At 44.9% G+C, this 144,179-nt stretch overlaps 1 protein-coding gene across 1 annotated transcript; it reads left to right on the plus strand.

The window, feature by feature from the left end:
* The first annotated feature begins 14,989 nt into the window (after window positions 1-14,989).
* LOC118839330 (MORN repeat-containing protein 1-like) lies at window positions 14,990-98,955 on the plus strand. Its single transcript, XM_036746791.1, has 4 exons — window positions 14,990-15,107; window positions 17,509-17,570; window positions 84,216-84,295; window positions 98,629-98,955. The coding sequence occupies exons 1-4, from the start codon at window positions 15,081-15,083 to the stop codon at window positions 98,751-98,753; spliced, it is 294 nt and encodes a 97-aa protein (XP_036602686.1). The 5' UTR covers window positions 14,990-15,080; the 3' UTR covers window positions 98,754-98,955.
* The last annotated feature ends 45,224 nt before the right edge of the window (window positions 98,956-144,179 follow it).

Here is a 144,179-nt window from a genome sequence, read left to right on the forward strand (position 1 = left end):
TATTTACTGACACATTTCATTTTTCCTCATATCCTAATAAATACCCCCCCCACAGATATTTCCCACCAAAAATATATTAAGCAGCATCTAAGAGGATCATTGCAATTGATTGCACATGTATCATGTCTATCTTATACGTAAACATTACTTTCAAATTTTTTTCTTACTTTTATTTCACTTTGATTTCATCCGTCTCTTCCCCTTTTAGTGAGCCACCCTTTGTAACCAAAAAATAAAATTAAAAATGAAAGATAAGGAGGAGAAAGCAGTTAAGGAAAACTAACCAACAAATCTACTGATTCTGACAGAATATGTAATGTTCTACACCCATAGTCTCCCACCTCTCCAACAAAGAAAAAGAGGTGCATTTTCTCATCTCGTCTTTAAGGTTGGTCATGACCCCTTTTTCTGGGGAAGAAAAGCCACTTCCTGTTCTAAATGCTCACAAATCATTACTTTAACAATACATCCCAAGTTTTTCTATGAATCAAAATCAAACTCACTGGTCTAGAGTTTAAAGATTCTTCCCTCAACCCCCACCCCCTTTTTTCAAATGGGGACATTTACTGATCTGTAGCTGTCTGACACTTCTCTCAAGCTCCAGTTTTTCAAAGATCTTTGCCAGCATCTCAGCGATGCTATCCACAGATGCTTTCAGTATCTGCATGTAGGTCATCCAGGACCGGTGAATTGAAGTCGTCCAGGGCAGTGAGGGGCTTTCTCCTCATTTATATTACATAAGACGTTTTGCCATTTTGTTTTAGCCTGCTCAGTCCAAAGATTATTTTCCTGGGCAGAGAAAACAGATTTGACCTAACATTTGATAACTCTGTTTTCTCTCTGTTACCTATTATCATGGTCTTGTTCTGAGTGACCTGGATGGAGATACAGAGAGCTGCTTATCCAATTTGTCAATGAGAAAAGCTGGAAAGGATAGTTCACATATAGTCAGGAATCAGAAAGAACTTTCCTGGGTGGAGCAATGACCAAATGTAATAAACGTAGGGGCAGCTGGGTGGCACAGCGGATAAAGCGCTAAGCTTGGAGTGAGGAAGACTTGAGTTCAAATCCAGCCCCAGATGCTTAGTAGCTGTGGGACCCTGGACAGCTCACTTCAGCCTGTTCGCCTCAGTTTTTCAGGAAGACCTGAATTCATATCCAGCCTCAGACACTTAGTACCTGTGTGACCCTGGACAGCTCACTTTAGCCTGTTTGCCTCAGTTTCCTCATCTGTAAAATGAGCTAGAGAAGGAAATGGAAAAGCACTCCTGTATCTCTGTCAAGAAAACCCCAAATGGGGTCACGAAGAGTTGGACATGACTAAAACATGACTGAATAACCAAACATTCTCTCTGCACTCCCCACGCATTCTCACCTTCCCCCCAGATCCTTTCTGTGGTCACATCTCGGGGATTTTGCCTTCGTTAACATGCGTAGTACACACAACCTTCTTCTCTCCTCTGATGCTGCCACCCCTGGGGGCAGGCCCTCATCACTTCCCTCCTGAACTATTGCACTCAGCTCCTGTTTGGTCTCTGCCTCCCTGACTCTCTCCTCACTCCTGTCCACCCTCCACTTGGCCATCAAATGGAACTTTCTGACTCGCAGCTCTGACCATACTCAGAACCTGTCTCCCACTCAGTGGCTCCTTCTGGCCTCCAAATAGAAAATCCTCTTTTTGGCATTTAAGGCCCTTAATGACTCGGCCCCTTCCTACCTTTCCAGTCTTCTTTCACCTTAGTCATCACCCCTAAACACACACACACACACACACACACACACACACACACACACACACACACGCGTGCGCACAGATATATTCTTCAATCCAGTGACATTGGCCTCTGCTGTCCCTTGAATAAGACCTTTTATCTCCAGGCTCCAAGCATTTTTCCCTGGCTATGCCCCATGCCTAGAACATTCTTTCTCCTCCTCTCTGCCTCTTGGCTTCCCTGGATTCCTTCAAATTCCAGCTAAAATCCCTCTTTCTACAGGAAGTCTTTTCCAATCTCTTAATGCCAGTGCCTTCCTTTCAGATTATCTCCAATTGATCCTGTCTCTGTTTTGTTTGTACAGAGTTTAAATGTTGTCTTCCTCATTAGATTGCTAACTCCTTGGGAGATAGGACCCTCTTTGGCCTTTCTTTGTGCCCCTAGTGCTTAACACAGTGTTTGGCACATAGTAGGCACTTAATATATGCTTGTTGACTTGACTAACAAGATGAAATTTAGTAGATATAAAATGCACTTGGGGTAAAAAAAAGCCAACTACACAAGTACAAGATGGGGGAAACATGGGTCATAAGCAGTTCATGTGAAAGATGTGGGGGCCAAAGGGACTCTAGGCTCAGTATGACAGCAAGAGTTAAAATGAAGGCAATCTCAGTTACCACAAAGAAGGTCATAGCTTCCAGGAATGAGGAGATCATAGTCGCACACCCCACTGGTCAGACCACACAGAGAGGATGGGCTCAGCTATTAGCACTACGTAGGAGCAGTCATAGTGACAAACCAGAAAGTGACCAGAGAAGGGTAGTCAGGATGGCCAGGATGACCACACCAGACGAGGGCTGGGGGATGGAACCAGGTTTAAGTTGCCTAGAGGTAAGAAGCCTAAGTAAGTCTGGACGTGATAACTGGCTTCACATATTGGAAGGACCCACATGGGAAAGGAATGAAATTCACATTACTTGGCCCTAGAGGGAAGAGCAGTTAACAAGGAGAGGAAATCAAAGAGAAGAGGGTTTAGGTTCAGTATGAAGGACAAACTTCAAAATGATTAGAATTCTATAAAACAAAATTGGACTTCTTCAGGAGATAATGAAATTCTCTCTCACAAAGTCTTCAAGCTAGGGATTCTCTCTCTCTCTCTCTCTCTCTCTCTCTCTCTCTCTCTCTCTCTCTCTCTCTCTCTCTCTCTCTCTCTCTCTCCTCTGTCCTATCTGTCTCTCCCTGTCCTATTTGTCTGTCTGTCTATCTGTCTCTCTCCTTCCTTCCCTCCCTCCCTCCCTCTTGCCCTCATTCCCTCCCCACTTCTGTCTCAGAAACTTCATCAATTCCCATGGGTTTAATTATCATCTCTCTGCAAATGACTTCCAGATATATCCAGTCCCAATCTTATATATGTGTATGGGTGTGTATGTGTGTGTATATACATGTATACATACATACTATATTATATATAGACATGTATGTGAGAATTGGAGCTGGACATATCTGGAAGCTATTATATACATAACTATATATTATATATAGTATGTGTGTATACACATATATGCATACACACACAGATGCATATATACATCCAGCCTCAATCTCTCCCCTGAGCTTCAGTCTTATATCTCCAATGGCCTGCTTGACATTTCAGACAAGATATCCCATCAGCATCTCAAAATCTTTGTGTCCCAAACTGAACTGAATTTTCCCCCAAGCCCTCTTCTTTGCCAGACTTCCCTCTCTCTGTCCAAGACACCACCATCCTTCCAATCTCCCAGGTTCATAACGCCGGTGTCACCATCTAGTCTTCTCTGTCCCTTACTCTACGTATCTAATCCATTGTTAAACCTTGCCGTTTCTACACCACATCTTTCCCATCTGCCTGCTCCTGCCCACTTGCACAGTGACCACCTTGGTTCAGACCCTCCTCACCTCTCGCCCTGATTACTGCCTGCACACTCTGTGTGGTCTGACCTTGTCACTCCCCTACTCAGTTCATTCCAGGAGATCCTCTAGAGTCAAATAGAAACTCCTCACCTTAGATTGCTGTTTCAACAATCTGGCCAGCAGCTGCTGTGGGGGGTATAAAACCAACAACAACCAGCTCACAGAATGCTGCAAGCCCGGCTTCTTTTGATCTGCTTTACTAAGGAAAGTAACGTTAAGAGGTTAACAATCTCAATTTAATCCAGCACACAAATATCATTCACTTAGTTCAGGGGAAAAAGCCAGCACCCTGAACTTCTGAGCAAATACAAATTACAAACATCAACAGACCAAATACAATTCATAGTTACCAAGAAAACCATCAACATCTGAGTTCCTCCTTCTGTTGCCCAGAGTCCTGTGCCTCCAGGAGTGAGAGCTTTAAGCAAATAGACCTGTTCTCCCTTTTTATACAGTTCCAGATGTCATCAAACATCATCTGAATGACCAGAACTTAGGCTCCTATGATTGGCGCTGGTGTTAGCACCTCCCTTCATTGGCCCCACCTAGAGCCCCACCTTAGTTACCAATTCACACCCACATAGGCTTGGCACCTAATAGATAGGGGTTTGGACCTGGGGCTTAGCACCTAGTAAGACTCAATCAAAGACACTGAATTAATCAAAGGAAACTAAGGCCAAACTCTTCAAAGATCGCCAATACAATTGCAAAGCTCTTCACAGACACTGGCCCCAATCTATTTTTTCAGACTTGTGGGGCATTTCTGTTTTCCAGTCAAATAGGTGTCATCTCTGTTCTTCACACACGTCACTTCATCTCCCCTCTCTGCCTTCTCCCAGGCCTAGAATGGAGACTCTCTTGACCTCTCTTCCTTTAAAACATATTAAAGACCATTGAACCTTTTCATGACCCCCCAATGGCTTGTGCCTTGTCTACGTTGTATTTACTTGTATTTGTGTTTACTTTGTATTTAACTATTCATATTTACTTGTATTTATCTACTTTATATTTATGCTGAATTTATGCTTCCCTAATTAGCATGTCAATTTAAATGCAAATAAGTTTTTTTCATTCTTGTATTTGTGTCTCCAGTGCCTAGAATGTGTTGTTGTTCAGTAGTTTCAGTTGTGTCTGACTCTCCATGACTCCATTTGGGGTTTTCTTGGCAAAAATACTGGAGTGGTTTGCCATTTCCTTCTTCACCTCATGTTACAGATGAGGAAACTGAGGCAAACAGGGTGAAGTGACTTGTTCAGGATCGCACAGCTAGTAAGTGTCTGAGAACATAATAGGCGCTTTAATTTTTATTGCTCAATTAGGTAGAAGTGCAAAGGAAATTAGATTAGATGTCTTTTGAGGTCCCTTCTAACTCTAAGATTCATGGCTCTGTGACCAAATTAGAGAGGCAGTAAGTGGAGATCTAGCCTCAAAGCTAGAAAAACTTGAGTTCATGTCCAGATGCTGACACCTACTGGCTACTTGATCCTGGGCAAGTGGCTTAACCTCACAGTGTGTAATTAGTGCCACTTAATGTATGTTACCAAAAAATATATATATATATATATATCTACCCCCTCCCCCCACATCAAAAATAAAAGCCAGCTAGATGGTGCAGTGGATAGAGTGCTGGGCCTGGAATCAGGAAGACCTGAGTCCAAATCCAACCTCAGACACTTATTTGCTGTGTGACCATGGGCAAGCCACTTCACCCTGTTTGCCTCAGTTTCCTCATCTATAAAATGGGCTGGAGAAAGAAATGGCAAACCACTCCAGTATCTCTCCCAAGAAGACCCCAAATGGGATCATGAAGAGTTGGACATGACTGAAGCAACTGAATAACAGCAACAAATACCTATTCCCTTCTCCTTCCTTTCCCTTAAAAAAAAGTGTCCAGTGCAGTGTCCAAGACAACTCTCTAGAACTAGAAGTCACAGAGTAGATACTGAGCTGCATTGGTAGAGGGATCTTCCTCACCTAGAGTTCCCTGTTGGTGGAGGGAGTACTTGAGGTAGACCTTAAGTAAGATATGGACAGACAGGGAGGAAAAGAAAGGGCAATCCAGCTTGGAGAAGAGCACAAGCCAAGGCCTGGAGGTGAGAATGAGCATGGTGTGTACAGATGATGGAGACACGATCAACCTACTGTTTATGTATATCCCTTTTAGGTGTTGTACTAACTAGACCATTCTCAAAATTAGCAAATAGCATCCTCCCATATAGGGATGTAAACAGTTTGCCCTTGTTGAAAAACAAGGGTTTTTTTGTTGTTTTTGTATGTTTTCCCTGTTTATTCCTCTCTTGAGTCTTGTATTTGAAGATCACATTTTCCATTGAGCTCTGGCCTTTTCAGATGAAGGTCTGGAAGGTCTGGAATTCCCTTATTTCATTGAATGTCCATCTCCTTGCCTGAAAGATTGTGCTCAATTTTGCTGGATAGTTGATCCTTGGTTGTATGTAGTCCAAGATCCTTTGCCTTTCAGAATATCATATTCCAATCCCTCCAGTCTTTTAATGTAGAAGCTGCAAGGTCCTGTATGATCCTGACTGTTGTTCCACAGTATTTGAATTGTTTCTTTCTGGATGCTTGCAATATTTTCTCCTTGACATCATAATTCTTGAATTTGGCTACAGTATTCCTTGGAGTTTTCAATTTGGGAGCTCTTTCAGGGGGTGATTGGTGGATTCTTTTGATGACTATTTTACCCTCTGGTTCTAAGACTTCAGGACAGTTTTACCTGTTGATTTCTTGGAAGATACTGTCCAGGTTATTTGTTTCATCATGACTTTCTGGAAGACCAATAATTCTTAGATTATCTCTCCTGTATTATTTTCCAGGTCAATTGTTTTTCCAGTGAGATAGTTTACATTTTCTTCTATTTTTTCATTCTTTAGATTTTGTTTAACTGATTCTTGATGCCTCATAGAGTCATTGGCTTCTACTTGCCCAATTCTAATTTTTAATGAATTATTTTCTTCAGGTAGCTTCTGCATCTCTCTTTCCATTTGGCCAATTTTACTTTTCAAGGATTCATTTTCACCTGTTAGATTCTGTAATTTTTCTTTTATCTCTCTAATTTAGCTTTTAAAGTCCTCTTTGAGCTCTTCCAAGAATGTTTTTTGGGCTTAAGACCAGATAGTATTCCCTTTTGAGGTTTCAGATGTAGGTATAATGTCAGTGTTGTCCTCTTCTGAATTCGTATATTGATCCTCTCTGTCCCCATAATATGATTCAATGGTCTTTTTTTACTTTTCTAGCTTGGTGGTTGCTTTTTTCCTGGCTTTTGAAGTGGATCTCTGCTTCTGGGGTCCAGGGGGCTCTGTCTAAAGCTTCTTGTGTTGGGAGCTAGTGGCCTGGTTACTAGCTTTGTGTTCTGTGGCCTCTGGTTTTGTCAGCTAGAAGGTATATACTGCTGCAGCTCACCTGGTGCTGAGCTGGAACTGGCTGGTGTGTGCCAAGGATCAAGACCAGTGAAGTCTTTTCAAGTTTCCCTGGGGTCACAGCATGAGGTGCAGGGGAGGGGTGGTCTGGTTACTAGAAGTCTCCTCTTCCCCTAGGGCTGCACTATATAGCATGGGTGGTCTCAGCCATGGGTCTGTGCTGGTCTGCCAATTCCCCTGGCTGTGCAAAGGCATGCCTGGGGTCCTGGTGATGGCGCTTGCTGGCTCCACCCCCCTGGGGCTCAGGAACTCCCACTCATCTGCTAAGGTGGAGCTTGCTGGGATGCTTCCCTTCCTTCACTGGTCTCCTTCTGTCACCACAAGAGGGGGTCTCCTTAGCTTTCTGAGCTAAAAGACTACTGAACCACCACTTCTGGCTCTTCTATTCCAGGGTTCCTCCTAGGGCAGTATTCTCTGGGTTATTCATGGGAGGGATGAGAGCTCTTAGAGTTTACTCAGTCATCATGGCTCTTGGAAGCTAAAGAAGATGAGTTTCAAGCCTTCAGACTGTGGGCGGATAGCTCCAAGGGCAGCTGCTGTTGCTGCCATAAGCTTTGCACTTCTGTCTCACTTAGCCCTGACAGACTCCCGTCCCGTGCCGAGAGACCTGGGGATCGCCATCGCAGTCAGCGGACTGGGCCTGCTCCTGTTTTGGTAGGATGCTCCAGTAGGGTAGGGGGTGGTTTCATGTGCCCAGCACTCTCCCGGCCAGCTGCAATAAATCCTTCTCTTTCTGGACCCTCCTGGGTTGGAAATCTGCCACACTCTGTCTCCCAGTGGATTCTACCTCTCTCAAATCTGTTCAGATTCACTTCTCAAGAGGTATCTGAAAGAATTTGTGAGAGAGCTCAGGCATGTCCCTGCTTTTTCATGTTTTTTGTTTCTCAAACCCCTTTCAACAATACCACCACTACCACTAACAATGACCAAGTGCTGTGTCTCCCAAAGGTAACTGAATAGACGACTCATAATATTCTTTTAAATTTTTTTAATTAAGTGCTTAAAATAACCATAGGTAAAATAAAAGTATAAAAAATAAAAATTTAAAGCTCCAAAATAAAATTTATAATAAAATTTAATAAGTATAAAATTTTAATCTATCTATGGTAATGAAAACTCTGAATATGAAATTATAAAACTCTAATTATAAAATAATTACAAATATTATATATGGGACATTTTCTAAGAATTAAAAGTAATCCAACATTACCTCTTAAGCTTGCAATTATCTGCAAGAGTTCACATTAAATTTCTTTATTTTACAAATTTTGTTTATTATAAGTAACATCTTAATGAAATCAGTTACAACTTGGAAGATGTTTAACATAATATAATTACATGTAAATTTAATTTTACTGTTGGACTTTCTTATTTGAACAAAGGTTTACAATATTTGGCTCAGCACCAGAGAAACACAGTCCTAAATCTGGTACTGCATTTAGTTTATTTCTGTATTTTGATTTAAAACAAGAATAAAGTGAAAGTGCTTGCTCCTACAAATATGTGTTGGAAAATTATAGAATTTTATAAGCTCACTGAGAGATGGAATTTTTTTTAATTTTCAGCTATGATGAAAATAAACATCTAGTAACAACATAAAATATTTGCTTTCCTACTGAATGACTGACCAGTGTTGCCAATCAGTTCATTTAAAAATCGTCTAGGTAGGAGAATAGTAACATAAGTAGAGGATAAATTTAAACTGGAAAATAGCCTCAATACTGCAGTGAAAGGTAACATAAGGTTTGTTTCTATAGAACATTTGTGATGGTCCACGATGGTTTCAAGATCATGATTTTCAAATGGAAACATTCATAACATTTTGATCACATGATTGCATAGCTAATGAGGTATCCCGGAACAAGGGAGATACTCTGGTGCAGTGCACAGAATGTAAATGAGGGTATGTGCATGTTTGACTGTCTATTGGGAATCAGTTTGTGCTTGAATGTTGAACCCTTGGGGTGGTTTGGAAACAGTTTGATGACAGGTTGAGAGAATATAAGAACATATTCTGCTTAGAAGCAGTCAGAGTTTGAGGTAATTGCTGTATGAACAGTTAAATCATTGTGCCCATGATCATGATGGTTTTAAATTGCTAAAGATAAAAACCTATAATGCTTTAAATATGCACATGCTTGTTGTCACAAAGGAAAAATACATTTGTAGCATAATTGGGCAATTATTTACTGCTGAAGGTGCCATTAAAGATTTGTTACTATGAGCCCTTTGTACCATCGTCAGAACAACAAAGGGGTTCATGAGCCACTAAATGGGAACCATTGACCTCCTGTAACAGGCTGGCGGGCTAATTTGTATTGTGGAATAGTGAGAAATTAGTTTGGAGACAGAGAGTGGCAGCAGATTCTGGAGAGCCTTGAAAACCAGGCAAAGAGTTTTAAGTTATCAAGGCAGAAGATAGTGAGCACTTTAATATTTTTAAGCAATAGGTTGTTAGGATAAAGGTAATATTCTGGGGAGATTGGCCTACCCATGGTGTGCAGAATGGATTAGATTGGTTGCAGGATCCCTTCTCTTTCATCTCTGTCTTGAGAGATGTAGGAACAATTTTCTAGACAGAAATCGCCCCACCCAGAGCCAAAACCTCATCAGTATGCCCGTAATAGAAGTAGATTTTGCTTTGGGAAATGTTACCCTGGTCATTCTCTTGCTAGTGTAGACAGACTAAAATCAAGGAATGACCCAGCACTCTTTCCTTCTGCCACCCTTTGCTCTTGAGAAGTGTGAGTGGCCACATGAAGCCCTTCCTGAGATCTGACCATACTGGAATCAGAATACGATAATCAAAATTCAGATTGTTTCAGCAGTGTTTCCTAAATCAATGTTCATTGTAATTAAGGTCTGTTAACATCATTGCTGCTATTTTAAAAATGATCAATTGTATTCATGATTGGAGAAGGAGATCTCTGTCCCTACTAGTCTCCATCTTGAAGTAAATAGCCATTCCTTACTATGGCACGCTGGTTCAGAATAATGGAGTTACTCATGCATTAGAAAACCCTGGGGTATCATCTGAGAACTCTCTTGAGCTGTGAGGCTGGTTTTCTGTAAAATTAGGGAGTTTCTTTGAAACCCTCCCACTTACTCTTTCAGTGTGTTTCCCCCTTCAAAAACCCTTTCCTCCCCCTCTCTCTCTATTACCCCCTGGTCATCCTGATAAAGTCTTATTCTCAGCTAGTGCCATTTAATTCTTACTAAGGTAATGGGGATTCCTTATAGAAAAAGAAGGCTGTTATAGAAGTCAGAGTGCTAGACTTGGAGTCAAGAAGACCTGTGGTCAGTCTCACCTTTGACACTTACTGTATACCTGTAAGTAAGTCACATAACTTTTTTCCCTGTATGGTTGCCTGCCCTTCATATGTAGCCACTTAGAACTTGAAATGATTCATTGGAGAGGGAATTCTCAGGGCTACAGCAATGAAAGAAGAAATGCCAAGCAGCAGCAACAGTCCTCTTCTCTCTATGACCACCCATAAGGAATCGTGAACCTGAGGGGGAGGAAGAGACAAGAAGAAGGCTATTTGGACCCCTAACATCGCAGAGACTTAGATCTCTGATGGTGGAATTGTGGGCAACTTGATAAGCAGTAGAAAAGATATTTGGACGCAGAAGCATACCCTGTTATAGCTTCCCAACTTGCTAAGGTCATTCCTGAAAGAAATTATTTTATGATGTGACCCTTTCAGTTTTCGGACAATCAGATGTTCTTTACCTTTTTTTTACTGTCTATCTTGTGTGTTCTGATTCATATATATTAAATCTTGTTATGTATATAGTATGTATGTGTATATATATATATACATAATGTGATATATGTGTATACATAAATATATATAATATATATGATTCATCCATATCTTCCCCACTAGAATATAAGCTCCTTGAAGGCAGGGTCTGTTTTCACTTTTTCTTTGTGTCCTCAGTGCTTAACATAGTTCTAAGAAAATAATAGTCATTTAATAAATGCTTTTTTATTGAAACATGGGTCTGGGAGCCAAGATGGTGGAGTAAAGACAGGGGCTCACCTAAGCTCTCCCAAATCCCCCTCCCAAACAACTTTAAAATAATACCTCAAAATGAATTCTGGAGCAGCAGAACCAATAAAGGACCAGGTGAAACAATTTTCCAGTCCAAGAAAACTTAGAAAGGTCTGTCTCACTGCAGTGAGAATGGAGTGTGGTCTTGCACAGCTTTTGCCTGGCAAGCCAGCATCTGCCTTGGGGATGACTGAATCCACAGAAGTGACTTCCAGAACTGTAGGTTCCCAGAGAGTAAGGGGGTTGGACAATTGGTGCAAAGGAGATTACAGGGGACGCTTTGCTGTCACTGGATATAGGACTCTGTTGTGCTGCCTATATATGGCTCTGGGTCACAGTCCCAGGGCAAGGAGGAGCACTAACATATTATAGCATGCAGCTTCAGGAGAGTGGGATTCTGGTAACAATTCCAGAGTGGGAAAGAGTGCTTGTGGTCATTCATAGACCAGAGTCCATAATCTACAACAACCTCTCCTTAAATAATACTGCCTTGGAGGAACTGAAAACTAACAGAGCCACCACCACCACCACCCCACCCCACTCCCACCCCCCAAACTAGGTCTGAAAACAGCAGCACCAAAAACCTAAAGCTTGGGACTATGTTCCCTCCAGCCTGGGAGTAGAGGCCAACTTTAAATTGGCTGGGATATGAGCAAACAACAACAACAACAAAGAACCTGACTATAGAAAGTTACTATGGTGACAAGAAAGATCAAAACAAAAACTCAAAAGAAGACAACAAAGGCAAAATTGCTACATCTAAAGCCTCAAATTAAAATAAGAATTGTTCTCAGGCCATGGAAGAGTTCAAAAAGGATTTTAAAAATCAAGTAAGAGGGGCAGCTAGGTGGTGCAGTGAGTAGAGTACAGGCCCTGGAGTCGGGAGGACCTGAGTTCACATCTGGCCTCAGACACTTGACATACTTACTAGGTATGTGACCTTGGGCAAGTCACTTAACCCCAATTGCCCTGCCTTCACCCCTCCAAAAAAAATCAAGTAAGAGAGGTAGATGGAAAATTGGAAGAGAAATGAGAGTTATATAAGAAAATCATGAAAAAGTGTCAACAGCTTTGTAAAGGAGACAGAAAAAAATACAGAAGAAAATAACACCTTAAAAAACAAAATAGACCAAATGGAAAAGAAGGTACAAAAGGTCACTGAAGAAAGTAATTCCTTAAAAATTAGAATTGGGTAAGCAGAAGCTAATGGCTCCATGAGACATCAGGAAACAATAAAACAAAAAGAAAAGAAAGAAAAAAATAGAAGAAATTGTTAAATATCTCATTGGAAAAACAACTGACCTGGAAAACAGATCAAGGAAAGACAATTTAAGAATTATTAAGAATAAAGAGTCTAAATATCATATTTTAATAAATTATCAAGGAAAACTGCCCTGATATCCTAGAACCAGAGGGTAAAATAGAAATTGAAAGAATCCAAAAATCACAAAATGAAAACTCCCAGGAATGTTATAACCAAATTCTAGCACTCCTAGGTCAAATAGAAAATATTGCAAACAGCCAGAAAGAAATAATTCAAATATCTTGGAACCACAGTCAGGATCACATAAGATTTAACAGCTTCTACATTAAAGGAGTGGATGGCTTGGAATATGATATTACAGAGGTCAAAGGAGTTAGGATTACAACCACGAATCACCTACCCAGCAAAACTGAATATAATTCTTCAGGGGAAAAAGTGGATATTTAATGAAATAGAGGACTTTCAAGCATTACTGATAAAAAGGCCAGAGCTAAACCGAAAATCTGACTTTCAAAACACAAGACTCAAAAGAAACATAAAAAAGTAAACATCAAAGAGAAATCATAAGTGATTCAATAAGGTTAAACTTTTTACATTCCTGCTTGGGAAAACAATACTTATAACTCTTAAGAACTTTGTCATTTTTAGGGCAATTCAAAGGAGTATAAATAGAGTGAACAGATGTGAATTGACTATGATGGGATGATATGAAAGAAAATAAAATCAAGGGGTGAAAAAGAGGGATGTACTGGAAGAAAGGGGAAGGGAAAGGTAGGATGGGGTAAATTATTTCATATAAAAGAGTCACCAAAAGAACGTTTTACAGTGGAAGGAAAGATGGGGGGGGGGGGCACTGTGATTGAACCTTGCTATCATCAGAACTGGCTTGTAGAAGGAATAACATACACACTCAGTTGGGTATAGAATCTATCTTACCCTATAGGGAAGTAGGAGGGGAAGAGGATAAAAGAAGGGGGGACCTAATGGAAGGGAGGGCAGATTGGGGGAGGCAGTGGTCAGAAGCAAACACTTTTGAGGAGGGACAGGGTGAAAGGAGAAAGAGAGGGATAAATGGGGAAAATAGGATGGAGAGAAATACATGGTTAGTAATCATAACTGTGATTAAAAAAAAATTTAACAAGTTCCTCTGATAAAGGCCTAAATTCTCAAACACATAGAGAACTGAGTCAAGTTTATAAGAATATGAGCCATTCCCCAATTGATTCGGATAAATGTTCAAAAGAAGTTTTTAGACAAAGGAATCAAAGCTATCTATAGTCATAGGAAAAAATGCACTATATCACTATTGATTAGAGAAATGTAAATTAAAACGACTCTGAGGTACCACCTCACACCTATCTTATTGGCTAATTTGACAGAAAAGGAAAATGATAAATGTTGGGTAAGATGTGGGGAAAATTGGAACATTAATGCATTGTTGATGGAGTTGTAATTTGACCCAACCATTATGGAGAGCAATTTGGGACTATGCCCAAAGGTCTATAAAACTGAGCATATCCTTCAACCCAGAAATATCACCTCTAAGACTGTATCCCAAAGAGATTTTTTTTAAAAAAAGGAAAAGGACCTATATGTACAAAAATATCTATGGCAGTTCTTTTTGTGGTGGTAGAGAATTGGGAATGGAGGGGATACCCATCAATTGGGAAATGGCTGAACAAGTTGTGGCATAGGAATGTAATGGAATACTATTGTGCTATAAGAAATAGTGAGCAGGATGGTTTCAGAAAAACCTGAAGAGACTGATATGAACTGATGCAAAGAGAAGTGAGCAGAACCAAGAGAACATAGTACAACTGTGAATGACAGCTATTCTTAGCAATACAATGACCCAAGACAATTCTGAAGGACTCGTGAGGAAAAAAGCTATCCACCTCCAGAGAAAGAACTAATAAAGTCTGAATGCAGATTGAAGCACACTTTTTTTTACTTTTTAAATTTTTATTGGTTTTTTCTTTGTCTGTGTTTTCTTTTATAACACAACTAAAATGGAAATATGTTTTGCATTACTACACATGTATAACCCATATCAAATTGCTTGCCTTCTTAAGGAGGGGGGAAAGGAGGGAATAGAATTTGGGACTCATTTTTTAAATGAATGTTAAACATTGTTTTTACATGTAATTGGAAAAAATAAAATATTTAAAATAAAAAAGAAGAAAATAAAGAAAGATGGGTCTGCCTCCCACATGCTGAATCTTACTCTGATAGTTTTCCAGAATGGTCCCAAGAGGCTCTATATTTGTAAGGGGCAGTTTGGCCCAATCAGATGGACTCAAAATCAAAGTCACACATACACTCACACTCACACTCACACACAGCCACATCATTCTTCAGGTTATAGACCAGTTGGTAGAATGTGAATGGTTCCTTCTTCAGCACACATTGCCTTGGCAACAGACATCAGCCTGCAGAAAGAAGACACCTCCACTTCTTCCTTGAAATCCTCCTTCTGACCTTTGGGACTCATTTCTTAGAAACCGTTTCTTTCTTCTCCTTTTTCCTAGAAGAACCTCATCTAACCTTAAACCTGGAAAACCAGACTTTTTCTTCTCCACATTATCAACAAGTCAATCACGGACACGCTGAATTTCGTAATGTCTCTCTTGCGGCGCCTCCCCCGGAATACCATCCCATCATGTTCCTGGGTAGCTCCCCCAACAAGGTAACAGATGCTTGTGGAAAGCTTTTGTTTCACATAGGCCCTCCCACCTCGTTGCCATGCACCCTGTACAGTGGGCTCACACTCACTCTCCCATAGGAGATACTCAGTGAGCTCGTGTTGATTGGTGGGCAATGTAGAATCACAGAATCCACACCTCCTAGATCCTACGTCTGAACCAGTTCTTTCTGGACTTACTTACAGACACACAGACTGTGCCGTCATCAAGGCACTGCAGTCCAAGAACACTGCAAGATTTGTTGTTGGGTTGTTTAGTTGTGTCCAACTCTATGGGGTTTTCTTGGCAAAGGATACAGGAGTGGTTTGCTATTTTATTCTCCAATGTGTCTCCATTTTACAGAGGAGGAACTGAGGCAAATTGAAATATTGGGATTAAGTGACTTGCCCAGGGTCACACATCTAGTAAGTGTCTGAGGCTGAATTTGAACTCAGATCTTCCTGGCTCCAAGCCTGTGCTCTATCCACTGCTCCACTCTGCAAGATTTACCTGCCTATAATAAATATCCTTCCCACCAGTCTGCTACTGTCCCTGGCATTTTCAGCGAGATGCACAAATTTAGAGAATCCATCCCAAATGTTCACATGGATTACTTGTGCCCGACCTATATGGTAGAACATTCTGAGCTCATACTGGTGTGATCAGCCACAGTCAGACACATTGAAACATCTAGCTTAGTGACATCATTTTGGTCCTCTTCAAGAACGAAGGACAACAACTAACCACCCCTTCTTTGAACCGAGGCATTTTCTCTGGAAGACCACTGTGAAAATGCAAATTTATTTCCTGGGACGTTTGGCCCATCGATACACACCAAGCTATTAGCACAGGTGGTTTTTATTAAGATTCCCAGTGGACAACAAAACCCTAAGGAAAAAGAGAGAAGAATGTGAAGCTGATGTGTTACAATGGGAAGGAAAGGGGTGAGAAAGGGATAGAGCAGAGAAGATCAATCAGTGAGCATTTATTAGGCACCTACTATGTGCACCTTCTACGTGACCAGGCCTCGTAAGGAGGCTCCCTCTTCAGAGGAGGAATGGGGGTAGGGGAGGGCAGAGTTGTGACAAGAAAGCATTCGAGGTCATGTGATGGGCTAAAGCTAGGGATGCAGACAAGGCCAGGGACAGTCAAACCTTTAAAGCAGCCCCATGTCTTGAATGTTATTTTCATTTAAGAGCACTCAGGGATACATAGATAACAATGAAACAGTCCTGGCCCTCCGGAAGCTTACATTGTATCAGGGAATAATATCATAATGATAACAACAATAATATTTATAACTAGCATTTATAAGTATATGGGGCAGCTAAGTAGTGCAGTGCACAAGGCATTGGGCCTGAGTTAGGAAGACCTGAGTTCAAATCCTACCTCAGACACTTACTTGCTGTGTGACCTTGGTCGAGTCACTTCACCCCATTTGCCTCGGTTTCCTCATCTGTAAAATGAGCTGGAGAAGGAAATGGCAAACCGCTCCAGTATCTCCGCCAAGAAAACCTCAAATGGGGTCATGACCGAAATAACTCAACAACAACATGTAAGTATATGCAAGAAAACTATGAGGTGATTTGGGGAGCTACCAGGAAGGGGTCAGGGAGTCCTGATATAGAAGGCAGCGTCTGAGCTTGGGATGAAATGAAGCATTCAAGAGGGGCAGGGGAGGGAAGGGGAGGAAGAATCTCAGCCAGGCAAAGGGAGACGTGCTGGGAAGATGCCCTGGAGAGGGTGTTGTGGGGGCAGGGGAAGGGCAGTCACTAGTTGATAGGAAAGACCAGGGTCAGCTTGAGAGGGAGAAGGGAAGGAAAAAGAGAGGCATTTTTCAAGGTGGGGCTGAAGGCAAGCGGCCTCCCCACGATGGTTCCATTCTGTCCCGGCCCCAAATCCTAGGCAGATGCCTCTTTGCCGCCATCCCCTGCTAGGTTCTCTCGGTCCCCTTGCCCAGGGCTTCATCGCTAGCCTCTGTCTCTGAGAAGACGGTCAGAACCCCGGAGAAGAGGCCGAGATGGAGCCGCTTTCCAGGAAGTGAGAACAGCATTTGGCAGAGGTGGGGGAGCTGCCGGTGTGTCTGTAGCTGCCGCCTTGGCAGCTGGCCCCTCAGCCAGGCCTGGTGAGGAGGCTTCCTCTTTGGAGGAGGAATGGGGGGGAGGGCAGAGGTGGGACAAGAAAGCATTCGAGGTCATGTGATGGGCTAAAGCTAGGGATGCAGACAAGGTCAGGGACAGTCAAACCATTAAAGCCACTCCATTTCTTGAAAGTTATTTTCATTTAAGAGCACAAAGGATTCTAAATTCAGTTGGTTTTTGTCTCCAGCTCCTCTAAATGGTTCACTTTGTTGTTGCTCTTCACCCTTCCTCTGCCCTCCATCCCCATCCCTCTTTCTGCTTCTAGAAAGATGATCATCCATGTTCTGAGAAGACAGGGAAATCGAAGAAAAAGATTCCACAGCGCAGGTACGGTGGACTCCCTCACTCTCCCCATCACTCAGCCAGAGGTTGGTTTCTACTTCACGAAGTGCTTCCCCCCAGATAGCGTGAGCCTGCTAACAGGTGTTTCTATTTGAGGAAATAGCTGTTTCCTTCCAGGCAATGACCAGCCTCCTGTAGGCCCTCATCATCACACCTGCACTATCCGTGCACCTGGTGGGCCCTGCTAATGTGCACCAGCCAGGCTGGTTGGCCCATGGAACCATCTTTGAAGGACTAAGTAGAAGGCTGATAGGCTTGGTTTGCTTGCAGGGGGATACATTACTGACCAAGCGCCACTAGCTATCTCTGGTGTTTTGAAGAAGTCTGGCCCTCTGGGAACCAAAGGCATGAATTTAGTTCAGTGGAGATCTCTGGGGGGAGATTCTGTCACCCAGAGTGTAAGCTCCTCTGAGGCCTGCAGAGGCTGTATTTCGGTTTTGCCCTTGTCTCCCCAGCATCCAGCCCTCAGCCTTCCAGATGAGGCTGGATCCGGGGGGATGCCCAGCACTGGGACCTCTTCGCCTTTCGGATTTCTTACTGTCCCTACAAATAGGGACATTGTTGTTTTGCACCCTCATGGGAAGTCTCTAAAATGTTGTGTGAAAATAAACTGGACAAAGGGAGTGATTAGTTTGGCTCTGAGCTCCAGAGGTGCTTCGGGTTGTAAGTTGTTTGTTTTAACCCTAGGCTATCTCGCATGATGGGCAGCTAGGTGGCACAATGGATAGAACACTGAACTCATCTTCATGAGTTCAAATCAATCCTCAGATACCTACTAGTTGTGTGACTGTGGGCAAGTCACTGAACCCTGTTTGCCTCAGTTTCCTCATTTGTAAAATGAGCTGGAGAAGAAAATGGTAAACCTGTTCAATATCTTTGGGGCAGGTAGGTGGCACAGTGGATAGAGCACCAGGCTTGGAAACAGAAAGACTCATCTTGAGTTCAAATCCAGCCTCAGGCACTTAATAGCTGTGTGACCCTGGGCAATTCAGTTCACCCTGTCTGCCTCAGTTTCCTCATCTGTAAAATGACCTGAAGAAGGAAATGGCAAAACTGCTCCAGTATCTCTGCCAAGAAAACCCCAAATGGGGCCATGAAGAATCAGACACTGAACAGCAGCAGCATCTCCCATCCTATGCCAGAATGCCTAAAGCTTTAAGAGAAATCTGAAAATTTCACAGCCCCACTTGGGAACGTGCCCACGAGGACGCGGCAAACAATCGCCAGCTGACTTTCAGAAAGGCCTGTCTTTCTGCAGAAACTGCTGGCCAACAGGCACATGGCCCCAGGTACAAAAGGGGTCCTGGTAAGCCAGGGGTTTGTGCTCGGGACCTCAGGCAGGCTGGTGAAGCCTACTGTCTCCTCAGAATCACACTTTAAGTGCATAAAATAATCTGTGTAGCATTACAAAGATATACAATTATATTGAAATACAGTTGTCAAAATACGTTTAAAAACAAGTTCATGGACCTCAGGTTAAGAATCCCTGCCTTAGACCATGCTTGTCTACTCGGTCAGTCATTTCTAAGTGACCGATGCTGCTGTCATTTGGAGATTCAGAGTGTGTGACTAGTGTTCCCAATTGCCCAGGTCCTCAAAATTGTGTATTCTTGGCCACACAGATTGCCATCCACCCACGAGGTGGAAAGGAAGCCCCAAATCCTTGCTAGCTCTCCTTTTCCTCATTATAACCACTGGGCTCTTACTCAGAAACCCCCATAAGACCCTAGGACAGGGGCGGGGAACCTGTAGCCTCAAGGCCTCGTGTGGCCCTCTAGGTACTCCAGTGCAGCCCTTTGACTGAATCCAAACTTCACAGAATAAATTTAGATTCAGTTTGGAACAAGTTTGGATTCAGTCAAAGGGCTACACTTGAGGACCTAGAGGGCCACACGTGGCCTCAAGGCCGCAGGTTCCCCACCCCTGCTCTAGGAAGTATGAGCTTTTAAGAGCTGCCCTCGTAGCGTGAAAGCAGAGATCTGATTGCTCCACATAAGATTTAAAAAAAAAAGAAAAGAAAGAAACAGATATTAAAAAAATAAGAACAGGTTGATGGGGATTATCTTCCTGTATGATTCCAAGGGAGATTCTTCCCCACTCTGAGCCTCCATCTCATCATCTCTATCAATAAAGACCTAACAGTTCTTTCACTCCCTGCCTCACAGGGCTGTTGGGGCGGAGGTGGGGTAGGGAGCCCTTTGTAACTCTTGGAGGGCTATCATGATGGGAATTACCATCCTGAGAAGCAGACCATCAGCCTTTCTTAGGAAGTAAACAAGGATATTTTTGTTGCTTATATGTCTAATATTATGTTATCTGAGACTTTATTTTTTTTGGAGGGGGGAAGGCAGGGCAATTTGGGGTTAAGTGACTTGCCCAAGGTCACGCAGCTAGTAAGTGTGTCAGGTGTCTGAGGCTGGATTTGAACTCAGGTCCTCCTGACTCCAGGGCTGGTACTCTACTCACTGCACCACCTAGCTGCCCCAATATTATGTTGTCTGGAAAAAAAACGTTTTAAGGTTTGTTGTTTGAAGTCTTTATATTTTTGCTTTAAAAAAAAGCATTCGGCCTGCTATTCCTTTTCTTCAAAAGATTGATGCTGAAGGATTCAGTTCCACTTGCCTTAAGAAAACAGGAAGTTTAAATGCCATCCTGCCACACAACTAAACCCCCCACCTCCACCTTGACCCTGGAACTTGACTATAGGACGTGAGGGTTCCTTTGGCATCCCTGACAACGGGGTCAATGGAACATCTTGTGTCTCGAGCACCGGGCAATCTTGAAACCGCCCTCAACACCAACTCAAAACCTTTCCTGGGGTTCCCTACAAATGAGTGGCACAAAGGAAGCAGCCAATCTGAAAGGCCGCCTTCCCAGCAGCAAATACCAGGAGAAACAAGCCACCGAGAGGGCAGCCCGTGGCTAGCCTGTTCATTCCTGAGCTTTTCACAAGTGGAAGAATGGCTGACAAATAAGGCTGCCGGGAGGCAAAGAATACACAGTTGGACATTTGTACTGAAGTAAGGCCTGGTGCATGATACAAAGGGAACCGAGAGATTTGCTGCCGAATCTGTCTCTCTTCTGATGAGCAGACACTCGTCTGCTTGGGGAAAGAGGCGCAGCCTGGAACAGGTGTCTGACTGTGCCATCTGCAAGGTGGGATGTCTGGAAACAATGGGCAGGGGTTGGAATGGTGTTCAGGCTGGCTCAGACTGCTTGAGTCTCTGCTTTCACCGAATGTCCGGGTGTGTCTGTTCGTTCTCTCTGAGTCCGGCCCTGGAGAGGTCTGGTAATGGGGCAGAATTTTTTTCCCATCATGTTATCAGAGTAACACAAAGAGAACCCTAAGCCTCTTTGTTGGCTGACCCAGGACCCAGATCGTGGACAATCTAGCTGGCCACATGTAATCAGCTCCACTGAGATTAATGAGGAATGAAAACAGAAATCATGAGAAATGCAAGCCAGCCCAGAGTCTTTCCTGGAGTTGATTAAAGGCAGAAGGAATATTCAGACACACTGGAACCTAGCCAACCAGCTAACATCATCTCCAGGCCTAGGAAATGTTCTCGTGGGGTAGATCAGAACCAAAGCCCAGTTTTCAGAAAGGAATTTTCTCTGTGGATCAGATCAGATTCCTCAGGCCAAGAGGAACATGATACACAGGGCCCAAAGTGCAGAAAATCTTCCAGGGTGGAGGCTAATGACTCTATCAGAAAGTATTGGCAAAGCCATGTCCAATGTAAGGTCGTCCAAATGTGCTCAACAAATTCACTGTTCATTGTTGATCATGTATGTTGAGCCAGAAGGGATTTCGAGGGCCATCGATTAATCAACAGTCATTATTAAGCACCTACTGTGTGTCAGGCACTGTGCTAGTCCAACCCCCTCAACTATTAGATGGGGAAAATGAGGTCTGGGGAAGTTAAGTGAATATCCCAAGGCTATAGAGACCACGCGGACAAAGGTTTTCAATCCAGGTCCTGCCTTGTCTGACTTCCGAGACAATAATGAGTGAAGTGAGTTACTCTTGAGTTCTATACTATTGGAAGACTTCAAGTGGCCTCATTCATTCATTCAATGAACATTTACTGAATATCTGGGGTGTGGGGGGGCATCCAGGAGGACTAGCACCTCTTGTGGGAGGGCTTACCAAGCCCTTATCAGGGCTGTTCCTCCACCTTTGGCATCCACCTGTCCCCCAGCCCTCACCTATGGCTCCAATAAGCTGTAGCATGCACAACAACCACACCCTGGTAAACTGTCTCAGCAGATGGACCAAAACAGATTGAGGGTAACCAATGGGCTTCAGGCCTGTCAGTGAACAGGGGGAAGTCTCCCCCAAAGAAATGGGTAGATGAAAACAATTTGTTCCAACAGCCATGAAGGTGGCTGAAGCAGGCGCGGTGGAGCGTTTAGAGCTTGGTCAGGATCAAAGATGCCAAGGTCATGCCCTGCATCATGGGCCATCACCAGTAACCCTGACTTTTGTCCTGCTGCTGGACTTCGATGACTCTGGAAGAGAAAGTGAGGCTGATGACTTTGTGCCAGTCTGCCTCACTTAAATCCAATTCATCTTCGAGACATCACCCCAGAATATCATTGGTCCCCTTTGGAAATGAAGGACGAGACACAACTATTATATTAAAAGTGCTGGGCTTGGGGAGAGGGGTAGGCGAGAGAATATATCACATGCATACCCTCAGATGAAAGAAAACCGCCTAATCTCAGACTTAGGAGATCGCTGCCTCATCCATTAGTCATTGGGGTCCTTCATTTCTCTCCCACCCAACCTGTCATTCAAGTGACCTGGGGTTGCCAGCTCAGAGCTCAGTGGCCATATTGTACAGTGCAAAAAGCACTGGCTTCACATTAGGAAGACTGGGGTTTTAAGGTTATAAAAATATAGATTTAGAGCTTAAAGGGACCTTAGAAGTTGTCAGGTCCAACTCCTGTTTTTACAGAAGAGCAATTATTGTTGTGTTGTTTGACCATGTCCCTTTATGACCCCATTTGGGGTTTTCTTGGCAAAGACACTGGAGTGGTTTGCCATTTCCTTCTCCAGCTCATTTTACAGTTGAGGAAACTGAGTGAAATGATTTGCCCAGGGTCACACAGATAGTGATTTGCCATTTCCTTCTGCAGCTCATTTTACAGATGAGGAAACTGAGGCAAATGGCGTTCAGTGGCTTGCCCAGAGTCACACAGCTAGTAAGTGTCTGAGGTCATATTTGAACCCAGGACTTACAGATTCCAGGCCCAGTGCACTATGCACTACGGCACTACCTAGCTGCCCTGTAGATGAGGAAACAGAGACCTATAAAAGGTTGTGTGGTTTGCCCAGAATCATGCAATCAGTAAGTGTTCGAGGTAAGTTTGAATTCAGGTCTCCCAGACTCTGGGTCCAGGGCTCTATCTAGTGAATATCCTGCCCCCAGCACTTACTACCTTCGTGACCTTGGGTGGGTCACTCAACCTCTAGGGTCTTCGTTAGACCCATTACCTCTGAGGTCTCTCTCTGATCTTCTCTGATCCTATGGCTTCAGAACCCAATTTTCCATCCCTGGGTCTCCGTTTTCTTATCTGTAAAATGGGTGTTTGGACTCTGAGGACCATTCTGGGTTAAGGAGCCTAAGCCTAAGGCAGGCTTCCTTTGAAGGGCTTAGGAGGCAGAGGAAGCCTCCCGCTGTCCATTGGATCACCCCTCGCCAGCCTGGTCAGAAGGCGTCTCTCTTTTAGACATTTCCACTTGGAGAGAGGGCTGCCCAAAGGCCTCTCTTCTTCAGGGACTTTTCCCTAGGGAAGAGGAATCTTGTGAGGGCGGCCTTTCCCAGGGGAGGCCGCCCTAAACCTAATCTACCTGAAGTGCTTATGCAAATGGACTAGCTCCGATAGCTGTCCTAAGCAGGCTTCTTATCTTTCCTATCTAATCTTTTTAAATATTTTACTTGGGTAAAGTGCCTCCGCTGACAGTGTCTAGGAGGCTCCGGTGGGGGTGGGGATTGGAGAGGTCACAGCTTTGAAACAGGGAAGGAGTTAGGCACATCCTGGGGGAGGAGAATTTCTGGGAAAGCCAAAGGGGAAGGGGGACTGAAGAAAGCGCCTTAAGGTCTTTTGGCCTCCCCACTGCCCCCAGCCCAAACCTCCCTGGGGCCAGAGCCTTCCTTGCTCCAGTCCAGTGGCTACAGTGGCTCCGAATGAGGAAACCCAGCTCCCCTGGCCCCAGCCCCCACATTTCCTGCACACAGGCTGGGAGAGATGCTTTACACACAGGGAAGTGGCCAGAGAGAGGCCGGCCAGCCTCGCCCTCAGCCAGCTGGGCCCAGTGCCAAGTGTGTCTTTGGCATTCTCTCACCTTCCCCTTCTGCACCACTTCAAATGAGATAATGTAGGCAAAGTACTTTGTAAACCGTAAGGCCCCATATAAATGTCAGCTATTTATCATGGTTACTGTTGTTCCTTGCCTTTACCCCCAACCCCCAGACATCTGGGCTCTCATGCCACTCCCATGTCCGCACCCCTCACAAGGCCTGACCCCCCAGCTGCGCCTGGGCTTGGGGTCTGTCTTTCTGCCATGGTGCTGCGTCTGAGCTAACTCAGTGCTGGCAACTGGCATGGTGGAATGGCTCTGAAATAGACGAATACTAATCTCTGTCTGACTCCCAGGCCAGTGCTCTATCTGCTGTGCCACCTAGCTGCCCCCAAAAAACAAATCATTAACGATCACCCTGTCCAAGATCATTTGAGGAGAGACAAAAGTATACTAGCTACTAAGGAGATCAGGAAAAGCTTCCTCCAGGAAGTGACAGATGAGTTGAACCTGGAGGGGAACTGAGGGTTGGACTTGTCAGAGGTGAAGAGGCAGGAGGCACAGCTGGGCCAAGTCCCAGAAGTGGGAAATGAAATTCCAAATACAGGGAACAGAAGGCTGGCCAGTTTCCCTAGAAAATAGAGTACATGGAGGGGAGGAATGTGCACCAAGTCTGCAAAGGCGGGAAGAAGCAGATGCATTCGTATTAAAGGCAATCGGGAACACTAGAGGTTCTTGAGCAGTAGAATGACACAGTTAGACTTGTACTTTAAAATATCACTTTATTAGCTATCTGGAAGATGCATTAAAGGTGGGGAGACTGGAAGCCAAGATTCCTCTTATCAGCCCTCTGCAATAGTCCACATGGAGGATAAACTACTTCCTCCATGTGCAGCTTTGGGCCTCAATTTCCTCTGATGGGTCCTATTAGACGGCCTCTGAGGTCTGTTCCAGCTGCTACTGTGATGCCATGACCTCGAGTGGTGGCCGTGTGAGTGAAACCAAGGGGATGGAAGCAGGAGGTTCCAGGAGACTTTACCAACGTCCCATTGGTATCCCAACCTAGAGCTGAGTTCTGTTCAAGAGAAACATGACCGTTGGATGAAGCAGTGGAAAGACCACAGCAAGGAGCTTCTCTGGATGGAGACAACAGGGAAGTGCTTGAGGAGATCATGCAAACAAATCTCATGACCTCATGGTGAAGCCGGGGCCAGGAACCGCCTTATAAACATCAGAGGTCCAGAGTCAGTGTCACCAGTGAGTGCTGGCTCCTCAAGGCTGATAATGACCAGCCTGCCAAACCGATGGTATTTTGGACCTGAGAAGATGGACTTAGATCAGATTGGATGGTTCTTTTAATTTCTTGGCACTCTTTGAAATAGCTATCCTGTATAAAGAGAGAAGCAAAAAGACTAAAATCTCACATTCAGTGAATCCATCTCAAAGTGGTGGGCTGCTGATTGGTCTCCTGCCTCCAGGCTTTCCTCCTCTGCTCATCTGTCAAACTGACCTTCCTAAAGGAAAGGTCTGACCATGCCACCCCAATACTCCGTAAGCTGCAGTGGCACCTAACCATCTCCAGGACCCAAGACCCAAGATAAAATCCTCAATTAGAAAGAAGTTCAGACCTAACCTCTTTCTACCTTTCCAGTCTTATGACACCTTCCTTCCCTCCATGTACCCTGAGACCCAGTGACCCTGGTTTCCTTGCTATCCCTGTCTCAGGACACTCTTTCTCCTGACTCTGGGCATTTTCTTTTTCTTTTTATTTTTTTTTTGGCAGGGCAATTGGGGTTAAGTGACTTGCCCAAGGTCACACAGCTAGTAACTGTGTCAAGTATCTGAGGCCAGATTTGAACTCAGGTCCTCCTGACTCTAGGGCTGGTGCTCTACTCACTGCGCCACCTAGCTGCTCCAGACTCTGGGCATTTTCAATGACTGCCGCTCATGCCTGTGATTCTCTGCCTCCTTATTGCCACCTCTTGGCTTCATTCAAGCCTTAACCAAAGTCCCTTGGGCAGCTAGGTAGTGCAGTGGATAGAGCAGTGGCCTTGAAGTTAGGAGGACCTGAGTTCAAATCCAGCCTCAGACACTCAGCAGCTGTGTGACCCTGGCCAAGTCACTGAATGCTGTTTGCCTCAGTTTCCTCATCTGTAAAATTAGCTGCAGAAGGAAATGGCAAACCCCTCCAGTATTTTTGCCAAGAAAACCTCAAATGGAGTCACAGAGAGTCGGATACAACTGAACAACGACAAAGTCCCACCTTTCCTCATCCCCCTTAATGTTCATGCCTTTCCTCTGAGATTACTCCCACTTTTTATCCTGTCTCTACCTTTTTTGTTTGTAGTTGTTTTCCTGTAATTTCCTCCAGTCTGTGAGTCTGTGAGCTTTTGCAGACTTTCCAGTATCTCCAGTGCTTAGCAGACTCTGGCACACAGAAGGGGCTTAATAAGTGCTTGTTGACAGTCAAAAGGAGTTTTGTGAGCAGTGTTTTAGCAGAAAGAGCATCAGGCTGGAATTCAGCAGAACTCCATTTGAGTCTCCATAATGCCACTAACTTTGACAAGCCCCTTAACAGAAATTAGAAAGGCCTGTTTCCTCCTCCATGATATAAGGGACCAAGTGATACATAGAAGAGTCCTTCAGCTTTGCTGTTTTGTCATTGTTTGTGGAGGTGGAAAAGCCATTGCCTAAGAGAATAGCCTAATAGGATAGTAGTGTCTGCCTCCCTCCCTCCCTTCCTTCCTTCCTTCCTTCCTTCCTTCCTTCCTCCCTTCCTTCCTTCTTTCCCTCTGTCCTTGGTCCTCTATCTTTCTCTCTACTTTAAAGTTAGAGCCTTCAAAGCGGGACCTAGAATTCCTGGAACAACCATGTAACTGAGCAACTCCGAATGTTAATCTGGAAAGACTTTTTGTGTAGTAAACTGTATTTCTGATATGAAACTGAAAACAAGTCAAAGGCAAGGCAGTGAATGATACAGCATAAATGGAATACTTTTTATTCCAGCTGAAAATTTTCACCACAATGTTCAGAGCTCCTGAAGCCAGCTGTGTTCTCTTCAAGAGAGGGTGGCAAGAACAGAAAGTAATACAGCTGGAAAACCCCATTGCTAGGGACGGAACACCATCTATATAAGCTTTCTCTCCAGAGGAACGGCATTTCCTTTACCTATATTGTAAAAAGACATCATCTTGATGCCTTTTGGTTTTTCATTTCAGTCATTTCCAAGTATACTACCTCCTACACTCACGATGATCCCTCCCTTGTAACAATGTAAAGCAGTTGAGCCAAACCATGGCACACGGTGACTGGCTTCAGCAACACATGTAACATCCTACACTGGTATTCAGCGGCACCCTTCTATTCTCTATTTGCTTTATCATATTCATCAGATAGATTCTTTTCCTCGTTCACCACATTTTACTCTATTTGGACAGATCTTCCCATTTTCTCCAAACTCCTCATTTCCATCATTTCTTACAGCACAATGATATCCTGTTGCCTTCATAGAACACAGTTTGCTCCACCATTTCCTAACCCTTGCTTCCAGTTTTTTTTTGTTTTGTTTTGTTTTTTGCTAGCACAAGAAGGGCTGCTGTGAATAGTTTGGTGTGTATAGGGCCATTCTTTCTGCCTTTGACCTCCTAGTGGTGGGATCTCTGAGACAAAGGGTATGAACAATCCGGTGACGTTTCTCACATGATTCCAAATCGATTTCCACAATGTTGGGGCCAATTCACAGCTTTATCAACAGCTTATTAGTTAGCATGCCTGACTTTCCACAGCCCCTCCAACACTGACTATTTCTGTCTTTTGTCATCTTTGCCAATTTGCTGAGAGTGAAATGAAACCTCAGACTTGTTTAAATTTGCATTTCTCTTATTACTAGTAATTGGAGCAGTCTTTCAAAAGGTTTCTAATTCTTTTTTTGAAAACTGCTCCTATCTTTTTGTCACTTATCTATTGAGAACTTTAATTATGATTTTTTATTTATAGTGCATATGTATGGTAGAGAGACTGTTGATCTTGGAACAAGGAAAAACTAGGTGTGAGTCCTTCCTCTGACATTGCTTATGGCTGTGTGACCACACCTTTCAGTGTAGTAGGCAACTGCATAGGATTGTAAATGACAGAGGAGGGGAAGAAGTATGGCCTGGTAGACAGTACAGAGGTCTCAGTGAGAGGAAGTTCTGGTTTCCAGTCCTGTCTCTGACAAATACTGGCTGTATGAACTTGGCCAAGTCATTTCCTTTCTCAGCGATCCTCCGTGATCTCTACATTCCAGCTTTCTTGGCCCAGGAGTTGTTCCTTGAACAGAGCATTGCTTCTCCCACCTCTAAGCCTTTGTACTGGCTGTGCCCCACACCAGGAATGCTCTCCTTCCTCATCTCTGCCTCTTAGCGTCCCTGGCTTCTTTCAGCTCGAATATGACCTTCTGTAGGAGGCCTGTCCTGGGCCTCTTAGATGCTAGAGCTTTCCCTTCCAAGGTTACTTCTTTCTACTCCACATTTATCTTGAATGTTCCTGTGCTAGAAACACATTGTCTCCCCTGTTAGACTGTTAGCTCTTTGAAGAAAGATGCTGGAGTTTTGCTTTCTTTGTACCCCAAGGTTTAGCCCAGTGCCTGGAACATAGTAAGAGCTTAATAAGTGTTTACTGACTGACTTACTGATCCATTGCCAAAAAGGGGCCAAACTGCAGAAGGAGCTTTTCACTGGGGGCATCCTATGCTGATGAAATTACAGCAGAAGGAGGAGGAGGAGGAAGAGGAAGAGCAGGAAATTATAGATGATTCACTAAATGTCCTTGTTGAGGGGCAGTTAGGTAGTACTGTAGTGGACAGAGCGCTGGCCCTAGAGTCAGGAGGACCTGAGTTCAGATTTGACCTTAGGCATTTAGTAGTTGTGTAACCTTGGACAAGTCACCTGATCGCTTAAAAAAAAAGAATATAAGTTCTTAGCTGGCAGGGTCTGTTTACTTTATTATATTTCTATCTCCAGCACCTAGCACGAGGGTTAGCATTTGTGGTGGTTGTTTCAGTTGCATCTGTCTCTTCATGACTCCATTTGGGGGGTTTGGCAAAGATATTGGTTTTGCCATTTCCTTCTCCGGCTCATTTTACAGATAAGGAAACTGAGACAAACAGGGTGCAGTGACTTGCCCAGGGTCACACAGCTAGGGTCTGACGCCAAATTGGAACTCATGAAGATGAGTCTTCCTGACTCCCGCCCTGGCGCTCTATCACTGTGGTGCCACCTAGCTGGCCAGTGCAAATAAATGCATGTTACTTGAGTTTTGTTTGTTGATTATTCTGTATTGGGGGAGAAAGTTCCCATACAAGTAAACTTGTTATGTAGATAAAAGCATAAATCTGGAAAGAAGGACAAGGGAGAGAAGGAGAGAAAGGAAAGGAGAGGATGAGGAGAGGAGAGAGGAGACGAGAGGAGAGGAGAGGGGAGGAGAGGAGAGGAGAGGGGAAGGGAGGGGAAGGGAAGGGAGGGGGAAGGAGAGGGGGAGGAGAGGGGGAAGGAAAGGAAAGAGGGAAGGAAAGGGGGAAGGAAAGAAGAAAAGAAAGGGGAAAGGAAAGGGGGAAGGAAAGGGAAATGGAAATGAAAGGGGAGGCAGGGGAGAAGAGGGAAGGGAAGAGAAGGGAAGGAAAAAACTGAATTATTAACTTTAAATTGTTGCTTTTAAAAAGTAGGCTGGATAAAGAGATAAATTCAGGATTTAGAATAGGGGAAGAGTCTTTAGAGGTTACTTAATCTAAGTCCCTCATTTTCTAGACTGGGTATCTGAAGGGAGAGATAGTCCAAGAATTTGTCCAAGGTCACACAGGTAATGAAAAGCAGAACCGGGCCAGCCCCCGCTACCCCACCCCCACCCCACAGTGTTTCTGGACTCCAAATCCAAGGCTCACTTGGGCAAGCCCCGACCAGGACTCTGTTACTCCCAGGATGAAGGGACCGTAGAGACTCCTCAGCTGTACAGATGAGGACCAGACCCTCAAACAAAGGTGAAAAGCATAACCCGGCAAGATTACTCATCTCATCCCTCAGTGAGGAGATCATGAATTGTTCTCATTTTCTATGTCCTTATTCTCTGTGTTCTTCCGAGAACCTGGAAGGTGTTTTATGAGGAGATAAAACATCTTTCCCAGACACTTCCCAGGGAAACTCGTTCCCTCCACAACAGAAGAGAATGTGATTGGATTTTAAAAGTCATTGCTGATTGTGCCCGGAGGACCACTTGGCTTTGGACAAACCTGAGGAGCTAGTGCCTTTTAGCCTCTCCTCAATCGTACAGTCTGTTCCTCGGCGACTATTGCGTTATCGGCTTGGCAGGTTTCAGGTAAGATCGAAACCTCACACATACGCACATATCACATGGAGCTGCAAAGCCACCTCGACTTTGCTCTGTGCTAATGGCGTGGATGCCCTCCCCAGGGCTGGAAGGAAGAAGACAGGATCACAAGGAGAGCTGCCAAAGGGCCCCAGCTTTGCGGCCGTCCATCAGCCCGCTATTATCTTACTTGCAGCATTATGTACGAGCTGCAGGACACAGAGTAACGGAGCCAAGCTTGGGGGGGGGGGGGGTGGAAAACGTGGATGATGAAAATAATGCTGAGCAGATGGTTAGAGAACGAGGTAAACACAAAACAAGAACGCACTGGCAAAACCGTGCATCAGTCAGAATTGGACCCAGACCTCCGGGAAAACTTGACTGGCATTCAGGAAGACAAGAGCAAGGGAAGAGCCCCCACCCCAGCCTGCCAAAGGAGGCTCCAAGGGCTCACATTTCCATCCCCTGCAGGAGAAGCAGCAGGGGCAGGAGGCACGAGAAAATATCTGAAGGCAAAGGAATGTGTACGACCCACGGAAGAGAGGGACTGGACACAGTGGGAAAGGGAGAGAAGAGATGGGGATACCAAGGAGGATTGATCTGAAACATACGTCTGCCAAGATGTAAGGACCATCCAGGGCTCTCGCCCACATCATTGGCCCAGTCCTGAAAACTCTGAGTGAGCTAGAGGACTAAAAAGCACTGGACTCAGAGTCAAGAACTTGTGAGCACAAGTCCTGCCTTAGACTTTTCTGACTGTGTGGCCCTGGGCAAGTTCTAAGGGCTTCAGCCTCAGTTTCCTCATCTGTAAAATGGGGAAAGAGGGAAAGAGAGGAGGAGAGAAGGAAGGGAATGTGGGGGGAGGGAAAGAAGAGGGAAAGAAGAAAATAAGGAAGGAAGGAAGGATGAAAGGAGGAAGGATTTAAGAGCTTTCTATGTGCCAAGCACTGTGCTAAGAGGATAATAATAGCACCTTCCTCCCAGTGTCATGAATTGAAATCAAAAGCCTAAATGGGATCACAAAGAGCAAAACACAACTGAAAACAACTACTCAACAACAACAAACTTCCCTGGGTGGTTGTGAGGATCAGATGAAGCGTATATATGGATATAAGTATAAATATAAATGAAATGCCTTACAAACCTTAAAGAGTTCGCCATTATTATAGGCAATGCAGTGGATGGAGTGCTGGGCCTAAAGTCAAGAAGACTCATCATCGTCATGAGTTCAAATCTGGCCTCAGATACTTCCTGGCTGTGTGACCCTGGGAAAGTCACTTTGCCCTGCTGGCCTCAGTTTCCTCATCTGTAAAATGAGATGGAGAAGGAAACGGCAAACCACCCCAGTATCTTTGCCAAGAAACCCCCAGGAATAGCATGGTTCATGGCAAAGAGTCAGACGCAACCGAACAAAAAATTACTATTCCTACCACGGGCCATTCGTGTAATGACCTATAGAAATAATTTCATGACATCAAAAGATTTAGGTTCGGAAAGGCTCTCGGGGAGCGTATAGTCCATTCCGCTCATTTGACTAATGAGGAAACTGAGTCCCGTTGACCAGAGGACCTTTTACGTTCACACAGATAGTCAGCAGCAGAGACACCTTACGAACCCAGGCCTCTGACTTTTGATCTAGGGTTCTCTCCACTCCCCTAGGGTTGCCCAAGCTGTGACAAGAAGACCCTTACATTCCCTGCACTTCTAGCCTAATATGACAAATGAGAACAACCATGCAGAATGGTACCACCTGCACAATTTAACTCTGAGAAATAGAGTCTGGGGAGCAGAGCAGTGCATGTGCTGGAGAAGGCCAGCAAAGAGCTGGGAGATGGAGGAAAGGCCAGGAGGCCAGGGTCACTTGATCAAAGACTACATGAAAGGAATAAGGTAGGAAAAGACTGTCAAGATAGGAAAGGGCCAAGTTACGAAGGGCTTTGAACTCCAAAAAGAGGATTTTATATTTGATCCTGAAAGGCAATAGGCAAGCACTGGAATTTATTCACTGGGAGGGGGGCAGGGGGAGATGACACATTCTGGCCCGTGCTTTAAGGTGTTCATTTTGACAGCTAGTGGAGGATAGGCTAGAGTGGAGAGAAACCTGAGGCAGGCAGACCCTCAATAGTCCAGGCGTGAGGTGACGATGGCCTTCACCAGGGTAGTGGCAGTGTCAGAGGAGAGAAGGGGGAGTATGTGAGAGATGTTACAAAGATAGAATTAACAGGCTTTGGTGACAGATTGGATGTGGGGGGGTTGGATTGGTGAGAGACAGTGAAGAATCCAGATGACGCCTAGGTTGCAAGCCTGCATGACTGAGAGGATGGTGGTGCCCCTGACAAGTGAATAGGGACCTTAATGAGGAAGTTAGGAAGAAGGGAGGGTTTGAGGGAAACAATAATGAGTTTATTTTTGGACATGTTGAGTTTAACATGTCTGTGGGACATCCAGTTCAAGCTGCCCAAAAGGCAGTTAGAGATAGGAGACTGGAGGTTAGAGCTGAATTTGAGACATAAGAATCATCATTATTAGAGATAAAAACTGAATCCATGGGAACTGATGAAATCATCAAGTGAAATAGTATGGAGGGAGAAGAAGAGAAGGAAAGAGAAGAGAAGGGAAGGGAAGGGAAGGGGAGGGAAGGGAAGGGAAGGGATGAGAAGAGAAGAGAAGAGAAGAGAAGAGAAGAGAAGAGAAGAGAAGAGAAGAGAAGAGAAGAGAAGAGAAGAGAGGAGAAGAGAAGAGAAGGGAGGAAAAGAGAAGAGGGGAGAAGAGAAGAGGGGAAAAGAAAAGAGGGGAGAAGAGAGGAGGGGTGAAGAGAAGAGGGGAGAAGAGAAGAGGAAAAAAGAGAAGAGGAAGAGAAGAGAAGAGAAGAGAAGAGAAGAGAAGAGAAGAGAAGAGAAGAGAAGAGAAGAGAAGAGAAGAGAAGAGAGCCTAGGACACAGGCATGACTTGGATGTAGATGGTGAAGGAAAAATCCAATAGGTGGGAAGAGGACCAGAAGCCTAGTAGTGTCCGATGTAGTGGGTCGCTTGTCCATGTAGACAGGATTGCATGGTGTGAGTTGAAGGGAATCGCCTCATCATGCCTCTACCTGGTTCCTTTGCAGTTTTGCCAAGTGGGGCTCTCAGGATAATTTAAAGGACTCTGGCTCCCAACTCAGTGGTATAATAGGAATTAAAAACAGAATTTTTATACTATAACTTAGATAAGTATTTGGAATTTAGAGATTCCAAGTGTCAACAGATGAAGAGCAGTTGAAAACATAAACTTAAGAACCTAAGTGCTTCTTCAGTTAGCTGACTAGATGCGACTGGTTGGGGTCTGAAGTCTAAAAAACAAAAACAAAACAACCAACCACAAAACTTAACTAAATAATTCCTGGTACTACAAGCAAAAAGAGACCATTTAGGAACTGAAGAACAATAGATGGCAGCAAAGAGTGGGGTGGGGGGGGGTAGGGGGATGTATCAGCATAGAGCAGCAGTCAAGTAACAAGCATTTATTAAGTGTCTACTATATGCCAGACACTGTGCAGAGAGCAGTTTAATGTAAATGCCAGCTTGCAAACCAGAGACATCAGTAGAGGATGTTGGCAACATTGCTGAGGAGGGGAACAAACCAGTAGTATGAGAGGCAGAGAAAAACTCCAGCAGGGATGCCACCTTAACAGTGTGATGTTAGCTACATATTTCCCTAGGACCCCCATATTGTCCAAACATAGATCTTCTCTATAATTGTCCTTCCACAGAATCAAAGATTCTCAGAATTTTAGAAAAGGACATCAGTGGTGAAAAGGAATTATACTACCATAACATACCCAAAAAGTGGTTAGGCAGCCTATACTTGAAAACATCCAGTGAAGGAGAAATGCTGTCATCTCTTAAAGCAGCTCAGCTCATTTTAGGACGACTCTATGATGAGATTTTTCCTGATATCCAAGCTAAAATTTTCTCTTTGCAACTTCTACCCAATATTCTCTGGGGCCTTGTTCTATAGGACAGCCCTTCAGGTACTTGAAGACAACTGGCATGCACACCCTGGGTCTTCTATCTGGGCTGAACATCCCCGGTTCCTCCAGCCATGACATGGATTCAAGACCCTCCACCAACTGGGCTGCCCTCCTCCGATTGTTCTTTGGCTGATCAATATCGTCCTTGAACTGTGATTCTCAGATTCAGAACTGAACATGTGATCTGACCGGGGTGGAGTATAATAGTGCCATCCCCTTCTTCTTCCCGGGAGGTCTACCCCTCTTACTATAGCCCGATGTCACAATAGTTTTTTGAGGGGCTTTCTTACACCATGGCTTCATGTTGACCTTGTGGTCCACTAAAACCCCCAGATCTTTTTCAGACAGCCTGTTGTTGTTTGCCCTTGTTTTCAAAGAGGACTAAAGACATCAAGGAATAATGTCTTGGCTCATTCTCGAACTGGATTTCAGTGAGGCAGAGTTGCACAAAGTCACCAACCTTCCTGAGTCAGCTGAGCAGGACAAAAATCAGGGTGACTGGCGATGGCCCAGAATGAGGCGGACGACCTTGGCATCTTTGAGGCCTCGCTAAGCCCTAAGCACCCCACAGTGCCTGCTTCAGCCGCCTTCATGTCTTTTGGAACAAATTGTTCTTGTCTATCCATTCCGCTGGGGGATGTCTTAATGTGCCTGGGGTAGCCACCCTGCTAACCCACCAGTCAGTTACCCTCAACCTGGTTTAGCCCGTCTGCTGAGACACTGTACTGAGAGGTGGCCGATGAGCATGATACATCTTCCTGGAGCCATGGGGAGAGTCGGGTGAATCAGATGGACACCAAATGTGGAGGAGCAGCCCTGAAATGGCAAGCCCTCCCGCCAGAGGAGCTAGTCCTCCCTGAACACCCTGTACATCCAAAACTACAGACAAGCCACCATTAAATGCGCCCCCTGTCCTATGCTTGTAGAGTTATATTTATCCATATTGCATTTAATTATTTGATTCATCTCAATGCTATTAAGATTTTTTTTCTAGAATCCCAACTTATATTGTGGTAACCTATGTGAAATCCTACGTGTACAGTGCATGGGGTGGAGGGAGCAAAAAGGAAGATCCCTCTTGTCACTGACTTCTCCGTGCCATTTAGTTGAATGTCTTTCCTTTAAATGAAAAGGTTATCTTGTTGGCCTGGTAAAAGAGATGTGCCAGTTGGAGTTTGTAGGCAACACACTTGAAGCCTGAGGTCATTTTCAGGGACCCCACATATGAGAAGGGTCCTGGGTGGGACATGAGAATTTCTATACAAATTGAAATGAGGTCCTACAGCATTTGTATGCTGCTTCTCCAGGCACCTGTGATGCCCACCAACAGATTTCTTGCCAGGGACATTAGTAAGCACGAGGCCAGTTGGTGAACATTTTGTAGGGGGGCACAATGCTGGCAAGCTGACAGCTGCTTATCCCGTTTGCGAGGCTGAGTTAGAGTGTGCTGTGGAATATGAAAGACGCCGTCCTACAACAAGATCTGTGTTGCTCTGAGTCATGTTTTGTGAATCAAAGATGAGGCATCACTTTATAAAATCCCTTGAAAAAGATGTGCTTAAAAAAATACCCCAATCCTAGGAAACTTGGAGACTTACACATTTACCCAGGGTTCCAATTTAGGGGACATATGTGAAAGCAAGAATCTGTAACACATCAAAAATAATTCACATAAATATGTACAGCCCCAAATGCTAAGGGCAAACTTTCTGGTAGATTTTGTTACTGTGGCAACTTGGCAACTTAGGGCTTTTTGTCGAAATGTCTTATTTTAGTGAAAACGGAATTATCAAGGTCAGTTTCCCCATCTGTAAAGAGAGGGAGGAGAGAGGACTGTACGGTCTCTAAGGGCTCTCCCAGCTCTGACTTTGTATGGGTCCATCATGAGGTCATTTTTGTAATCTTTAAAATTAGGTAGGCATGTATTCTTAATTGTTTATTACAATCCCTAGAAGATAATCAAAACAAAATCCATCTCTCCCTCTTAAAAATAATGATAATAATACCAACAACTCCCATTTCTATGGTGACTTAAGGATTGGTTAAAAAAAACCACTTGGAAGCTATTATCTCGGTTGAGCCTCCCAATAAGCCTGGGAGAGAGCTTCTATAGAATGGCTCCCAAGGCTCATTTGTGAGTGATCATGTACCGAGTTACAAAGTAGGAGTCCTCAGGTATCTTGACAAGCTGTCCAGTAGCAAAAAATGGTAGGAACTGAGTAGATAATAAAGAAAGCATAGTTGATGTTTAGGCTGGATCATCCTGGAAGAATTCACTAGAGTTATCGCAAGTCTCTGTCCATCCCAAGGAATAGTGAATGTATTCCTCTTCCCCCCTCCTCCAATTTACAGTTCCACCAACAATGTAAGGTTATTCAGAGCTAGAGGGACTTTAAGAAGTATTCATTTAGGCACCTTAGAAAGTGTTCACTTAGCTCAACCTCCTTATCTGATGGAGGAGGAAGCCAAGGACCAAAGGGAGGAGGGGGTTGCTCTAAGATCCTGTATCTTACAAATGAAGCTCCTCCCATTCCCCATCTGGGTCCTTTTCCATGGTACCACCCTTGTTTCCTAGAATTGACAACCTTGGGGGACTTGGGATAGTTTATCTTAATCTTTAGAAAGATCAGGCGATCATTGTTTCAGAGTTGGATGGGATCTTAGGAGTTCCTCGTAGTTCAGGTCTCTCATTTTTAGAAAGGAAAACTGACTCTCAGTTCAGAAAACTGAACCACTTGCCCAACGTCACACAAAGAGTAAAGAGCAGGGTCAGGATTCCCACCCGGCTCCTCTGACTCCATGGTTAGCTCAGCTTGGAAGCAAATGACGGGGTACAAACAATCTCTGAGTACACAGAAGTATCCTCTCCAGGAGTTTACATGGATAGTAAGCCCCACCTCTCTGGCTCTGCTGACTCTAGATTTCCCTAGACAGTCAAAAGAATATGTGGAAAAAAGAATATGGAGCTAGAAAAATGTTTTAGGCAACAGCAGCAAACTGGAATATGTGTTTAGTCTCCTAAGGTGACTCTAGGGGGCCCCAAGTTAGGAATGGGTTTAGTGCCAAAAGCTTGTTTTTTAACCCTCCACATCTGCCTAAGAGGAGACATTTGTCTGACTCGATCACCCTCAGATGTTCTTAATTGGAAAACAAAGAAAAGGGGGAAAGAGGTCTGAAATGGTGTTTCCAGGCTTGGGCTCCCCTACTGTTTGTATGTATGTAAGTCATTCTTAAGGAGTCTGCCTTTACTTTTGAAAGAAAAAAAAATACTCATTCAGATGTAAGAGTTTTGCTATTTGTTTAAAAAAAAAAGAAACCTGTGACTCTGTACAGTAGTTGGACCTCATGGGATACACCACCCCCCCTTTTTGGTAAGAGTGAATGAGTCAATAAGCATCAATATCATTAAACATCCATAAACATAAACACAATCCTGTGTGCCGGGCACTGTGCACAAATGTGAAAAAGAAAGACATGCCCTGCCTTCAAGCAACTTACCATCTAATATGTCATTTTGGATCCAGAGTATGAATGTGCGTGTGAATCTGTAACAAATGGGCCATTAGGATGGTCAGGAAGCCTGATTGGTTGGTTGCTTGTTGTCCTTCATTCTCGGAGAGGACCAAAATGGCATCACTATGTTAGAGTCAAGTTACAGTGTGTCGGACTGTGGCTGATCAGACCAATCACAAGCTTGGAATGCTCTACCACAGGTCGGGCACAAATAGTCTGTGTGAACCTTTGGGGTGGAGTCTCTAAATGTGCACATCTCACATTTCTTTTGAGCTACTTCCATTCTACTCTGCTCATAGAGCACAGCACCTTCTCTGACATGGGCATGCCATTCGGGGCAGTCCTGTGCCAATGTCTCCCATGTCATACAATCAATTCCAAAGCTCTTAAAAGACCTTGAGAGTGTCCTTGTATCTCCTTCTGATGACCATGTGAGCGCTTGCCCTGTGGAAGGAAGACTACGAACTACAAGAAGGACATTTCAAATAAGAACAGGCTTTAGAAGAAGAGAGATGAAACAAACCAGGAAAGGGAGAGTTGTTTGGAAGGGAAGGGAAAGACTTGGGAGTGTGGGAATCACGGAAGAAGGAGCATCCAGCTCAAGGCACTGGGGGGTTTCCAAGGGCACAAACCCAACCTGTTACAAGGTACCTTACGTTCTTCAGATCTAGCCAGCGAGAGGGGGAGAGAGAGAAGGTGGAATAGCAAAAATAAGAAGCTTGACTTCTCATCTCAAAGGAGGGGGTGAGGCCAGATGATCATGGCGTGCTGATACTCTGTGGAGCTATGATTCCCGGGCAATCCAAAAGAGAGCTGGAGGGGGAAGGGGCTTGTGGGGCTGTACATAACATGTCCCCAAGAGGCTTCACCCAGGAACTGAATTGTTTCTTGAGCTATTAATGGCTATATCTGAATATGCTATTTGAGATGAGGGGAAATGGACTAGAAAAAAGGGGCCAGGGCTTTATCCCCAAGCCAAAAGAGAGAGAAACAAGGGGGCATCCTGGCATTTAAACCTGAGCTCGCGTTAACTTCAGAAGGACCATCCTGCTTGAATCCGTCCGATGCAGGTTGCAGACCAAAATGGCAAACACACCCCAGACACACAACGTAAGAAGTAGCTGCGGCCTCCCCACCTCACCTCTCCCCCTCCCTGCCCCTCACAAAATCGAGCTTTTCCTCTGTCTCCTTTGCACATTCCAATGAAAATCAACCTTTGAATCACTAAATCGGATTGATGTTTTACTTCCATCTCGAAATGTGTTTCATCGCGTATGCTAAAGATGCAGTTATTGACAGAAGCTAATTACAAACGTGCTACAAATGTGTTTCCTGATTTCTTCCATATCGCACGCCAATTGGCAAACAATTTGCTATATATACGAGGTTTCAAAAGGTGTTAACAATTTTAGCACAGAATTAGATGGCAGTGTGTATAGGATCCTTCCACATCCAGAAATGTAAAGCAATTTCTGCAATTCACAGGCACCCCCTATATTCCATCAAAGATGCAGTCAAGGGATTTTTCTAACATCTTGTTGGCAAATGTTAAATTGGGGGGAGGGGGGAGGGGGGAGGCGGGTTGTGATACTCAGTGTTCCTAGCATATAGTCTCCTGATAACCAACTCTGGGAATCTCTTTAGGATCTGCTCTGAGGTATTTCTCTAGGAGTAACCACTTGCAAATTTGGCATGGGGCGGAGAAGGTGTAACTTTTCTATGGGACCACCCTGGGAAGAATCAAACAATGAACTACAGTTCTATTCCCTCACCTGAATTAGTTCTTTGAGCTATAACTAAAGGGAATTGGCCCAGAGAGGCACTTCTCAATCTTAGTTGCCTCCTCTTTAAAATGGGGATAATAGCATGCACACTTCCCACCTTATAGAGCCATTGTGGAGAGAAGGATTTATAAGCCCTGAAACACCATGTCAGTGCGTGTCTGTAGCCAGAATGGACTTTGTTTTCTTTGAATGACTCAGCTTGCCTCGTTGAGCTTCCCTGGATGCTGGGGCTTGCTCTTCCGGGGCAGGACCAGAGCTTCCTGTGTGATGAGTCGTGGCGCTGGCTGAGGGGAGGTGTGTTAACGTGGTCTACGCTGGGGGAGGGGCCAAGTCAAGAACCAATCGGCCCTGGTTGTTCAGGTGGCGCTTGATGATGTCAAAAACTCTATAAGAGGGGAGAGGACAGCTTGAAGATCCTCCTTTCCTTTTCCGGTTGGAGCCAGAGACACCTACAGCCGAAGCTGAGCTGCCGGTAGCAGAGCTGACTAGAGGCTAGTGGGTAATCTTCTTACCGTAGAGGGGAAGCATGTATACGATTTTGCCTTATACCATCTCGCTTCTCTGTGGCCTCCTGGTTACCCTTGTGAGGCAGACTTATTGGGCCTGAAAGCTTTTGATGAAAATATCAAAATGGGGACGCTGGTTTGTGGGCTTGTTACTGTGGAGTGTAAATACATGCTTTAGTTCTCCTGCCTTCTGCCTAGAGAATTCCTTATATCTTGCGGTTCTGGACCTTTTAGGCACATATGAGATTCTCTTTGAAATCATAAATTCTGCCTTCCTAATATAGCGTCGCTGCCGTTCTTAAAAAGGATAGGCGTGTTCATGATCTGTTGGCCAGCATCTGAAGGGCCTCTCATGTGAAGGGGTGATTGGATTTATTCTCCTTGGCTTTAGAGGGCTGAGCCAGGACCAGAGCAGCGGTGCTACAGGGATGCAGATTTTAGCTTAACATAAGATGAAAAAACTTAACAATTAAAATTTTCCAACAGTAACTCACAAAGTCACAGATTTAGAGTTGGGAAGGGACCTTACAAGTCATATCTGACAAGAGCCATGATGGTAGTGTTGTTCAGTCATGTCCGACTCTCCACAGCATGCCCATACTGTCCAAGGGATTTTCTTGGCAAAGATCTTGAAACGGTTTCCTTTATGAAGGTAAACAGAGGTTAAGTGACTTTCCCAGGGTCACACAGCTAGTGAGTGTCTGAGGCCATATTTGAACTCAGGGTCTTCCTGACCCAGGTCCAATGCTCTATCCACTGCACCACCAGCTGCCTCGGGCGGTGATGATAGCTAGCATTATTTAGACTTTAAGGTCTGCAGAGCACTCTACCAATATTACCTCATTTATCCCCACCACAATTCTGGGATATAAGTGCTAGTTAACCAAGTCTGATGACTTTGTTTTGAAAGTTCCTTAGACTTGCCCTGCCCATAGGGACAGTGCAGTGGAAACTTGGTAAACTAGGCATCATCTGCCTGTGAGTAAAGCAAGATACCCAGAGTTCCCCATGTTCTGGTGGCCTTGTTCTTGACTTTGAAGGGATTTCTGAGAAGAAGCCAACAGGGTAGTGACAGAAGAGAAACTGTGTAAGGCTGATAACAGGTAGGACCAGCAGTCATGGGCCTCCATTTCAGGTCATTCATTTGAGCATAGAGTAGAGACAGGGATGACCAGTAGCCATCACTCTGTCCTACATCCAAACAGTGGAAAATGGAGTCTTAAAGAACACCCTGTCCTGCTGTTCTTGTCATCCCTGGATGGCATCTTTTCTGTGGTTGCCCTCTTGGCTTCTTCCCAGAAATGCATTCAACATCAGGAGTGAGTGCACTGGAAAACCAGAGAACTCTGAGCAATCTGCAGGCAGATATGCACAGCATCAAGTCTGTGGGTGGGAGTGAGCACCATTATACACAGATGAGAAGACAAAGGCCCTGAGATGGGAGGTGGGCCAGATGGTTTGGGAGATACATCTCAGTTCCATAGCTATATCCCATGATTTTAAGCACCTTCTCCACTCTCCTAACCTTATTGTTGTTGGTGTTTGTCCTTCATTTTTGAAGAGGACCAATGACATCATGAGGTGATGTCTTGACTCATGTGGGAATTGGATTGAAGTGAAGCAGAGTTGAACAAAGAGCCACAGTCTCTGTCTTCCTGAGCCTCAGAAGTCCAGTAGCAAGACAAAGTCAAGACAACTGGTGATGACCCGGGATGCAATGGATGACCTTAGCATCTTTGATGTCTTAACCAAGCTCTAAGCACTCCACAGGGTCTGCTTCATCCACCTTCATGGCCATTGGAACAGATTATTCTCATCTGCCCATTTGTGATGGCAACCACACTGGCACACCCAAGATGGCTACTAGTGCAGGTTCTTAGACCTGCTTTACTAAGGAAAGCAACTTTAGAAGGGCTCTACTGCCTGAGTCAAAGCTTTACATCCACCACTGAATTGAGAGAGCCTTTACGCCTGAGGAGTTGGGGAGCTCTGAACATACGGCCACTCAGAGTCTTCACCAGGGAATCACACTATCTTTCTCATAAGCAAGCCCCCCAAAGCAAAAGCTCACCTCTCAGAATATATACTTCTTAGGCTCAATGCCTAATTAGAAACCAACAAAAGTTGTGTACGCCTTCCCACAAGCAAACAAGCTTCCCTTAATGGGCTCCACATGTGGCCTATTGATGGGTGGGGAAGATCCTATTCCCCATTAACCTTACAACATTCCACTGAGGAAAGGCTTCACATACTTGGGGTAGACACCCCCCTCACTCAACAACAGGATTGAGGCCTGTAAGTTACCTGGTTTAGACTATCTGTCAAGATGGTTTTACCAGGGTGTGGCCACGATGCATGCTATGGTTTCTTTGAGCCACAGGTGAGAATTGGGTGAATCAGTTGGACACAAAAGGTGGGTGAGCAGCCCTGAAAAGGGGTTGGCCATCCTCACACCAGAGGTGCTAGTCCTTCTGAACACCCCATGTACCCCATTTTACCACAGTAACCCTAATGTTACTGACTTACATAAAGACCACCATGACACAACAGGTAAGCCATCAGGGTGAGGTGATTTGCACAAGTGATACAGGTGATAAATAAATGGCAAAACTAAAATCTAGGAGTCTTCTGACTCCGGTATCTTTTCAAATACACCATTTAACCATGGGTTGCTTTTGAGAAGTAGTGAGCACCCTGTCACTTGAGATGTTAAGGCAGAAACCACTTGTGGGGAATATAATAGAGGAGATTCATGCTTTTGGGCAGAAGGTTGGGCTAGAAAAGAGATGCCTAATGTCTCTCAATGCCTTTCCCTCTGATAGTCTGTGGGACTATGGAAATGGAGTAAGTTGGTATTTTGAAAGATGGGGCTTACGGACAACTTTTGTCCTCCATTGAAAGGCCAAGTCACAGTAGTGTTGTGGCTCTGGGGATGAGGGCTAATGGGGTTTTGTCCAGCAGCTTGCCTCCATCAGCTGTCAAAGCTGGTCTGAGAAGCCTCCACCATCACTACTTGTATAGGAGTGGGGGTGGAGGGACCACATGGAATTTTCAGACAATAGAATTACCTCATGTACTTATAGCTGTCTGTCTTGTACAGTGATGTTCCCCACGATCTAGTAACTCCTTGTAGCCTGTGGTAAATCATACCTGAGTGCATCTATTAGCTTTCCCTAAAAAATCAATCTTTGCCCACAATAGCAACCCCTTCATTATCATCTGGTAGATTTCAAACAATAGAAATGATTGAAAAAGCAACTCCTACATTTCTACCCAGATTAAGAGTGACACATCACCCTGTAATTTGGGGAGTTGTGCAATGGCTTTTCATTTACATAAGAAGGGCTGAGGAGCCCAGAAGGAATTGTTCCCCTTTTGTCAGAAACTTTCAGGCAGAGATTCCAGAATATCTTCTTTGACTAATACAAATTATCTTTGTACACCCTAAAATAGGCATTTCACTGAAGGGGGAGAGGGCCAGAAAAAGCTGACAGTATCCCCCCCCCCACACACACACACACGCACCCCAATTCAGTATAGAGCTCATCAAGATGGCAGCATGTTGGTTTTGGCCTTCAGTGTTCACTGGCCCAAGGGATTGACCAACCTATCCTTTTACCCCTTCTTCAAATGAGCCACTCTCTCCTATGATGGATGACATTAGAAGCTTCTATTCAGGCCCCATGTGCCCATTGGTTCTATGCTGACTCACTGCTTGTGCCATCTCTGTCTGGCATACAAAGCCCTTCACACTCCGGCTCCCACCTGCCCTTCCAGACGGGTTTCATTGTACTGCCCATCATATGCTCTACATTCCAGAAAAAAAACCTCTATCTAGGACACTCTGTCTCCTCCCTCCTTCATCCCTTTGCAGAAATTGTTATCCAGGCCCAGAACACACTTCCTTTTCACCTTCCCCTCATGGAATCCCTAGCTGCCTTCAAGGCCTTCCTTCCTACAGGGAGTCTTCCTTGATTCTCCCTTCCTGGAACGTACGTGGTATATTGCTGTCTTGAGTCATCTCTATACATATCAGACCTCTTTCCCTCACTCCTAGTAGAAAATAAGTTCCACGAGTGCAGGGATGGTTTCCTTTTTGCCTTTGCATTCCCAGTGCCTAGCACCCAGAGCCTGGTGCATAATAGGTGCTTAATAAATGTTTGTTGAATTGGATTGAAGTGAAGCCGGACCTCCCTGCCGCAATGCATGGCATTCTGTCCATGTAGCACAGCTGGGTTTGCTTGTGGCTCTTTGCCCAGATGGAGCCTTTGTCCTCTTTTTACAAGGTCAGGCCCCAAGTCCTAGGTCTCATTTTCCTCCAGATCATTTAGAACATGCTATTGTCCTTGCCTCTGTTGTGTAAACTTGCCCATCATCACAGTGTCTCACCCGTTTATCTCCTTTCCTTTGCATGACTCTGGAGGATTTACAGAGGCAGGCTTGGGATTTTGCAGTGACAAGAATGGGAAATTGTGCAATTGTGTCTAAGATTCCTCTTCTTTGCTCAATGTCATTTCTCTAGCCATTTGCAATTTGACTCAATCAAGATTTCTATATGCCCAGCAGAACTCCATCAGCACACACACGTGCCCCATGCTCTGATGCAGGAGGAGGTCTATGTGGATGCAGGAGCCTCCCTACATTTGAAATATCACAAACAGCAAAACACCTGAGCCCTAACATTGAAATAGTCCAGTGGAACTGAGGAAGCAGGGAAAGTTCCTGCATCATTTTAAATCTGTGTGACTTAATTGCATGATGCATAAGGACCTGATAAAGATATTCATGTTTGTTTAAAGAGGGGTGAGGGAGCAGAGTATTGTCCATTGTTATAGTTGAAACAGATTGACTCCATTATCTTTTGGATGATCAGCAAAATGACTCCATCATCTTCTGGATGACAAACAAAAATGGCTCCATTATCTTCTGGATGACAAAAAATGGCTCCATTATCTTCTGGATGACAAACAAAAATGACCCCATTATCTTTTGGATAGCCAGCAAAAATGGCTCCATCATCTTCTGGATGACAAACAAAAAATGACTCCATCATCTTTTGGATAACCAGCAAAATGGCTCCATCATATTTCAAGCCAGGCACAGCTCCTTTAGATACTTGAGGAGACCAGCCACATTGTTATTGAGCCACCAACAACCTCTCTTTGAGTCCAGCCCCTTAGTCAGTTCTGAATCCATCTGAATCACACCAAACAAGCCCATGGGTGATCATCAGGTTGCTAACTTTTGAATCTAAATGTTCTCATCTCTGCCACTTTCTAACTGAATGACATTCCCCCGTGAATCCCATTACCCTTCCTAAGCCTTGGTTTCCTCACCTGTAAAGAGGACATGATAAGAATACCTGCCATGATTGGCTCTGTCTTTTTGTGAAAACCAGATGGAAGGAAGTAGCATGGTGTGATGAGAGGGACTCAGTCAGAGGAAGTGGGATTGGAACCTGGCTCTGCCATTTACTAACTGGGTCACCTCTTTTGAGTCACTTAACCTGTCTAGGTCTTAGTTTCTTCATATGCCAAGGAAGCAGAGGTGACTTCCCTCAGTGGCCTCCAAGGTCCCCTCCCCTCCAAATCCATGACCCCCTCTTATGACACAGCATCCTTGGACTCTTGAATCTTTCCCAGAAAGGACAGAAGTTACCATTTGACTCTGAATTAGTGTGACTCTCATCATTCTTGGCTTTTTTTCCTTGCTATTAACACACATAGAAGCAGGGCAAAGGCAGGGGCAAGGGAGACCGTCACTTAGAGCTTACTGCACAGGGAAGGGGCAACAGGGCCAACCTCCTCACTGCCAGAAAATTCTGTTCTTCATAACAAACAGGAGGTTATTTTGTGAAACATCAAATCCCATATGTTCCAATGAAAGCTCAAAGCCCCGTAACACACCCAGATCAGGGAACAATTTTCGATCCCTGCTCTGGCCACAGAAACGGTTCAATTGGCTCTTTTTAAATATCTGCCAACACAATCACACAACTTCTTGAATAATAATTTATACATCTGAAGTTGTGCCAGCATTCCCATTAACTTTGCATTCATACTCAGAGAGCCCGGTTTTTATGATTTACTTAAATTCAACACAGATTTATTAAGCACCTACTATGTGCCGGGTATGGGGAGATACAGTCCCTGACATCAGGGAGTTTATGTTCTGTTCCATCTCTCACCTACATGCCTTTCAATTGGCTGTCCCCCATGCCTACAATGCCCTCCTTCCATACCTCTGTCTCTTAGAATCCCTTGTTTCCTTTTAAACTTAGCTCAGGTTCCATCTTCTACATGAAACCTTTCTTGACCTCCCAACTGCTGGTGCCCTCCCCCATGAAGGTTTTTGGTTTATTTTTTTTAATATCTCATAAGCTAGATAAAATACTCAAGGAAGGAAATGGCAAACCATTCCAGTATCGTTGCCAAGAAAATCCCCAAAGGAGTCACAAAGAGTCAAACACAACTGAAAAATGACTAAACATCGACAGCAAACAAAAGATAAAACAGTATTGTTGAAGATCCTGCTGTTCCTACCAAATGCAGGGTGGACCTCATAATGGAATCATAGTGAGGAAGACTTGAGTTCAAATCCCATCTTTGATGGGGATAGAAGGGTGCTGGTGGAGGGAATTCACGGGCCTTTAACCTCATTTCCAGCTTCAAAGGTCAGTGGCCTCTGCGAGCCACATACAAGTGGAAAATGGAAGTGTTTGAATGGCCAAGAAAACCTTTTCATCTTGGAAGAGTTTTAAAATATATATAACATTTTAAATAGGTGAGACTCAGCTGTTCAGCTCTGGGAGGCTGTAATTTTTCCATCCCCCTGGATCACTGGCACCACGACAGCCAAATGCCCACCAACCAGTAAACTCTACTCCTCTCCCCATTTTCCTTCACAGCTTCCTCCTTTCTTAGAAAAGGCCTGGGGTGTCCAGTTCAACTCTCCCACTCCCCACACAGACATTCCAGGCATATTCAAGAATTTCCCAATGAGACAGAGATCCCTGTCAGTCTGTGAATAATGTGAAATGGTGTCAGCTGCAGGGGCCCCGGGGCTCACTCTCAAAAATGTGATGATGGCTTGGACCAGCTCTGCATGAGAATTCAGCAGTCATCTTCAGTGGGGGGGACTGGATGGGGGAGCAGAGTGGCAACCTCTCCACCCGCCTTTCTGCGACAATCCTAATTACCTGTTTTGTGATCAGAAAATGCAGTGGCATGCAGAACCCAGCCAAGCACCAAGACCTAATCCAATCAGCGTGATGATGTATGGAAAAAGTTTACACAAAATGACCTTGTGCATAATTACTCATCTGATGGTTGTTAGTAAATGACACCAACCCAATCTGACACACACATTGGAGGGCATTAATGAGCGCCTTCCTCCTCCCTCCTCAGCACTATAGAAAAATGGTTTTAATTAAGACTTCCGTGATTAGTCATTTAATCAGTCATTAGGCCAATACAGATGGAGTCAATTAATTTTTTTATACTTGAATAGACAGTTGATGCTCTGCAAAGCAGCCAGTCTATTTTTTAACATTGTATCCTGGGTAATTGCCGTGCCTCATAACTCACCATTATTTGTGTCCCTTTTTCAAGATTGAATAGTTAATAGCCAGTAAGGAACAATTGAAAGATGTTTCTTCATCATCCATGATGTCTCTGTCCATTTGGGAAACTCGGACTGGACAAACGAGATGTCTGCACTCACCCAAGAAGCAGTGGAAAGGACAGAGACATCTTCTCAGCACAGAGCTTCCGGAGGATGGCAGGAGAAGCTGGGCTTTCTCAGCCAAAATGGAATGACCTCAGGCTTGTGATTTGTTAGAAAGCTGAGCAACTGGGGGCAGCTAAGTGGCACAGTGGATAGAGTCTGGAGGATGTGAGTTCAAATGTGGCCTCAGACACTTACTAGCTGTGTGACCCTGGGCAAGTCACTTAACCTTGATAAAGAAAAGAAAGAAAAGGAAGGAAGGAAGAAAGGAAGGAAGGAAGGAAGGAAGGAAGGAAGCAAGGAAGGAAGGAAGGAAGGAAGATGAGCAAGTCAAGTCTTCAGTGCCAAAGTGTTAGAGTGAGTGATGTTCTAGACATGGTGTCAGGAGACTTCTGCCTTCAAAACCTGTATCTAATACTTACCAGCTGTAGTGACTGTGGACAGTTCAATTTGACTAGGCTAATATGTCTTGTACTAGGAGTCAGAGATACAAAGACAAAAATGGAACAATGTCTGTTATAGTCTGTTAGGGGAATGGATATAAACACATATAAGAAAATACAAAATTCATACAAAGTAAGAGAGAGTACTAGTAACTGAGGGGTCGGTCCTGTGGTGGAAATGGTCCTTAAAATGGTCCTTAAAATGAGCCTTGAAAGAAGCGAGGGACATGGAGATCCAGAAGATGGAGGTGAGGAGGAAGTACATTTCCATCGTGGGGGACGACCTACATAGAAGCACGGAGACAATATGAAATGCTCTGTATAAGGACTGTCAAGAGATCAGTTTGGCTGAAACCGAGAATGTGTCAAATGAGTAATATACAATAATTCTGGAAAGGCAGGTTGGAGCTAGGTTGTGAAGGACTCTATATGCCAACCAGAGGAATCTGTATTTTATCCTAGAGGCAGTTGGAAGCCGCTGGGGCTTCTTGAGCAGGGAAGTAACATAGAGTCAAAAAACATTTATTAAGTGCCTACTATATGCCAGGCACTGTACTAAGTGCTGGGTATACAAATAAGAAAAAGAAAGATAGTCTATGACCTCTAAGAGCTCACAGTCTCTTAGGGGGAACATAATACAGAACAGGAAGCTGGAAAGGGGGTAAGCACCAGAGTGTACTCGGCCTGGTGGTATGGTGTTCATGGAGTCAAAACCAGGCAGAGTATCTGGTGAGAAATGAAGAGTTGACTGGGAAATTCTGAGCCTGCTATAAAGGGAGGCTTTGGGGGTGGTTTTTTAACTGATTCAAAACCAAACAGAGAAGATGGAGGAAAGTTGACACAAGTCAGCTCTATACTTCAGGAATATCAACTTGGCAGCTATGTGAAGGATGGCTTAGAAAGGCAAATTAGGAGGCTGTTACTGTAGTCTGGGTGAGAGATGAGGAAGGCCTGGTCTAGATTGGTGGCCACTGGAGTAGAAAGAAGGAGTTGACTGAAAGAGAAGAGCCAAGGATGAATGCCAAGTAGTGAAGCTGGATGAGGGTGTCTTCAGCAGAAATAGTTTAGGGTTTGGGAGGAAAGATGATAAATTCTGTTTTGGACACGCTGGGTTTAAGATGCCTACAGGCCAATCTGATAATTGGTTGGTGATTTAGGACTACAGCTCAAATGATAGATTAGGGATGACTTTATCGATCTAGGAGTCATCGGTATAAAAAGTCATTGGGATATTGAATTCATAGGAGATGATGAGATCACTGAAAGCACATAGAGAGAAGAGAATAGGGCCCAGGACAGAGGATGCCCACCCAAGGGCAGGAACTGGTAGATATGTAGATTAAAAGGAAGAGAGGATGATTTCAGGGGTGAGCTTCTGGAAGAAATGGGTAGAGATGGGATCAGGGTCACAAAGAAGGGTTGGCCTTGGTGAGGAGAAAGGCCACTTCATCAGAGACTGAAGCAAAAGCAAAGAGGAGGGGACAGATTGTAAAGATGTTGGATAGGATAGAAGAGGTAGCTCATGGCAAATGGTCTCTGTTTTCTCTAAGTATGAAGTAAGGTCTTCTGCTGAGAATACAAGAAGATAACGTGAAAAGCTTGAGGAGAGAAAACAAGTCACTTGGACTCCCTGAGCCGCAATTTCCTCCTATAAAGGAGGAAATTAATGCCATAAGGCATTAATATTTTTACTATTTAGCTTATAGAGCAATTGTGAAGCTCCAATGAAATCATGGATGTAAAATACTTTGTAAACTTTAAAACTATATATAAATAGCTTTTTTAAAAAATCCTTTGGCCAAAAGACAGGCCATCCCTCTTGCCAAGGCAGGAATGTTTAGGCCACTTTTTATAGCCCAGGGAAGAAGGGGGAGGGCTGCAGAAGAGTCAACCAGCCCACAGTGGCAATGCCGCTTCTTAGGAGAGACTATGAAAATCTACCCTCCACCCCACGATGTCAGTAGTATGTCTCTCCAGGGTGACAGAAAACCAAACCAATGGAATCTGATTGTTGCCATCAGTGGATTAAGGTAGTTTCAAAGGAAACATTAAGCATTAAGCAATTCCTTTTTATTCTCGTTCCTTGAGACACAAGCCTCGGCAGGAAAGACTGTCAAACCGAGGTTTGTTTGGATTAATAAAGTAAATGTGTCACACCCAGCCCTGGGCTGGATTGGGCCATGATTTGGGTCTGGGATCATCACACAAAAAGTTAATGTGCATCGCGAGGCCTGCATAACTCAAGCTTGCCAGTTAATTCGCATGCACCCACAGGCCCCGGGTTTGAAAGCAATCCAAGCTCAAAGTGAAGAATGATGCAAAGGAATCGTCCTTCTACCTCAGACTGAACGACAAGCATCTGGGCTGCCTTGAGACTCCTGCAGTCCACCCCTAGCAGAGATGTCCTAGCTGGGTCTCAGATAGCCATTGGGGTCAGTGTCAGGGCTGTGTGCAGAGGCTGGCAAGCCCACCACAAAACTCCTTTGGGAGACCAATGGAACTTCCTGAGCACAATGGTGCCTTGGTTCCAGATAGAGGCCAGTCGATTAAAAACTGATTTGCAGAAATGAAGCTATTAAGTTATGGGAGAATAGCATCCACTAAGCCATGTAATCAACAATAATTATCAATCCATTGAAATCGATTGCTCAATCCTACCCTCCATAGAATATAGAATGGGGCAGATGGACAAAGGAACCCCAGAGAAGCATCTCCTATTATACTTAGAGAAAGGGCAGCACCCAGACAGTCTTTCCAGCTTTATTCAATGGTATTCCAGTATGTTCAGGAAAAGGTACTGATCTGCAAGAAGCAGAGTGCCAGTGTTTTAATAAGCACCATTATCCCCCTAGTCTTGTCCTTCAGACATAATCTTTACTTACTAAATGACATGTTTATTCTCTTCTTGAAGAGAGAATTCATAACATGCCAACACGAGGCTTCTAAGTATTCTATAAGCCTCTGACCTCTTTCTTAATCACAAACCATATTTTCCTTCTTTTTTTTCATGCCCTAATGGTAGTTTTCAAAACTTATAATTCCCTAACAGTTAGTTGTAGAAATGGGAATAGCAAGTGAAAATGGAAAACATGATCTAGGAAAGAGATATATTTAGCAATCCTTGTTTGGTTTTGGTGAAGACAAAAACATAACGAGGAGAACACAGAAAATTCCATCGCTCCAGGGACATTGGTTCAGATAGGAACCACCCACCACTGAACCAGTCTTCCAATCTGTAATCCAGCATTGTTTTTTGTTTTTTTTTTTTACTCATCCAGGAGGGTCTGTGGAATTGACAGTAAGCTTGGGGAAAGGGGATGGATATTCACTGGTAACCACTTGAAAAAATGAGCTGTGGGAACAGTCCAGACAAGGGGGTGCTGGAAAAGGTTTCATTATGTTCCCTCTGTCTTCCCCTCGCCTCCCATGTCCTCCTCTTCATTGTCCTGCCCGTCCCAGTTCCATAGATTTATACTAGGAATGTTGGTGTAGAATTTTTAGTCCATGTCTGTAGCCTGAATGAGAGAGAAATTTCATCATTTTTCAGTAAGCTCAAGATAAATCTATATATTACCGCAAAATTAAGGCAAAAGCATATCTAAAGTCAGACATTTGGATTGGAATCCCAACCTCTGGGTCTCAGTACAGTGAGGAAGGTGATCTTGATGGTTTCTCAGGTACCTCCCAGCTCTAAAATCTATAGTATGTTTAGAAGCAACTTTCTAATGCTACTAACCCTTGTATTTTCCCACCTCCATGCCTTTGATCACATCATTCTCTCCTCCTGCCAGCTTTTCCTTTCCAACCCACCCATCCTCCAGGGTCATGTTTAAGTCTCACCTGCTCCATGAAGCCTTTCGTGAATAGTCAAACCCCAGTGCTCTTTCCCTCCTTTGAGCTCAAGCACTCATTGTCAGGGTCTCTCCTTTGGCAATTAATAATGCTAATCACTCATATTTATTCAGTTCAGTTCAATACTTATTAAGCATCTTATGTATGCTGTGCTAGGCACTGGAGATATGGAGGCATAAAAGAAATAATCTCTGCCCTCAATTATGTTCTACTGAGGTTCTACAGTATGGGTACAGATGTGTAATATATGATATAATTATTATTGTGTATTCATTCCTTTCATGGGGAAGAGAATGTTAGCAGCTGGGTTGGGGGAAAGTTCAGAGAAGGCTTCCCATAGGAGGAAATGCCTGAGCTGAGCCTTCAAAAAAAGCAAAGGATGGAGGTGAGGAAGAAACACATTGCAGGCATGGGGCACGGCCTACGCAAAGTCATTGAGGTAATAGACGGCACGTTGAGTTTGGGTGACAGCTAGAAAGCCACTTTGATTGAAACAGAGTGCATGAAAGGGAGTGAGATGGCACTGCCTCCAGTCCCTTTATTTTCCTGGTCACCACCATCTGATCAGTGTCCTTCCTAAAATATGACCCCCAGAACTGAATGTAGTCCTCGAGATGTGCCCCAAGCAGGGCAGAGTGCATTGGAGTGTGTCCAGTCCAAAATACTTGTGTAATCACAGGACGCCTTGGGAGAGTCAAAGCCTCAAGAACAAGGGAGTGAGGGGAGAGAACCACTGGACTCTGCTGTTGTCAGACCATACAAGAAGCACTGGATTCTGTCTTGGGTGCCACATTTCAGAAAGCGCATCGATGAACTTTGGTGTGTCCAGAGGAGCACGTCAAAGATGGTATCAAGATAGAGGCTGTGCCAACTGATGCTCTGGAGCCTAGCTCCATCTTCAAGCATTTGAAGGACTGTCCTAAGGAAGAAGGATTTCTTACTCTGCTTGGCCTCAGAGAAGAAAACTAGGAGCAAGGGGTTTAAGTTTCAATAGAAAGGAAAACTTTCTAATAATTAAGAGTTGTCTGAAAAATAGAATAAGCTGCCTCAGGACCCATTCGTTTCCATTGCCCTGGAGCTCTTCAGGTGAAGGTTGCAGGGTCGCTTGTCAGGAATGCTAAGGGTGGGGGTGGGGGAGCTCCTGCTCAGGTAGGTATTGGTTGAACCAGGTGGCCTTTGAGATTCCTTTGGATGTGACTTTTTTCTCTCTGATTTGATTATAAAGTCCCTGAAGGATGCAGCTGTACTTGATACTCTGCATCAATCAACACGCATTTTTTAAACATTTAGTGTGTGCCAGGGCCTAGGACCATGCCTTGAAAATACAATATATAATAGGGAGACAGAGTTATAAAAATAAAAGGAGCACCAGAACTGAGAGCAGAAGACATGTATTCTAGTCCTAATTCAGCTGCTTTCTAGCTGAATTACCTTGAACAAGTCCCCATACTTCTCCCAGCTGTGATTTCCCCATTTGTCAACGGTTATACTTCAATTCCAGAAGCATTTATTAAGCACCTACTATAGGCTAGGCTCTGAGCATACACACACACACACACACACATAAATATGTATATACACACATATAATGTATATGTGTATATATACATATTTATATATAACATACATATATATAAAACATGCATATATATGTGTGTGCGTGCGTGTGTGTGTGTGTGTGTATCCCAGAGGATTTTACATTCTGCTATGCTCTCCTTGCATTCGTACTAGCTCTACCAACCTCACTGGGCCACTTTAAGGAATGCATTGTATATGCCTTAAAATATTAGAGAAATGGGAGCCATCAGTGCTAGCAGAATAAGGAGCATAGGTGCTTTGTAAATATTTGTGCTGGGCCCTTTATCTAATCTGGGGCAAACACATCATTACAAAGTTCTGCCTCAGGAGCAGGTGAATTTCCAAGTCTTTTTTTCCCTATCATAGTGTTGAGTTAGCTGCCAGCCACATGTCCATACCACTCTTTTCTTTCTTTTTTTTGCAGGGGGGAAAGTAGGGCAATTGGGGTTAAGTGACTTGCCCAGGGTCACACAGCTAGTAAGTGTGTCAAGTGTCTGAGGCAGGATTTGAACTCAGGTCCTCCTGACTCCAGGGCCTGTGCTCTACTCACTGTGCCACCTAGCTCCCCCCCATACCACTCTTTTGACCAATTATAGACCTTAGCAAGATAGCCAACTGGGCCATCCTCTGTTTGATATGTGAAGCCCTTCATACCCTGACTTCATCATACTTTTCCAACATTATTACTCCATCATTAATCCTCATGCCATTTCACACACTCTACAGTCTCGCCAACCCATCTTTGCTGTTCCTCATAGATGACACTACACATTGCCTTTGTACTGACTGTTTCCCAGGCCTGAAATGCACTCCTTCCTCATCTCCTCCTTTTTAAAATCCCCAGTTTCCTTCAAAGCTCTTATAAGAGACCTTTCCCAATTAGCGTCCCCCAGTTTTAAGTGCCTTCTTCAGAAATAACCTTATATTTACTATAAAGACCCCAAAGGCTCAGACTGGGAAGGATGTACCTTTTTCTCACCAAGGGCCTCTGGCTCTGGATTCCCATAGATCGCCTTCATATCCTGGGGGGAGCCTGACCCCAAAGAAAGGGAATTGGACTCTTTTTTTAACTCTCTGGCTTATTAATGCCCCCACCTGAGAGGAGTTTTCTAAAACAAAATGTAAGAATGGCTCACGTCAGTCCTTTTCAGTATGTTTTGCGTGATTTCACATATGTAGTTGACATCATCTTGCTTGACTTCTCAATGAGTGGGGGAGGGAATGGAGGGAGAGAATTTAAAACTCAAATTATTTTTAATATATTAATTATAATATATAATTAATATTAATAATATATAAATATATTAAAAATAAATTTAAATTTTTTTTGAAAAATCCTCTCCAGAAAAGTATTCAATGTACAAAGTTGATTGGATAAAACTATTCCCTATATCCAAAAGAAATGGCTAAAGCACAAAAGACATATAAGCACACATTGACAGACTTTAAAAAAAAAAGAGAAACATATAACTCTTATTAAAGTCTCCCAAGACATTGATATTTAAAACATTAAAGCAGGAAACACTTTGTGGGATTGCCTAACAGATATTGCACCCTTTACTCAAATCTGAGTTATCTGAGTAACTCACTCAAGGTCAACGTCTTCTGGCAAGCCATGGCCTAACTTGGCTTCATCCTCCTAGCAGTGGTCATCTCCTTTAAGAAGATTCTTTGAAAATCATCCCCTCATGTGTAACCACCATCCTGACTCCTGACTCCTGAATTCATGAAATTGCTACCAAGGCTAGAAACACCCATCTCACAATTGTGGTTCAGTCATCTATGTTCAGGATAAGAAGCACAAAGCAGAAAAAGCTGCCAGGATCCCTGTCTAGGCCATCACATGCACTTGTGGCCGCTTGTAGATAGCTGCCGTATCTGCTCAGGGTTGGAAGGTGAGGGGGAGAGCTTGCTGGACATCTGAGGAAGAGCTTGAAGAATCCTAACATGCTAAGCAGATGAGAAAAGAGAGGAAACCTGTGACACCATAGTCAGTCCTGTTAAAGTGGGCAGCTCTTAGTGCTTAGGGGCCAATTTTCCTTGGCACAGTGTGCCTTTTCTCCCCACACTGGAGCCAAGGGATCACCAGGAGCCTCTGGTCATATATTCCTGTCAGCAAGAGGCCAGGGTGCAAGAGTCATCAGGAGGGGCCAATTATGGGACCACCAGAAGCATCCAGGACATATGTACAGCTCCACGGAAAGTGACCCAGACGCAGCTGGGCAAGGGTTGGGGTGGTCCTTTGAGTACCTCCAATACATTGTATATGATACACAACACCTGCATGTTGTTTCTCCCAATAGAATGGAAGGTCTTTGAGGGCAAGGGCCATCTCATTTTTGTCTTCGTTGTCCTACCACCTAACAGAGTGCTTGGAACCCAGCGGAAGCTTTAATAAATATGTTATTTGGTTGATTGGACTGAAAGATGAAGCTAATCGGGCCATGGAGAGATTGCCATGGATCTGTTTACCTCATTAGCACCAGCTGGGCTCATGGAATACCAGCCCAGCCCCGTGGGCAGAGAAAATGTGCCGTGGGTGGCTGTGCATGTGGGCAGCGTCCCAGGAGCACTGTGGTGTGAATCATTTCTGCAGTCTTCATTGGTTCCTCTCCTAGTGGCTACCTCTAACCCAGGGAATGAGGAATTTACTTTATCACTCATTAAGCTTTCTTGGTATTGTTCATCACTCTGACTGTTTAATTTAAAAGCCCCTAGAACAATGACTAAGTCAAGTTCAAACAGGAAAAAAAATAGGCTTCCTCATACTAAAAAAGTAAAAGTCGAAATCCCTGCTGCTGAATGAACAGCAGCGGGTAGGGGTGGGGGTGGGGTAGGGGGTCACTCTTGTTCAGGCTCAAAGCTGTGACCTTGGGGTTCTAGATTCAGAGCTAGAAGGCACCTCAGAGGTCCTCACTTTGTGCAACCTCCTTATTTGACACAGGGAGAAGTGAGGGACTTTCCCAAGGTCCTCTGGCACTTCTCTGGTCACTTCTTAATTTGCGTTACTAGAGACAAGTCAGTGCTGTGGACTCCACCACAGTAAAATGTAAATTCTATGACTTAATTTTAAAGGGAAATTGTGAGCCTTAATGAATTAATGGCTCTAAACTTCTTAGAGGTAGATACTGAGTTGGAAGAGATCCTTAGATACCTGTAGTAGTAACAACCCTCCCTCAAACCACCTTGGGCTTCTATCCTTAAAGGAGAAAGATGTAAAAATGTTTCTAAAATTTATTTAATTAGATAAAACTTTTTTTTCATACATAGGGGTCTACCTTCTATTCCACCAAAAGCCTGTCCTCAGGCCCCAGCATGCTCTGGGGAGCCAGCTGTCCAAGCTTTCCTCCTTGCATGACTTCCTCTGAGATAAGAGCTATTCCCCCCCTCCCCCATCAGTCCTTGGGTTTACTCTTTTCTTGGTGGGCTTTCCTAGAAAAATAGCAAGAGGAAGAAATTGATTGATTTTTTTAGCTCTTAAGAAAAGTTTTAAAGATTGAAAAATGAGCCCTGTCTTGTCTAAGCAAGGAATAATAAATAAAGGCAGGTGTGAAGGGCTGGAATTGAAAACAGCTGGATATGACGGATGGGCTCCGACTTCTCTGGAGCGTCAGTCTTTAATCCCTGTGGCTCAGCGTGAATATTTCCCTCCTGACGCGGTGCAGAAATAATAAATGGAGCACGGCATATGGAGGGGTTCTGAATGCAGAGCAAAGAGAAAGAAGGAAGAGGAGAGAGACAGAGACAGAGAGACAGAGAAAAGAGGAATAAGACAGAACAGAAGTGGGGGGGGGGGAGAGAGAGAGAGAGAGAGAGAGAGAGAGAGAGAGAGAGAGAGAGAGAGAACCACACTTAACCCTTCATAAGCCAACTTCTACCTTCCCCTTTATGAAGCTGGGGAGGAGACACTGCTTTGCCATTTCTCCAGACAAGAACCTTTCATTGAAGACAGCCTAAAAGGATAGTCTTGTCAAGCTTGGACTTGTAGCTTAGCGGAATGCTCAGGAGGAAACTTGGCATTCTGGAGAGAAGAAAAATCCATCTTAAGTCCACTCCATCAGTGCTACCAAAAGATTTTTTGGAACGAAGTAAAACACCCTTTTTCAAATTTAAAAAGTGGGTTTCCCCCTTCCTCCTCCAAACAACAACAGGATTTTTCACTCCAAAAGGGACTTCAAAGCTAAGAAGCTGACTTTTGCCCAGAATTCCAGCAGTGCAGCCGCCATGGTACCCAGGAAGATTCAACCACAAAAGCCCACAATCCTCGGCCCGGTTTTGTTGATTACTCTGGCAGTGGTTTTTATAACCAGAGCCAGTAGCAAGAGCTCATTAGGCATTCCATTACATAGTCGCCCCAGGCAGCTAAGGACTACCTAGTCCCTGATATCTGTGACCTGGATAATATTAGCAAAATTGTCATCAACACTTGTGCTCCCCTCCGGAATATGCTGGTGCCATCAATTATCCTGGTTTCTATAAATCCTTAGGAGACACACCTCAGACTTAAGTGCTGAGATTTCACTGGGACCATTTATATAAAATACGTAAAGGTGACCTGGACAGTCTCTTCGGTGGTTCCAGTGACCAAAAACCAGCTACCCTTCTGCATCCCCGCCAGGAGATCTGGAACCGAGTCCATGTGCCTCTAGGGCTCAGAAATGAAAGCGAGCAGAGCAATGAATTTATCCAGTCAGGGTGCACACTTTTTGTTCATTTATGATTTTTGATTGGAGCATCAATTAGCCTAAGAGGAACATTTTGGAGAGATTTTGGAGGGAGGCAAACGAGCAGTTTTGAGTGGAACGTCTCTTTTAATATATGTTTATGACATTTGGGTTGTCAATCACCCTGAGAGAGAAATCAAAAACTTTGCAGCTCATATTTCTCAGGGTCTTAAGGAGGTGATAATGGTTTGCAACATGGTCAGAAATCTGGGCCAATAGGGCTTTAGCAATTAGCTGAAAATTATTATTTCAGAATCTTTCTTCTGTGCATTCATTCAGTGGGGGCTTCCAAACTCCCTTGGTTAACTCTTAATGCTAACACAATTTTGAAATCCTGGCTAGGTTTCTTTCTCTGCCACACAATTCTGTGTAAGAAGCATTAGAAGTATTTTTCCAATTTGTATTTGGACTGGCTTTTTATTTGATGGCACACTCTCTACCTTCCTCTTCCTCCTCTACTTACTAAATTTTTACAGCTTGGAGCATTACTTTATCCTTCAGATTTGTTCTTGACCTTTAAATTGTGTGTGGTACATATGCCTGTGGGTCATATATCCCCACCAGAGAGTTGCTGCTTGGAATCATCAGAGAAGGAGTTCTTGAGAGATACCATGAATTCTAGCTTGTGCCTACATGACATCCCTGTGATGGTAGGCCCTGGAGAAAAGAGATCAGCAGAAACACTGACCAAGGCTAGAGAGAACCATCTGCTTTCTATTAAGAAAAAAAAACAAACCAATATCTGGTCAATTCCTTAACAACCTCCCAATAAATAATCTCCATGATGTCCCACTTGTGTAGAGCTACCAGGGATGGATGATCAGACTTCTCAGAAATCAGTTTTTCCCCATCACTTCTGTCCTCATATTGAGGGACCTTGGCAGGACATGTGTCATGACATGTAAATGAGAATTAGTTGGGCCTCTTCACAGACTCAGTCTCCCCAGATCCCAATCACAAGATGAATAGTCAATATTTATCATTGTCTCCAAACCAGGGTGTCTTGTCTCCTGGTAGCCTCCTTACCCCTCCTCCACCTTCATTCCCGATAAAACTCTTGAATGACACAGGATCAAAATCCATTATTTTCATGGCACTGTTTATTTAGCCCAGGTACTTTCAAAAGAAAGTCAACATTAAATAGAATTACTTAACTGTGAGGGGAGGGAGAAAAGAGGAAGGGGGACCAACCTTTGGTCCACACCGTATCGCCTGACACCCTTTTATGCTAACAGGTTAACTCTGAGACTGTTCCCACGTGACTCCCCATTGACTAATACTGTACATGGGTGAAAAGTTTGATTCAGGTAGAACATTTCCCCATTAAGTTTCCTCTGAAACATGAAGAGACAGCCTCCTCCCTTCCCCCCACACTCCCCACGGTCAAATACAGATTGTACTCTTGGGAGCTCAGCTTGGCTTAATGTATAACCAACCCAAAGACTTTGAGAGTAGGTGTTGACAGGTCTTCCACCCTTCAGGATTAGGGGCCTTCAAAGAGTTACAGAATCACAGAACTTGCGAGTTAGAAGGGACCTTAACAGCTATCTAGACCAACCTGTGCACCCACTATAATGGGCCAGGTAGGTGGTTTTCTAGCCTCGGGGGACCTCCAAGGAGGAGAAACCCCCGGCCTGTCAAGGCGGTCCATTCCATAGCTCTTAATTGTTAGGCAGGTTTTCCTGGTGTGGAGCCCAGTCGGCTTATTTGTGATTCCCACCTTTTGTTCAGTTTTTCTGCAGCCAAACAAAATGGAGTCAATACCTCCTCCTCATGGCAGTCCCTCAGATATTGGCTACCATGTTTCCCCTAGGTCAAACATGCCCAGCTCCTTCAAACGAGAGTATCATAAATGACCTGAAAGTATCAACCCTCTGATCTTCCCCATTCTATATGTGATTGCAATTATTTCCAAAGGATGTAGTTGGAAGACTAAACCTCGGTCTCCCTGTGTAGGTCAGACCAAAAGCACCTGAAATGATATTTCCTTCTGACAGTCGTGATTTCCTTGTCACTTTGGTGGGGCTTTCTGCTTACTAATGTGTCTGCTGCACCCTCCCCTCCCCCACGCCCAAGGAGGCTGTAAGGTCCTGGAGAGCACACAGTGCTTAGGGAGCATCAGATTCTAGGCCTTCTCACTCTAAGGAACCCTTCCCCCAGTACTGGGCCTAAGGAAAACAACCACATTTTGTTTTTGTTTTTGTATCCCCAACCACTTAGCCTAGTACCTTACACAAAAAATTCACTTCACAAATATTTGTCCAGTTGAATGGAATAATATAATTTTGACACCCTACATTTAATAGCTGTGTGATTAGATGGACAACTTGCAGGATGAGCCCCAGTGGTTATAGTACTGCTTTAAAATGAATTTAAATGCACCTACAGATTCAATTGAAAACTAATTGTTAAGTCATAAGTGTAGCCATAAGTAGAAGGTATGTTGGCTCTTTACCATATGTGGTCACATTCAAAGTTTTGTTGGAGCTAAATGGAAAACAAAATAGCAATGCTCAGTGCCCTTCTAGGTTTCAGTGATCACCTTTCTTTCCCACAGCGTGCCAAAGAAAAAAAAGCTTAGGAGTCACTATGCTAGAGGGATCACAGGAGTAATGGGAAGAGTGTCTGAGTTCAAATCTAGCCTCTGACTTGGCCTAGCTGTGTGAGCATGGGAGAGGAATTTTGTGTCCCCAAGTCAAGGTTTTTTCATCTACAAAATGGAGATAATACCCAGAAAGCCCTCACATGGTTGTTATGAAGAAATGACATGTAAAAGGCTTTGTAAACTTGGAATACTTAAGGACCACAATAAACTTGGCTTCTCCTCTGTCTAGTTGACTTTTCTAGGCTGCAGATAGCAGCTGGTCACCTCTTGTCCTTCACATGCCATCTTTATCTCTGTCCTCTGATAATTTCCCCATGAGGAGTTCCACCCACCATGCACAAGTCCTTCCTCAAGTTCTCTCAACATTGCAAGGATACCATTGTAGTATGAGGGCTGCACATTGGTTATCCATCCCTCAATCTTGCCTCCTGACCAGGCAGTCTAGTTTTTCACCCTTACATTTCGTAGAAGACAGACAAACTTTATTCCTCTCCTCTATGTAATTCTTTCTTTGTAATGTGCAGCATGCCCCTGTGCGCGCACACAAGCCACACCTTTCCACTGCCCTTTAGGTGATGGCCAGCTACATATATTTGGAGATAGCAGCACTCCTGGACCCAGAGCCAAACATCATTATTGGAATCTTATAGGTATGAAGAAAAGATGGGTCTTTCCCTCAGGGAGAAGTCATTAAGAGATTATGGCAATTTCCCTGAGGCAATCCATTCTTGCTCTTCATAAATGTTTAGGCTATTTATTGCGTGTTTGTAGTGTTTGTCCAGCATAGTATGCTGAGAGACTGTGTGGCCTAGTGGATAAAGAATTGGCCTTGGGGTGGAGCCAGAAGGACCTGGGTTCAATTCCCCTCTCAGACATATACATATGCAACTCTCTGTGACAGGGAAGGTAGAGTTTCCTTGTCTGGGAGCTCTCTATAGCAATAAAATCATAAGTCCGCTTCCCTTTGCCATCTTTATTTTCAAAAGTGCAAGCAAAGTGTGCTTTTGATTGGGTTGATCTCAATGGCTTAAAATTAGGAGAATATCTCACTCAGTAGAAGTGTCTCTTATTCTTTCCTGTTGTGCAGCAACCTGGGAAGATGCATGAGCAAGAGGCTACTTTCCCAAAGCTCAGACAAGTTCTGGTCTCTACCTAATTACTCTGGAGAACAAAACTGAGCACACGCTCAATCTATATTTAAACAAGATCTGAATAGGCTGGAATCTCAACTTTCCCAAAGCGCCCTGGGTAATTCCCTGCACAGCAGGCTGTGAATGGACCCTCAGCATTTCAGTAGCTAGCCTACGACAAGACAGAGTGCTGGGAAGAAAGGTCATGACAAAATCAAATAAAAGTATGCCCCAGGATGATTTAATTTGAACCCTTGGGAAAGCTCAAGGGGTTTTTAAACATGTATGTTTTAATAGGATGCAGATTTGGGGGAGGGGGAGGAGGACTCAGTGTCATGAGGGAACTGATAGATTAGTGAGATGAGTTAAGGCAATATTATTCCAAGCATTATGGGGACGTACTATACAAACATTGTGAAAGTAATTGAGTGTCTAATAGCAGCCAATTAAGTGCTTTTATTGCTAGATGATGAAATATTGGTCAGGTTCACTTGCAGCCATAAGTTTAAATCTATTCTTCCACTTATATATTGCTGTAGCTTGACTATTCCAGAGACCAGTAGGCAAGAAACTGTCATTTTTTAACCTTGATGTTCTTTTTTTTTTTAAAGGAAGTGCACATTATGAGCCTTTCTTTGGTCAACCTGGGAGTAGTTAACACCATCACCCAAAAGCATGGCACCGGGAAGAGACATTAATCATTCCTTGTGCAGTGGTGCTCCCACTAGAGTCTTCACCAAATTATAGACCCTCAGAGTTAGAAGAGGGTTCAGAGCCTGATAGTCCTAAACAAGCACATTCCTTGTCACCAACATCCCTCACAAGTGGCCATCCAGCAACAGCTCCAGATGGGGGAAGCCATTTCCCAAAGTGGCTCAATCCATTGGTAGATGATTCTGTTGGGAAATTTTCATTATATCTCTTTAAAATTTCCATATATTCCAACCTTCCGGAACCAAGTGGAACAAGTATGATCAAATAGTTGAAGACAGCAAATACATTCCCCTTAAGTCTTCTCTTCTCTGGGCTAGTTCATTCAACCAATCCATCTGTCAAGGCCCTTTGCCATCCAGGTTGGGTCAGCCTCTTCTGGACACTCTCCAGCTTAACACAGAGTTCCAAATGTGGTCTGACCAGGGCAGAGGACAGTGAGACTTCCTCATTCTTGGAAATCATCTCTCTCTCTCTCTCTCTCTCTCTGTCGCTCTCTCTCTCTCTCTCTCTCTCTATCTCTCTCTCTCTATTCAGCCCAAGATTGTATCTACTGTCTCTGCAGCTGCCTCATACCCTTGACTCACATGGAATTTATAGACTACCACACCCTCAGATCTTTTTCAGATGAACTGCTGTCTAACCATCTTCCCCTATTGCCTCATTCTGGCTTGAAGGTGATTCTAAGTTCTTGAAGGATAGGCCATCTGAGCTGAAGCTGGAAAGGCTTCAAACACACACCTGGTGTGATGAGATAATATCTGTCTTCCAAACACCATCTCGGCTAAGTGGAGAGAAAATCACCAACAGGAAATTGGCCACTGGGATGGGGAATTTACTTCAGCTCTAGCAACTGAATGGAGACCACCTTCTTAAGTGTATCCCAAAAATCATAGAATTTGTGGATTGGAAAGGACTTCATCTAGTCCCAACCCAAGAACCCCCTCTACCATCCCAATGACAAATGGTCATTTGGTCAATGAGAGGGAACCCACCATCTCCCAAAGCAGCCCACCCCATTTGTAGATAACTCTAGTCATTAGGAAGATTTTCCTGACATCAAGTCTCTGTGACTTCCCCTGCTACTCCTCAGGCCAAGCAAAATAAAACCAATCTCCCTTCCACATGACAGCTCTTCAAAAACATGATGACAATTATCATGCCCTGCCCTCACCCCCAACACACACACACACACACACACACAAACACACCAATTCTCCGGGCTAAATAACCCAAATTCCTTCAACCAATCCTCATGTGGTGTGAATAATTCAAGGCGATCCTGGTTGTCTTCCTCTTGAATCCTCCCCATCTTCTCAATATCTTTCCTCAAATGTGGTTCTCAGAACAGAACATCATACTGCAGATGTGGTCTAATGAGGGCAGAGTGGTTGGGATGCGCCCTCAGTGGGGAAAGCACCCCCAGCCATGAAATCCTAGACTGTTTTTTGAAGAACTGGAGCCAGAAGTGAGCAGTGGTCCATTCTGGAGAGCCAGCTTTTACCTACCATAGTGAGCTCCCCTTCACACCAAGCTCTTTTTTAAGGAGGAGGTAATAATGTGGCTGATTGTATTGTGGTCAATACTGCATTGAGACAAGTGCTAGCTTTCAGCTGGTAGCATTGTCAAAGTGCTTTTCCAACATGTGCTAAATTTTACCATTTGCTATGTAAGCTCTCGGCACTTGCAAACACGCAAGGAGAAGTTTTTATCTATGGAATCCTCAAAGGGAAACGCAGGCAAAAATAAGCATTAAATGATGGGTTGGCTTAGAGAGGAAAATCATTCTAACCCATCACATGGCTCCAACAGTGTGCTTGTCACTCTCAATAAACAGGGAGTCCTGGAAACGAGCAGTTTGAAGTCATTTCCCTTGAAAAAGTTGGGGTGTGTGAGATGCTTGCTGTTTATAGAGTCACATCCAATCCCAGACCATTGGAACAACATTCATTCCGGGAATGTTCGTCACGTCTCCGTTTACTGATTCTCCGTGGAGAACTCTGTTACATAAATTAAGAGCAGCTGAAAAAAAGGCATGAGCTGCCCAAAGCCCTTAGGAGGGACCAGCATTTTGGAAACCGAGGAATCTTGACAAGCAGCCAGTATTCCAATGATTCATCATCATTCCTTTTGACCTACTGCAGAGGCGAAGCACCTTCCTTAGCCAGTCCAAGAGAGATTTATAAGGGTAGTGTCATTAAATTCAGGCTTTCCAATGAAAGACAATTTGACCTAATGGGAAGTGTGTTGGACCAGAGTCTACAGTCCCAGATCATGGGTTCCAATCCTGGCCCTGAAATGTATTCACTTTGTGATCACAGCAAGTCACAACCTCTTTGAGTCCAAGTTTTTCCATTAATAAAGGCATAGTATATCCATAGTGTATCCAGAATGAATGTTGTTCCAGTGGTCTGGGATTGAATGTAACTCTATAAACAGCAGGACGATAAACAGCCAAGAATTCTGAAAGCCCTGGGTTCACATGAATTAAGGTCAATTTTAGAAGGATCAATTTCTCTTCATGTCAGTCATTATTTCTCCAACTCAGAGTTTACTCTGGGAGACCTTCAAGCATCGTTTACGAATAGCTCATATGAAAGTTTTCACAAATGTCAATAAAAGCAGTCCCTAACTGCTATGCAAGCACTCAAGGTAACCAAAGCATATGGGGAACAGGACATCCTTTATTTCATACCACATATGTAGAAGACATAAAAGGACTCACAGGAATTCATAAACAAATAAAAAACTACAAAAAGGACTCCCAATAGCATATAAGCAGTCAATACCATTCTCCATCTCAGAGCAGAATCCTTTCTGCTCAGAACCACCCTGTATTTTATACTGCCCTTGAAAGGGCCCTAAGTGGGGTTCTCAAATGAACAACACCCTGACATTCTGGTGAGTCCCTACTTCTCTCAAGCTATGTGTAAGGTCCTACACAGTTACATTCAGAATCATAGGAGCACACTATGATTTGGCTCCCCCCCAGAAGACAAACATACTTTGGGGTTGCTGGATTAGCAACTCCTTTCTTATCGGACCTGCACACTCTGAATAACTTATGGTCACCAGACGGAGCAAAGTACAGATTTTCTGATGTTAGGCTCTTTATCACAAGGGTCACATAGGTGATCTTTCTCCAAGAAGCATGCTGATCAGCAATTCTCCTCCTTTCTCTTTAAGTCCAGATCACCACATTTTTGAACTTGGGGTAGCCCCCAAGTCTGGCACCAATCAAAAAATCTCCCTTTTCTACTTAAAGGCTAAATTCCAGGAACACACTAGGAAATTGAGATTCCTTACTCTTCTATACAGCCTTTAGAACTCAAGAACATTGTTCATTAAGGCATAAGAGAGCCAGGGAACCTTACTTTTTGGTGCCTCCCATGTGCTCCGGTCTCAAGCCAACTGCTGGCAATTCCTGAGTGGAGATGGGGCTAGAGGAGGAGAGGGGAGAAATTCCATCCCCTTCCCCAAACATTGGCTGCACACCAAAAGAAATGAGAAAAATAAATGTAAAAAAGAAACCCAAAAATTGATTTAAGAGGTCTATCAGATCAATTTCCTAAGTCAGCATCTCCCAACAGACTCTCTTCTCTTCAAGTTCCAAGTTACTCAGTCTTAGTCATGGAAACCCATCTTTGAAGAGGCTCTTGCAGGTGGCTCCAAACCAACCAATTCATCCCGGGGCAATCCTAGTCACCCACTTAATCAAGAGCTATCCTTTGTCCTCTTAATAAGATGCAAGTGGGCATGTCCACACACTATAGGGGGGAAAAAGGCATGATCAAACCAAGATTCCAAACAAAAGTTCTCTTCCCAGAAAGTCCATTAGATCAGTCAAAGAAGTTCCTGAATCAGCCCTTAGAAAGTACCTTAAAGGTCGAATCTAACCTCTCACTCTAGTTTATGTTTTAATGTAGACCTCTCTGTCTTCAGTCTCTAGCCCAGGCCAGAAGTGCACTGGCTAGTCACAGTCTTGGTCTCACTACTGATCAGCTTGATCTGGCTCCATTTCTGACCCTCCTTGCAGACCCAGGGACTCCCTAAGGTGTTATAGGACTTAGCACTGTCACCTGATCAGCTTAGCCCACCTGTATCTCAGAATTCTCAAGATCAGCCAGGAGTGGGGAAATCAGGAGGACTTGAGTTCAAATCCAACCTCAGACACTTACTAGCTGATTCACTCTGGGCAAGTCACTTAAACCTGGTTTGCGTCGATTTCCTCACCTGAAAAATGGGAATGGTAATGGCTCTTGCCTCCCAGGGTTATTTGAGGATCAAATGAGTTAATAATTGTAAAATGCTTAGCACAGTGTCCAGAAATGTAAATGTTAGCTATTAGCTATTAACTGTCAGCTTCCTTGGCTGCTGGGATTACAGATGAGCACCACTGCGGCAAGCGAATCCTTCATTTGACAGAGTGAGAAACTGAGTCCCAGAAAGAGAAAATGATTGGTCCAAGATCATGCAAATAATCAGCAGGAGATCCGGGTTCAGCCCCTTGGTCCTCTGATCTCCAATCAGAGTTGGAAATAATCAGATTGATTTTTTTACAGATCCTCTTTATAATTAGTTGATATTGTCCTGTAACTGTTATGGTTCTTTGTCTCTGAATTCAGTTCAGAAATTCAGCTGGCCTTGACGAGTTAAGTTTAGAAATCCAGTTCTCCTGCTAACCACTGTTCTATTCTTGCATCCAGGAAATCTGTTATCTTTGAAGGAGGCAGGTGGACACCAGGGAGTCTGGTCTGGTATCCTTACACCACCAAGCTATCCTCTGAGGATATCTGGTCTGTTATGGAAGAAGTCTGGTCCGCTCTCTCTAACTTTGTGGATGGACTCACACAATGAACTTTTCTTAGTCACAGGAGAGGAAGGAGGAGGTCGTTTCTAGCCCCTCTTTCCCAGTTTCCAACCAATCATATTGTTCTCCACGCCTCAACTCTGCAGCCAATCATATTGATTTTTCCCACTTATGATATCGAGCTTTTTTCAACCAATTTGCTCCCTGCCTACAAAACTCTCTCTTTTGCACAACCCTAAAAACTATAAAAGGTACAGCCATTCCCCACCCTAGGGTCTTAGCTTTACTAAGAAAGCTGAGATTTTGTTTATTGGTAAATTCATGCTTTACTAGTAAATTAATCATGCTTAGAACTTTGTACCTCAGTTTATCTTATTTTAACCATAGCAAGTTCTTTGCGCTGTGCAACAAGACCTAGTGAGTAGCAAATAATTGTCTGATGGAATTGAACTCCACTGGACTGACTTGAAAATATAAGAATCATCTTTTCTTCAGGATCTTCCCATCTCCTCCAAGCCTAGAAGCACAGAATGGAGAAAGCAGTGTAGTCCATGGAAATATGCTGGATTGGGAGTCACGAAACCTAAGTTCCAATCCCTCCTGGTGCCACTTTCTAGATAGGATTCCTCGATTGTCATTTAACTTCTCTGAGACTCAGTTTCCTCATCTGAAAATGACAGGGGTGAGGGGAGAATTGGACTGGTGGATCTCTAAAGGCCTTTCTAGGACTAAACCCTGTAAATTAAATGGGAGACCCTATGAGTTTGAGCTGAAGCTTTAAAAATAGTTAATCTCTTGCTGTTTCTCTCCTTTCCATGATACCTATTTGATTCTCTCAATGGGGAACCTGCTCAGTCTGACAAAACATTTATTAAGTGCATTGGACGTACAAAGGTTGTACATTACTGTTGTTACGTGCTGAGCAGCTTTGGGCACTAAGCAGGGATCGGCAGCTTTCAGTGATATTTATAACAGTGTAATGGAAGTGTGAAGGACTAACTGACTTTCTGGTTCTTGTACTTTGGCCTTAGTGATTGTTCAGTCTTGTCTGAACCTACATGACCCCCACGGACCACAGCACGCCAGGTCCTTCTGTCCTCCACTATCTCCCAAAGTCTGTCCAAGCTCATGTTCATTGCTTCCGTGACACTATCTGTCCATCTCATCCTCTGCCAAACCCTTTTCCTTTTGCCTTGAGTCTTCCCCAGCAGGAGGATCTTTTCCAATGAGTTCAGAGGGACAGGTATTTCCTCTCAGCCTTTAAAAGGACTTGATCTCAAACCAGAAGGTAAACTTGAGTCACATTCATGAGTTCTTAAAGGATTACACACAGTCTGGGAGAGGCAGACTGAGCAAAAGGAGCAGGGGCCTCACAAGATCTGAGCAGTTGGGAGAGACCATCCCCAGCCCCACCCGGGACTTTAGCAAGTGAAACACGAAAGAATCAGAGGCAGAAGGGCAGCAGTTGGAAGGAAGACCAAGCTACTTCAAAGAAGGAGAGATCAGGGTGGGTCACTAGGCCTTGTGAGCATTCTGGAACAAGGAATTCAGGCGTGTCTTCACTTCTCCAAATTGATGAAAATTCCCTCAAAAATGTCTTCTCTTTTCCCAACTCCCCCTGCCCATGCATGTCCAATAACAGATGTTGTAATACATCCTGCTCACTTATTTTGCCTAAATATTTCCTATATCCTTTCTTCTTTATTTTTGCCTCAAATGTAAAGAGGCCAGGGGTTAGCTGGAGATAGACAAAGCTATAAGACAGAATCAAGCCTTTGCCCAAATGTTAGGAATTTTCTTAACTGGGGGCTCTGAGCTGTTGTGATTATACTAATAGCTTTCATCTGATATAAACTTTTTTAAATGTCTGAGAAAGGGACCACAGTGGACCTGAGGGTCACTATATTGCCCTTAGGTATGAAAAAGCTAACTAGTTGTTGTAGCAGGATGTGGCCAATTAAATCCCCAGTCTCTGGTGTAAGACAGAAAAGAGGGCAGGGTAGAAACAGGCAAGGCCTGTGGGGGATAGGTAGGTGAGGCCTAGGTTAAGATTCAGCTCCAGGCCTTCCAGAAAGGATCCAACCTTCCATAGTATCTACCCACCAATGTTACCTTAGCGTACGTATTTTTAGGCAGGATAGAAATCATAGTGGCAGTCCTGAACATGGTCAAAGTGTCATTTGTACCATTCACAAATTCAGAGAAACTGCTTTCAGAGTGGAACTTTTTCAGCATTAACCACTGTGGATTGTAGTCATTGCCCCATTGTGAAGACATATAAAAGAAAGGCCTGAAGAACCACCAATGAGACACTGTTTTCTCCTTTCAGTAGAGAACTATCGATGCAAAATGTGGAATTCACTGTCAGTCTGGGTGGCTTGGACAGTCGGTTTTAAGTGTTTTTCTTTTGTTACAAAGGGATGGTTCAAGGAAGAGTTGGGTTAGGGAAGTAACATAAAAGAAGCCAAAAGACATTAAACAAATTTTAAGTAGAAGACAGATTGAAGAAAAACAGGAAGAAAAAAAGTAGAAGGCTTAGTCTGAAAGGAATTTCACTGAGTTCAGCACTTGGGTTACAAAGACAAACAAATCTCTACCTTTGTGGAACTTACTCAGATGACTACAAAAATGGAAAAGACACCACCACCATTATTAGCGTGGTTCCTTACCTCTTTTATTCCTAGAACACTGTTCTGGAAGATGTGTCTGACACGGGAGTCAGTCGCCCTGCCCCTTTAAGTTTCAATTTACTCACATGTAAAATAAAAGATTTTGTCTTGATAACCTTCATACTACATATACTGATGTGCACTAGACACTTCCTAGCTGTGTGACCCTGGGCAAGTCACTTAACCCTGTTTGCCTCAGTTTCCTCACCTGTAAAATGAGCTGGAGAAGGAAATGGCACACCTCTCCAGTATATTAAAAATACATAAATAAATAAAAGATAGCTGAGACAGCTCTAGATTGAGAGTTCCCACTCTGGGCAGCCAAAGGAGGTAACTAGAGGAATCTATTTCACTTGCAACAGAGAAGATCAAAGGTCATTCTCAGAGGTGGATGCGTTTATAGTTCCTAGAGACTGAGGATGAGTGGCCATTGGTGGTAGCCACTGATGAGAGGACCAGTGTGCATGGGCTTAAGTAGAGGCAAAAAGTACTAAATCAGACGCAACAAAGAACTTCTGGACTTTAAGAACCAGGGAAAACCAGCATCACATCCGCTCTTCAGTAAATACTTGCTGGATTAAATGTGAGTGGTTGACTTTCCTGGAAGTTTTTAAGGAAAAGATGGACTGTTGGGTTTGTTTGGTTTTTTCTGAGGTGTTCTAAGGTCAGGAGATGGTCCAGATGACTTTTTTTTTACAGCCCCTATCCATTCCTTGAGCAATTAAAAGTTATTTCCCCCAACAAATCAGGATGAAATCCATTCCATGAACCCAGATTTTCCAGGGGGAAAATGGAAATTGGTCATTTATTCTAAGAATTTAGTTGGGGAAAAAAATCTATTTGAATAATTATGGAAGATAAAAACATGCCAGTGTTCTGCCTTCCCTTTTCCCAATTAATTGGGGCACATATAAATTCAATTTAAAATTACATAAATTTACATAAAATTACTCATAAGCATCATTCAAATCATCTCAACCAGGCAAGTTATTTTTATGCTGTAAAGCTGGCATTCCCTTTAGAACAGTACTATAGAAAAGCATTTGGCCAGAATGTATTTTCCTTGGCAGGTAATTTCTATCTATGTGGTCTTACCTCCACATTCTAGAAAGCAATAATTCCAGTTATCAGTGGAAGGGTTCAATTCCATGTGCATTTGATAGGAAAGATGTTAACAATAGTTATTTCTTCCCATAACACATCTGTCTACCTGAAACTGAACAGTCTCCCTTGATGCTATACATAGGATTCTCGTAATAGGTATGGTTGGGTCTAAAATAAAGACCTTTTCATGAGTGTATATGCAGGTAGGATGCTTCTGGAGCTGTATTACTGACTGGTGGCTCACTTTGTGCAGGAGATGAGAAGGAGGAGCTTACAATTTGCCCCACTGTCCTAGCTTCATGGGATTCTGAGTCATTCTATGGCACTAGGGAACGAGCAGGTTGAAAATGAACGTTTGTCTTCTACAAAGTCAAAGGTAGTTAGAGATATAGTCCTAAGTATCCTTGGTTCCCTTATCTTCACCCATCCCCTTCTCACTTGTCTCAGAGGAGGACCTAACCCTATTCCTAAGGGTAACCCCTCCTGGCAGGTCTCAAGAGTCATCTCTCACCCCTCCCCCCACTCTTTAACCTTGCACATTGGCTTTTGCCCTCACCACTTAGCTGCAACTATTCCTATGGAAGATTTAGTGCCTCATTATTATGACTTGTGGATGGCATCTATCATCTACTACCTTGAATCACTGCCATTTTTATGTACCCTAAGCTAATTATCGTTGGTTTCAGTTTCATCCTCTGCAACATGGGATTAAGCATACCTGTAGCAGACATCTCACAGGGTTGTTGGAAGGATCAAATTAAAGGCAAAGCTTAAAGAACTATATAAAAGTGAGTTATTGGGGTGTGTGGGGTGTTCAGGGAGGATTAGCACCTCTGGTGTGAGGGCTTGCAAACCCTTTTCAGGGCTGCTCATTAGCCTTTGGTGTCCACCTGGCACCCAACTCTCACCTGTGGCTCCAAGAAACTGTAGCATGTGCAGTGGCCACACCCTAGTAAAACCATCTCAGCAGATAGTCTAAACCAGGTGGAAAAGAACTGACAGGACTCAAAACCATCAATGAGTTAGGGGGGTTTCTACCCCAAGCATGTGAAGACATCCCCCAGTGAATGAGAACAATTTGTTCAAATGGCCATGAAGACAGCTGAAGCAGGTGTTGTGGAGTGCTTAGAGCTTGGTCAAGGCATAGAAGATGCCAAGGTCATCCACTGCATCCTGGACCATTGCCAGTCATCATTGCTTTTGTCCTACCACTGGGCTTTGATGACTCAGGAAGAGAGTGTGAGGCTGAGGGCTTTGTGCAGCCCTTCCTCACTTCAATCCAGTTCACACACGCATGAGTCAAGACATTACTCTATGATGTCATTGTGGTGATATCATTGGTCTTTGAAAACAAAGGACAAACAACAACAAATGTGACCTGTTATTATCACTAATTACTCCCTTACATTTGGCCTTTAAAAGGGAATAGGCAGATCTAGCTAAAGACCAGAGAATCCAACCTCAAAGATATCAGTTGAGAGAAGTGGGGGAGGGAGGGAGGGGGAGAGACAGGGCCAGAGAGGGAGGGGGGGAGAGAGACAGAGGGACAGAGAGAGAGAGAGAGAGAGAGAGAGAGAGAGAGAGAGAGAGGAGATGGTACACAGACAGTAGACTTGGATGCCCAGGGAAGAAGAGGGGAAGGAAATAAGCATTTCTACAGCTCCTATGATGTGCCAGGTACTTTGCTAAACACTCTTTAACAAATGTTTTATCTTTTTATCCCCAAAAACCCTGTGAGGAAGGTACCATTATTATCCCCATTTTACAGATAAGGAAAGTGAGGCAGAGATGAGTTATATAACTGAGACAGGATTTGAACTCAAGTCTTCCTGACTCCGTCTGCCTAGCTCCCTCTTAGGGGGCTGCTTAACTCAAGAGCACATGCCAAGGACTCTCCAGAGATGGCAACCAAGAAGGAGCAGGGGCAGAGAAGGAAAGGAGATCCCGGAGAGGGGAACACAGGACTGAAGAGAGGGCAGCAGCCAGTGGCATGGCTAGAGTTCTAGAAATCAGTCTCCTTGAGGTAGGAAATTCAAATATTTTACAGATGAGGGAACTGAGGCACATAGAGGTTAAATGTTCTACCCAAGTTCATACAACTAATAAAGGTCAGAACAAAGACTTAAACTTGGGTCTTCTTAGTCCATGACCATGCTATAACCCTTGACTTTGATTCCTAGCAAAATTCTAGAATGTGTTATCCAAGGGATGGTTTGGGGGCATTTAGAAAAGAAAGCTTTCTCCACTAAATGCCTGCATGGACTGACACCAGACTGACCTCATTGTAACTGGGCTCATAGACTGGAATATGAGAAGGGGTGATACAGAAAATTGTATCCTTGGAATTAGAAAGGCATTTAATGAAGTCTATCATCCCCTCTTCGTGTTCAAGATACAGAGAAAGGGGTCAAAATGACAGAGCACTTGGATGCATTCAGAATGGCAAAACTCAGTCCTGTCAATCCAGAAGTGGGGTGTGAGGGGAGGGTCCCAGGAACTGTTATCCGGTGACCTGGATAGAGACATGGTATCTTTATCAAAGTAGCAAATGAGATTAAGTCGGGATGTATCAATAACATTTGGGGCCTCAAAGCAAGAGTAGATAGATCTTGATGGGCTACAACCAAGGTCTGACAAAATTAGCATCAAAGCAATAGCACAAAAGTCCTTCAGTAGGATTTAGAAAAAAAAAGATAAACTATGCAACTGTAAGACAGGCATGGGGTGGCTAGACAATAGCTCTTGTGAAATAAGGGGGGGGCAGTGGGATAGTAGGCTATAAGCCCACAACGAGTCTGCAGTGTAATGCGACAGCCAAAAAACATGGTATGTCTTGGGGTTGCATTAATAGGCATGATTTCCCGAAAGAAGATATTGTGCCCTGATTGTCCTGCTTCTGAAGCTTCATGTGCCCTTCCAGGGCTCTTTTAGGAAGGATATTAACAAACTGGAGATCACCTGGGAAAAGCAACCAGGATGGGTCCTTTCTGGAGGCTATAGCATCTGAAAATCATTGAAGGCCAGGAAAAGGGAAGGCAGGCATGATTGTGGTCCTATGTGTAGAAAGAATTTGTTGTTCAGCCATTTCGGTCATAGCTGACTCTTTGTGACCCCATTTGGGGTTTTCTTGGCAAAGATACTAGAGTGGAGGAAGAATTATGTTTGTTCTATGCGGTTCTAGAGTGAAAACATAGGAGCAATGAATGAGTGGATGTTGTGAAGAGAGAATTTTTAGTTCAAAGTAAATCAAAACTTTCTACCAATTGGAGTGACCCCAATGTGGGGAGGGGAGATGGGCTGCCTTTGGAGCAGCCAGCCCCAGACTGCAGAGATATTACATCAAAGGCCAGATGACCACTTGGTGGGGATGTTGTAGAGAGAGCTACAGCCTAGATTGGACAACCTCTGAGGTCCCTCAAAAGCCTGGGATTCTGTCCTGTCCTTTGTATCTGCCACAGAATGGAGACCATTCTGACAATACTGAGGTGTCTCACACTCATTCACTATGGAGCCAGGCTTTACTGGTAAAAGTCTGTGATTAAAAACCACACCAGTGATCCCCCAAACACAAGTGGCATTGATCACTGGTCACATTTTCTGGGCTGCCCCCTCTGTCCTTTCCCGCATCCTTCCTCCACTAGGAAGGCTTTTGGAGCCTCCAATCCAGTTGAAAATTTAGGCTATTAGGGTCTCTCCTCATGCCCCAGCTAGGGGTCACATGGACAGAACGCTAGCCTTGGAGTAAGGAACCTTTCTGTTTGGATCCTCAGACACCAACAGTGTGACCCGGGCAAACAACTTGAACTCCTTCTCTCTGTTTCCTTACCTGGAAAATGGAGATAAAACACATGCTTCACAGGGTCACTGTAAGGATTGTATGAGATTATTGCATAAAGTTTTTCACAAACTTTGTGAGTCATTATCTCTCCCTACTGAAATCCTTGTGTGTCTTCAGGACCCAGCCCAGGTGCCACTTTCTTCCTATTCTTCCCCCAATGGGAGTTACGTCTACCAAGGGTCTCTTCTTTGTAGTTATAGTCCACTTTGTTTCATAAGTACTTACAGATGTCTCCTTCGCCCATATCAAGGTCTATCTTGTGTTATCCTTACCTGTACTCATGACATATCCTTCCAAATTCATTACAATAGAAAACCTTTGAAGGTGGGACTTGTGTAGTTTTTCATCTTTGTACCCCGAGTACCCAAGCCCTGAGCCTAACAGGTACTTAGGAAATGTTGGTTAAATTAATTCTAATGCTAAGTTTCTCTAATACTACACACTACAGTGTAAGTAATTTCAGAAAATAGGTCTCCATCAGCCGGGGTATAGGGGCAATCTAGTTCTGTCCAATGTAGCATAGAAGGCTGGCTTCTCATCATCTGAATGCCATCTTGCTTCACCCTCAGTCCACCTGGACTGTCTCTCTTAGACCTAGTCCTTGAGAAAAGCAAAGTCCTATCCAGACAGACTCCAAGCAGAGCCCCAGAGCTCAGGCACACATGGTTTTCTCTGGAGCAGCTCTAGATACCCCTGCTTATGATCTTTGGTTCTCTTACCCAGAATTCCTTGGACTAGCCTCTTTCCCTCAGCCCTCCAGCCTATTGCATGGGTCTCAGAGGTGAAAGGTACTCCTCCCTCAGTTTATAGATGAGGCCCAGAGAGCAGAATAAACTTGCTCAAAGTCACACAAATCATAAGGGTCAGAGCTGAGATTTGAACCCATGTTTTCACTTTCCAAATCTATTGTGTCATCACTGCCATGAACACCTCATGCTAGCCTACCTAGATCACCCATAGTTAGTGCAATTCAAAGGAATAAGCACTCACTGTGTATGGAGTCAGAGGTCCTGGGTTCAAATCCCACTTCTGATGCTTGGGCAAGTGACTTAAACTCCCCAGGGCTTCAGTTTCTTCATCTGTAAAATGAGGCAGCAGAACTAGATAGCTCTCAGTCCCCACTAGCTCTAGCTCTTAAGACCTTATGATCCTTGGCCAATCTCTTCCCAATACGGAGCCAGGTGCAGTTCAGATAACCATGATTCCCACATAGTATGTGAGACAGGCTCTGATCTAACACCTCCCTCCTGTCAGACTATCCCTGAATGGTGGGGGGATGGCATTAAAGTCTAAGCTACTCCACTGCCACACTATGATGGTCTCCTTAAGACCAGGTCTTCAGGTATAGCCAGTCTTCCCAAGCTCTACACTTGCCCCAAGATACAACCACCCCTCTTTCATCCCATGTTCATCATCGAAATCAACCTCAACCTACAACTCTCTGTCCAGTCCCAGGACCATTCTCTCGCCCCCTTATTGTTACTCCAACATACAACCCAAAGAGCTTTCCTTCCCCACTCCATCTATTACTGCTTCCAGGCCAATCTCTCCACCTCCAAAATGGCCTGAGGTGACGTCCTGATATTCAGAAGTAGTCCTAGGACACACTCTTTCTTCCTGCAGCCTCTAGGACACAGTCCCCCCTCCTTTTCCCCCTCATTCACTAACAAGTGTTCATCTGTTTTCCTTCCTCCTGCTGTCCACCTTCATCATCATCACCTCCATCCCTTCCTTCAGCTGCCTCATTGTCACCTCTGTCCCTTCCTTCAGCTCCCACATCCCACTCTCCAGCTTCCCTGGTGCCAATCCCTCCCTCCCACTTGTCTTCTGCCTTCTATCTGTCAATTTTGAGCTCTGCGCTGTTAGAACGGGAAGGATCTTCAGAGACCACTTAGTTGAATCCCCTCATTTTATAGAGAAGGAAGCTGAGTCCCAAAGAGGTGTTTCTGGCTCATGATGAGATTGGCAGTCCCCAAACTCACATTCACATTATGCTCAAATGGATTTCTGATTTCAGTCACGTGGGTATTCTCTCTAGCAATGCAGAATGCGACCCATCCAGGTATGCCTACCCATTGTGAAACTTTAAAATGACATGACACTGATTTGCTGAATTCCAGCAAAATGTTATATCTATGGTGTCTAAAGCAGGGTGGCATAGTGGCTAGAGTGCCAACCTCAGGAAGTCTCGGGTTCAAGTCATACACCTCTGACACAAACTAGCTATATGACCTGGACACATCTCTTGACCTCTCTGCCCCCAGATAATTACTGAAGACTATCTGCCTCAGTGGAGAGAGATTCCATATGGGAATGCCCTAACAATCTAGTAACATCAAAAGAGGAAATAAAGTTAGTCTTTTCTTGAAAAAGCCATGCAATTCTTAGTGGTCATCTCTTTCTTTTAAAAGGTCCTCACAAACCACACCTTTAGTAATAAGTTTGGCAAGAATCAGAGTCAAAATCATAAGCCCATAGTGTAAGGACTCCAGCCTCTTTGCTTTTTTGGAAATCAAGCTGGTCCCAGTCTTGTGGCATCTCCCCTATTAGCCACAATTTTCAAAGGTCACTGACAACTACTCAAGTCGTAAGATCCACCAGTTAGTTCAAATTTCCTGAGATACAGTTTTCTGGGCTTAAGGACTTAAGATCACTGGGAGCAATGTGGTGCTCTCTGATCATATCCTCACTTACCTCGAGTTTTCAGTCCCTGCTAACCACTATTAGAATAGACCTTCCCAGCCTAGATTTCCTCCTCCTTGGAAAGGGAAAGAGAAGAGCTGAGTCAGTCAATGTTCCCCCTATACTTAGCTCTGTTACATTTCATCATTTTTGATTAAGCTTCATGTTCTTGGGGATCTGTTTTGGCTCAGGACTGTGACATCCACCACCACCACCATCATCATCCCCGCCACCCTGGAGAATGAACTTTTTCCATTTTGCATTATCTCCTTGACCCCAAGCTTTTTTGGTTGTCTTCATTCAGCAGCCTCTGGCTTGTTCTCACACTCTGCTTATAGGACACCAGACCACGGTTAGTCTCTTCCCTCTCCTACTCATTCTTCTTTTTATCTTCTGAATATGAACTCTTTAAACTAATAGTGGTCTATGTGTTCCCTGGAAATGGGCACTGTTCTCTTTCCACAGCTCAAACAGCCTCCCCTCTTCCTTTTCTTCCTCATTGGAATTGCTTGTGTTTGTGAGTCTCTCATTTGAAGTCTTTAAACAGACATTCAATGACCACTTGTTGAATCTATTGTAAAGAGAATTCCTCTTCAGGTATTGGACAAGTTGAACCCTCTGATCCCTTCTGGTGTGGAGATGTGGCACCCAAGCATCTAGCACATACCTTCAGGTATGCACAGGATTGGATTGGGACCCAGTCTGTTCCAATCAAACTGGCCTGCCAGCTACATGGCATCCTATCTCCCACCTATGCATTTTGCATTGGCTGTCCCCTCTGCCTGGATGTTCTCTCTCCTCTTCTCCACTTTGGGAATCCCTAGTTTCCTTCAAATCAGAGTTCAGGGGCCACTTCCATCATGAGGTCTTTCCTGATGAGTTCAAAGGGCATTTTCACCCACCATGTAGGCCCACGCCCATCTGGAGAGTGATTGCAGCTACCAGTGCACACAGTTCTGAAAATATAGAATGCTGTAGTCATGGCCCCAGACCTGGAGAATCTGAGTCTGGGGTGAGTAGTCAAGATAGATAGATGGCTTGATAGATGATAGATAGATAGATACAGACTCACAGATGAATGAGTGAATAGATAGATAGATAGATAGATAGATAGATAGATAGATAGATGATGGATAGATAGATGGTAGATACACAAATTCACAGATGAGTAGGTGGAGAGAAATAGAGAGAGAGAGAGAGAGAGAGAGAGAGAGAAAGTCACACAGACACACAGATGGGTGGGTAGATAGATGATGGATAGAGAGATAGATATAGATAGATACACAGACACACAGATGGGTGGGTAGATAGATAGATGATAGATAAACACACAGACTCACAGATAAGTGGGTAGATAGATAGTCACACATACACACAGATGGGTGGGTAGATAGATGATGGATAGACAGATGGATAGATACATAATAGATACACAGATGGGTGGGTAGATAGAGAAATAAATGATAGATAGATAGACAAGTAGAGTATTTATTGAGTTCTTACTATGTGCCATGCACTATACTAAGCCCTGGGAATATTAATCAAAATGAAAAGAAAGCCAGTGGTGGAGGGTATGGCTGGCCCAGGTATTTCACCAAATGGACGTTCTGGCTAAGAACTCAAGAAACAGAAGAGGGGGCTTTGGGACAGAGGCATCTCTAGGGTGAAAAGGCAGCTGAAGTAGAAGTAGAAAGTTTCAGAAAGTAAGGAGAGAGGCCAAGGGAGACCTGTAAGGCCATACTTTAAGGAACTCTTCCTCTCTCTCCATCACTCCACCCCTCTCCTGCTCACATGGTTCCCACAAGGGACTCCAGGATTCACTGCTATCATTTCCTCCCAAGCTCCTGACTGGCACCTTGAAAGAACCATTTCTAAAAAGCAGATCCAGCTGTTGGAAAGACCATAAAATTCTGATGCCATAAGACACCAAAAGGGTAGCCTGATGTTGAGCTGATAGAATCATAGCTACTATTGTTTGCCCATTCTAATCAGCGCCTTTAAAATCTACTTATGCACAAGACTTTTGAGCGCTTTTCTCACTCTGGGTTTATTTTCTCAAAGCCCTTGGGGTTCTGTAAAAACTCTTAGGATGCTGGTAAGCCCTTTTATTTCTCTTCAAGCTGGAAGAGTGACAGGCTTTAGTTATTCTTAGTGCTAAATTATTTATCTTCCTTCCCCTCCTAGCCCATATTTCAGAATCTTTAACTTGACTCCTGGGATCCAATAGAGGTCTTCTCCCTCTCCCCACCCCCTCACCCTGGTTCAAAATGAAGCAATTTTTAAATCTTTTGTCTTTAATTTTTTATCACCAAAACTCTAAGTTGGGCTATGGAAGCCTACTAAAGGTGCAGGGCCTGGGCTAATTTTGAAATAAGTTGTTCCCAGGTCTTTGGAAAAGCCTCCTGCTGTGCCCCTGGTCTTCTGTGTTTGTTGCAGCCTGGAGCTGTATTCTCCCAATGATGTGTGAAGCAACAGCAGTGAGGATCTGAACAGAGCTGGGAATGGAATCATTCTGGAAGGTGGCAGGGTCCTTTGAAAATTCCATAGATTAACAAATATCTCTGGGGTCTGGGAGATTTCCCAGTATCTCCCTGGAGAAATGATTCAATCTGAAGGCTGGTTTCAGGTGGGGGTGGAGGGTGGGGAGTCATTCCAAGTTGGGGGGTCTTCATTGTTGAGTTGTTTCAGTTGTGTCTGACTCTTTGTAACCTCATTTAGGGTTTTATTGGCAAAGATACTGGAGTGGTTTGCCATTTCCTTCTCCAGCTCATTTGACTGCTGAGGAAAACTGAGGTAAATGGGGTTAAGTGACTTGCCCAGGGCTGTACAACTAGTAAGTATCTGAGGTCAGATTTGAACTCATATCCTCCTCACTCTAGGGCTGGCCCTCTATCCACTGTGCCATCTAGCTGCAATGGGGTGGGTAGGATGGATCTTCACAATTGCCCACAAATTTGCCTAGTGGCGTTGCTATCTGGAATTTACAAGCCTCTTGTAAGTCACAACTGCATTGTGCTTCCCTGTCCCCCAGGAGAAAACTGTGCAGAGAAACAGTGATCTGTCCTCACAGTAACAAGACATCATTTGTGAAACATGCCTTCCCTTTCAACATGGAGGTGGGGGACCATGGACGTGGAATGTGATATACGGATTGCTGTGTCAAATGGGTTTCCTTAAATGTTTTCTTTGTTGCAAAGAAGGGTTTTAAAGTGATGGTTGGCAAGGGAGTTTAGGAGGAAATAATTATGGTACAAAAACAAAAGGCAACAATAAAATGTTAATTTTTTTAAAAACAGACTATTCAAGTTGTATCTCAGTGAGGCCGAGTTGGTTGCCATAGTTACTTAGGATGTTCACTAAGAGATAAAGCCAGTAGAAAAGCAAAGGCGATGATTGCAGTGTAGACCCATCCAGATAATTGGAGTAGCATCTGGTCCCCAGCTCAGAATGCGTCTCCTCATTGGCCAAGTATATTACATGGCCCAATGTTGCACCCTTTCTCAAGCGCTGGCTCCATGGTGTAGAGGCTGGATCCGGATGGTGGTCCGGCCATCTCCTGGGGTGGGGGAGGGGGAAGAATGCAACAAGTTCTACCACAATGACAAAATGGATTGGCCCTCTCCTTCCGTGAATCCGTGAAAAGGCTCATCTCCCTTCATTATGTTCAGTGGCTCTATTGATTAAATCCATTTTTCTATTTAAGAGAGAGAGAAAAAAAGAATCTTCCTTCCCACAGCCCATACTTATGAACTCTTAAGTGTTACATCCCAAGCTCTTCTTGTCAGGCCTTAGCCCTACAAAGTGATTACCACGGTTCAAGTACCTTCCCCAAGCTTTGTGTCTGGGAGATAGCAGCACATCGGGGATCGAATGAGTGTGTCATATCTGAGATCTGATTAGGGCACGGGAAGACTTAAGCATCTCAGTGTCACTAAAAAGAGGGCCTTGAAGAGAAAATGTGACAATCCAACGCCGAGCCTCAGCCAGCACACCCCACCCCCACCCCCAGCTCATCAAGGCATTGGTTAGAATGTAGAATAATTGGGTGAAGGGGGTGGGGGTTCTCCCATGGCCCTGATGCAGCCTGCGTCGGCATGCTGCACAGATTGGCTCCCGCGCTCCTCCAGCCTGCTCCGGGTTTATTCATTGCTAAAGAAGAAACCGTATTCCTTCCTTTAAAGCCAGATTCTGTAGCATCAGCTCTTTTCTGAATAGTTCCTAATTTTTTTTATTCTCCCATTCTTCTTACTCAGAAGCTTTTTTTTTCCTCCTCAGAACAAATCACCCTCCTCCATACATATTTTACCCTCCAAAACTTTTAGTCCGTGTTCTCAGTCACCCCAAAAAGCACTCTCCCTCCCCACTGCGACCACCCTCTCTTCTGGCTTTCCGATTGACTGCATGGACATGTGTGGATTTGTGCATTCAAACGGGGGTGTGGGTGCCTAGGAACCAAGTTCTTGGTATTTGGGAAATATTTTTAGGACAGAAAGAAAGGTCATTTAATTGTATATGTGTGCATGCATACGTTGTGGCTAAAGTTGAAGCTCTTGGTCCTATTAACATCAGCCAGCTAAGCCATACTTTGTCTGACATGTAATGCTTACATTTTATGTCATATATTCATGGAGGTGTATAAATGACTAATGTGTGTGTGTGTGTGTGTGTACAGGCACATAAAACTACGTGTGTATAAGGATATATAACAGCAGTGCTAATCGATCACTTTAAGGTTTGCAGAATGCTTTACAAATATGTCTTTGGAGCCTCACAACAACCCCAAGAGGTAGGTGCTGTTACTGTCCCCATTTTACAGATGGGGAAACTGAGGCAAACAGAGGCTCAATAACTTGCCTGAGGTCACACAGGTAGTAAGTGTCTGAAGTCAAATTTGAACTCAGGTCTTCTTCCTGACTGAAAGTCCAGTTCTCTCTCTCACTCTGTCTCTCTCTCTCTGTCTCTCTGTCTCTCTCTATCTCTCTGTCTCGCTCTGTCTCTCTCTCTGTCTCTCTTACTCTGTCTCTGTCTCTCTATATCTCTCTGTCTCTCTCTCTGTCTCTCTGTCTCTCTCTCTCTGTCTCTCTCACTCTGTCTCTGTCTCTCTCTATCTCTCTGTCTCACTCTGTCTCTGTCTCTCTCTCTCTCTCTCTGTCTCTCTGTCTCTGTCTCTCTGTCTCTCTCTCTCTGTCTCTCTGTCTCTCTCTATCTCTCTGTCTCGCTCTGTCTCTGTCTCTGTCTCTCTGTCTCTCTCTCTCTCTCTCTCTCTCTCTCTCTCTCTCTCTCTCTCTCTCTCTCTTCCCCTCCCCCTCCCTCTGTCTCTCTCTATATGCACATATATGATAGAACTGGAGTTAGAGTCCACAAACAGGGACTATTACTGGAGTGTATAAGCCTCTTGAAGGTTGGAACCAATACCTTGTACAACCTTTCATCTTCCATGCTGTCCATGCCTGTAGGGCTCTACACCTAGTAGGCACCTAGCAAACAAATGTTCATGCAATTGAATTGAGGTGTTAACTCTTAGCAAAATCATTAATTAGGACAGTAACGAAGACATTTGTATTCAAATAGTGTGGGTAAAATGTACAACTTAATTTCTATAACCCTTGTTACTCTTGTGATCCTTGAATGACCATTCTTGGTGAGGGGTGGGACAGCAGGGACACACAGGGTGTTCCATTAGTCATATTTTTCTTGAGGATAAAACTCTAAACTAGGCCATCAGAAATTAATTCGCCACAGGCTCTGTTCCCTGCCAAAGGATGTTGACACAAGGTGGGTCTTCAGCCTCTCTTTGTGTGTACACACCCTTTGTGGTAATACTCACAGTCCCTATCACACAGCTGAGCCCTAGTTCTTCCTGCCTGGCCCCCAAACTAAACTGGGAAAGTTGCTGAAGACCAATGTTAGTATGCTCCACAAATTTCATCCAGTTCACCTGCTTCTCCCCAGTGCTCACTAGCCCATCTTCCTGGGAGTTAGATCACCCCAGAGAAGGCTCCAGCTGGGTATGGACAGAAGCACCATGCTTCCCACTTTCCAAGAGGAGCCATAGTGGGCTCAGGGCTGACATACTTGGGTGCCATCTCAGTCCTAGTGCTGCTTCTGTCTCTGACTTGCAGCCTGACTTCAGTCAAGGCATTGCCCTCTCAGATCAGGGAGAGCTCTCTCACCTATTAAATAAGGGGATTGAACCAGATGGTCTCTGAGATTGCTGCATCATTGATGTTTCCAACCTTTAGAGCCTTGGGCTTTCAACCCTTCTGGTAGCAAAGGATTTAATTGTCATTTTCCCTTATAGGAATAAATCTCCGACCTATCAGAAAGAGCAATGCATAAACCATCCCCCGTCATCTTCAGATACCTTCATGGCATATCCAGGTAAGCATAAGCATCAATTCAAATTCGAGATCCAGATTTTCAGAGGGGCCTCCTTCTACCCTCCATCCCCAAGAAAAGTCTTCTCTGAACCTCCCTGCCATGGCCAGTGCCCTTTAGCCCTAGAGGGGCTGACTGGCTAGTAGTGCCCTCCAGGAAAGTAGAAATCTGTCCCTCCAGCTCCCAGAGCTACAAGCCCCAAGCAGGTGTTGGAAGCCTTTTTCCAGCTGTAATTTTAGGATCAGAATAGCCAAGACATGATAACCATTTGTCTCAACATCTGGAAAGATGCACTGACTGCTCATTTCCTCTGAATGTGCTCCTAAATGCGAGGTTTATTTAGGCGATGGGATTGCTGCATAATCCGTGGCAAAGCCCACAATCTTGTCCTGAGAATGTCTGCAGTCAGCTCTTGTGTCCCTCGATGTGGGCTGTCCACTTTGGGGAGTGTCCGTGGCCAGCTCCCCTGGGCCCCTGGCATGGCTGGGTGCCTTCTTTTGCTATCTTAGGAGCTGGTGTGTGCTCAGAAAAGGCAAGCTCATGTCAGCATTGAGCAAAGAGAATGAAGAGGGCCGAGAGTCTGCTGCCCTTAATGCTCTAATGGGCTCTCAATAGAGGATGGTGATTGGGAGATTAGGCACCATCTTCAGTATCCATGGCATGGTTCCTTTCCCTTGGTCCAGAGACTCCAACTCAATGCAGTGCAATTCAACCTACATTTATAAAGGGCTGACTGTTTAGGCCAGACATTGGGCCAAGGGTTGGGGACCCAAGGACAAAAATAAATCTGTCCCTACTTTCAGGGAGCTGACTTCTCTTAGGGAGCTGGTGGGGAGGGAGAAATGACATGTTGGCAGAAAATAAAATGATGATAGCTGGGATGGGTGGGGGTGGGGGTCATATTGGAGGTGGTCCTTGAGATGTACCTTGAAGGAAGCCAGAGATTCTATGAAGTGAGGAGAGAGGGTATTTCAGGCAGGAGGAATAGCAACTGTAAAGGTATGGAGGTGGGGAGAAAGAAGAGGAAGAGGAGGATGAGGAGGAGAGGAAGAAGAAAGAGATTAAGCTTTATTTACAGGGAATAGCTAATAGGCCACTGTGACTAGAACAAAGTGTGTAAAGGGGAGTAACATGTAAGAATATTCTAAGGGTAAAATATGTGCCAGATTTTTAACGCCATTATATGCCAGGCTCAGGAACTTGTATTTTATCCTGGAGGCAATAGGGAGCTAATAGAGACAGGAAGATAGATAGATAGATAGATAGATAGATAGATAGATAGATAGATAGATAGATATAGATGGATGGATGGATGAGTAGATGGATGGATGGGTAGATGGATGGATAGATAGATGGATGAATGGATGGATGGATGGATGGATAGATAGATATGGATGGATGGATGGATGGATGGATGGGTAGATAGATATAGATGGATGGATAGATGGATGAATGGATGGATAGCTAGATTAATAGATAGCTATAGACAGATGGATGGATGATGGATAGATAGATAGATAGATAGATAGATAGATAGATAGATAGATAGATAATATTACTTGGGCAGATGTTTGGAGGCTAGATTAGCAACAGGAGAGACTGGAGTCAAGAAGACCCAATAGGAGGCTGTTGAAATAATCTGTGAGAGGTTATAATGTCTGGACCAAGGGCAGTGACTGTGTGAGTAGTGAAAGGGGAACTGATTCAAGATTGGGGAGATATGATTGAAAAGACTTGGCAACTAATGTAATATAAAGAAGGAAAGAGAAAGTGAAGAGTTGAGGAAGGCTCCAAAGTTATGAATCTGAGTAACTGTAAGGTTAATGATGCCCTCAACAGAAATAGGGGCATTTGGAAGAGGAGCATATTTGGGAAAACATCATGAGTTCTAGACTATGTTGCCTTCTAGCATGCCTACTTTGGGAGTGGAAGTGGAGTCTGTCTTTCTCAGCCCCTTGGCAAAACAAAGAAAGACCAGGTTAAAATGTGAGAAAACTCCTCCGGAAAGATGCCTGGGACTCTGAGAAGAGGCTGAGGATGATGGATGGAGATTCTGGATCAGATACAGTCTGGACTGGGCAGCCTCAGAGGTCCCTTCTAGCTCAAAGATTCTGTGGCATAGTGGTGAGCACTTCACGTTCAAACTCATGGCCAGCAAAGAGGCCCCCTCTTTCCATCCTTACCTCAATGACCTCTGCAGAGCTTCCTTCATCTCTCAGAGTTTCATTGGCTGAAAAATATATTGTGTCATATTCTGAAAATCCTGTGGCCCATGAACTGATCTCTAATCATGGCTGCGTGTTAATGACCACAAAATTCATAAACCTTTACTGAACGATTTTCTTTAAGCACGACTCCATTATCTTTTATGGTGACTTTATGGTTATTGATGATCTCACAAATGTCCACCCCAAAATGGGAGCTGTAATGGCAGAGGGTTCATGAGCAGCTCCTCCCAGACCCAGGGCAGTAATCGATGATGGCCCCATAAAGACCCAGGCAGCTCAATGACAAAGGATATACAGCAGCTTTCCAATGGGATCCCAGGGAAGTTATTCCCCATTGGACTCCAGCTTTGTTTATGGTGTCAGAACCAGTTGGGATCCAGTTCATAGAGAACTCAGAGACCATATAATTTGACCTCCCATTTCACAGATGAGGAAACTGAGGTCCAGAAAGGTTAAGGGGTCTTGTTCAAGGTCATCCAGGTAGGAAGTAGTGCAGAGTAGGATTGGAACCCAGGTCGTCTGATTCCAGAGTCAGTGCTCTTCCCTCTCTATCACACTCCTCCAGTCCTTTGGCCATCTATGGCTTTTGAGACACACTCCAGCTAGTCTCTCCTAGGATGTGCGGTCTATTGCTCCACATGTGGTCCTTCTGCAGCAGACCACAGCAACGTGCTTGCCTCCCTGGTTCTGAGCTCCATGTCTCTCTCAGGGCAGCTGAGGAGGATAGTATTCAATGTTCTAGTGGCCAGATGGCACCAATGGCTCTTGAAAGTGTGGTTCCCCCAAGTCCCAGATCTCTTCCACAGCAGCTGATGTCCTCCCATGTCTCTCACCCATCTGGTACTTGGAAAATTAGGGTTGGTTTTGAACCCAAGCCCAGAAATTCTTATTTGTCTTTATTGAGTCCTGTCAGACTCATTCTAGCCCATCTTCTAAGCCTATCGAGATCCTTTTTTGACAGGGGAGGAAAAGTGAGACCCCAAGAAGATGCCCAAGAGTACCCAGCTAGCCAAGCAAGGGTCTGAACCTAGATCCTCCTCACCTCCAGAGCTCCTTCCAGGATACCCCATTTTTGCTGTCCTCTGAGATGGGATTTGCTTTGGGTCTTGAAGGGTATGTGGAACTTGGGCAGGGAGAGTGAGAGAATCATCGTGTGCAAGGGTGATGCCATGCCAGAGCATAAAGGTCCAGAGTTTAGATGAAGCCTGGTGGGTTTGGGGCAGGAGGAAGACTCTGGCCCATCTGGAGAAGAGAGCTCACATTGGGGAGCAGTGAAGCAGTGAAGCAGGATGGATTAGTAAGATGAGGCTATATCATGGAAGGCCTTAACTATCAAAGAGAGGAGTTTTGCCCAAATGCAGAAGGCCAGTGGTTCCCAAAGTTTTTGTTCCATAAACTCCTTTCAACAACAACAAAAATGTGTTGTGAACCCCTAGAGTAATTTAACAAACCACTCATAATATCTGACAATTATTCACTGCTTCTGGTGCCACTAAAGAATTCTTATCTTGGACCCCTCAGAAGATCCAAGGGCTTTACCAACCACTAGATGGAAACCACCAATGGGGACTCAAAATTTCTTAAGTGGGAGATTGAAACAGGAAGAAAGAAAGGCACTGAGCAGCCCATGACATGGTAGTTTTCTTGACATCACAGGTAAACTGGCTTCTTTGCCATTTCCCCCCCCCAGAACAGAAGACATCGTTCCTAGTTCCACCCAGATGAATCCCTCTTCCACAGTACAAATGTTCAGATACTTGAAAATCACCCTCCTATTCATCTCCCACCACCCACTTCCTCGGTTTAAAGTCTGCCCCACCCCCATCCCCCAATGCCCATTCTTCCATACCTGAGTGGCCCCATGATCTCAAGCCCATTAGCCTGCTCCCACCAGACACCCCACTCCATCCTCTGTGCTTTTTGTCCCTGCTCCCCTTAAATTCCTCCTAAAGGATCTACTCAACATCTCACCAGTTCCTTAAGAGTAGAGACTGTGCTGTTTTGTTTTGTAGGGAAGAGGTAGCCTTTCCTTATATTCCCAACAGAGCACAGAGTCTGGTGCATAGTAGGTGCTTAATAAAAGCCAGCTGACTGACTATTACCAGACATCATCTTCTAGGACATGGACTTTTAAGATCCTGGGACCATATCTTTAGAACTGGAAAGAACCTCAGAGACATCTAGTCCAATCCTAGAAGAATGAGGCCCAAGGAGGCTCTGACTTACCCCAAAGTTATTAAGATCATTAATTTAGAGCTTTAAGGGGCCTCAGAAGCCATCTAGACCAACCTCCTCACTTTACAGAAGTGGAAACTGAGCCAAGGCCCAGTGACATGATGTGACACCCAAAGTCCCACAGCCACAGAGCATCCCCTGTCCCTGACTCCCAGCCTGGACAATAGACATTTCTCTCAATGGCTAGTCTCTCCTGCTTGTGCATGTGAGGGCCTCACAGAGGTCCAGTGCTCTAGGGAGTATTGGGATTATTATCCCCATTAGAGAGATGAGCAAACTGACTGATTGCCCAAAGTCACACGGTGAGGAAGTGTCAACAGCAGGTACTGGGGTTGAAGGGTTATGGTGGACGTGTTCACCAGGCCATGTCAGGCAGAACTACAGCTTGGGGGTGGAAACAGATGGGGAGTCAGAGACCTTGGCTCAGATGTACCTCCAGGGACACCTTTTCCAGCCCATACCTGAAGAGAGAATTCCCCCTCTCAAAAACCTGAGTTTCCATCCTGGCTTTGTCCTGTACCCCTCAAGGGACCTTGGGCAATCAATCAAGCAACATTTATTAAGTGCCTACTATGTGCCAGGAACTGTGCTTGGTGCTGGGGATACAAAAAAGAGACAAAAGACAGTCCCTGCCCTCAAGGAGCTCACAGGATACAATACACAAACAAATATGTACAAAGCAAAATACTTTCAAGTTAAATAGGAGATAATTAACAGAGGGGAGACATCAGAATTATGAGGGCTTTGGGAAGGCTTCCTGTAGAAGATGAGTTTTGGTTGGGACTTAAAGGAAGCCAGGGAGGAGTATGATTGGGAGTGAAGAAAGGAGAGCATTCCAAACAGAGAAAAATACTACCTGGGCCTCAGTTTCCCCAACTATAAAATGAAAGGGTTGGACTAGATGACCTCTGAGGTCCCTTCCAGCTCTAGGTCCTTCTGTCTTATGACCCTAGGCATGGTTTACCCAGGGCTGAAGCTACAAAGTGTGGTTACTCTGTGTGATCCTGGGCTGTTGGACAATGGCACTCCTCCACTATGCTCCAGAAATGCCAGAGGCTTCCTATTTATGACCTGGAGAATAAAATAGAAACTCTGTTTGGTATCTATTCACAACCTAGCTCCAAGCTACCTGTCCAGGCTTACTCTTCAGTTCAGCCAAAATGGCCTTCCTGACATTCCTCTGTTCCCTTACCAGGCTGCCCCCCATGCCTAGAATGTGCTGCATCTTCACCTCTGCCCCTTAGCTTCCTTCAAAACTCAGCTCGAGTCCCCTCCTACACGAGGCTTTTCCTGATATTCCCCTCCTGCCAAGCCACTAGAGCTTCCCCCATGAAACTACCTTGTAGTTTCTCTGTATGTGCTTATATCTATGCATGTAGATAGAATGGAAACTTCTCGAAGGCTGGCAGGGTTTCATCCTTGTCTTTATATGGTCGCCTGGCACATAGGAAGTTAAGTCAAGGCAGCATGCATTTATTAAGTTCTTTCTAGCTTACAGGCACTGAGAATATGGATAAGAGCAGAAAGACAGCCCCTGCCCTCCAGGAGCTTACTTTCTAACAGGGAAAGACCACAGTGGAAAAGCGGAGAAGTACTCAAGTGGGTAATGAAGTCCGGAGAATGAAAGATGGCTGCTCTGGGCCCTTCCTGAGAAAGAAGGGAGTGCAAGAAGGCAGCTGGGACTTGGCAGCAAAGTTGGGATAAAGAAGGCACTTGAAGAGTAGAGGGCAGCTAGGTTGCACAGTGGTTAGAGCACCAGTCCTGGAGTCAGGAAGACCTGAGTTCAAATCTGGCCTCAGACACTTGACACTTACTAGCTGTGGGACCCTGGGCAAGTCATTCAACAAAACAAAAAAGTAGGCACTAAATTCTTATTGATTGGTTGAATGATTAGTTAACTGACTAAAATCTGCTCTAGAGTCTTTCTTAGATGCTCCCAAATCTCTGATGGCTTTTGGTCTTCTGCCTGGTGTATGCACTGACTGCTGTTGTTCATTTACTCTCAGCCCAGAGGGATGCCCGTTTCTTTCTGTCCCCCCAGAGTAAACAACCACTCATGTAACAGACCAGACTTGCTGGCCAGAGGGGAGCCTCCCCCTTCCCATATCCCTTGCCACCCTTCCTAGGGTTGGGTTGGAAAGGGGGAAAGAGACCCACTTGGCAGGTTTCTTAAAGGTTTTGACAGAATTTTCCCAGCCTATGAGAAGACTTAGCCAACTACCATCCGGTTTCTGGATCTCCGGCTTCTAACTTGCCTTTGCTTCTGTCAACTTCCTGTGTTGAAGCACAACAGAGCTGAGGAATTTCCAAAATAGAAAATGCCTAGAGGTGGCTGGAATCCTGGTTCCGATTTGATGAGTTTCCGATCATTACCCTCAGACTCTCTCCATTGGTTTACAAGAGACATGGAAAAAGCAGAGACTAAAAATAGGAAAAAGAGCCCGAGACCAAATGGGAGGAGAAAATATCGGAAAGCATTTTGAAATGCTGAGCAGGAGGAAAGTCTACACTGCCCATCATTGAAACCATCTCCCCTCCCTCAAGCCAGGCCCACTGGATTCTATGTTGTATATTATGTCCACTTCCTTCTGCCTATCAGTTACCGATATGGACTCCTGTCCCAGTTTCTATCTCAGCTACAAAACTAGGCACCAGACTTTGGTCCCTTAGACAAAGTTTGACATGATCCCTAGGGCCCAAGCAAACTCCCAAGGGCCATCAACCCATTTATCTCATCCAAGTCTGTAAGGCTCAGAGACCTTGCTCCCTGGAGTCATGGCCTGGAGACGCCGGTCCTGTGGTGGTCACCTCTTCTACCTCTGTGTCCACATCCTTGCCTTGGGTCACAAAGTGAGTTCTGAAAGCAAAGCTGTTAAGCCTTTGTTCTCTGCTGATTTGCATGATAGCACAGTGAAGAAATGAAGGTTCTCCTCATCAAGGGTAGCATTTTGAGGAACATCTAAACATCCAGAAGAAGGTTTTGCATGAGAGGAACTTCAGTATCTTCTTGGAAGAAGCTATCTGAAATTGTGTTTAGGCATCTCTAATCAGTATTGTTGGGCAGAGAAGAACCAACTAGAGTATGGCAATGAGGAGTTTGCCGCCCAGGTGCCAAAATGTAGAAGGCATTGATAGCAGTTGTAAGAGAGCTTAGCACCAAGTTAGCAAAAATAGTTAAAATAGGAAACTACCAAAGAGTATTTCCTTCTCAGCCATCCCCCAGGTGAGCTCTTTTCCAATCTATCCTAACTCTGCTCTCTCCCCTTCCAGAACCTTTAAGCCAGTATACTGGGGTCTCTGGCTCCTGCTACCACCATAGGACCACCTGATATCTCTCCCTCCATACAGCCTTGAAGTTGTGAGCCTGAAATTTTCTCCCTGCCCCTTACCCTCATCTCCTGTCTCCTCTGAATTTGCCTTTAAATGTTTATTTGGAGGTACCTTTTACACTCTTTGACCCAAGCCCATTTTGTACAAGTTATGGCTGAGGGTCATGGCAGTTCATTCAGTCCATCCTCCTGCCTCCAGGACAGACTGCCCAACCACACCTGGCTGGCCCTTCACGTGAAGCAATCCCAAATTGGCATTTTGCACAATCTTGCCCCATTGTCATTGGCTTTCGGGCAGCGATTTCACTGTAGTACCAAAGATGCCAGGGTTTGTTTTATTTTGAGCATTCTGGAAAGGAGCGTGCCCCGATGCTGAATCTAATTACTATTCAATAAGCTTTAGATGAAGCCACTGGGAGATTCTCTCACCCCCTTAGCAAGTCCTCAGTGCCGCCTAATTAGGGATCATTTGACATTAGCTCAAAAATAGACTTCTCGTGTAGCTTAAAGCTTTTAGTTCAACATCCTACAGGTTTCAGTATCAAAACCAAATTACAACAATTGTTCCCCCACCCCCCACCCCCTACACACATCAGCCAGTTTTAGTCAGGCAGAAAAGACTTCCCAAAGTACAAGAAGGCCTGGGCTGGGCTGTTCTTGCCTCTACTGGGGGATTTCTGTTCTTATCCTTTTCTGCTCTCTAGGGAGGGGCTGGCCTGCTTTTTGCTCAGAATGCCCCTTGGTGAGGAGGTCTCTGCACAGCAGGGGACAAGAAAAGAATGAAAAGAATTTTACTGAATTCACCTTTCAGAGTCAGTATAGGGGAAACTGTGAAAGATCTGGAGTCAAAGATAACCTGGGTTCAAATTCTGCCTTGACCACTTAGTGGAGCAATCGACTTCATCTCTTGGTACCTTAGTTTCTGCTTTTGTAAAATGAGGGGACTGGACTAAACCAGGGGCTCTTAACCTGGGGTCCATGCACATGTTTAAAGAAAAAATGTTGATAACTATTTCAATATAATTAATTTCCTTTATAATACCATGCATTTTTGCACTTTTAAAAACTTTATTCTGATATGGGGGTCCATAGGCTTCAGCAGTCTGCCAAAGCAGTCCATGACAAAAAAAAGTTTAAGAACCCCTGAACTTGGGGCAGCTAGGTGGCGTCATATTGGATAGAGGACAGGCCCTGGAGTCAGGAGCATCTGAGTTCAAATCCAAACTTAGACACTTACTAACTTATGTTACCTTGGGCAAGTCACTTAACCCTGATGGCTTCAAAAAAAGGAAAAGAAAAAGAAAAAGGAAAGGAAAGGAAAGAGAGTCTTCAGACTTGGTGGTCTGGGTTCCTTCCAGCTTTAAGTCTGCTAAGATCCTGCAATCAGTATATGCTTACACAAGACTGTTGTCATCATCATCAAAATAGCTAGCATTTATAAAGCACCTACTGTGTGTCAGGCACTGTGCTAAGCATTTTACAAATATCATCTCATTTGATCTTCACAACACCCTGGGAGGGAAGGGCTATTATTATTACTACTACCATTTTACAGATGAGTAAACTGAGGCAGGCAGCAGCTTAGTGACTTGCCCAGGGTCACACAACTAGTCATTGTCTGAGGCTGGATTGGAACTCAGGTCTTCCTGATTCTAGACCCAGCGCTTTATTCACTGTGCCACCTGGGTACCTACCTAAACTCATCTGGAGCACTGATCTTCAAATATCTTTCATTATTTCTGTTCCCATCCTCTTCCAGTCTGAAGCATCTCACCTTCTCACTGGCTTCAGTCACCTCCAGTTACAGTGAGATGGCCAGAACCACTTCTGATCATTCAGTAAAGAGGCATTCATTAAGTGCCTACTGTGTACAATGCTCTGTCTCTTCACAAAGTCCTCAGAGCCTCCCTTGCTTTCTCTTCACAGACCCTCCAGCACCCTAGCACCAGCCTCTCTATCCACCCCAGTATCCTCTTGGCCAGACTCCCCTCCAGACCCAGTACCCAACAGCGTCCTCAGGCCCTGTCATTGGAGAGCATAGTGGGGGGAGGGGAGAGAGAGCCACAATTCCTGAGTTTCCTCTGTGCTTGGGGGTCCCAGGGAGATTTCGTGGGCTGCTACCTGGGTGAGGAAGGAGGCACTCAGACATCCTGGCCGCTGCTGCCACCTCCACAGAGGGCTCTCAGACCGGAGAACTTGGAGCCAGAAAGGCCTCCAGGACTGGAAGGAGGGGGAGAACAGTAAATGGGTGTTTATGTGATCCATAAAAGTGAGATAATGCTCTAATGAACATTTTTAAGAACAACGCTGTGGAAACAGCATTCCATAAAATCCCCCTCTGTCAGAGGTTCCCCAACTGTGGGAAGCACGCGATGCCTCTGGTCCTGCCTGGCCACTGCTGGGCATTCTGCTCCCCTTGGACAAGTGGCTCTGTTCCAGTCCTAACCCAACCCCATCCCTGGGGGCTTCCCAGGAAGCAAGATCCTTCCTCAGAAGGCAGAAGTCCAGGATCACAGCAGGTATGCATGGGGAAAAAGTATCTTTAGATTCCAGGACCCCTATGGGTGGAAAGCCTATTCTTCCATGATAAAGGAGCACCCCCCAAGGAATTATATTTACCCCTCCTATCACCCCTGTCCCCTCCTCCATCCCTCCTAAGCCCAGCCCCAGCTTTGCACTGCTGCCCATTTCCAGGCCTTAGCCAAAGTGTCCTGGGGCAGCACAGTCAGAAGGCCCAACCAAGTCCTGGTTGTCGGAGCACAGAGCCTTCCTTCTTGCTTTGGTGAAGCAGATTCTCCTTGGGGCATGAAAAGCTGTTTGTTATAGGCCATCCTGTAAACACTATAAAACGCTGGTGGAATGCTGGGATTGCTCACAAGGTCACTTCGAGTTTTTACCCATTAACACATACAGGCTATTTCAAAGTGGCAAGAGTCTAGTGGGCTCCATGCAGAGGGAGGGGTTGGGCCAGGCCCTGGAAATGTAACTACCAAATTCTCCTTCCCCACGGTTTTCCAACATGACTTGGAAAAACAGGTCCCTCAGTACGTAGCAGGCAAGATTAAAGGGACCAGTTTTCAAAGCAACATCCTGGGAGTGGAAGATGCCTTGCTTAACTCTGCTCTCGGCAGTGGGATGAGGGCGAAGTCCATTTCTGGGTCTCTCCGCCACTCCACCAGAAGCGAACTCACTTAGCTTCCTGTGTCCCTGAGAGCACCGAGGTGCCTTGATGGAAAGGGTGTCTTCTAGGGAATGATCCTTTTCTTTCCATCAAGGCTTTAGGAGAAAGAACAAAGGAAACTAAATGATCCTCCTTTTACTTTTTCAATTTTTTAATTAACCAGTGTTTCTTTTCTCCCCTTCCCCCTCCCCAGCTCAAATTTAAAATACAAACAAAACCCTTTTTAGCAAACATGAATGGTCAAGCAAAAACAAACTCCCCCCTTGTCTGTGTCCCAAAAGTCTGCATTTGGAGTCCCTCACCTCTGGGTCCGGAGGTAAATGGTGTGGTGCAGTCTCCATCCTCCAGAATCATCAGAGTTCTTCTTTAAGTTTTTCAAAGATCTTTATACTTATGGCATTGTTGCTTTAAAAAAATAAGTTGTTCACCTGGTTGCACTAACTTTATTCTTCATCCTTTCTTTTTTTAAAAAAATGTACTGTTTTAATTCTCTGACTTTTTGTTCAGTTGTTTCAGTCATGTTCAGCTCTCTGTGACCCCATTTGGGGTTTTCTGGGCAAAGATGCTAGAGCAGTTTGCCATTTCCTTCTCCAGCTCATTTGACAAATGAGGAAACTGAGGCAAACAGGGCTCAGCGATTTGCCCAGGGATACACAGCTAGTAAGTGTCTGAGGCCAGATTTCAACTTAGGTCTTCCTGATGCCTGGCCCTGTGCCCCATCCACCATGCCACCCTAACTGCCCTGAGCCCTGAGCATGTTCCACAATTATTTCCCTAAAATTCCCTGAGCACACAAACTGTGCCATGGAATCATCTAAATGTTGGTATGCATCCCTTATCCTCTTGCAGATTAATAAATATTTGCTGAATTGCAACCCAACATCAAAGCGTCATAGCTGTAGAGGCAATCTGGCTCAATCTCCACATTTTACAGAGGAGGAAACTGAGGAAGTTGCTTGGCCAATGTCATTCAGTTCATGAATGGCAGACCCAGAATTGAACCTGGGTCCTCAGTCTTCAGATTCAGAGCTCTCCCTCACCTTTAGCCATACTGCTTCTCAACTAATAGAAAATTGTCCCAGTCAGCCAGCATCTGGGATGCTGTCCCGGTCTGGGCTGCCACGTTTTAAAAAGGAATTGGCAAATTTTGACATGACCTGAAGAGGGCAACCAGCGTAGTCCAGAGACTACTATAAGAGATTTGATGGAAGGAACTGAGGGGTGCTTGGCCTGGAGAAGAGGAAGCTGGAGGTGGTGGGAACAGACAAAAAGATCTTCAATATTTGAAAAGTCATCATGTGTAAGGAGATGAGATGTGCTCTGTTTGACCCTGGAAGGGAAAGCTAGGACCAATGTGGGGAATTGCAAAGAAGTCAATTTAAGCTTAATGCAGGGGCAGACTTCCTAAGAATTGGAGCCAGCCAAGAGTGGGAGGCATTGGGCTCCCACTCTCCCTTCCCCTCCCTAGAAGTCTGCAAGGACTTCCACTCATGGGGGATGTTAGAGTGAGAATTCTGGTACAAGCATGGAACATGCCTCCAACGTCCCTTCCAGCTCTGACTGGGATTCTCTTATCACAAGATTTGAAGGGAATTGAATTGGAGGATTGCCAGAGTCAGAGAAAAACCTAACCCATGAGCCTGTGGTACGTTCATAGATTTTCCAGGAATACTTTGTGTCTTTAGATGCTCCTAAAGGAGGTAATATCTTTAATGGAGGAAGGAAGGAAAGGAAAAAGGAAGGGAAGAGAAGGCAAGGCAAGGGAGGGAATGTGAGAGGGAAAAGATGAATGTAAGTGAGAAGGAAGGAAGGGAAGAATGTGGAAGAGGGAAGGAAGGAAGGAAGGAAGGAAGGAAGGAAGGAAGGAAGGAAGGAAGGAAAAGAAAGAGAGAAGCTAAATATATTATAATTATAATATTAAATGTGACCCCTGAAGAAAAGAAAATGTACCTTCTTCCCTTCCCTACAGAGAGACCACGAGGATGGAACATGGCACCAACTGTTAAACTTGGTTATGTTTTGCTAAGCTGATTTTCTTTTGCTCTCTTTTATTCTTTTTTTTGTGAGATGGCTTTTTGGAGGCAGGAGCAAGACAGGAACATATTTGGAAACAAAGGTGGTATGGAAAAAAATCAAACTATATTAATAAAGAATTTGATTTTTTTAAAGGCAGCAAATGTTCTGCATTAAACAAGATTGTAGCTTTAAAGCTGAGGTAGGGGGGGTCTTAGAGACCATAGAGACCGTTCACTCAGTCATTTGACCAACTGAGGCCCAGAAATAGGAAGTGTCACACAGACAGTAAGTGACAAGGCTGAGATCTGAACCCAGGACACCCGCAAACCCAGGGCTCTTTAACTGGACAGTTTTTAAAATCTCATAATTCCAGCGTTGTGCTCCACCTTTTACGGGGCAAACCACCTCCCGTTGACCTTGCTTGCAGCGAGCAGATACATTCCTGGAGCGCTCCAGCCAAAGAATGTTTTTATGTATTTTCCAGTGCCAAAGCAAATCCAGACCAGTGAGCCCCAGCAGCAGAGTAGGGCCCTTCCCACTGCCGCCAAAGCTTCCTTGTTTCCTATTTTCTTTCTTTATGGTTTCCTCTGATTTTGAAAGGCTCCAGATTGTTTGCAGAAAAGAAAACCTTTCTTATAAAAATAAAATCTTGAAAGATCTTAATTTCGAATTTTTTTTCCCCATTGAACACTTTCAAAAGAAGCTTCTAGTAATCAGTCCGGGGGTGTTTCTGCCCCAAGGTCTAGTCAACCCTTAGCGTGTACTCCCAATATCTCCCGTGCCCAGTGAAGACTGTCGAGTTTTATTGGCGCCTCTCGTTTTAGTCATTTGCAGATCTATCGTGCTCCCCACCCTCCCGACCCCACCCCCACCTTATCACAAAGAAACACTATACAAATTCACCAGCACTTTTACCTCTGGCTGTGAATGCAACTTTGGGCGCCCTAGTCCCCCCACCCCTCTGCTTCAACGAAGAAGGTATTTCTCTGCCTTTCTCTGGGGCCAGGCTTGGTTATCATTTCTCTAAGGTCTAGCCTCTTATTCATATATTTGTCATTTTCGTTATAGTAATCATTGTTCACATCGCTTTCTTGTTCCTCCTTGAATCAGTTTCTCCAAATCTTCCTGTGTTTTTCTGCCCCAGATGAGACACCCTTCACTGACTCCATACCTGAGCAGCCTGGTCGCGGTTAACCATGTAATGGCGAAAGGGAAGGCTGTCAGGTCGTGGATTGCACACGGATAGCTTGTGCAGAGCATCGGCTCCCCAACTCGGCCTTCAGACCCTTCTGCGTGTGAGTGTGTGCATCCGGCTGACAAAACCCTTTCCTCTCGTTTCTCTCCCAGGTGAATACGTCATCATGGTGGAAGAGATAACTGCACCACCCTTCCTGGGCAAGACGCTCCCCACTGCCTTCGCGCATCTCAAAGTTTTGCCAAGGAAAAAGCATCAACATGCGAAGGATTCCTAAAGAAGCCCCACGCGCCTTTTGGGTAGGACCTGCCCGGACAGAGGAGGTGATGCTTCCCCCTTTTCCATCGAGCCCTTTCTGCTGAGTCAGGTCTTTCCGCCTTGACTAAGACATGCCCTGGGCCCCATCACCCCAGAACCTGGCGCCCTTGTCCTGCCCCGGAATCGATGGCCCCTGTTCCTCTCTTGTCCCCTTGTCCTTCCTTGTCCCCATCTTCATTTATATCCTATTTGAAAAGAAGCGCTGTACTTCCAACAAATGCCCTGATAGATCCTTGATAACCCAAGGACTGCTATACCACTCTGCTCTGCCGTTTTGGGAGCAGCAAATCCAGCCGCATCTGGGTTTTACTAAGTCTCCAAGAAACCCTTTTCTAATCTGCCATGCATACGGTTTTGATTTTTCTTCCCAAATCTGCTGGGGAATAGACCAACTCCCAAGATGTCACTCTTATTGGCAGCAGACTCAGTGTCACTGATGGATCATCCCTAGCAGACATCCTGACCTCTTCCAACAATGGGCTGCTCCATGGTTGAGTCACACATCTCACCTCCTCCCCCTTCAGGCAGGCTCTGACATCAATCTGGGCCAAATGTCTCCGTTCAGCTGCCCGTCCCCCACAGATCAGAGCCACTTGGGCCTGGGGTCCCAAGAGAAGGGTGAAATCACAGGACGTAATCCTTTTAAAGCAGGAAATCCTCAGGAGTCCATAAAGCATGCGGAACGTCCTGTATACTAATGAATTCCTATTTCCCAGGCAGTTTGCTATCCAAACAAAAAACCAGTGGCCAGGTACATTGTACGTGCCATGCTGGACAAGAGTGTTCCCTTTCCTTGTTGACCTTTCCACTGTCTGATTTCTAAACTCCCAATGTGTTTGGATGCCATGGCCAGTACCTGTGTGAGAGAACTCTCTGAGCTGGGGAAGCTGGGAAATGTGCACCAGCCCCATGCTGGAGACCCTCTTAAGCTGGCCCAGCATTTTAAAAAAAAATTATGACAAATTTTAATGATGGCTTTGTGTTTTACATCGCTGTCATTTCTATATAATCTATATATTTCTATCATCTCCACCCACCCCCCAACCCAGGAATGAGCCCTCCCTGGTAACAAAGAAAAACAATTTATCCAAACCCACCAATTTCTGCCTCTGATAAAGTATCCAACCTTCTGCCCCCACAGCCACCAACCCCTCTACCAAAAAGCAATAGCATCTCTTTTCTAGAACCAAGAAGCTTCACTCAGTTCATACTAATCTGTCTTTGCCTCTCAGAGGTTCTCCTATCTGTCATTTCTTTGGGCACAATAATACCCCATGACATTCATGTGAAGTTTTTTCATCCATCTTCCAATCAACGAGCACCCACTTTGCTTCTAGTTTGTCTGTTGGTTTGGGTTTTTGCTACCACAAAAGGGGCTTCTAGAAATACTTTGGTATATATGGGGCCTTTTTGTGTCTCTGATCTCCCCTAGAGTCGTGGGATCACTGGGTCAAAGGGCATAAACAATTTAGTCACTTTTTCTTGAATAAGGTGAGTCCAATTCTCTAGTGAAAACCTTGAGAACTCACCACTAGATGGGTGAGTCCCAACCAATGTGTCATCTGGGTACTGGCACATGGAGCCGACTCAAGCCAGTGTCCAGGTGGTTTCACTGGGCAATGCCATGGGCACCAGACTCATTTCTGGGCCCACTGATTGGCCTATATTCTCACTAATGGAACATCCCCTAACAATATTCAAGCCCAGAGCAAGAAAGCATTTCCCGCCCATAATGTTTTCCCTTCGAGACAAGGAAACGCACCAAATTCACACTCGTTGGTACTGGGGAAAGTCATAACCCAGTCGCTAACAGTGGAGAGGAATCCAGAGGCAATAAAGACATAATTGTTTTTTCCGGAAACGTTTTAGGTCTTTGGTGTCCTATTCTGGAGGCACGTGTCCCTGCAAAATTTCTCCCTTGTCTGTCGGAAAAGTGAAGTATTTGCAGAAGGGATTCTCTGTGGAGCGAGGACTCTCTTAGTTGCACTCCTAGGAACTTGTCCTCACAGACAAGTGGAGGAGAGATTTAGGAGGCAGCCACTTTCTGAGGTCAGTAGGGTGAGATAAGCATCACTCACATTCTAGAGGTTTTTAGGTTTACAGAGCTCTTCTCCCTCTTTCAGTCCCTCCTCTATTCTTTTGCTCTCTTCCTTTCTTGCTTCCTTTCTTCCTTCCTATCTTCCTACTTTCTTTCTCTTACTTCTGCCCTTCCTTTCTTCCATACTTCTTTCTTTCTCTCCCTTCCTTCCTTTCATTCATTCTTTCTTTTTTTCTTCCTTCCTTTTTTTATGACTCTCAGGTGTCATTGGGTATAAGGAGCTCCCAGTGAAAAACAGGCTACAAGTTTAGTGTTAGCTCCCATGGGCTCCGGAGGGGAGTGATTTACTCAGTGCCCCAAAACACTCTTTCTTCACTCTAACCCTAGGAGTTATGTAGTACTAGTTTGATTCTCCCCATTTTACAGATGAGAATACCAAAGCTCAGTAATGGCATGCCCAGCTCAGGGCCCTTCAGCTAGTTAAGTGTCAGAGCCAGGATTTGAACTTGGGGTGTCATGGAAAGAACATGGGATTTGGATCCAAACTTTGTATCTGTCCTTGACCTGCTTAGGGTATGTGCCCAGTGGAGGAATCCAAAGGCAATAAGCCTTTGTATATCTTTGGTGATCTCTTTGAGGTAAGCAGACCACCCTTTAAAGTCCTCTTTAGAAGAAGCAATGAAGAATAGTGAGAGACACAGACAGACATAATGGGCAAGGCACTGGGTTTGGAGTCAGCAAGACCTAGATTGAAATCCCACCTCAGACTCTTCCCAGCTATGGGACCCTGGGCAACCCCTTAACCTCTGTTTGCTTCAGCACCTACCTCACAGGCTTGCTGCAAGGATCCAATGAGATCGTATTTGTAAAGAGCTGAATACTGTACTTGGCGCACAGTAGGTTCTATATAAATGTGTATTTCCTTCTGTTCCCACTCCCAATCTCGTATAAATCTTTTATTTCTCTGTGCATCAGTTTTCTCATCTGTAAAATGGAAAAGGGTGATGAACACGATAGCCTCTGGGGTCCCAGCTGGGTCTAAAACTATGATCCCATGATAAAAAATCACTTTTCTGTGGTATTTTCAGATTCACAAAGCATTTTTGGTACATAAGTCTTATGAGGTACCTGGTACGTACTCCTCCTCCTCCTCCCAACAACTACATTACTACCAGTACTACTACTTCTGTTACCACCACTACCACCACCACCAGTACTACTGCCAGAGCTACTATTACTACCCCTATCACTGCTACTGCCAACCAGTACTACTATTACTATCACTGTTACTACTACTACTACTACTACTGCCACCACCACCACTACTATTACTACCACTGTTGCTACTACTACCAACTATTACTATCACCACCACCACCATCACCACTACTATAACTACCACTATCACTACTCCTACCAACCACTACTACCACTTCCACTACCACCACCACTACTACTACCAACTACTACTGTCACTACTACTACTATCACCACTACTATTACTACCACCACTACTACCACCACCACCACCACTACTACTACTACTACTATCACTACTACTACTACTGCCACCACCACCACTACTATTACTACCACTGTCACTACTACTACCAACTACTACTACCACTACTACTACTACCACCACCACCACCACCGCTACTATTACTGCCATCCACTACTACTACTACTACTACTACTACTATCACTACTACTACTGCCACCAACACCACCACCTAGCTATCTAGATAGCATTTATATCACATTTTAAGGTTTGCAAAGCACTTTACAAATCTCACTTGGTCCTCACAGCAACCCTGAGAGGTAGGTGCCATCATTGTTAGTCCCACTTTGGAGATGAAGAAAAGTAGGTGGGCAGAGGTGATGTGAATTGCCCAGAGCCACATAGTTACTAAGTGTTGGGGGCAGAATTTGAATTCAGATCTTCCTGACTCCCAAGCTTAGCATCTATCCACTAAGCCACGTGGTTGCCCAGATATTTAATAAATATGTAATGACTACGGTCAACCCAGTAAGTGGTTTTACCCCCATTCTACAGATAGGCAGACTGAAACTCAGAGAAATCAAACTGTGATGAAGCTGGGATTTGAACCCAGGACTCCTTGACTCCCAATCCAGCTCTCTTTCAAATCATACCTAATGTGTTCTCCACCTCCCAGAAGGAAGGGAGGAAACAAGCATTTGTTAAGTGCCAGCTGTGTGCCAGGAAACATGCTAAGCATCTCATTAGATCTACACAACAACCATGGGAGGTGGGTGGATATCATAATCCCCATTTTACAGTGGGGGAAACTAAGGCAGTGATTTACCCAAGGTCATTCAGTTAGTGAGTGTTGCAGATCTGCCTGAGCTCCCTCTCCCCCAGCTACCTCGGAGGAGCAGCTGACTAAACACGTACTGCATGAAAAATTATTGCCCCGTGCAGCCCAGAAGGTGGACCCTCCTCACATCCCCCTTGAGAATCTTCCTCTTCCTTCAGAACTCAGTTTGGGGGCTGCCTCCTCCCACTCCCTTAGCTCAAAGGATTTTCTTTCTTTTTATGTCTTCCTAGAACACTCTGACTGGATCTGTCCTTGGGTGACATCACATCCCACCTTGTACAACACTCATTTGTATCTGCTTTACATGACACCCCCTCCAGGAGAGCGGAAGCTCTTTGAGGGTAGGATCTCTCAATCTCTCTCTCTCTCTCTCTCTCTCTCTCTCTCTCTCTCTCTCTCTCTGTCTGTCTCTCTGTCCCTCCATCTCTCTCTCTGTCTCTCTCTCTCTCTCTCTCTGTCTCTCTCTGTCTCTCTGTCCCTCCATCTCTCTCTCTGTCTCTCTCTCTCTCTCTCTCTGTCTCTCTCTGTCTCTCTGTCTCTCTCTGTCTCTCTGTCTCTCCCTCTCTCTCTCTCTGTTTCTCTGTCTCCCTCCCCCTCCCTCCCTTCTTCCCTCTCTCTCTGTCTCTTTCTCTCCCTCTTTCTCTCTCTCTCCCTCTCTCTCTCTGTTTCTCTGTCTCCCTCCCCCTCCCTCCCTTCTTCCCCTCCCCTCCTCCCTCCCTTCCTCTCTCTCTCATCTTTAGCACCCTAGCACCTGGACCATGCAGGTATTAGGCACTTAACAAGTGTTAGTGGAATAATACTAGAGCCTTAGCAAAAGAGGCCTAAGACAGTACAAGGAATTCGTTTGTGATGGTCAGGGGCCCTTGCTAGAATCTCACTCTGCCCCTTACGAGCTGAGTGACCCCCAGACAAGACACTTCACAACTCTGGATTTCCAGTTTTCCCATCTGTAAAACAAGGAGCTGCAGACCCAGAGCTTGCTAGGAGCTTAGAGCCTACCTTGTCCAATGTCCTCATTTTGGAGATGAGGACAGAGACTCAGGAGAGCCAAGTGATTTGTCCACACAGATATTTGAGCATTATAGGCAGGATTTGAACCCAGGGCCTCTAATTCCATAACTGGAGCTCTTTCCCTCACCCCACATAACTGGATGACTGAGTTGACCTCTGAGGTCCAAATCTCTGAGTTCTTCATCCATGACCCTGTAATATATAATTATTCGGGATGGCTGAACTTAGACACCTCTGGTGGCAGACTTGGCAGCCCTGATCAGTCCCAAGCAGGCCAAACTATTCCCCAGCTTCCCTCAAATCCCTGAAATCTAAGTGAATGTGCTTGTTTTCTGAGCCTTCATCTCATCACTGGAAGCATTCATCCTGGTTGGCATGCCTAGGGGGCAGTGCCGCTCAGTGGGCAAGGGATCTCAACCAGCCCCCTAAGTTTATGAATGCAGAGGTTCCTTTTTCTGTGGCCTCGGAGGAAATTTCGCCAGAGCCCAGGCTGGATTGTGCACAGATGATCCCTTGTTTGCTCCTGACACGCTGCCCATTCCAAATTGGAAACTCGCCTCAGCCTTCCTGAGCACTTATGTCTCAAACAAAGAGCTCTTACGTGGGTGGCGGCGGGTGGCAGGGAGAGAATTGGGGCAGGGGGCAGAGAAGGCCTCCTCCCACGGCAATCAAGGCACTGGGAAATTCATTTTTCAGGTGATAAACCAGAGAGTAAAAATCATGTTCACATAGGAAAGATAAATGGAAAGTGGCCAAAATTTTAAAAAACCCGCATATTGGTGAAAGAGTAAAAGCCAACCAGATGACCAAATGACCCATCCACCCCTTCTCCAATGGTCATTCTTCATGCCCTTTAGCCCCCACACCCACTCATTGCCTTTTTGCCCCTTTCTGCTGCTTCCCTACTTCGCCATTTTTTCCTCAATAATATTACAAAAGGCTCCGATCTGTGCCCCTGGCACAAAGGCCACACTGTTAACCAGCAAATCAGTGGAGAGACTGGGCACCGCCTTAGGTGTGAGCCAGCCCCCACCAGCCCAGAACACAGAGAGCTTCACGGATGGCAAGATCCAGCAATCCTAACTGGGAGGGACGAAGACGGGCCCAGCCCCGCACGCGGAGGGCTGAGCATCCCCATGGAGAGATTTTGAAACGGCATCCTTGAAAACCTGAAATTATTCTCCAATTGTGAGGCGGTGGTTTCTCTCTTGTCTGCTTGGCGGTGGAAGCACTAGGAAGGATGGACCAAGTAAGACAAAATTTAAAAGGAATAAATAGGAAGCCTTAGAATTAGGTTCAAAACTCCACAAGTATGAGAGAATTATAATAATTTATATAGTGCTTTAAGTTTTGCAAAGTATTATCTATCTATGTATAATCTATCTGTAGGTTTTATATATGTCACTTGTTTATAGATTACACAAATTATGTAGTATATGTACTATATATATCACCTATTTATAGATTATAGATACATATATCACCTATTTATAGATTATAGATACATATATCACCTATTTATAGCTCATAGATATATAATCTCATTTGGGTCTCATAGCAACTCTGTGATGTAGGTGTTATGTTTAGACCCATTTTGCTGATGAGGAAACTGAGGCAGACAGAGGTCAAGTGAATGAAACAGCTGCCCATCTGAAAGAGATTTGAGAATCTGAACAGACTGATTGCTAGGAATCGATCCTGTGACATGAAAGGGGAAGTAGCTGACTCTCTTTTAGGCAGCACTGGAAAGCTTAGCATCCAAGAGGAGGGAGGTGATGGGCCCCTCTGCACTCTGCCTTGGTCAGAACTCAGAACACTGGTGGAGTGTTGTGTTCAGTCCTGGGCCCCCCATGCCAGGGAGAGCTCTGATAGCCTGGAGCCCAGCCAGAAGAAGGCAGTCAGCATGGTGAAGGGCCTTCAAGTTCCTGGAGAAGAAAAGACTTGGGAGAAAGTAGCCAAAGAGCTGTTCAGGCTTGTTCCACTTGTACCAGAGGACAAAAACAATTAGAACTAGCCAAAAGAGAAATGGGGTACCTCTACAGGTAGTGAGTTCCCCAGCACTGAAGGTCTTCAAACAACATCTGGATGACTTGCTGTTGCCAAGAGGATTCTTGTTCAAGTACAGGTTGGCCCAGTTGGCCTCCGAGGTCCCTCCCAACTCTATTTTCTAAGGCCGATTCGATTATTAATAGGTCAGCCAGCCATCGGCGCTGATACAGTTGGAATGGAAGGGGCTGGGTTGCATTCTCTAAGCACAATTGAATTGCCAAGTTTGGAATCCAGTCTGGAATAGGATTACAGCTCTAGAGATGGAAAGGACCCAGAGGCTAGCCTAAATCCCACCTCTCCCTTGACATGCCCCCCACCATGTTGCAGATGGAGAAATTGAGGCCAAGTGACTTGCCAATGTCCTCAAAGGAAGAAAGTGTCAGAGGCAGAATTTGAACCCAGGCCCTGTAACTGCAAAGTCACTGACCTTTCCACTACTCCATTCCATTCCCTTAAGTTTTATATGAAGTATAAGACAAGATTGTGGAAGACTTTAAATGGCAGAAGGAAGAATCTGTATTTTGTCCCAAAGGCAACAAAGAACCATTGACAGTTTTTTGAAAAGGGAAGTGAGGTGGTCAGACCTGAGGCTTCAGCAGATTCTTTTGGCCTCCGTGTGGAGTGTGAATCAGAGCAGGGAGAGACTTCAAGCAGCGAGACCAACCTGGAGGCCATTGCAACAGTCCAGACTGGAGGAGACCAAGGCTTGAAGCATTAGTGTAAATGGGAAGAGAGTGGGAGATGGAGAAGATGCTGTGGACACAGATCAGCAGGACTTGACAACTGATTAGACAAGGCCTCTTAGTAATTATATAAAATAAATACCAATTAAATGTTAAAGCTTTTCTCCTCCCAGGGCAGGAGTTCAAAGACTGTTCTTATTTCAGTTCAAGGCCAATATTGCTTGGCCATGAAAAGGAGAAGAGATAGAGACCCCTACCTTTAGGGGATGGCAAGACCCAGTGGCAGCTTATTTTAAGGACAGGAGGAGGGACCTAATTGAGGACTGAGTGGTAGGCAGTGGCTGCTGGTCACTAGAAGCTCACCAGCTTTTTCTGCAACTTATAGGCATGTTTCCATTCACTGGACTCTCCCATCTTACTGATTTTTAAAACAACGGAAGAATTTCAAAACGTTGTGCTCTTTTAAAAATGCCTCTAAAACACCGTTCTCCTCTGTAACGAGCCAGTGTCTGTCTCCCCATTAGAGCTGGAGGGGAAGAGGAATGTAAGGGGATGCTGAACTGCGTGGCTCTTCCTTTTCCCATCAAGACAAAAATCCAACTTGGAAAACACAACGCCGAAAAATGACATTCCAACTGGAGATAAAACAAACTGTCCACAAGTGAAGCAGCATTCAGCAGTGTCTCCAGCGTGTCAGGGGACAGAGCTTCACTATTTCATTCTGAAAAATACAGTCGTAATTTTCCAAAGTCCCAAAACACATGACAATAACAAGCAGCCCAAGCATTGCTGGGTTCATCAGCCAGGCCGGGGCTGGTTTGAAGGCTCTTGGTTCCAGCGGTGGCCTGTGAAAAAGGTCAGGCCCGCAGAAAGCACAACTTATAGACAAGGATCACTGTTTTTTTCTAAAATATCAAACCTAGCTTGTCTCCAAATGAGATGAATTTTAAGGGGTTTTTTTTTTGCTTGTTTCAAAAGTGCCTTCCATTTTTTATATATCCTTACAAATAGCCCTCTCTTCTAACATAGAAAAATAATGAAGCAAAACCAACCGATGGAAAAAAGTGGTGGATGCAACATTCTTCTCCTGTAGACCCCCACTTCTTTAGCAAGAGGAAGGAAGTGTTTTCACAGCTCTTCTTCCAGACCAAAATTAGACATTGAAAATAATCTGAAAAAAGTGCTAACGGTCATGTTGGAGCAATTGCTGGCCAAAAGGCACACTTATACATTGTTGGTGGAGCTGTGAATGGGTACAACCATTTTGGAAAACAATGTGGAATTATCAGGTAAGATGACTAAAATACGGCTCTTTGACCCAGACACTCCATTACCGTGCTTATTTCCCCAAGGAAGTCATCGAAAAGAAGAAAGTTCCCATTTATACCAAAATATTTATAGTGGCACTTTTTCTGATAGCAATGAATTGGAAACAGTAGATGTTATCAATTGACTAACAAATTGTGGTCCTTGAAGGTAATGGAATAGGACTATGCTATAAGACATGGTGCATGTGATGGAAATATGGGACGATCTCTATGAACTGATGCAGAGGAAACTCAGCAGGGCCAAGAAAGCAACGTACGCAGAAACTGCAACAACGGAAATGGAAAGAACATCCCCTCACACAAAGAGCAAAAGTGAATGTTGAATAATTTACATATATGTGTGTGTGTATACACACGTACATGCATGTATGTATATGTATATTGTGTGCACATGTACGTGTATGTACGCACGTGCGTGTATCTACGTGTATGTGCTCACGTGCATGTATGTCTGTGTGTATGTGTGCGCGCGTACATTTATGTATGTGTGTATGTGCGTATGTGTATGTACACTACATGTGTGTATGTATATGTATATATGTGTGTATATATGGATGGAGAGAGAGAGTATAGCATGGGAGGAGGAAGGGGAGGGGGAGGCCTACTGAGAAAACTATGAGGATGTGAAAAAGATGAGACATCAATAAAAACTTTTTAAAAAAGAAAAGAAAAATACATAATCTGAAATTGTCTTTCTCTTAGTGTTGTCTTTTCTTTTTAAAGTAAGTTTATTTATTTTTGGTTTTCAATATTCACTTCCATAAGTTTTAAATTTTCCTCCCTTCTCCCCCTCCCCCTCCCTAAGATGGCATGCAATCCAATACAGGCTCTACATATACATTCTTATTAAATATATTTTCACATTCGTCATGCTGTATAGAAGAATTAGAATGAATGGGAGTAACCATGAGAAAGAAAAACGTAAAACAAAACAGAACAAAAAAGAAAATAGTCTGCTTTGATCTACATTCAGACTCCATATTTCTTTTTCTGGATGTGGATGCATTTTCCATCATGAGTCTTTTGGAATTGTCTTAGATCCTTGCATTGCTGAGAAGAGCTAAGTCTGTTAGAGTCAGTCATCACACACTATGGCTCTTGCTGCGTACAATGTCCTCCTGGTTCTGCTCACTTCACTCAGCATCAGTTCATATATGCCTTTCCAGGTTTTCCTGAAGTCCTCCTGTTTATTATTTCTTATAGCACAATAGTATTCCATTACATTCATACACCACAACTTGTTCAGCCATTCCCCAATTGATGGGCATCCCTTTAATTTCCAATCCTTTGCCACTGCAAAGAGAGCTGCTATAAGTATTTTCGTACATGTGGGTCCTTTTCCCATTTTTATTATCTCTTTGGGATACAGACCTAGAAGTGGCTTTGGGAATAGTTCCAAATTGCTCTCCAGAATGGTTGGATCAATTCACAACTCCACCAACAATGAATTGGTGTCCCAATTTTCCCACATCTTCTCCAACATTCATCATTTTCCCGTTTTGTCATTTTAGCTGGTCTGATAGGTGTGATGTGGTACCTCAGAGTTGTTTTGATTTGTATTTCTCTAATCAATAGTGATTTAAAGCATTTTATATGACTATAGATAGCTTTAATTTCTTCCTCTGAAAACTGCCTGTTCATATCCTTTGACCATTTATCAATTGGGGAATGACTTGTATTCTTGTAAATCTGACTCAGTTCTCTATATATTTTAGACATGAGGCCGTTTTCAGAGACACTGGTTATAAAAATTCTTTCCCAGTTTTCTGCTTCCCTCCTAATCTTGGTTGCATTGGTTTTGTTTGTACAAAAAAATTTCAATTTAATGTAATCAAAATTATCCATTTTGCATGTTATAATGCTCTGTATCTCTTGTTTGGTCATAAATTTCTCTATTCTCCATAAATCTGACAGATAATAGTGTTGTTTTCTTTTACGTTACAGTGATCTCTGTGTATATTGTCCCCCATCCTCTCCTTTCTTTCCTCTGTGTCACATGATTCAAGTTAAAGCTGAGTTTTCATCTAATTCCATTTAGGTCCATTCAGCAAAAAATAAAGCCTCTACTCTACTCAAGAAGCCCCGAGCTTGACTCAAAACCCAGCTCGAATGCCAACTCTACAGGAATGAAGCCTTTCCTCGTCCTCCCCACCACCTCCAACTATTAGCTCTAGAGAGAATTCATGAAAATGATTCTGTGTATGTATTTTCTTCTTCTTCTTCTTCTCTTTTTTTCCACACTCGTAATTTCATCCACATAGAGAGCTCCTGGTGAGGAGCAGAGCAGCACCTCCAGAGTCTTGGAGAGTTGCCTGGGGCACTGGGAAGTTAGGTAATTTGCCCAAAGTCACACAAACAAATATGTGTCAGAGGCAAGACTTGAACCCAGGTCTTCCTTATTCCAAAGCTAGCTTTTTGGTCACTATGCCACAGTCTCCTCAATTACTTTGTGTATGTAACTCAGGTTTCCCACACCTGGGACATTTTGTATATTGCTACTCTGATGTGACTCTGGACTGGTGAAGAGAAGGCTAACACAAGGCTGGGTACCTGCATGATGGTCAGGGGTTGAAGCAGAGCTCCAGGTAAAAGATATTTTTTCCCTACACCCATGATGTCTCTTTGGACTAACTCCTGACAAGGTGTGGGGGGGAGAGACAGAAACAGAGAGAGACAGGCAGAGAGATGAGAGAAAGAGAGAAAGAGAGAGAGAGAGAGAGAGAGAGAGAGAGAAGGAGGGAGGGAGAGACAGGGAGAGAGAGCAGAGACACAGAAAGAGAGAGAGAGGAGAGAGAAAAGGAGAAAGAGAGAGAGAAGGGAAAGGGAAGGAGAAAGAGAGAGAGAAAGAAGGATGGAGGGAGGGAAGGAGAGGGGGGAGAAGGAGAAAGAGAAGGGAGGGAGAGAGAGAAAGGAGAGACAGAGAGAGGGAGGGAGAGGGGGAGAGAGAGAGAGAGAGAGAGAGAGAGAGAGAGGGAGAGAGAGAGAGAGGGAGAGAGAGAGAGAGAGAGAGAGAGAGAGAGAGAGAGAGAGAGAGAGAGAGGGAGGGGAGAGGGGGGGAAGGAGAGAGAGACAGACAGACGGACTTTGGAATCTTCAAGTACATAGGGGAAACTGGATCCACAACATATCCCTGATTTCCAGCTTGTCTTCCTCGAGACTGTGGAATTTCCTCTTCAGTGGGATCAGGGCCTCTCTCTCAGTTGAGCTACATTTAGACAACCCATATGGACGTACACATTTTCCATGGATAGCACAGAGTTTACGTGTATACCTTGTGTGCAGGTTCTGTTGGCGCATCACCTCCCCACCCTCCAATAGAATGTGAGTTGCTCAGTTTGATTTGCAGCCCCCTGAACCTGGGGCAGACGGCCTTGTGCTGGACGCCAGGGCTCCAGACTCAGAGCTGCATTTCATGCATACCTAGATTTCAGAGTCATATCTTCACTGGTTGCTGGAGAGCCTTGAGGGGCTGCAGAGTTATCACAAGTGCTCCTCAAGTCCATAAATAATCGAACTGTCTGCTTGTCAAAGGAATCAATGTCTCCCACGTACACATGTTACAATTTTTCAAAAGTCTTTAGATGCTGATATGATTGACAAAATACAGTAAAAACAAAAGGAAAATTAGCTTCTTCAGGAACTCCAGCATCTCCTTTCCTGAAAGAAGGGAGATTGCAATATCTACTAACCTACCTGATAAAAACCCATGTGCAGGGGCTTTGCTCAGCTGCTTGGCTCCTCCCCTTTGACTGCCAGCCCTCCTTGGCTTAGCACTAATCCTTTTACATCCCCTTCATAGGGCCATAGGATTTAGGGCTCAAAGGGGCCTGAGAGACTATCTAGTCCTGCTCTTTTATTTTTTTAGTTGAGGAAACTGAGGCCCAGGTCCCATTTAAGGGCAGACAGAGGCAGTTTTACACCGAGGAGGAAACCTTGCACTCAACCACCTGCCACCATCTCCCAGATTTCCCCAGACCAGTAAGTGGAAAGAGGAGTTAGCTAGAAATCCCCACAGAACATCCATAGGCTGTGGCATTAGGGTGGGGTGGGAAATGGGATCTATTGGAGCTTGACATGCCTCTGATTCCTACTGGAGTTGCAGAATTGTAGGCTCTGGAAGGGACCCAAAAACCCAACTAGCCCAACCCATACCTGAACAAGAATCCTCTCTAATGTACCTGACAGATGGTCTTGGTAGACTTTGCTTAATGACCTTCAATGGGAGAGAAGCCATCTACCTTTGGATAGGTCTCCTTGTTGGGAAGTGTTTGCCCCCTTTTGGGCTACTCCAAGGCGCTTGGAACCTAAAGGATAATCAACCCTTTCCATTTAAAGCTCATGAGCCTCCATGTCCAAGGAATCTCCCTAGATTAAGCCTCCATTTCCCAAAGCTACCCCTCCCTATACAAGTGTCCCAGGGTACACTAGTCTCAGCTGCTGATTAGTCTCTCTGGGATTCTCTGGCCACCCCACAGCACAGCAGGAGTAACTGACTCCAAGTGACTCGCAGCAGGGCATTAGGTTAGTATCCATAGCATCAGGGCTGGGCACACTGAGCTTCTTGGCATCACAACACAGACTAAGGGCCGTCATCACAAAAGGTCAGCATGAGCATCTCCTGATGAGCAGTGGAACCCATGGAATATTAGGGTCAGGTTCCAGCCTCTCTTTTCTTCCCATCATCTTCTCTGGCTTTCCCATCCAGACTGGGCCCTATTACCTGGTCCTCCTGTGAAATTCTTGTCTTCCTTTTAAACCAGATATAACAGAGGCTGTTGGTCTTCTCACAAGCTTTTGAGAGATAGCTCCCAAAGAGAACATGGAACTGGCCTGCCCTCCCTCACTGTACATCAAACCTAAACATGCCTCTTGGCAACTTCTCCCTAGGAGTACAGTGCCCCCAGCTGTACCCCCTGGGGTCAAGAAGAACAGACCTAAGCCCTTGTCCATATGACAACCCTTCAAATACTGGAAGACAGCATACCAGACCCCTCTGGGCTAACAAGCTCCAGTTCCTTCAGTTAAAGTATGAAAAAATCAATGAATGGATAAAAACAAGGGAAGGGAATAAACATTTATACCTAGCACCTACCATGTGTCAGGCATTGTGATAGCCTTTTACAAATATCTCATTTGGGCCTCACAAGAACCTTGTGAGGTAGGCACCATTGTTAATTAAATATTATTACATTAATAAAAGTATTTATGAAGCACTTTCTATGTGCAAATCACTTTTCTAAGCCCTAGAGATATAAATGGAAAAGCACTCTGGCCTTTAAAGAAGTTCCTGCCCTCACAGAACTCACATTTTAACAGAGGTGACAATACATGGGGAACGTTTCAGCTGCAAATCAGCTGGGAAGGTCCCATGGTCCTTGGGGGAAGCAAAGCAAATGGTCCGTCTTCTCTAACGTCCTTTTCATTGATCAAACCATACCCTTTTCTGACGTTGGACCATCTGGCAAATTCAATGTCTTTGGTAGAAAGAGCTTTGTCTTCCAGGTCTCTGGGAGCTATGGCTGCTGAGGAGGTGGGGGCTATATCACATCCAGAGGTGGCTGTCAAGTGGCATCTCTGTAACAGCTGCTTCCCTGAACGGTGGCTGAGGTTGTTGGGGGGATGAGCTGGGCTGGAAGCATGACTGGTGGTCTGGGGAATTCTGGGCTGTCTTTCTCCACTGGGGGCTGAGGGTAAGTAGTGGTTGAGGTGGTGGCAGTGGTTTGCTTGGAGGGGCACATGCACACCTCCTGTCTCTCCCCCCAAGCTGCCTTTCTGCTTTGGTCACAAGTGGTCAGCAATTGGTGGTGGTGCTGACAGAGGCTAGCCAATCCACAGGGGTCACTCCTCTAGACGATGGCTAGGCTGGAAATAGGGCCAGTGTTCTGGGGAGTGCTTCCCCTCCCAGAGTCCTTGGGCTTACCTCCCCATTACTATCAGTTGGTGTGGATGGTAGTGGGGATGAGGTACCCCATTTCCACAAGGGCTGCATCTCTCAGTGGTGACTGTGAAGTCCAGTCTGGAAGCTAGGCTGGTGGTCTGGAGAGCTGCTATCCTGGGGATTCTTGGAATAGGCTCCCAGAGTTGTCTCCATCAGGGTCTGAGGGGAAGTAGAGCCAGAGAGGATGGTGGTGATTTGACTCATCCAGCGCACGCCTGCCTCCAGCCTCTGCCTCAAGGTCTTTCTGCCTCAGCTAATCTGATTTGATCCTCACATGGCATGATTTCAAGACCCTTCACTATCCTGATCATCCTCTCTGGATACTCTCCAGCTTATCAGTGGCCTTCCTAAACTGTTGTGCCCAGAACTAAGCATCACCATGAAGTCACCAACTCTCCCGTTCCCCTGGCACTGAGGAGTGGATTAGGGTGTGTCCTAAGGGAGTGAGAAGACAGTAAGTAAGGCTCCCTGGGGGAGAACATCCCTGAGTGTTCAGAGGGGCGATGTGCCATCTTGGGACTCAGGAGTACCTGAAGAAGGTACCTCGGAGGTCAGCAAAGGGAAAAGGCAAAGCTGCCTCCTTGATTCTTCCCAGGGGCCTTGAAAGGAAGTAGTGACCACAGGAGCCTGATATCCTTCTAGCCCTGTCCCCACGTGGTACAGCAGAGAGAGGATCGACTCTGGAGTCAGACAACCTGGGTTTGAATCCCACCCCTGATATGTATTAATCAGTGTAACCTTGGGCAACACACCTGCTTGGGCTTCAGTTCCTCATCTGTCAAAAGAAGGGCTTGGGTTAGGACCTCGTCCGTCTCTAGAGCCATCTCTGCTCCTGTATTTCTCACTGCAGAAAGGGGGCAAGTTATCCCCACTGCCGAGGTACCTCTTCCTTTTGGCCCCACATTCTCTTCATAAGCTCAGTCACCCTTCTCCCTTGCTTCTATTCTTGGCCCCAGACAGCTGGGCCTTGCCTGGGATAGAGGGCAGCAGCCCCACTCAGCCCCTATGCCCAGAACAGAGAGGGGAGCAACCCCCAGTGAAACTTGAATCCCCAGGATTAGAGGGTGGAACAGACAAGCTCAACCACCAACATAGGAAGTGGGGGGGAGGAGAACCCCATTAACTGCCCAGTATAGATGGGAGGCACCTAGCTCAGTCACAATGCCCAGGAGAAAAGGGGGCAGTCCCACTCATCCACCATGATGAGAATAGATGGGTGAGGAGGAAGCACCTAGCTCAGTCACAATGCCCAGGAGAAAAGGGGGCAGCCCCACTCATCCACTATGTGCAGAACCAGATAGGGGGTCAGCCCTACTAAATTGCCCACAACAGAGCAGGGAAATAGCCTTCCTAAGCCACAGAGTTGAGAAAGCCCTGAGCAGCCCATGAGGCAGTACCTGTACAGAGAGGAGAGAGAATCTCCAGCCCCATTCCAGAGAAGGACAGTACATCAGGAAGAGATGAACAGGGCCAGGAGCATGCGAATGAGGTCAATCTTGGCAGGCCTGCTCCACCCACTGCAGGAAAATCTGTAAGCTCAGCACTTCCCCCCACCCTCCTCTCTATAAAATAGGACCCCCTGGAAGCCTCAGGAATGGAATGCTACATTTGGGGGCTTTCCCAGAAGGGCTGGGCTTTTTAAAAAATTATTTAGGGCCAATCCCCAAAGTTGGAAATGGAAAAAGTCCCGGAAAGTGTTTGCAATGAACCTTGGCCCTGCATGTGCATGCAGAGTGGACACCATGGCAGAGATAGAGTGTAGCTGCCCTGAAGGTATAGCCTTGCCCAGCCCTCCCAGCATGAACCAGGGAGCCAACAGCCTCCCTCCCCTGGCCTGAGCATGGAAGAAGGCTCAAGAAGCTGAGAGCCACAGTGCTCTTTGCCTCTCCTAAGCCTCCTGCCTGGGCTGGTCTGCCCTGGGGCTGCCCCACAAAGCCAGGAGGAGTCACAGAATCACAGGATGGAGAGCTGGACACTGACAGATTATAGCATGCAACCCCCTCATTTCATACAGGAGGAAGTTGAACCCTGGAATTCTGCTGCTCGCTCTGGAAACCTGCAGTCTCCTCACATGCTCCCTCCTCTCATCCTTTCTGAGGACCAGAATCAGAGAGGCTGGGAAACAGCAAGCAGAAGCTGTGGCCAAGGGTCTGGGGGAAGGCACCAGCCTCATTCTAAGGTTTCTCTACGCAAGTCATTTTACACACACACACACACACACACACACACACACACACACAATTTATTTAAACTGATTCTGTGATTTCATTGGCATACTAAGCTCCTAGTGAGGAAGCTTCCCTACCTATTACAGGTCAGAACTTTGTCTTAGTGACTTGCCATCATCCCAGAGTTAAGTGACTCGCCCCAGGTCACACAGCCAGTATGGGGATGCAGGTCCTCAAACCTAGTCTTCCTCTCTCTGAGTCTGCCTCTCAACCAGGCTCCCTTTTTAGGCAATTTAGGAAAATAGGCTTGCCCCAGACCTCTGGATTGCCCTGAGATTGGCCCTAACACAGTGACTGAGGTTCTGAGTGCTTCAGGCCATGGGGGAGTCCCCATCTGTTCCCTTCCCCCCAGATTTACTCCTCCACCACCAGGCCGTTGCCTGTCAGATGCTTCAGACTTGATGTCCCACAAGACCCCTCAAACTTAACGTGTCCCAGACTGCCCTGTCAGTCCTCATCGGGAGCACCGTATCCCAGGCTGCCATCATCAGTCCTCATCGGGAGCACCCTGTCCCAGACTGCTGTGGTCAGTCCTCATCAGGGGCACCGAGTTCACATCTGAGCATCACGTTTTAAAGACATTGATGAGGCATCTACTGCTCTTCACCCCTTCTCCCCTTCTTATCTTTTGCAGACTTTTTATGAACCATTCTCTTAGAATCTTTCATTTCCTTCAAGATTCAGCTCAAACCCCCTTCTGGGTGCTGCCTTTCCCAGGCCCTCCAGCTCCTAGAGACTTCTCCTCTAAAGTGACCTGGCTCTGTTAGGAAGTTTTTTCTTGACATCAAGCCTGCTCCTATCTGCTCTCTGGGCCCAGGTAGAACCCATCTGATCCCTTTTCTACATGGCAGACTTTCAAACACTCTCTATGTAGCCTGTATAGATGAGTTGTCTGCCCCATTAGAATGGAAGCTGCCTGAGGGCAGGGACTATTTTTGCTTTTTCTTTGTATTCCCAGAGTTTTGCACAATGGCTTGGCATGCAGTAAGGGTTTAATAAATGCTTACTGACTGATTGATAAGCTGGAACTATTTAAAGGACCCAGGGCTATTTAGCCTAGAGAAGATTAAATTCCGAAAGTAAAATAATAACTTTCTTCAAATATTTGAAGAGTTGTAGTGTGGGGAGGAGGGATTAGTCTGGTTTTGTTCAGCCCCAGGGGGCAGACCTGGCAGCCATGAAGGGAAGCTATAAAGAGGCTCATTTAGGCTTGATGTCAGAGAAAAGCATCCTAACAATTAGATCTTGTGGGATGTCTTACCCTGAGAGGGAGTGGGTTCCCTGTCTCTGGAGGTATTCAGACAAAGGCTGGAGGACGATTCCTTTCCAAAGTGGATTGCTAGGCTGTGGAGGTCCCTTCCAAGTCACCAGTTCTGCAATATTATGAAGCTCCCCACCTGCCCACTCCGAGGGCTGCCCTGCATGAGCTCTCGTGCTATGGGGGCAGCCCCAGAAGGCCCAGGTCTAGGCGCATCTAGAAGTCTTCAGGCTTCAGTCCCCCACCAGAGCCACAGCCAAGCCCTGCCACCAGGGATGTGGCTCTCTCCCATGTTGCCTAAATGGTGACCCCTCCTGCAGTTTGCCCACAGACAGGGACTCGGTCATGATGGGCAGGGTCTCTGAGCCTCCAGCTGCCCTCCTCATCTATCCACACCAACCACACCAAGTGAGGGCTCCCACCATTAAGGATGCCTGGGTGATGTTGTCTTTCTGGCATGTCTTTTGGAATTGAAAACAGTTTCTTTTATTGAAGGCTGAAAAACAGGAATCCAGGACCCTTTGTCTTGCTCTCTGGGTTGCAGAAGGCTACACATGTTTGCCTGTCAGTGTGGATGACATACAGTCCTGGGCCTGACAGCTCTGCTGGCCCCCAGGGGTGGGGGATAGGACTCACCAGGAAACAGGTCCTGGGCAGTTTCACATACATAGATTTCCCATCTGAACCACTCTCTCCCTCCTTTCTTGGATCTGGCAGATCAGTATTCCTCCCTCTTCCCTCTCCCCTCCCCACCCCATGTGTCATCTTGGGGAATTGGATGGTGTTCAGGAGAGAAATCTGAAGTTGGGTGGGGGGGGGGGCGGGAAATCCTAAATTTAAAATGCCTCTTTGAGTGGGTTTGATAATTAATCTCCAAGGATTAGTTCTGCAAAACATGGACAAATAATACCAGCATCAACTGTCCATTTACAACAGGATGAGTGGAAAAAGAAGAGACAGGCATACAGATGGGGGGGGAGGAGAACAAGAAGAGAGAAGAGAAAAGAAAGAAAGAATGAGACAGAGAGGAAAGGGAGAGAGAAACAGAGATCAGGGAAGTAAAGAGGAAGGAAAAAGAGATAAGAAAGGAAGAGAGAAAGGAAAGAGAAGAGTGGAAGAAAATGGTAGAGGAAAAAGAAGAGAGGAAAAGACAGAACAAGGGAGACAGAGAGAGGAGACAGCGAGAAGGGAGACATACACAGAGAGGAAAAGAGAGAGAGAGAGAGAGAGAGAGAGAAGAGGGGAGGGGAAAAAAGAGAAAAGAGAGGGAGAGGAGGAAGAGAAAGCAATAAGAGTCTTTTAGCATGATTTTGTTTTCCAGCCCTGGGGTGGGAGGGAAGAAGCAGAGGGTGCCAGGCAATGACTCCATCCTCTGTCTTTTTATTTATTTTCATGCATGGCTATAAATCTCCCAGCCCCTTCCCTTCGGGATGGGTTTGGGCCTGTTTTAACCCCATGTCCCAACCCAGCCTTTAAATCTCCTCCCTGCAGCAAAAGCATCCCTTTCTTAAGAACAGCTAGGAGAACCTCAAATCCTGGGTACAATGAGGTCAGCAGGCCTCCCTGGCCCCAAGAGCTGGGACACAAATACTTCTCTCACTAGGCCTCCATCTCTGAATAAAAAAGACCAAACTTAACCCAGTCAAGTGAGGTGGGGGGGGGGGAGTAGAAGCAAAGTTGAGAAGTAGCCTGTCTTGATAGCCCCCCACCTCTTCCTGTAATTCGGCCCTTCTGAAACAAAGGGTTAGGGCTAGGGTTAGGGTTAGGAAAGACTCCAGGTGTGGGTCCCGCTCCACCAAAGCCAAGTTCCAGAGGGTAGACCAGCCATTGGCTGGACTGAGTTTGCAGATATAGCTGCTGGGGGTCCCCAGGAATGAGTCCCAGAAGCAAAGACTCAAGGCTATTTGGATCCATTTCCATTGACTGGAATTGCAGCCCCCCCATATGCAGATGCAGTGGGACTTCAGGCAGGCACCGTTGGATACCCTGACCTGGGCTTCCTTGAGAGCCACTGATTTGGGGCTGGATGGGCAACGAGCAAGTAAACCTCAGGCACCCAAGAATCGAGCAACCAGCAGATGCTAACTGCGCACCTACAAGCTCGAGTCCCCATAGCCTAAAGAACATCGATAGGCCAGTGAGTTCCCAGAGAAGGGTGACTGGTGAATGAAGGGCCTTGAGTCCTTGATCTCTGAGGATCACTTGAAGGAACTGGGGATGGTTAACCTGGAAAAGAGGAGACTTAGGGAGGGTATGGCTGCTATCTTCAAGTATTTGAAAGTCTGCCATGTAGAAAAGGGATCAGATGGGTTCTACCTGGCCCCAGAGAGCAGATAGGAGCAGGCTCGATGTCAAGAAAAACTTCCTAACAGAGCCGTCACAAAGCAAAATGGGCCATCCCCTTGGTGGTGACGGCTTCTCCCTCATCGAAGGAAGGTCTTAAAGCAGAGGCCATGTATTAGCAATGTCGAGAGGATTCCTGTTCAAGTATGGGTTGGCCTCAAAGGTTCCTTGCAGGATTCTGACTAGGCTAAACCTTTTAATATCCACTCCCTGCTCACAAGGACCTTACACCCTGGTGGAAGAGATGAGTATGGGAAGCAGCAGCCCTTCGAGGAAGATACACTTAGTGATGGAATAATAGTATTACCCCACATTGGAGAGGGTGTGGAAAGGCTGGTACGCTATTGCATTGTTGGTGAAGTTGCAAAATGGTATAACCACTCTGGAAAGCGATTTGGAATTATGCAAATAAAGTGAATAAAACAGAGATTGTCTTGCTTGGCTCATACCCCACGGAGGTAAGGAAATTATTGGTTCGAAAAAAAGCCCCATGTACACCAAAACAAATTTATAGTGGCACTTCTGGACCACTGAAGCAGGTTGCTAAGGGTCAATCATGACTGACAACCTGGCAAACCACCAGCATACTTCAAAGGAGGAGGGCACAGAGTTCTTCAGAAGGCTGCCTGTGGAAACAACTTGGTCAGCTGCAAACTCACTATCCCCACTGAAAACACTGGCCTGAAGGGAGGCAGGAAAAAGGGAAGCTTTCTTACCATATGGCAAGCACAGAGTTATTATCATCCAGCCTTGGACACTTCCTAGGGGGTGTGACCCTGGGCAAGTCACTTCACCCTGTTTGCCTCAGTTTCTTCATCTGTAGGATGAGCTGGAGAAGGAAATGGCAAATCACTCCAGTATCTTTGCCAAGAAAACTCCAAATGGGGTAAGGAAGAGTCGGACATGACTGAAAAACAACTAAAAAACAAATTATTTTTTCTCAACATGGGATTTCCTCACTAACAGGACCTCTGGTATGGAAACTCCTCCCATTCTTGCAATTCAGCAATCATCTATAAATTCTAGAAATTTATCTGTATCTATGAATCTATAAATCTATATATCTATACATCTATAAATCTATATAATATCAATAAATTCTTAGAAAGCAGCTTGAGGCACTGACAGATTAGTAATTTCTCCAGGTCTGTACTGCTAGTACATTTCAAAGGCAGAATTTGAACCCAGATTTCCCTGGCTCAGAGGCCAGCTAGGTGACCATTATAGCACACCGCCTCTTCTGTTAGTCATAATGACATCTCCACTAATTCGTGGTGTGGCAATGACCCTGGGGTCTGTAATATTAATGGGTTAGGAAGATCTTCGCTGTCCATTAATAGGCCTATGAGACCTGCTTTGAGCTCTGGCCCAGCTCACAGCTACAATACATCCTGAGTCACATAGAGCCTATTGGGAGGGGAACTTGCCTAAGAGGAATTTGCTTAAAGGGGAAGCTTACTTAGGGGAGGCTTGCTTGTTGGAAGGCTGTATCAGGAGGGCCGAGTTTATAATCTCAAAGAGGATCATAAACATGTCTGAAAGGTTCGGAATCGCCGGATAGAAGAAACTCTCAAAGTAGAAGGCAGAAGAATCAAAACATTTATTTAGGCTCCACAGTAACCAACCCATGAACCAGAAGCCCCATTTTGATATGTTGGTCATAATCTTCCAGGCCCAATAAGTACGCCTTGAAAGAGTAACCAGGAGGCTACAGAGAAACATGATTGCGTAAAGCAAAATCATGTTTCCCCCTTGATGGTAATAAGATTACCCACTGGACTGAAGTCTTTGTTCAGCTTCCTCCCGTAGATCAGCTCTGCTGCTGGCAGCTCCTGCCTCAGCTGTGTCTGTTTCTGAAACTGAAGCTGCAACTGAAACTGACGATGTAACGGTCGTAACTGCCTCTGTAACGGTCGTTGTAACTGCCTCTGGCTCCAACCGGAAAAGGAAAGAGAGGAAGAATCTTCAAGCTGTCCTCTCCCCTCTTATAGGGTTTCTGACATCATCAAGCTCCGCCCAAATGACCAGGGCCGATTGGTTCCTGAGTTGGCTCCTCCCCCTAGGGTAGACCAGGTTCTGGAGCTAACACCTCCCCTCAGCCAGCCCCATGACTCCCCACACAGGAAGCCGTCTGCCTCCCGGCATGCTCCCCGGGCCTCCTGCCCCGGAAGAGCAAGCCACAGTGTCCAGAGGCTCAATGAGGCAAGCTGAGCCATTCAAAGAAAACAAAAGCCATTATGGCTACATTCCACCCCTTGTTATAGGATACATAATCTAATCAGCCATGTATCCTAGAACATACATTGTGATTCAATTACAAAGGAAACTAAAACATATCATTCATTATAAAGCAAAACATATCATTTGGTGACATTCCTAAACATTGGTTTAACGATTCAAATGCGATCCACCCCTAGGTCCCAGCAAGATAATCTCTTCAATCAATCATCCCCAAAATAATTATTAATAATTCAAATGTCCACCCCTAAATCCTTGTATCCATTACATAGGATCAATAATATCATAACAATAAAACAACACAGCAAGGATAACACAAAATAAGTAAACAGAACACTATCATCATTTCCACCCCCCTTGAACGATTGGGGCTCAAAATCTTGGGGTGAGGGGTGAAGGTCTCATTTTCCATAGCTTCTTCATGCTGAAATTGGATGTAGAGATGGCCCTGCCCCCAAAAAGTCCCATTCCAGAGGTCATTTCTTTAACAAGCTGGCAGGAATTCCAAGAATGCTACATGCTTAGGCAGTCACCGGAAAGTGCAGGGTGCTTAAGCCTGAAGGAAACAAAACTAGCAACAAGGTTAGCCAAAACAAAGGACAAAAGAATAGACAAGTATGGACTATAATTCTTCAAATAAAATCATCTCAAGTTTGGTTGAGATTTTAGTTATGCAAAGATCCAACATCAGAGCCAAACTCAGGTGGGAAATGTTTCTTTTCAAAAGGAACATAATGAGGAAGCCAAGAGGATCCCACCCTAGATATAGACTAAGATTGTCCTCCCAGCCTTTCCCCAAATGTACAAGTTTTCATCCGTTAATCACACAAGGTCACCTTCACTCTGAGTGGCTTGTAGGCTTGCAGGAGCAGTTCTTATTTCCCTATTTCTCGTGTTATCAAGGCCTTTATCTCTGTACATTCTATATAATTCATTGGTTGGAATTCCATCTATCATTTCAAAACCTACCCCTGCTCTCAATAAAGTAGTAAACATTTCTTTCCTTGTTACTCTCCTTTGGCGCCAAGTTTGCTGGTTATACACTCTTCTCTCTCGAGGAGATCTATCCCTTCCCCAGTCACCTAAGTCATATAACTGTAAAATCTTATTTATCACTGTTGTAAGACGGCTCCCTACTTCTCCAAGCAATAAATTCAAAATTAGTTGTTTATAAGCAGGGGGAGCTGTCCTAATTATTAAATTCCTGTGAGACAGTCCCATTGGATCATTGTAATATTTGTCTGCAGTTCCTGTCATAATGGCAGTCTTCATTACCTCCTCCTTTAGTCTCATGATACAATCTCTAAGTGAATACCAGGGTCTGTGCTCAGTGGGCCACATAGAATCAGTATCATATCTCTTATTGCATCCCACAGCGGCTAATGCCAACAGAGTAGTCTTGCTATCACCATCTCCTTGCTGATGATGTTCCCTAAAAGCTTGTTGAACTAGAGGATCATGGCTGATACCTATGAATCTCATGCAGTCTGTCCCATCTACTGATATTCCACCGGCCCCTTGATCACTGAGTCTTACCATCCAAGATATCAATGGTTCTCCTATTCTTTGGCTGAATCTACTCAAAATATCTGTGACCTCTTGCGGTGAGAAATCTTCCTGAATTTCCCTTGTAACTGAATCTTCACCTCGGGTTTCTGTCTTCCTCCTTTGTATGGGTCGAGCCCTTGTCTGATCATTTAACCATCTCCTATTCTCTGTGTGAGGCACATCCTGAACCCCAGTAGTGTTTTGTGCCTCAGCCGGCTCTTTCTGGGCTGGGTTGAAATGCACTCTGGGCTTTTTGGTCTCCTGTTGCTCTTAGCCACATTAATAGAAAAGTTCTCATTTGAGTCAGTTTGGTCTTCTGCTATCTGAGATTTCCCTTCTTCCTGTGGGGTAGGAGTGCCCCCATGTCTTTCACTTAATCTCAATCTTTCGTATACTAGCCGGTAGGCTGATAACACTATCCAGCTTTGCCTAGATAGTGATGCCCCTGACTGAATCCCAACTTCTCGTAAACACTTTTCTAAATCCCTAGGATCTCCTCTCCGTAGCCTTGGTTCCCAGTTTTCACAGGGTCCAGCTTTTTAGCCAATTCTTTGCTAGGGAGGAATAAAATGGATCCTCCCATCCTGGGATATTTATCTCTTCCTCTGGAATTGTTCTGCTTCTAAATAGAGATCTTATACCTAGCGATCCTGTTCGTGACGCCAAATGTATCAGGAGGGCCGAGTTTATAATCTCAAAGAGGATCATAAACATGTCTGAAAGGTTCGGAATCGCCGGATAGAAGAAACTCTCAAAGTAGAAGGCAGAAGAATCAAAACATTTATTTAGGCTCCACAGTAACCAACCCATGAACCAGAAGCCCCATTTTGATATGTTGGTCATAATCTTCCAGGCCCAATAAGTACGCCTTGAAAGAGTAACCAGGAGGCTACAGAGAAACATGATTGCGTAAAGCAAAATCATGTTTCCCCCTTGATGGTAATAAGATTACCCACTGGACTGAAGTCTTTGTTCAGCTTCCTCCCGTAGATCAGCTCTGCTGCTGGCAGCTCCTGCCTCAGCTGTGTCTGTTTCTGAAACTGAAGCTGCAACTGAAACTGACGATGTAACGGTCGTAACTGCCTCTGTAACGGTCGTTGTAACTGCCTCTGGCTCCAACCGGAAAAGGAAAGAGAGGAAGAATCTTCAAGCTGTCCTCTCCCCTCTTATAGGGTTTCTGACATCATCAAGCTCCGCCCAAATGACCAGGGCCGATTGGTTCCTGAGTTGGCTCCTCCCCCTAGGGTAGACCAGGTTCTGGAGCTAACACCTCCCCTCAGCCAGCCCCATGACTCCCCACACAGGAAGCCGTCTGCCTCCCGGCATGCTCCCCGGGCCTCCTGCCCCGGAAGAGCAAGCCACAGTGTCCAGAGGCTCAATGAGGCAAGCTGAGCCATTCAAAGAAAACAAAAGCCATTATGGCTACAAAGGCTTTCACACCTTTAGCTAATTTCTAATTAGGCACTGAGTCAGAAGGGTTGTGATGCCTTCTGGCTCTGAGAAGTGTATACATACTCTGAGTTGGTATTTTGCTTTGGGGGTTCGCTTATGAGAAGGACCTTGTGATTCCCTGGTCGAGACTCTGAGTAGCCGTATTTTCAGAACTCCCCCCATCCCCCACAATTGCTCAGATGTAAAGGCTCTCTCCATCTGATGGTGCATGTAGAGCGTATAGCAATATTGCTTTGGTTCAGGCAGTCAGAGCCCTGTCTGTTGGTCTTTATGCTAATTTCTCTTCTTGTATTGTCTCTGCTTGTACTTTCTCTGATGTTCAGGGTGCTGGCCCTTCCCCGAACTAGTGAATGTAATTAAAAAAAGATTGTTGACCCTTTTAAAGCTATCTTTCCTAGTAAAGTGGATAAAAGAGCCTGTGCTAGCAGCCATCCTGGGTGTCCCAGTGTGGTCGCCACGACAGGATCTCAGGCTAGAAAGCTTTGGAGTCTGACCCCAGTGAGGGACTGTACTCCTGGGGACTGAGGCTCAGCCCCAGCAAGGTCCTAGAGGTTCACCCCAGGGGAGGCTTAAGCCACAGACACTCTCAGGTCCACACAAGAGAGGGTGGGTCCTGTGCTGCTGAAATCACTGGGCATTGTAATACTAATCACTTTCAGTTTTCTAAAGTTTGCAAAGCATCCCCCCACCACACACACACACACACACACACACACACACACACTCACATACACGCACAATATCCCTTGTGACAAAGGCAGTATTTGTATTATTCTCATTTTCCAGAAGGGAAGACTGAGGCCTAGAGAAATTTAATGACTTATTCAGGACCACATAGCTGGTGAGTGTCAGAGACCTTCCCTGAGTGCTACACGTGTGGATGCCCAAGGGCCCAGCCATTAGATAGTTCAGTTTGAGGCCATTTTGGGTGTTGGGAAGAACCCTAAAAGACTAGCTCCTTCCCTCCAGGAGTTTCTAGACTAGTTGAGAGATTGACCACCACAGAAAAAGCCCAAAGAAGAGGTTATGTGGTACAGCAGGATGCTGGATGGCTCTGGAGTGAAAGGTCCTGGGTTCAAATCCTGCTTCTCCCACTTCCTCCCTGTGGGACTTGGGCCACTCTCTTCCTTGCTCCAGACTTCAGCTCCTCATCTGTAAAAGGAGAGGATCAGACTGGATTGCTTCAGAGGGCCTTCCTTCCTCCAAATCAAAGCTTCCATCATTAGAACGTAAGCTCCTGGGAGGCAGGGACTCTTTCTTTTCTGTTGTTTTTATATCCCTAGCATAGTTCTGGACACAGATTAAGCTCTTTATAAATGCTTTTTGAATGATTGTTTCTTCAATCCAACCCAGCATTCAATGAGCACTTATGAAACACCTACTGTATACCCTCTCCATGTTTCATTTTAAAGCAGCCTGAAGTGGTAGACAAAAAGCTGACCCCATATTGGAACCAGGAAAATCTGAGGTCAGGTCCTACCTCTGACCCAGTCAGTCCACAAGCATTTATTAAGCACCTACTGTGTGTCAGTCACTGGACTAAGCTCTGGAGATACAAAGAGAGGCAACATACTAGTCTCAAGGTGCTAACAGTCTAATAGGGGAGACAATATGTGCGAGCACCTACATACTAAGAAGACGGAGATGAGGTAAATTGGGGGGTGGTCTCAAAAGGACAGGGCTGAGACTAAAGACAAGACCAAGAAAGGCTTCTTGCAGAAGATAGGGTGTTAGCTGAGACTTCAAAGAAGCCGGAGATTTTGGGTGGTGAAGATGAGGAGGGATCAAGTTTCAGGCACAGTGTGGTGTTCAGGTATGTGCTGGCAAATGATTAACAATTGGCTTTCTGGAGAAAAAAAATTACACACCAGACAAACTGCACTAGGATTTTTTTTTCATTCAGTTTCTTAAGTCTAAGTGTAACAAAGAACAAAACAAGAACTCAAGCTTGGATTTCTGAGGTATAAACGACCACACTGAATATTTAACAATCAGCTTTAAGCTGGCTTCCCAATATCCCTGGTGGTATGTGAGGAACAGACAGGAGGCCAGTGTCACTGGATTAAAGAGACTGTATGGGGGCGTAAGGTGTAAGAAGGCTGGAAAGGTAGGAGGAGGCCACTTTATGAAGGGCTCTGAATGCCAAACAGAGCATTTTGTATTTGGTCCTGGAGGCAGTAGGGTGTCACTGGAGTTTATTGAGTAGGAGAGTGACACAGTCAGACCTGGGCTTTAGGGAAATCGCTATGGATTGGGGTAGGGAGAGACTCGAGGCAGGCAGGTACCCCAGCAGCTGCTGCAAAAGTCCAGAAGTGAGGTGACCGAGCATATACAGGGAGGGGAAGGCAATGTCAGGGGAGAGAAGGTGGCGTTTCTAGAGATGCGGCAGAGGTGACATTGACAGCTCCAATTTGCTGGGTGAGAGATAGTGAAGAGTCCAGTGAGGAGCTCCTGGGTTGTGAGCCTGACGCGCTGGGAGAATGCTGGTGCCCTCGACGATAATAGGGTAACTGTGAGGGCGGGGAGGGTTTGGGGAAAAGAGAATGAGATCCGTTTTGGATGCGTTGAGTTTAAGATGTCTACGGGACCTCCAGGTCAAGATGTCCAATAGGCCATTAGAGATGTGGGCAAGGAGGTCGGGAACAGGTTTGGGGTTTGATAAGCAGCTATGACAATCATCTGCCTAGAGACGATGGTTGAATCCACGAGACCTAATGAGCTCCCCAGGGAGGCCGGGTCATCCTGGACTAGTCACTTACACTCGCAGAGATCCAGTCTTAGAGACTGGCAGAGAAGGCGTTGGAAGAAGGCGTTCCCTCATTCCCAAGTTCCCTGAAATCCCAAGTCTTCCATGTGCCAGGCAATGTGGTAGGCACAGGAGATAGCAAGACACAAAGTGTTGGCATTCAGTTGGGGAGAAACGATAGTAAGTAAACAAGCATGGTGCCAACCAACCCCTCACCTATGAGTAATGGGAAGTGGAACGAAGGGGGTGACCCAGGCAGGGGTGTGCCAAAGCTAGCTTAGACCTTCTAGAAAGAGCAGATTGGTAATTTTCTGTGTATTTTCCACCTCATAAATCAGCAAAAGTGCAAATCAGGGCTCGATTTCTCGTTTTGTTGATTGTTTGAAGAAAGTGATGGAGAAAAATGCTGCTATTTCGATTAAATTTAAAATTGTGTCCTGAGTACATCTTTTTTTTCTCCTGGCGAGCCAGTTGTTAAACAATTAACAAGCATGCCACTGAACCCAGGGTTAATTTAGGCAGGCTTCCTGGAGGGGGTGAGGAAGGAAGCGAACTCTCAGAGGACTTGGAGCAAAGGCTGGCTCCCCAGCTGAGCACAGACCCATGTGGAGAAAGGCCCGCCTCCCTCGCAGGCACAAGACTCACCTAACTGGGGGACGGAGGTAAAGGGTGGCAGCCTTGTTCCTGCACAGGGGCAGTGGGAGTAGGAAAACCATCTAGCCCAGGGGCTACCGAGACTAGAAGATACAAGCCTGCCCCAGGAGGTAAAGGAGTCCATCCCATCCCGCCCGCCTCCGCTCTCCGGGCCTGGAAATTCACGCTGAGGCTCAACTTTTAAGACGTTTAGGAAGAGCCCCCAATCAGAAGCCGGGAGCCAATTTAGAGGGCGTGGCCCCGCCCAAGGGTGGAGCCCCTCTTCAGAGGAATGTAGGCAAGCCCCCGAGGGGAAACGTGGGGGCCTGTCTCCTTCTCTCTGTCGGTCTGTCTGTCTGAGTGTGTGCACACCTGCGTGTGCGTGCATGCGAGAAGGTGATCGGGAAGAAGGGAGTGGGGAAGCGGGATAGGCAGGGGGCCAGGCTGCACCTGGCTGCCTTTCCCCATTTAACCTGAGCCCCATTCAACAAACCTGGTTAACCCTTTCCATTCCCCTTCGAGCTAAATCATCTCTGCCAAGGAGGATGAAGAAAGGGCTGCTGGCCTTTGGAAACCTTGGCTAGTGTCTGAGGCTAGATTTGAACTCAGGTCTTCCTCTTCTTGACTGAGTTCAACCTAGAGGTCCTGGATGGGAGGGCCAGAGATGAGGAGAGGCCTTTCCCCGTCCCTGCTCCCCACCTGCCCCCTGCGATGATTTCCCCTCTAGTCCGTATATAGCTTCTACGTGCCTAATTCTTTACTTGCTGCTTTTCTCCCTTAGAATACAAGCTCCTTGAGGACGGGGACTGTCTTTACCTTTCTCTGTAATTCCAGCATTTCATACTGTGCCTAGCACATCGTGGCCTAGGCTTACTAACTGCTTGTTGATTGACTAAAAGCAACCCGCCTCTCCAATTCATCCATTAAAAGAAAATCTTAAAGGTACCAAAGGACTCTGAGCCTTGATCAGGTCACAGCCCTAGAGAGAGATTTCTCCCTGACTCCTCACCCCCATGCTTACAAGGCTGACCTTGCTCTTCTGGCACAAACTGAGTACCTAGTCCCCTCCAGCTGGGAGCCCTCCCCCTCTTCCCCAGTCCTGGAGAAGGTGGGGGAGTGAGGAAAAGAAGAGCTAGGAGAAGACTCCTCCCCCCACTCTTTACAGAGGTGGGGGAGGGCCTATGGGTACAGAACATTACAGATTTTTTATGTATTGGTCATTTTTTCTGAATTGCTAAATCTTCCTCTTTTTAAAAAAAAATTCTCTTGAGTTGTCTCTTCAGGAATGGGGAGGAAGAAGGATATAGGGAGAAATTTGGGTCATGTAAAAACCAGACATCAGTAAAATCTTAATTTTTAAAAAATGACAAGCAAAGCAGCCTGGGTAGAGAGCTGGAGGAATGGAGGGGGTGGCACACAGTTTGCTTTGGCCCCAGGAGCCCACCACCTTGCCAGCTGCAGAACTCAGAGCATGGTTTGCAAAGGCAGGCCATGCTACCAGGGTATTTCAAACTGTGCCTGAGCCAGTGAATCAAGGTCATATATGCCCACTTAGCATCAGACCTCAGGCAGACATCCAGGAAACTCTCACGCCCACATGCACCGTCCCTCAAGGCCTTTCTCCTCTCTCCCTTCCCTCCTCAGGTTAGATCAGTCATTTGGCACTATCTCTCAGAAGAGCTCACCTTCCAGGTGCCCAGCCTGGCCCACTCCCCCTTGCCAGGAAGGGCCCTGAGATTGGAGGTTTAATTGGTGAGAAGCTGCCCCTTGGGTGTTCCTGGGGCCCCTGCGGGCAGCTCTACCTGGATGGACTTGTCTGGAAAGTCACCTAACTTCTGTTTGTCTGGAAAGGGCTCCTGGGTGCAGTGGGGGGTAAGTGAGTGTATATGCAGGGAGGGGGTGAAGCCAAGCCCGTCCTACCGGTTTTGATGCTCAGCCCACAAGACTGTTTTTGCAGGGCCTATGCTAGGAGAGGCCTTTTAGTTCAAAGCACCCCAAGCCGACGGGCTCCGATGGTTCTGGCCTCGGCAGCCAAGGAATCACTTAGGCCCCTTTGAGCAAGACTGGAATTTGGCAAACCACTCCGATATCGGAGGCGGGCATGGCTGCTAATGATATGTGGGGAAGCTGACCCCCTCTGACTTAATGTTCCGATTCTATTATGAGGGAGAGAAAACAAAAAACCAGGCAACTTCCCCTGGCCCCTCTGTGTCGGAGGGCTGAGCCAGAACGGAAGATGCCACAATAAGGAAGCCCGGAACGGAGCTGAGAACCGCCAAATGGGCAGCCTGGAGCCCCAGGGCAAAGCCCCAGCTGAGGAACTGGGAGAAACAGGGACCACCCTGCAACCCCCACCCTCAAGAAAGAGAGGAAAGGCTGGCCCTGTGTCACCCTGGATTCAGAGTCAGAGGCTGAGGATCTGAAACACAGCTCAGCTACTTGTTATCTGTGTGGCCTTGGGCAAGTCACTGCCCTCACCCAGGACCAGGACTCAGTTTTCTCCTTTGTAAGGGGGGCGGGGGAAGAGAATGGTTGGTCTTAGTCACTTCCAAGGTTCCTTTCTGCTCTAAATTTATAATGCTAAAATCTTACAAAATCTGAGGAGTTTAGACTAGTGGTTTCTCTTAAGTCCTTCCCAGGTCAGAATCTAGGAATGACCTTGGACGAGTCACTGCCCTCAGACTTCAGTCTGTAAAATCCAGGCATTGTGTTAAATTGTGTTGGACATAACAACTGACCTCACAACCATCCTGGGAGGTAAATACCATTAAGCCTGTTTTACTGAGGAGAAAAGGGAGGCTGAGAGGTGAAATGATTCTGCCCAGAGTCACACAGCTAGTAGATGTCAGAGAGGGGAGAAATTATATATATACGGCTATACCAGTGACAAGTCTGGTGTGTCTCCAGTGCTGGGCGGCATTAAGAAAGTCACAGCATCTCTCCACCTTGTCTACAATAAGGTACAATCACTAACATTAACGTAGTTATATAGACCTGAGTTCAAATCCAGCCTCAGCCACTTATTGGCTGTAGGACCCTGAGCAAGTCACCTAACCTCTGCTTGTCTGTTTCCTCATCTATAAGACAGGAATAATAATAGACCCTAACTCCCAGGGCTGTTGGGAGGATCAAATGAGCGGACCTGCGAAGGACTTTCAAATGCTATCTAGGTGCTAGCTGTTGTTACATAATCGGCCACTAGGTGGCGCCATAGTGTACAGAGTGCCAAGCCTGGAGTCAGAGGACTCATCTTCCTGAGTTCAAATCCAGCCTCAGACACTTCACCAGCTAGGTGACCCCGGGCAAGTCACTTAAACTTGTCTGCCTCAGTTTCTTCATTTGTAAAATGAGTCGGACAAGGCAGGAGCAAACCACTCCAGTACCTTTGCCAAGAAAACCCCAAAATGGGATCATGGAGAGTTGGACACGACTGAAAAAAGACTAAACAACAAACGTTATTACGTGATGATAGCTTAGGTCTACAGCATTTATGAGGAGCCTGCTTTAAGGTTTGCAAAGCACCCTGCAAGAGGGACGTTGGACTCTCGGTGCTACGTATTGGACGGCGATCAATGGGTGGAAATATAAATGTACTAATCACGTGTCTTCTGATAAAGCACAAGCTCCGCGAGGGCAGAACCTGTTTCCTTTTTTTCCTTTACATTCCCAAAGCCTGTCGTGTAACGGATGCTTTGAAAATAATTGTTGACTGATCGGACAACAAAAAAAAATTGAAGAGTAAAAAAATTGGGGGCGCCATTCTTGTTCCAATTTTACAGATGGGGAAACTGAGAAACAAGTGTGTTAAGATGCTGTTGTTGTGTTAATTGTGTTAAGATCCCGGGAGCGATGCCCCCCTTGAGGGCAGAGACTGTTTGGGCTGGTGTTTTTTTTTTTTTTCTGTGTCCTCCCCTGACACATAGTAGGACATTCAGTAAATATTTGTTGAATTGAGTGATGGCTTGTGTGAGGCCTTGGGCCTGGGGGGGGGCGGGGGGGGGGAGGAGAGGAGGGAGAAGCGTATTGGTGAGAAGACGAGTGAAGCCTGTGCTGAACAAGCAAACCAGAAGGGTCGTACAATATGCTACGGTGTTGGCTCCAGGAGGAAAATGTGTTTGGGAATCAAAAAAAAAAAATGTCCCCAGAATTGGAGCTGCGACTCTATAGCCTGCTTCTCTCTGCGGAATGCTGCTCTCAGTCTCCAAGGGAGCGAGTGCGGGCGACGCTGTTGCCATGGTATGCTGTGTGCTTGCTTAGGAAGTCTATAAATAGCCGTGTCAGGGCTGGGAGCGGGAGTTCCAGATGCTGTGGGCCAGGTTCAGCTGCAACTTCGACCTTGAGACACCGGCCCTGGCTTTGACAGGGGCTGGGTGCGGCCGATCCCGCCGTGCCCCCTCCTCTTCTGCTCAGGGCCCACCCCGTGGCTCCTCTCCCCCCACGGAGGGGTTGGATGGTGCCAGCTCAGCTGAAGCCGGGGTTGGATCCAGTTCCAGAGGATGTGCCAATTCTCTCCCCTTCACGGAGGGAGAAGAGCAGGGCTCTCTCAGTGACTGTCTCCCTCTGTCACTCTCGCTGAAACTTTATGAAAAGGCCCAGAGCTAGGTTCAATCAGGTCTTCCCCTCCCCGCCCCTGGACACACACACACACACACACACACACACGCACACGCACATGCACACACGCATGCGCGCGCACACACACACATGCACAGACACATACACACACATGCACGCACACATGCACCCACACAGACACACACATGCACACACACTCACACGCACACGCACATGCACACATGCATGCGCACACACATACACACATACACATGCACACATGCACACACGTGCATGCCACGCACAGACACATACACACACATGCACACACACATACACACAGGCACAGACACACACACAGACACATACACACATGCACACACACGCACACACACACGCACATGCACACACGCATGCGCACACATGCACACACACGTACACACATGCACGCAACATACACACACGCACACACATGCACGCACAGACACAGACACAAAACACACAGACACACACGCACGCACACGCACACACATGCGCACACACGCACACACACGTACACACATGCACGCAACGTACATACACATACACACATGCACGCACAGACACAGACACAAAACACACAGACACACACATGCATGCGCACACATGCACACGTGTGCATGCCAGGCACAGACACATACACACATACACACACATGCACGCACACATGCACCCACACAGACACACGCACATGCACACACGCACATGCATGCATGCGCACACATGCACACATGCACACATGTGCATGCCACGCACAGACACATACACACACATGCACACACACATACACACACAGACACAGGCACAGACACACACACAGACACATACACACATGCACACACACATGCACACACACGCACATGCACACTCGCATGCGCGCGTGCGCACATGTACACACATGCACACAACATACACACACATACACGCATGTACACACACATGCATGCACAGACACAGACACAAAACACACAGACACACACACAGACACATACACAGACACACACAATGCGGAGAGGGCAAAAAGAAGGGAACAATCATTTATTAATCATCCTACTATGTGCCAAAAGGCTCATTCAATTCTCTGAGGAGGCTGGTGCTGTTACTATCCCCATTTAACACTTAAGGAAACTGAGGCAAACAGAAATTAAGTGACTTGCCCAAGGTCACAGAGCTAGTAAGTATCTGAGACCAAATTCTAACTCAAGTCATCCTGACTGTAAGCCCAGAGCACTGTCTACTGAACCATCTAGCTGACCTAAAAGAGGGAAGAATCAATAGAAAATGTGAGAAGGGAGGGGAGGAAAGAAGGTAGGAAGGAAGGAAAGAAGGAAGGAAGGAAAGAAGGAAGGAAGGGAGGGAGGGAGGGAAGAAGAGAGGGAGGAAAATCAGGAAGGAAGAGAGAATCAAAGAAAAAAGAGGGAAGGTGGGAAGGAAGGAAAGAGGAAGACAGAAAGGAAGAGAAGAAGGAAAGGAAGAAAGAAAAGAGCGAGGCAAGGAAGGAAGGAAAGAGTAAGGAAGCAAGAGAAAACTAAATCATAAGAATCAGAGCTAGAAGAGACCTTAGAGATGATCTAGTCTAATTCCCTCATTTTATAGATATGTAAACTGAGGCCCAAGGAGGGGGAGATGTGATTCACCCAAGGTCACCCCTCCAGGATCAAAGCTGGAATTCAAACATCCCTTCCCTGATTCCAGATTTGAGGTCCTCTCTGCTCTACAGCATCACCTTCTCAGAAACTGACCCAGAATCATGATATAGCAGAAGAAACAGCCGATTTGGAAGCCTCAGACCTGGATTCAAGTCCTGACTCTGCTGCTTACTAGTTGTAGGACATTGGACATGTCACCTGGCTTTGCTGGGCCTATTTCTTCATCTGTAAAATGCAGAGGCCAGACCACACAACCTGTAAGCCTCCCATGGTCCCCCCTTTAAATCTTAGGACCCTGTGAGAATTGATAGAATGTCCAACCATTTAATTCACGCCACGAGCATTGACTGAGCCCTGCTTTACGCCAGGGACTATGTTCTAGGCCATCACTGATATGCCAGGGATTCCTGATTCTTGGTGTGTCCGCTTCCAGATACATCTGAAGGCTATGCATTGAGAATGTTAGATGCCACACAAGGAAAGGGAGGGTGGGGGTTGCATTGGGCCCTTCGAGGCTCTTTTGGGGCCTTTTAACAGGAGAGGGCTTGAGTCCCTTTGCCCCTGGCCCCCTGGCCAACAGGGCAGTGTCCCAGAGGCTGTGCAGAAAGCCTTTGGATTCAACAACTTCCACCCACCCATTTGGTCCTTCTTCTCTCCATGGCACAGGTCAACGAATATTCCCTCCCCGACTCCCTTCCTGACCAAAAGCCTAAGGACTGAGCAACCCCGGCAAACAGGTCGAAAGAACTGGAGTTGAGAAGATGTAGATGAGGAAACATTGGCTCACAGCCTCAGACATTTACGAGCTGTGTGACCCTGGGCACAATACTTAAATTCTCACAGCCTCAGTCTTCTTGTCTGTAAGATGGGGATGATAATTATAGCACCTGCCTCCCAGGGTTGTTTTGAGGATGAAATTAGGTTATTTGCAAAGCACTTGCCAAAACTCAAGGAACAATGTAAATGCTGGCTATCATTTTTTTCGTTATTATCAGTATTAGTATCACAAATTTGGACCTGAAAGGGATTTCAGTGGTTTTCTAGTCCAACCGCCCCGCCTCCAGTCTTACAGAAGAAGAAACAGCCCACAGGAGATTTGATGATTTGTCCAGGGCCTCATAATGTCTTATTTTCAAAGAGCTGGCCCCTGAAGAAGTGATGGGTAGAAGCTGATAAAGAGTAAATTTCAGCTCTGTATAAGGAAAAGCTTCTTAACTCTCAGAGCTGTCCAAAGATGGGATGGGCTACCTGGACAGGTAGTGAGCTCTCTGTCCTGGAGGTTGGGCAAGATAGCTACTTATTTATCAGGAATGGCATAAGCAGGATTTCTGTTTGGGTATAACTCAGATAAGACAACCTCTGAGGTCCCCTTGGGCTCGATGGCTCCGATCTGCCATCAGGCAGTGGCTAACTCAGGAGCAGATTTTGCCGAGTCCCACGGATGAAAACCTTCACTCCATCCCATCCCAGAACCTGGAGGAGACATCAGACAAATAGTCTGGCTGGCACCAGCTTTCTCTGAGACATCTGGGCACAGGCAGCCCCAGCAGGAGAAAGAAACAGGACTCATTCTCAATCCTACGCTTAGGTGTCTTCCGGCCAGCCCGTACTGCTGACTAACACGGCCTGGGATTAGAAGCGAGCCAGATCAGCTTGAGGATGGATTCCTCTGTTTTCCATTAAAAGCCCTGGAAACCTATGTTTCCGAGCTGATTACACATTAATCTCTCTCCTGATCGGCATCGTTCCAACCAAACAGTCTCCCTTGCTTTCCTCCATATACAATATTCCATTTTCCACCTCCAGGACTTTGCCCAGGCTCTGGATCATTCCTAAAATACTTCCACTCCTCACTCCTAGAAGACTTCTAAAAGTCTCCCTCAGCTGTTAGTTTTCCCTTCCATATCACCGGGGTTAGGGGCAAGGTGACCTCCCTCCCCGCCCCCCCACACCCCCCACACCCCCACCAATCTGGAAAATCCACGAAAAATGCTCTTCCCTTCATACCAGAGAAGTTTGGATTTTTTTCTTTTTCTTTTATGGGTGTTAACTGTACCTAACTGTAAAATTTGGGTTGATTTTATACAATACTGTACATATATTTTCTACATTTCTGAGTTTCTAAACCTTTTCTGTGTCATCTACTGGCCTTCACATGTCCTCTGCAGCTTCCTTGAAAATCTCGATGGGGAAAATCACCTGTGGAAGGGATAACTAAACTTCCTTCAAGAAGCCTTTCCTGACACTCCCAGATCCTAATCCCCTCCCTTGACAGGCCAAAAGTACTTTCTCTGTATTTATTTTTATTTCCTAAGGTGTTCTCCACCCCCAACAGAGGAGAAACATGAACTACCTGAAAGCAGAAATTGTCATATTTTCTCTTTCTCTTCTCAGAACAATGAATTAGAACAATGCTTAGCACATAATAGGTGCTTTAAATAAACAGTAAATATAATAAATATTAGGATGATGCACTAAATAGAGCACAGGGCCTAGAGTCAGGGAGATCCGAGTTCAAATGTGACCTCAGACTCTCACTAGCTGGATGACCATGACCAAGTCATTTAACCCTGTTTACCTCAGTTTCCTCATCTGTAAAATGAGCTGGAGAAGGAAATGGCAAGCCACTCCAGGATGTCTGCCAAGAAAACTCCAAATGGGGTCACAGAGAGTGGGACACAACTGAAAAAAAATGACTAAACAACAACAAAACGTAATAATAAAAACAATCAACAATAAATTGCATTGAACCCAATGACAAAACCTCACAGCTAGAACCAAGGGAACCGAGAGGACATCCAATCCAACTCCCTCCTTTTACAAACTAAGTCCCAGGAAGGAACGTGACTTTACCCAAAGACATGCAGGCAGTAGAAGTGGAGCCAGGATTCAAACTCAGGTCCCCCTAACTCTAGGTGCAGAGTTCTTTCTGCTGCCCTGAACTGCCTACATACCTCCAGGGACAGGGAACTCACTATTTTATTAGTCCCCAGGTGCTCTGACCAGGCCAGTCCTCAGGAGGTGGATGGGAGTAAAGCTGAAGGCATCAGTGTGGTCCCTTCTCTCCCCACCCCAGAGGAGCAATAATTACTCTGCAACAAGTCAGGGCCTCCGGAGCAAACGCAATTCACACACAAAAAAGCAAGGAAAACAGATACTACCTTCATCAGACCCAGGACTCATAATGGAGACCTGACCTCACTAGCAACCAGGTGGCATCCATCCATCTTCAGCTCCATCACTTTCTACCTCCTCCCTAGGGATTCTTGGTCAGGGAGGGGTTGGACTTGGTGATCAAGCCAGGTCCCTTCCTGTTCTAAATCTCTGGTCCTGTCTCCTTCAACTTCTGATCCCAGGTCACCTAACACAGAAAACACACTTTCTGACTCAGCTAAATGCTTTGTTCTATGGTTGCTCCCAGCTCGAACATTCTAAGGGTCTTCCCAGCTCTAATATTCTGAGTTCTAAGTCTCCCCCTAACTCTTACATTCTGTTTTCTTAGGTCTATCCTGGCTCTGACATTCTATGTTCCAAGGTCTTTTTCAGCTCTGATATTTTGTGTTTTAAAGTCCCTCCCAGCTCTGACATTCTCAGCTCTAAGGTCCTCCCTCCCAGCTCTGACATTCTCTGTTCCAAGGTTCTTTCCCAGCTCTGACATTCCCTATTCTAAGGCTCCTCTCAGCTCTACCATTCCCTCTTCTAAAGCCCCTCCCAGCTCTGACATTCTGTGTTCTAAGGGTCCTCCCAGCTCTGACATTCTCTGTTCCAGTGTTCTTTCCCAGCTCTCACATTCTGGTTCTCAGAGTAATGGGTAGGCAAAGGAGTTCTCCCTTCACCCACCATTATCAGGAGTCAGAACTCCAGCCTTCAGGCTAGGCTACCCTCAGACATCCAACCGGATCTCAGAGTTGAAAGATGCCTCAAAGACCATCTCATCCAAGCCACGCCCACATGAAGACTCCAGAGCTCCCAAGTGGTTCCCGCAATGAAAGGAGGGCTGACTCAAAGTCAGAGGGCCTGGCTTGAGACCCAGCTTGGCCACTAACTGCCAAGGCTGGGTGACGTTGAGCAAGACATGTAACATCTCTGGGGTGTCAGCTGTCTCCACTATAAAATAAGGGAGTTGGGTTCAATGACTTCCAAGCCCCTTCCAGCTTGGTCGGTCCATAGTCCTTCAATCCCCTCGACATTCAGTCTCTGCTTGAATTGATGGGGAGCTCACTACCTACTCACCCAACCAATTCTACTTTCAAATTGATGTAATCCTTAGTGTTTCCATGTGTCAAGCTAAAATCAAAACCTGAAACTTTGCCCCATTACTCCTCGTTCCGCCCTCTGGGGCCAAGCAAAACCAGTCTGATCCCTCTGACATATAACACCCTTGGGATACTTGAAGACAGCCATCATGTCTTCCCTAAGTCTTCTTTCCTCCGGGTTAACCCATCCCCAGTTCCCTCAACTTGCCCTTGTAGAGTTAGGAAACACATTTTTGCACTGTCTGGTAGGGTTACTTTAGTCCAGCTTGGAGAAACTTCTTTCCCCTCCCTTTTGGAATCTCTTTTAAGAAGCAGGCCAGGGACATCTGCAAGAAATGACTCAGATGCCCTGGAGGAAGATGGAAAGACACATTGAGGGAGAACAGGATTACCTTTCCAAACCTTAAAAACCTTGGTGGGAAGCACTTAAAATAAAACAAAACAATTCAACAAATATTTCTTGAGCATTCATGTGTGCTGAAAAATCCAAAGATAGCTATGATACGGATCCTGCTCCCAGGGACCTTTCAAGGGAGTTAACGAATGATAAGATTTATAGATGTTTATAAAAGGTCTTGAACTCATCTTTACTCTTGCTTTGCTGCCAATATTGTTGCGTATTATATGGGATAGGGATATGGAAAACTGGAGAAGGAAACTCTTACCTATGTATGCATGTTGGAACCTTCTCTGCAACCTTCAGCCTTTTTTAAAAATTTATGTTGTTAAATATTTCCCAATTAATGCAAAAAATTTTAACAATGATTTTTAAAAACTTTGTATTCCAAATTCTCTCCCTTCTTCCCTTCCCTCCCCTCCTGGAGAAAGCAAGCAATTTGCCTTTGATTATACATGTGAGGTCATGCAAAACATATTTCCATATTAGCCATGTTGCAAAAGAAAACACAAACAAAAGAATAAAAATAAAGAAAGCTGAAAAAAAGTGGGCTTTGATCTGCATTCAGAGTTCCTCAGTTCTCTCTCTGGGGGTGGATAGCATTTTTTGTCATGGATCCTTTGGAAATGTCTTGGGTCATTGTCTTGATAGGAGTAGTTAAGTCTTTGGCAATTAATCATCCTCACAATATGACTGTTACTGTATTCAGTGTTCTCCTGTTTCTTCTCACTTCATTTTGTATCAGTTCATTTAAGTCTTCCCAGGTTTTTCTGAAACCATCTCATTTATCATTTCTAGCACAACAGTATCCCATCACAATCATGTACCACAATTTAGCCATTCTCCAATTGATGGACATCCCCTCAATTCCCAATTCTTTGCCACCACAAAAAGAACTGATTTACTTGTGGTTTCACCCTTTATGTCTAAATCATGTACCCATTTTGACTTTATTTTGGTATGTGGTGTGAGATGTTGGTCTATGCCAGGTTTCTGCCAACTGCTTTCCAATTTTTCCAGCAGTTTTTGTCAAATGGTGAGTTCTTGTCCTGAAAGCTTGGATCTTTAGATTTATCAAACACTAGATTACTATGGTCTTTTACTACTGTGTATCACATATCTAATAGATTTCACTGATCCACTACTCTATTTCTTAGTCCAGCAGATTGTTTTGATGATTACTGCTTTAAAATACCCTTTGAAATCTGAAACCACCAGATCACCTCCCTTCACATTTTCCCCCCATTAATTACCTTGATATTCTTGAACTTTTGTTCTTCCAGATGAACTTGGTTACTATTTTTTCTAGCTCTATAATAATTGCTCATTAGTTTGATTGATATGGCACTGAATAAGTAAACTAATTTATGCAGGATTGTCATCTGTATTGTATTGGCTCAGCCTACCCATGAGCAATTAATATTTTTCCAGTGGTTCATATTTGACTTTATTAGTGTGAAACATGTTTTGTAATTGTGTTCATATAGTTCCTAGGTTTGTCTTGGCAAGCAGACTCCCAAGTTTTTTACATTATCTATAGTTATTTTAAATGAAACTTTTCTTTCTCTATTTTGCTGCTGGACTTTGTTGGTAATATATAGAAATCATGATGATTTATGTGGGTTTATTTTGTATCCTGCAATTTTGTTGAAGTTGTTCATTGTTTCGATTAGTTTTTTAGTTGATTCTGTAGGGTTCTCTAAATATACCATCAGATCATCTGCAAAGAGTGATGGTTTTGTTTTCTCATTGCCTATTCTAATTCCTTCTATTTCTTTTTTTTTTCATCATTGCTATAGCTAGCATGTTTAGTATAATATTGAATAATAGTCATATTAATGGGTATCCTTGCTTCACCCCTGATCTTATTGGGAAGGTTTCAAATGTATCTCCATTACACATAATCCTTGCTCCTAATTTTAGATACACACTACTTATCATTTTAAGGGCTCTATTGATTCCTGTGCTTTCTAGTGTTTTTAAAAGGACTGGGTGTTGTATTTTGTCAAAAGATTGATATAATCATATGATTTTTGTTGTTTTTGTTATTGATGTAGTCAATTATGCTTATAGTTTTCCTAATATTGTTCTGTGTTCCTGGCATAAATAGTATGTGATCTTTGTGATATATTGTTGTAATTTTCTTATTAGTATTTTATTTAAAAATTTTGCATCAATATTCATTGAGGAAATTGGCCTACTTTTCTTTCTCTGTTTTTGCTTTCCCTGGTTTAGGTATCAAAACCATATTTGTGTCATAAAAGGAATTTTGTAGAAGTCTTTATTATCTATATTTTTCCAATTTATCTGTATTTTCAGTATTGAAATTAATTGTTCTTTAAATGTTTGGTAGAATTTATTCATGAATCCATCTGGTCCTGGGAATTTTTTCTTTGGGAGCTCACTGATGATATCTTCAATTTCTTTTTCTAAGATAGGGTTATTTAAGTATTTTATTTCCTCTTCTGTTAATCTGGGCAGTTCACATTTTTGTAAATATTCATCTTCTTCACTTAGCTTATCAGCTTTACTGATATGTAATTGGGCAAAATAACTCCTACTGATTGTTTTAATTTCATCTTCATTGGTCGTGTATTCACCTTTTCATTTTTGATACTAGTAATTTATTTTTCTTCTCTCTTTTTAAAATCAAATTAACCAATGATTTATTTTTTTTTTCACAAAACCAGCTAATTGTTTTATTTATTAGTTCAATGGTTTTGGTTTTTTATTTTTACTTTCAATTTTATTAATCTCTCCTTTGATTTTCTTTTCAATTTTGGTGTTTAATAGGGGATTTTTAGGTTTGTCCTTTTTCTCATTTTTTAAATTGCATGCCCGAGTCATTGACCTGCTCCTTCTATCTTTTATTGATAGAGATGTAAATTTTCTCAGTGCTGCTTTTGCTGCATCCCACAAATTTTAGAATATTGTCTCATTGTTGTCAATTTTTTAATGAAATTATTAGTTGTTTCTATCATTTGTTCTTTGACCCACTCATTCCTTAGAATTAGATTACTTCATTCCCAATTGGCTTTTCTACCTTTATTATGTGTAATTTTTATTGCGTTGTGATCCCAAAAGGATACATTTTATATTTCTGCTGTTCTCCATTTGGTTGTGAGATTTTTATGCCCGAACACGTAGTTAATTTTTGTGAAGATGCCATGTACAGCTGAGAAAAAGGTATACTGCTTTATATTCCCATTCAGCTTTCTCAAGAGGTCTAGCATAGCTAACTTTTCTAAGATTCTTTTCATCTTGACTTCTTTTTCATTTATTTTATGGTTAGATTTATTTAGCTCTAAAGAGGGAAAGTTGAGGTCCCCCACTAGTATAGTTTTACTGTCTATTTCCTCCTGAACTTTATTTAACTTTTCCTTTTAAGAATTTGGATGCTATGCCATTTGGTGCATGTATGTTTAGTATTGATATTGCTTCATTGTCTATGGTCCCTTTTAGCACGATGTAGTTTCCCCGCTTATCCCTTTTAATTAGGTCTATTTTTGCTTTTGCTTTGTCTGCGATTGTGATTGCTACCCCTGCCTTTTTTTACTTCAGCTGAAGCATAATAGATTCTGCCCCAGCTCCTTATTTTAATTCTGTGTGTGTCTTTCTGCTTCAAGGGTATTTCTTGTAAACAACATATTGTTGGATTCTGGTTTCTAATCCATTTTGCTATCTGCTTCTGTTTTATAGTGAGTTCATCCCATTCACATTCACAGTTATGATTAATAACTGCATTTTCTTCCATCCTATTTTGTTCTGTTTATCCTCTCTAATTTTTGTTCTCTCCCTCCCCTAAGGTCTGTTATGCTTCTGACCATTGCCTCCTTTTATTTACCCTCCTTTTTATCACCCACCTCTTTCTCTTATGCCTTTCCCCTTATCCCCCTCCCCTCCTACTTCCCTTTTGGGCAAGATAAATTTCTATTATCAATTGAGTATGTACGTATATGTGTATTTATACATATACATACATATACATATGTGTACACACACACACACATTCCCTTTTTGAACCAATTTAGATTGAGCAAGGTTCAAGCATTGCCTGCCCCACCCACCGCTCTTTCCCCCTCAATTGTAAAAGCTATTTCTTGTGTACCTCTTCTGTGTAAGTTATTTTTTTCCCTTCTTCCTCTCCCTTTCCCCTTCTCCCAGGGAGCACATTGTTGAGACACTGGGGGAAGGAAGAAGTCTCACTATGAGCCAACCCCAAGTGAAAAGAGAGGGCAAGAAAGAACCATATCCATAATTACCTGAAGAGACACCTTTTTATGGACCATGGGTATAAAATAATAGAAATTTTAAATAACATCCTGGAAGGAAGAAAAATCTGCAGCATTACCATCTGAGAATGCAGTGTAACTCTGGTACCACTGGCTAATCTTCAACTGTCACCATCTGAGAACCAAATAGTGGGGAGCATTGAAGTGGAGCTGAGGACAACAACGGATAACATTGAGAAAGACTAACAACTTCTGCTGGAAACAGCACCAATGGAAGGAGAATTGCCCACAAAAGGAATTTTATGAAGAACACTGACATGAATGATGGAGCCTTGGCCTTCATTCTTGCTGGTACCATATATACTGGGTGACTATAAAGACCTCTGGAAGGGAGGGTAGGTAACCCCATTGGAGGCAAAGACTATC

This window comes from Trichosurus vulpecula, chromosome 2, assembly GCF_011100635.1.
Source record: "Trichosurus vulpecula isolate mTriVul1 chromosome 2, mTriVul1.pri, whole genome shotgun sequence".
Lineage (NCBI taxonomy): Eukaryota > Metazoa > Chordata > Mammalia > Diprotodontia > Phalangeridae > Trichosurus > Trichosurus vulpecula.

What these genes read in the sequence shown, in the direction of transcription:
- LOC118839330 (XM_036746791.1), top strand. Translation starts at nt 15,081, where the DNA reads ATGTTCCTGGGTAGCTCCCCCAACAAG. An exon ending in AAAAAGATTCCACAGCGCAG is followed by an intron (nt 17,571 to 84,215) that starts GTACGGTGGACT and finishes TTTCCCTTATAG; the next exon opens with GAATAAATCTCCGACCTATC. An exon ending in TACCTTCATGGCATATCCAG is followed by an intron (nt 84,296 to 98,628) that starts GTAAGCATAAGC and finishes TTTCTCTCCCAG; the next exon opens with GTGAATACGTCATCATGGTG.